The following is a 144,179-nucleotide window of genomic DNA, read 5'->3' on the forward strand; positions in this document are numbered from 1 at the left end:
TAGAAACAACAGGTTTTTCCCAAAGCCAGAACATAGCCCCCCTTTTCTCATGAAAAGTCTAAGCCTCTCAGACTTTGTAGGACCATGTCTGCAAAAGAATCTGCTGTTCTAACTCAGTGATACAAATGTTTAATACCTCTAGGTCCTGATCAACCTTTCTGTTTAGTTCCTTAAAATTTTAATTTCCCATGATAAAGCCTGATGTGTCTATGGCTTTTGAACCAGCTTTGTTTGCTTAGACTAAGAATGGGCTAAGGATTGGTGAAGTTCTTTATTTTTCTTTGTAGTCCACAGACCATATTAAAATATATTCTCCCTCCTTCCACATTATTAGGTATACCTGGGACAGAATTTGTGTACAGGCATATAAAAGGGGTTTCTTATTTTGGAAAGCGTCAGACGAGGCACATTTTGTCAAACTATTAGTACATGACCACCAAGTCATCTCACAAACTTGGTAATACTTCTGTTGTTCAGGTGTATTAACCTGAAAGACAGAATAGCAGGCATCAGAACAAGGAAAAGTGTCTAGGTTAAAGGCTTTGGATATTAGATAAGTTTCATTTCCTTGTAAGTCCTCTAATGTTAGTCTGGGCTGTCCCCAACACAATGAATTTTATAAGTCAATGAACTGACAGTATGATTAGTTCCTATCCTTATGAGTTATGGGGGCCAGGGCTCTAAGTATAATCAGTAATCCTGGCCAGTTTCTGGCTAGGAATCATTAGGTGGTGAACTCTGTCAAAAGTTGAAAATAGAAATGGGGATCCCCCAGCTTCTGGGACAGCAGGACGTAGAACTCTGACCCTGGGTTTGAGCTGTTTATTCCTTTTGTGTCTTCTTTTTCCTCTTTGTTGTACCAGAGTCTTAGGCAGCACCAGGTTGGGTGTATCCCTAGAATATTAGTACATGTATCCCTAGAATGTACATTAGTACATTATATTTAGGGACACTTGTAGGGGAGCCAAGTCAGTGGCTCAGTTATCTCTTGCCTAGGGGAGTCATCATTTCAATGTCCTCAGTAGTGAAGAATAGTAACTTGTAGGAGAAGCCAAGTATTATCTAGGAAGGCCAAGATTTCCTTGTCTAGCAGTGAAGAGCCTTCTTTCTCTGTAGATCATAGAATAGATACTCGAAGTAGCAAAAGCACTGTGACTGTGTACATAATGAAGGACTTTCCTTTTCCCCATTGAGAACTTGGATTAGAATGATCATTTCTGCTTTCTGGGCTGGGTGAGGTACCTGTTTCTAAGGCTTGGGTCCAAATCACTTCAGTTGAAGTAAATACTGTAGCCTCTGAGTACCTGGTTCCATTTTTAACGAAGCTGCTTCCATCTGTGCAAGGTACTACATTGGGATCTTTCAGGAGGGTGTCCATTACACCTGAGTGGATCCCTTAGAACACCACGGTTACCTTAAGATGGTCATGTACAAGCAGGTGCAGGTTGTCATTAGGTTAAGAGGGTAGCAGGATTAGTAGTGATGGGCTTCTCAAACTTGACTTGAAGGTGGTCCTGGAATAGGGCCTGTTATGGGTCACAAGGGCAATAGACAGCCAGCAGTTTGGTCTTCCTTGGAGGTGGGCCTCAGCTGCGTGAGGTGCTGTGAGTATAAGATTCTGACCCAGAGTTAACGTGTTTGCTTCTTTCACTAGAATATCTGTAGTTTCCACAGTTCTGAGACAAGAAGGCCATCCTGAGGCCACAGTGTTCAATCATTTGAATAGGTATGTCACAGGGTATTTCCAATAGCCTCAAATTTTGGGTTAAAATGATTTTTAATCCATTTTGTTTGCAATGCATTTTGTTTTGTAAACAGATAAAAAAAGGTTCTGAGATATCGGAAGTGCTGGAGCTGGAGGCAAAGTCAGGGGTGTTTTTAAAGCATCAAATGCTTTTTGTTCAGCCTCAGTCTAGGTTAGCAGCTGAGTGTCCTCTGTGGGCTGGTGTACAGAGGCTTTGCTATTTCTGCATACTCTGGTTTCAGAGGCAGCAATGCTCAACCATGGCTAAGAGCTCTCAAACCTGTCTCTTAGATTTTTGGGGTTGGGATCTGAAGGACAGCAGCAATCTTACTCTGAGACAAGCTGCTTTTGCCTCCATTTACTTAGTAGCCAAGATAAGTAGCCTCTGAACTACAAAGTTTGGTTTCCTTAACCTACATACTGTAGCCTAAGGTCTCTAACTTTTGCAGCAGTCCCTCCATGACCCCTTTATAAGCTATTTTGGTTTCAGAGGCTAAGAGGAGATCATCTACATACTGTAAGAGTATGGTCTTGGGAAACTTCTGATGGAAGGTAGAAAGCTCAGCACTTAGTGCCCCATCAAACAGGGTTGGGGTTTTTAAATCCATGGGGCAACTTGGTCCAAGAAAGTTGCCCACTATAACCTTTTAATGGATCTATCCTTTTAAAAGCAAGGTTGAGTTGACTGGTATCTCATTTCCCAGGTCCAAGGCAGTACAAATTTTTTCTTTGGAGGGATCAGGTTTGAGAATGTATAGATTTGGGACCATAGAGTAGATGCTCTTGACCCTCTCACTCATTTCTCTCAGATCTTGGCCTGCTATATAATGAGAGGTCACAGGTTAAATCACAGACAGGAGAGATGTATTACAGGGTGACAATTCTCAGGTTAAATCACAGGATGTCTGTCTCTACGAGTTGGGCAACACAGATTGTAATTCTCCCTTTTGTTTCTAGAATGTATGATTTGATATGGATCAGGGTAGTTGAAGTAGTGAACAACTGTGAAAATTTGGTGCTGGGGCAATCCCAGAGTTGGTTTTTGCCCATACTTCCAGGAGTCTGCTGTAAATGTGAGAGCTAGTTCAACTGTTTGATTGTGGGTAAGGCTTTCAGCTAGAAGATACTTTTCTCACAAGAAGACACCAACATTTTGCTGGGTATTTATAAGTCTGGATCTCATCAGAGGTGATGGTGATTTTCTGTTTATGTAAGAGGTCTTATCTCAAAAGGGGGTTGGGGAAATCAGGCATGATCAAGAATGATCAAGTGAAGGTTGTCATTAGGTTAAGAGGGTAGTGGGATTGAGAGTAATGGGTTTATCAAACTAGCCTTGAAGGTTATTGTAGAGAGAATCTATTTCATACTGTATGGATGCAGCACCTGTTAATAAGATGATGATTGACCTATAAGCTTAGGTAGGAACTAGAAAATGGGACATCCATTAGAGAGATTGAATTCTGGAAGAGAGACAACCCCAGGGAAGATTTGTCCTGGGACATGAAGGAGGATAGACACATGAAAGCTGAGTAGCAGTAATGAGTCACATGGCAGAAGTTAGATGACAATAATGGGATATTAAGTTTTGAGGTAGTCAGAGAACTACCCAAAATTTATGGCCAAGGTGTTTGCAAATATAATAAAGCATCAAGTCATTATTTCTGGGAACAGGGGCACAGCATACAGTAAACAACCCACAACAGGTTACTATCCCCTTTCCCAGTGTTATGGGTCTAGGTTTGTTCAGAGATTCGCTGGTCAGATCACGAGTATATTTTAACAAAGAAGAGGCTTTATTTAGATATCGGCACCAGCACTACACTTGTGCTTGAGATTCTCAAGATGAAGGTAGCCCTGAGCCATGAGTTTATAAAGGTAAAAATCATATGGTTACATTCTGGCTATCTGTTAGCACATATCTTACTATGTGCAAGAATCCTGTGTGTGTAAGCAGGAGCTCAATTTATTAAACAGATGTCCTGCAACTTTGGTTATCTTGAGCAATCAAAGCTGGTTTACAGAAATGGACAACATGGTTAGCATTGTGGCCTGTTACAAGAACAATAGTTTCTGTTAAACTGTATAAGAACAAGAAATTGCAGGAATAGTTAACATTCCAGGAAGTTATTTGTTTTTGAGCAAGCTGGCTGACATAGCTTCTTCAGGCTAGAGGTATTTTTATTTTCAAATTCCTTATGCACAGTAATTAGACTTTAAACATAATGTAAGCCATCACATTCCTCCTTGAGTTGTATCCTGAGTCAAACTCTTGACTCTGTAGTGGGTACCTGTTCTTATTGGGATCTAATATAACTGGTTACGGCAGTAATTAATAGAAGTAGAAGGGCTATGGGAACTGCTGTGACTGACAGTATACTTATTCAGGAGAATCCTGAAAATGAGAAGCAGAATCATTCTTTTTTCCTCCCTCTTTGTTTTGGGTCCTTTCTCTTTCTGCAATTTTTTTTTTTGGAGTGTATCCAAATTATCTCTAATGATTCATGAGTAGCTTGCATAGAAATGACAATTTTCTTTTAAAGCCATATAATAACCTTGTTCTGCAGTTGGTTGAGCCCCCTGCCATACTGTTAAACCACTTCAGCTAATGATTCCTCTTGTTCTTCCACTGTTAATAGATTTTCTAATATGGATAGACCCTGGTCTATTTGAAGTCATAGGTTTTTGAGTTAATGTCTGGCCTATGCAATTCTACAATTCTAAGCTTATTAGGAGAGGTATGAGGAGGGGTGCTGCATATTTCTTTTGAGTAGGAAGGCTGAAAGGGTTTGTAAATATAAGTGTTGTCTTCCTCCTGGATCTTCATAAATGTACATCCAAGGAGACAAGAATACTAAGATGCAAAGCTTCATAGTTTTATGCATACGCTGTATAGATAAGTAAGAAAGCAACCAGTTAGCACATGCAAGTCAAACAGTCTCTGTTGGTCATATCTAATGTCAGTACATACATTTATGGTATTTACATTTCTTTCTTCAATTTGAGAGCCTCAGCGAGTACAACTAGTTCATCTCTTTGCACCACAGTCCCTAGGGGAAGGGCTTCTCCCCAGAGGACATGTTCTATAGCCACACGGTCACAGTTCCACAGCTGTCCCAGTATACCTGGTGTCTTCCTCGATAAAACTTCTGCCATCCGAGAACATTATAAAGTCTGGCTGCACCCATGGGTATGTCAGATCCTGCTTCAATCCTTCCCATGTGGTGGTAATCTCAAGGCAGTCATGTTGGATGGTAGTGTCACTGGTCTCCAGTAGCAACGTGGCTGAACTTATGGCAGCTGTCTGAGGAAACTTCCCTCAGCTGATCTGAGAACAAGGCTTGATAATGGGTTGTACTGGAGTTAGTGATCCACATATCTGGGGTGGGGGGACTCAAGAGAGCTTCAACCAAGTATAGGGTCACTCTTTTTTTTTTTTTTTATTAACTTGAATATTTCTTATATACATTTCGAGTGTTATTCCCTTTCCCGGTTTCCGGCAAACATCCCCTCCCCCTCCCCTTCCTTATGGGTGTTCCCCCCACCTCCCCCATTGCCGCCTCCCCCAACAGTCTAGTTCACTGGGGGTTCAGTATTAGCAGGACCCAGGGCTTCCCTTCCACTGGTGCTCTTACTAGGATATTCATTGCTACCTATGAGGTCAGAGTCCAGGGTCAGTCCATGTATAGTCTTTAGGTAGTGGCTTAGTCCCTGGAAGCTCTGGTTGCTTGGCATTGTTGTTCATATGGGGTCTCGAGCCCTTCAAGCTCTTCCAGTTCTTTTCTCTGATTCCTTCAACGGGGTCCTATTCTCAGTTCAGTGGTTTGCTGCTGACATTCGCCTCTGTATTTGCTGTATTCTGGCTGTGTCTCTCAGGAGCGATCTACACTTCTGCACTTCTTTGCTTCATCGATCTTGTCTAATTGGGTGGCTGTATATATATGGGCCACATGTGGGGCAGGCTCTGAATGGGTGTTCCTTCAGTCTCTGTTTTAATCTTTGCCTCTCTATTCCCTGCCAAGGGTATTCTTGTTCCCCTTTTAAAGAAGGAGTGAAGCATTCACATTTTGATCATCTGTCTTGAGTTTCATTTGTTCTAGGCATCTAGGGTAGTTCAGGCATTTGGGCTAATAGCCACTTATCAATGAGTGCATACCATGTATGTCTTTCTGTGATTGGGTTAGCTCACTCAGGATGATATTTTCCAGTTCCAACCATTTGCCTACAAATTTCATAAACTCGTTGTTTTTGATAGCTGAGTAATATTCCATTGTGTAGATGTACCACATTTTCTGTATCCATTCCTCTGTTGAAGGGCATCTGGGTTCTTTCCAGCTTCTGGCTATTATAAATAAGGCTGCTATGAACATAGTGGAGCACGTGTCTTTTTTATATGTTGGGGCATCTTTTGGGTATATGCCCAAGAGAGGTATAGCTGGATGTATAGGGTCACTCTTAACAGATCTTGCCCCAGAATCAATTTATCTGCTTCCTTTGTCAAGAGGGCTGTGGCTGCTATAGCACTTCAGCCTGCTGCCATAGGATCCAATTTCTTGAGAGGTAGACAACAGGTTGCTGCCATGGTCCAAGTCTTTGTGTTAGGACCCCCCCTGGGAAATGACTTTCATCTCATCCATAAACAAATGGAATGGCTTGGTAATGTTAGATAAGGCTAATGCCAGAGCTGAGGCCAGGGCCTGCTTCAACTCATGCAAAGTATGTTTCTCTGTTGGGGACCAAAGTCTTGTTCAGTACCCTGGGTAGCCAGGTATAGGAACTTGGCCAGCTTAGCAAATCTGGTCATCCAAAGTCAATAATATCTGCAGCCCCGCCACATTCCCAGAGCTGTCTTTTTGTCTTAGGGGTTGGGAATCTGGGTAATCTTCCTCATAAGAGACGAAATGTAATCTCTTACCTTCCCACACTTCATAGCTCAGGAATGTTGCCTTACAGGTGAAGAATTGTGCTTCTTTGCAGAGATTCAGTATCCCTGATATTGTAGTATCTCTAATTGTTGGTCTGTGACATGGAGATAATCTTCCTCTGCTTCAGTTGTCAGCAGAAGACCATCCACATATTTATTACACTCTTAGCAGTGAATGCCTGCAAATATCTGTGGAGTGCCTCATCAAAAAAGGTTGGAGTTTTTGAAACCCTGATGCAGCCCAGTACAGGTTAATTGGGCACTGGTCCCTTTGTCTATGTGCACCCATTCAAAACTGAGTATCAACTAACTTAATCTGGCCAGAAGAATGCTGAAGAAAGCATCTTTTAGATCTAGTATAGTATAAACCTGCTTCTCCAGAGCGGCTAAACTCAGGAGTGTATGGATTTGGAACCACTGGGTGAATGTCCTATACAGTTCTGTTCACAACCCAGAGATCCTGTACTGGCCAATAATTGCCTGTTCCCAGCTGTTTTTACAGGCAATAATTTTTTTTTTTAAGATTTATTTATTTTGTGTCGATGAGCACACTGTTGCTGTCTTCAGACACACCAGAAGAGGGCATGAGATCCCATTACAGATGGTTATGAACCACCATGTGGTTGCTGGGAATTGAACTCAAGATCTCTGGAAGAGTAGTCAGAGCTCTTAACCACTGAGCCATCTCTCCAGCCCGGCAGTAATGTTATATTACAAAGGGAGTGGCAAGGGACTAACATGTTGGCTTCAAGTAGCTTATCAATTTAAACTTTAGTTCCCTGTTTTGCCTCCAATGTCATAGGGTATCCCTTTACCTTAATGGGAGTAATGTTGCTTTTTAGTTCAACTATGACTGGGGGTTGGGGGCTGCAAGTTCCAGTGTGTTTGTCTCTGCCCAAACAGAAGGAAATTTCTGTTGTAGGTCTTCTAGACGACTGATTTCTTCTCCAAAGGAGGGGTGTTTAATAATAATATATGGGGCTTTTTAAGTCAAACCTATTTCTGTCCTTAGTTTGTGAAGTAGGTAATGACTTCCCAGCAGATGATACGGGCATTTTAGGCATGAGTAGGAAAACATGGGTCACAGTCCCCTTCTCCAAGTACATAGTTCTAGTGGTCCAGGAGCAGATCTGTGACTCAGTAGGTCCTTGGATCACAGACTGTTTCTTACTCAGTGTGCCATCTGTCTGATTTAGAACTAAGTAAGTGACCCCATATTCACAGGGAAAATGACAGAAACCTCCCACCTTTAGAGTAATACTGGGCTAGGGTGGTGGCTGAACTCAGACCCCATCAGTCTGTATCTACCTGGAGCACTGATGCAATCTCTTGTGTTTTGGTTTGGGTATTCACTTTTCCCATGGCTTGTCCCTTCAGAGTAGGCAAATTGATCTTTTCTTGGGCATTTGTCTCTCTAGTGACCACTCATTACAGCGGGCACATTAAACTCTTCTCAAGGGGGGGTCCTTTACTTGACATCTGTATTTCTTGGTTTCTTTCCTTCTTTTATAAATCCTGTATGTGGAGGTCTTTCTTCCTGGAAGACTACCACCATAATCTTAGCTAATTTCCTGGTCTGCTTATCCTCTTGTTGTTCAGTTGGGAGGCAATTTTAACTTCAAATCCTTCTATTCTCTGAATCTTTGAACATCTGATGTTGACTGAAAAAACAACAAAGAAAACCTATGTTAACAGCCTTCTGATTTTCTGGATCCTCTGGTCGATTGGAGTGTGAATCTGATAAGCTTCCTGACGGCAGTCCAGACAAGCAGATGGGACTGACTCATTTAGGCCCTGGATTTCCTGACTTATCTTATTTAAACAAATTTGTAGGGTGCTCATCGGCAGCCCGGATACTACCCAAGAGTCTGCAGAAAGAGGTTAAGAGACTCCCTATTTTGTTCTGGATTCCAATCTGATTGCCTAAAAGGAAAATAAACTTTCTCAACCAATGCAGGGTCACTGACTGGTCTCATGTGTTCACCCAAGACAAGCTTCTGCGCTTCCTGTAGGACCCTTTCCTTCTTTGGTGGTGAAGAGGGCATGAAGTAGCCACTGACAGTCCACCTAAATTGGCCAGCATGTATAGAACACCATTTCTAGCAGAGGGATTAAACTGTGGGGCTTCTCTGAGACCTCTCTACAGTTTCTAGTCATACAGATCAGTAGTGGAGAACAGAACATAAATGATCACAGATTGAGGGAGTTTTCTGCCTTTCCTATCCTGGAAGGGCCTCCCTCAAGGTGAGAGTGGCAAGAGATGGGGCCTCTGGGGAGGATCATGAAAGGGAGGCAAGGCTATCTTGCAGCTGGCAGCCCAAGGGAGGCCTGCTGTGCTTTTAAAAGAAGAGCAGGTGGGAAGGAGGCCTCCAAAAGGGAGTCAGGAGAGGACTGGGTGTCAGAGTGAGAAACAGGAGAATGAACAGATGTCTGGGGTTGATTTGCCTCAGGTGTGAGCTGGACTCGGGAGTGGCTCTGGTGACATGTATCTTTGCCTGGCTGGTGTTACAGGTGTATAGGATGGCAGCACAACTTCCTTGACAGGGCTGCTAGAACCAGAGGCCTAGGCTTGTCCTGCCCCTTAGTTTCACTTATGTCTTCTGAAACAAAAATGGTGGTATTGGGAAAAGCTCCAGTCAGTTTTTATTTTTTTTTAATCTGGGATTGGGACTCCTCCACCAGGGACCTCCAGGCCAGAATGTGGGATGCTGGTCCAGGTGCCCTAGTTTATTGAAGACTACATGTTGCCCTCTGTGTATAAGAGAAAGGTTGAAGGCGCCTTCAGCTGGCCAGTCCACCTGAAATGAAGACCAATCAAGGGTGCAAAAAGGTAGCTAATTTTCCTGTATAGATCTGTTCTCTGGACTCCTGAGCTTTTCTCTGGAGACCCTTAAAAGGAGATTTTTAGCAGGTTCATGGGGTTTTCTGGGCAGAAGAATTTTGATCCATGGTCTTAATTTTCTCAAGAACAATAAACAGCACAAGCAATCTACACAATACAAAAAAGGAAAGTTCTACAATCTGGTAGACTCCGAGAATCTGGACCTAACAGAGAGGACAGCATCCTAGCAGCCCCATTGACTCACAAGTTGACACTGCATTTAGCTTTTCCACAAGTCCCTAGGATTACTAGCTACAGAGAAACCTTACCCGAGGTGCTCAATGCCTCTTTCTTTTGCACAGTCTTTTTGCAAATTGGGAGCCCACCCAGGAATCCTCAATTCCCAGGCCTTTCTGACTACTTTCTCAGCTCCCAGGTCACTAGGTATAGTCAGTATCCCAAGCCTCACCTTGTGCAGTTTAGTCATCTAGAATCTGCCAGAGGCCTCCCAAGCCTGGGGGAGAAACAACTATTACAGAACAACCTCGAATGTACATTACAGACTTTTAAGTGACAAATAACACAGAAAACTCACATCCTAGTTGGCAGTTGCAGGAAGAAGCAAGCAAGTAGTTAAACAGAAGCCAAGGACACGAAGTTAGCTGGGGTATTTCAACCCCTTGCTTTTAGAACATATTTAGGTGCTTTCCCATGGAAGTGTGTGTGTGTGTGTGTGTGTGTGTGTGTGTGTGTGTGTGTGTGTGAGAGAGAGAGAGAGAGAGAGAGAGAGAGAGAGAGAGAGAGAGAGAGAGAGACAGAGAGACAGAGAGTGTTTTAGCTTAAAACAAAGATGGCTCCAGCTGAACTAAGATGAAGAGACCTTTGCCCTGTCACAAAAGGATAAACTCAAACTTCTCTAGTTAATCCAAAACCCAGCCTCCTCCCATGCTTTACTGTGGCTCTGGCTGCAATTAGAAGCAGGAAGAAAGCGGGTAAACTGGGACTGGAAAAGGAGAGGTTAGCCCAATACGGTTAAGTAGGCCTCGGTTTCTCGGGTTCACACTGGCTTGGAGCTTAGTGGTCGAATCAGCCTTTCCAGCCAAGAGGAAATTGGGCTCAGGGTCGACGCACTAAGAGCGCTAGCAAACTTCCATCATAAGCTGGAGCTCGGCTGAAGGTAACACTGGAGCCTGTTCCTTCAGCCCGGGGTGGGGTCACCTCCAGGAGGGACCCATGAGGTGTCCATTCAGCTTCTCCATCAGGATGCAGCCCTCTAAATTCCTGAGCAGGGTCCGGCGCCCAGAGGTCCAAGCGCTGGGCGGAAGAAGCTGAAGAATCAGCTTCCTGCCGCCTGTCTGTCACGCCTGACCCGCTTCCGATTGGTCAAACCCTTAAGCCTGGCCCTCCTCCTGCCCCGCCCTCCTGCGGATGGACAGGCCGAGGAGGCGGGGCTGCAGCGACTCCGCCCCTCGGCCACGGGCGGGCGGGCCCGCCCAGCTGTCAGTTACGGGGGCGGCCCGGCAGGCGGGCGCTCGCTGGCTACCTCCTCGCTGGCTCGTGCTCTCAGCCTCTCGCCGCCTGTGGGGAAGTCGGGGCCGCCAAAGCCGCGTCCACCGCCGCCTCTTCCCCGCCCTCCTCCCGGCTCGGCTGCCGGCCCTCGCGCCCTCCAGTCGTGAGTAACCCGCATTGGGTGCGGAGAGTCCCCGCGGCGGCGGCGGCGGCGGCGGCTGGACAAACCATGTTTCGGAGGATCTTGCAGAGGGTAAGAGTGAAACCGTCCTTCCGGCAGCACGTGAGCGCGAGCGTCCGAGCCCTGGTCGCGGGCAGCCCGGGCAGGCGGGCGGGGGTGCTCGGGGCTCCACTAGGCCCGGTGGCAGCGTGCGCCGAGGCCTGCTGGTCCTGCCGGAGCTGGGCTGCGGGTGGGGCGGGGCGCAGGCCGGAGCCCGGAGGCCCCAGGCCGGCTCCCGCGCGGGGCTGTCACCACGGGCTGGAGGGTGTGGTGCCCGCGCGTCCCTCCCCGCTCCCCGCCCGTGGGTGCTCGGCTGTGCTGGGCGGTGGGCGGCTGCCGGGCCCTTCCCTGATCCAGCGTGCCTCCACTTACCCCACAACACACACCTGCCTCTCGACGCTCTGCTTCCTTACTCATCTGCACCGTACAAGAGGGTAATGGGAGACCCGGCCTAGTGCTGGGACGTGAAGAAGCTTAACTGCCAAAGTGGAGAAGGAAGATATTACTCACTGTTGGAAACTTTCTTTTAAGAATTACAAGTGCATTTTCCTTTCCAAGACCCAGAACCTCATTTTAGTTATCCAGGAATAAATGGATCAAACGGCAAATGCACTCCAGTTTAGTTTCTACTGGGGCTTTCTCAATGTAAAATCTGGAAAATCTTGAGGGTAAAAAGGTAAGAGCGTTGGAAAGCTGTAGGTGTTTTGTTTAGGTACCAGTTCCTAGAATAACATAATTAAAATCTCTTCTAATAAGAGTTGCCTACTCAAGGTTTTGTTTTGGATGGCTTCCATTCGCTCACTTCTGAGACTGGTTAATGTAAAGAGATGTTACCTAGAGAGTAGGAGAATTAGTTCAAAGGACAGGAACTTAATGAATGTGTAGTATTTAGTTAAGGAATGTGCCAAGGAGGGTTGAGTCAGCTAATACACAGGAAGGGAAGATTCTGTTTAGACAGCTTCTGTGAAACGTTGAAGTCATCTGGTCATGCATCAGAGGGAAAATAGTTAACTCCTGCCTCTGACCCTCTGGAGTGACATTTGAGTTCTTTTTTCCTTTTGCAATCGTTTTGGTAGTTTTTTTGAAATTTTCATAAAGCAGTACTTTGGTAGCAAGCAAGGGCATACCCTTTTCTCTCCTCATCAGTTGCCTTGTCCAAGAGTAAAGGCTTCTGTGCATGATTGATTATTATATGTATATATATAATATATTTGTCATAGTTACACAAAAGAAAAGGAGTTTGTAGTTTTAAAGTTTGTCAACAGTGTTTTCTGATTTGGGAGTTGCTTCTGGTGGCTACAGTCTGACTTTCAAAAAATGTGGGTTGCTTTCCAGTTTTGAAAACCTGGGATTATGTGAAGGTCATTCTTAGTATTGTTTGTTTATCTATTCTAGAAGTCTTTGTCAAGACCAACACATGGTGATTACTGTGGTTACTGCTGAGGTGTATTACTGAATCCTCATATTTAAATAAACCAGATTGACAAATGGGCTTTTCAGCCTTGGAACTAGAGATTCTTGTGAGCAAGTCATTCTGTCCTAGTGGTGGCCTAGGGTGTATTTGTCAGTAGTTAAGGTCATCCATGCTTCTATTGAGTAAATGGTAGCAACATTACTTCCAATATTATATCTGCTTTGAGGCAACCGAAATTATCTCCAGACTTTACCAAATGTTCTCTAGGGGCTAAATTGCCTCTGGTTGAGAGCCACCATTATGTATATGTGTATGTGTATATGATGTATATGGATATATCCATCAATAGAAAATCTTGAAATGTCTCTTATAGTTAATGTTCTCTTCTACAGTGTGTGTGTTGAGCTTCAGTAGGATTCAGGCATAATGTTAGGAGCTATGAAATGGTTTTTAATAAGATGTGGCCCTCCCTTTAGAACTCAGAACCTGGTTGGGGAGGTGAACATCAAAAAGTAATTACAGTGCTGTGAACTGGAAGAATGAGGAATGCTCTGGGAGCTACTTTGGAGGAGGGTGTTAGGCAGTTATGATAAGCTTTAGGAAGGAGGGCATATTTATAGCTTGAGAGCGAAGGACATTGTCAGGCCGAGGGAATAGCCTTTATAAAAGTATGGGACCATTAAAGGAGCAAAACATGCTTGGGGGGAGATGAACAGTTAAGTTTAAGAAGTGAGATGGTATTCAGGGATGGGTGGGACATGAGGCTACTCGAGTGAGGAGTGACTAAATTAAGAGAGGACCCTGTAGCTCTTTGAAGGTGTTCAAGTCTGCCTTTGATGACGATAGGACTTGTGATCTACATTACTAATGTAGATCCTATACTGGGTGTTTTTTATTAACTCTACAGGTGGTTTTTGCTAACAGGTATAACATGAATCTTTAAATTTTGTAAATGTCAATTTTATTCACCTTGCCTGTCAACCTTATTTCTCAGCAATGGCATTAAGATACAAAACTGAAACTACACACACTGATTTAGAGCTTTGCTGAGCAGTCTCTATGCTTTCAACTACATCTCACTGCCCTTCACATCCTGTTTTTAGATGACCTTTTATTTTGACTATTATAATTTTCTTCTGATTGGTATACTTTAGATAACATTTTGAAAGACAAAGGACATTACATATATAATAAATTCTAACTTAGTCTTTGAACATTACTAGTCAGTCCTTAGGATACATCACAGAAATTTTCTTCTTCCTCTTCTTCCATTAGCTTACTAAAGGCGTTATTGAGGCTTAGAAAGGTCTGGAAAGATGGTAATGGTGATTAAGACACTCTGATATGGATGTGAGGAGTAAGTATTTTGATTCAGATACTAGCCTCGTTACATTTCTGTTGCTGTGATAAACACCACGAACAAGGCAGCTTGTAAAAGAAGGTGTTTCGTTTGTGTCTTACGGTTTCAGAAGTTAGAGCCATGACGGTGGAGCAGAGGCATGGCCGCAGGGACAGCTGAGCACTCACATCTTTATGTACACTTCGGAGGCCTAGGGGAGACACTGGAAGTGGCCTGAGACTTTTGGAACCTCAAAACCTGCCCTCCACGCCCCATACCTCCTCCAAAAAGGCCACACCTCCTAATCCTTCCCCAACAGTTCTGTCAATCAGGGACCAAGTATTCAAACCCATAACTGTGGGGCACACTCTTATTCAAGCCCTCATAGATCCTTTGAGAAATACTTGAATTTAAGGCTCTCAGTGGCCAGAAAGAGGATCAGCATTTACACATTAGGCAGTTTGCAAATTTTGTGCAACTTCTTTCTTAAAGAACACAGTGTGATTTAGTAATAGAACATTAGGTTTTCTTTTGCTGACAAATGTAAAATATTTCTAAGAAAGAATGTATTTAATTCAGAATGTAGAAATGGAAGGACTGTTTTGTTGGTCATTTGGTTTATCTCTGGTTTTACAAGTCAGAAAGTAGAAAGTGAATGGGATGCCATGATTTATCTACATCAATGAAGTTGGTAGATTCCAAAGCCTATTAGAGACTAGAGCCATATTAAAAAATACATATTTATTTCTGTTCAACTTGCGTGCATGTATGTGTACCATGTTCATACGTGGTGCCAGTGAACACAGCAGAGCCCCTGGAAGTAGAGGTACAGACAGTTATAAACTGCCATGCAGGTATAGCAGTTGAACCCTGGTCCTCTCAGGGTGAGCAAGAAATCTTAACTACTGAGCAGTCTCTCCAGTTCCTATGGCCAAATTTTACAAATTCCCAATCCGTTCCCTTTTCCAAGAATTTTGCTTCCTTCTTCTCCTTACTGATCATTTTGTGTGGTTAGCATGGTGTAAGACGTGGGAGAAATGTGAGGCCCAATTTTCTTTCAGGGACTGTCTTTGTGAAATGTTATTAAAGACTAATGTAGCATAGCAGAAAGGTCATCTTGGAAATACTGTCATTAGACGGGGTCATGAAGAAAGCTCATGATCAGGGAGAGAAAGTTTTATGGCAGGAGAGGCGTTATGATGCAAGCAATGATTTAGAGAGGGTGGTATTTCTCTCTCCTGCTGTTATTCTTCCTTAGAATAATACCTTTTAACACCAAAACACTAAGTAGCAGTACTTACAGCAGTTGCTATGTGCTGAAAACCCAAGACAGCAGTGAATAGGCACATAGTTGCCTAAAACCAAGTGTCTTAGAGATAGAAGTGTATTTAAAGCAAAAAGGTGCTAAGAGGGAAGCTTGTAAAGTAATGTGGAAGAAACCCAACCCCGAGGTTCGATTGTTTGGGTCAGTTCTGTCCAGTGCAAACATGAGTCATTTTTAAGCCAAGAGTGAAGTAGTCATAGTTTTAAGCAGTAAACAGAAGATGGTGAAAACAGTCTGTTAAGCTAGTAGATTTGAGACATTTCTGTATGTGAACCATCTAAAATTGGTAAGACTTTGATTTTTTGTTCTTAAGTTTTTGGGATGCGCTTAACTCTAATGGCACAGCTTAACTGAGCTAACTGCATTTCAGCCATCCAGCGGTCTCATGTAGTTAGGGGCGCTGTTTTGAAAAGAATGGGTAGTTGAATACTAGCATACTATATTTTTAACTTTTCATCTGGAACCAAGTTTGAACTTAGGAAAAGTCATGAGAGTAAAGTAATGTGAAGAGCACCTTTCTCTGCTCTACTCTGCGGTGGTTTGAATGAGAACGACTTCCATAGGCTAATACTTCTGAATGCTTGGTTCCTAGTTAGCGGACTCTTTAGAAGGTATAGCCTTGGGCGTGTGGCACTGGGGTGGGCTTCCAGGTTTAAAAAGCCAAAGCTGTCCCAGTTCCTCTGCCTGCAGCTTGCTGATCAGATGTAGTCTTAGCTATTGCTCCAGTGACACGCCTACTTGCCTGCCCCTGTGCCCTTACCATGATAGTCATGGACTCACCCTCTAAAACTGTAAATTGTCTTGATTGTGGTGTCTCTTCATAGCAATACAATAGTAACTAAGACGACCCGTATCTGACTATTGCTAATATTTAACTTGATTTGCTTTAACATTTGTTACCTCATTACTCCAACTTCACAAGCCCTCTTAGTCTATAGTGTCAACAACGTTTAGAAGTCCAAAGTTCAGTCTCTTCTGAGATCCATACAATCTCTTAACTGTAATCCCCTATAAAATCAAACTCAAAAAGCAGATCGTATACTTCTGACATCCCAGAATATACATTACCATTCCAAAATGTCATAGTAAGGAAATACTGGATCAAAGCAGGACAGAAAACTATCTGTGCAAATTCCAAACTCTGCATCTCCATATCAGATGTCAAAGCGCTCTTCAGATCTCCAACTCCTTTCATGTTTGATGGCTATAACAAACTTCTTTCTTTTGAGCTGGTCCCACTCCCTGTTAGCAGCCTTCCTCAGCAGGTATCACAAGGCTCTGACATCCCTAACATCTTGGGGTATCCAAGGCAACTGGTGGCAAAATGCCTAAGAAAATCAACATGAAGCAGAAAAGATATATTTTAGCTTACAGTTTCAGAGACATAGGTCTTGTCAGTTGGCTCCATCACCGTACATCATGGTAGAGATAGCTTATTGGAGCACAGCTGCTTGCTTCATAGTGGCCAGCATGCAACGAGAAAGAGAGACAGAGTCAGAGACAAAGGGCCAAGGATAAGACATACCTGTCAAAGTACAGCCTGAGCAACATAGTTCCTTCAGCTAGGCTCCGCCTCTTCATAGACCCTGCAGCTGCAGTTAATCCATTGATAAAGTTAGTGAGTGACTTGATCTAATCACTTCTAAATATCACTAGCGACTGGGGACAAAACTGTCACACATGAGTCTTTTTGTAAGACACTTCATATCCCCATCCATAAGCATGTCTGTAGGAGATGTCTATGAAATAATAAATAAGCTTTTTCCTCCTGGCCACTTAGTTCCCAACAGCAATCACACTGAGACTAATTATTTATTAGTTGCCTAGGCCATAGCTTTGGCTCACTCCCTGACTAACTCATAATTTCTTTTAACCCATTCAAACCATTCTCTATCACTTGGTTAGTTACCTCTCCTTTACTCCGGGCCTGCTTCTTCCTTAGCATCTTCCTCAGCAACTCCCTCTGAGTCTCTCTTGAATCTCTCCTTTATATCTCTCCTATTTCCCAGAATCCTCTCTTCCTGCCAGTGTTTCACCTCCTGTTTCCTGCCTCAGCTCCTTGGCCATCAGCTTGATTTATTGACGGGTGATACTTCTAAGAGATTCTCTCTACAGATGTCTAGACTTTTAATTTTGCACATAGGACCTTAGTGCTCTGGTCCTTCATATCACTGTGGATATTCTCTCTGCTTATCTTTGTACACACAGAGACCTGACCATTTCTTACTAATTATTTTTCTCACAACCTAGGTTGTGATTTCTCAGATATCTCCCCCACCCCTTTCCCCCAGTCAATTAATACCAGGAGTTATTTGCTTTTAGTTTTATTCTCCAAAAGCATCTCATAGTACTTAACTGTTATAGTAGAATAGTAGTAATTTAATTTTTGGGTTGCTGCTCATGAGGGTAAGTTTGGAATAAATGGTCAGACTTTCTGAAAGCTAGCTGATGTATCTGTAACTTGAACATAGTGTCTGCTTTACAGGCTTACATGGTACTAAGTGAAGGAATGTTCATTATGTGCTTGCTCACCATGCTATCCAACGTTTTGACAAATGTTACGTAATTTTGGTTTTATTATGTATCTTTAGCAAATACATTTCTCCTTTGTCTTCCCTTCCCTCATTTTCTTCTCTCCAACTATCTTCATTTTTCGTCTTTCCTTCATGGTTACATAGCCCAGACTGGCTTTGTTCTTGAGGTCTTCCTGCCACATCTACCTAAGTGCGAGATTGCAGGTCACACCAAGTATTACTGCACTATTTTTGCAGTTTATTTATTTCATTTCTCCCCTCCTAAATTTTGGAGTCCCTAGTCTGGAGATTTTGAATAGCTGAGATGATGGGTGAATAGGCAAACGTTAGGAAGCAGGTAGAAGAATATTTGAGAGGAAGATGCTCTGTGGACAGCTGGAATACATGTCATGCATTTGGAGAGAAGTGGAGGGACGTATTAGATGTGTATGAATGTTGAAGGGAAGTCAGTTTCAATGAGGACTGAGAATGCCACTGAGATACCTATGTCACATTCACTCACTTTCAAGAGAATCTTAAAGTAGGATAATAAATGAACAAAGACACAGAAACAAGCAGGACAGACCAGCAATCTTCTAAGAATGGAGGAAAGGAAGTGCAGAGTAATGAAGTATTACATTCGTGGTAGTTACCTGTCATCCTTAAAGCATGTCCTAGCACTGCTTATTTGATATTTATTAAAAAGCTTTAATTTCAAAGAATTTCAAAAGGGTTTTGTGTGTGTGTGTGTGTGTGTGTGTGTGTGTATTTATCTGTGAATATATGGGTTCACATGTGTCTGTTTGTTTGTGGGATCCAGAGGAGGGTGTTGGATCTTTTGGAGCTTTGTTAGCTTGGGTGCTGGGCTATGAACTCTAGTTTTCATGATTGAGCGACTAGTGCTTTTGGCCTTTCTGCTTTTAAAATTTTTTTCTAAATCTGTCTTTATCTGTCTATCTATATCTATGTATTTATGTATGCATGCGTCCATCTATCTATCTATCTATCTATCTATCTATCTATCTATCTATCTATCTATCTATGAATGAATGAGAGGGAGAGCAAGTGCATGCATGAGCATGTATCCATGTGAACAAGCTGTGGTATGCATATGGAGGTCAGAGGACAATTTGGAGTCAGTGATCTTCTACCATGTGTCCCAGGGATAAAACTCAGATCAGCAGGCTTGGTGGCAGGTGCCTACCCACTGAGCCATACTTCTGGCCCAACCTGTGGTTTTAAAAAATTATTAACTATGATGGTTAGTATTGTGAACTGGACACATAGGAAGAAAGCCTTCCAGAGCAGCTTTGAGGACTTGTTTGGGTTAAGGTGAGCCTTTGAGAATGTCTACAGGGGGTTGTCTTAAGTTAATTGCTGTGGAAAGACCCATTTTAATTGTGGGTGGGATTGTTCATGCGGTAGGGGATCCTGGACTGTATAAAATGAAGAGGGCAAGTGGAGCTCTAGCACGCAGGGTTCATTTTACACCATTCATGCCAGTAGGTGCAATTCAGTAAAAAGCCAGATACCTTTCTCATTTCAGTTTTTAATACCAAACCATGGTTAAGTTTTATATTAGTGCAAATGTGTAAGTTTTCCAGGGTCTCCAGTGGTATTTTATTTGAACTTTCATAAGTAAATAATATAAAGTTTTTTAAGGATGTATAACTTTATACCATTGTACAGTCTGGTTTTGTGTACAACTTGACACAGACTAGACTCATCAGGGAGGAAGTAGTCCCAGGTGTGGAAATGGCTCTGTGAGACCCAGCTGTAAGGCATTTTCTCAATTAGTGATCAATGGGGGAGGGCCCAGCCCATGGTGGGTGGGACCATCTCTTGGCTAATGGTCCTGGGTTCTATAAGAAAGCAGTCTGAGCAAGCTATGAAGAACTAGTCAATAAGCAGCGCCCCTCCATGGCTTCTGCAATGCTCCTGCCTCTCAGGATCCTGCCCTGTTTGAGTTCCTGTCCTGACTTCCTTCAAGAGAAGTGTAAGTCAAATAAATCCCTTTTTCCCCAACTTATATTTTGGTCATGGTATATTTGTTGAAGCAATAGAAACCCTAAGTAAGACAACCATTCTGTGCCAAAATACATTTAAGTGCTAGGTCTTATTATTTATTAATTAAAAAAAATAAAAACAAATCCCAGAATCTCACTTTGTAGCCTAGGGTGATTTGGAACTCACTATGTTGTCCGAAGTAACTTCAAATTCCCAGCAACTCCTGGCTGGGATTCCCAGCAACTTTGAGTCCTGGGATTATAGTTGTGAGCCCTCACACTGGGCTAAAATTATTTTAAATAATAAATCTATACGTTTCATTTTGAGAGTAAATGACAGGAATCAAGAAAATTTGAAAAGTTCAAAAAATTTACAAGTAGTATAGGGATGTGATACAGAGCATGTTTAATATTTAAAACACAAACATTGAAGCCAGGTGGAATTTCAGCCCTACTTATTATTATGTTTGCAATTTTCATTGTCTTTGGGGAGTCAATACTTTGTACTCGTCAGCAAGCTGGCAGCAAGCATCTTTAACAACTGAATTATCCCTCTAGCCCTGTATTTGTGATCTTAACAACTAAGCTAGCTTCTCCGACCTTACATTTCCCCCCACTGACTAAGTGAGAGCTACCCTTTGTTCCCAGCATTGTGAGTATTCAGTGATATAAAAGTATTTGGAGTTGTGATAGTTATAACCTTTGTATATTAGCTATTATTATCATTAGCTTATTACAGAATATTCCCTTGGGTCAACTACCCCTGATATTTATTTAATATAAAACTCACTTTTTTATGTAAATAATTTTGAAAATGTAAATGATAATAGAGGAAGTTGGAATTCTGTGCATTGTAATAAAAATCTTGCTCAAAGTTATTTTGATTTCATTAAGCTTTGATTTTAAGCTTAGAGATTTTAAGCTCAGAGAAAGCAGAGAATTCACTTAGTTCTGGTTTTACCTCTGCTACCAATATGATATTAGAAAATTGCTCATCTTCCTTTTCCCCACCTGTCCATGAAGGTACTAACTGGCAGATCTCTTAAGTAGTTTTCAGGCTAAAGGTTTTAGTTAAAAACAAGGAAGAACCATGATTTTTGCTGACCATTTGCAAATCTACAACATAGAATTTTTGGTGTGTTATATATAAAAATCTTGAAATGTTTTGTTCTTTTTTGTCACCTTTGTTAAGAAAAGGCAGTGGTCTTCGGAAAAGCCAGGATTCAGTGAGAAAATCTGCTACCTGCCAGGTAGTAAGTTTGTTTCAGAAGATATGGGCCTTCTTTTCTAACCGAGACTCCTCTTTCCCCAGGACAGCTTTCTATGGCATCCCATAGTAGTGTGACACCTACCTCTCCATTTAGGGTAGAGACAACTTCCCATTGCCCAGAGCTAAGGCTGTGAATGACTCCTAACTTCTCTCTTGTCCTCTCCTCTCCTCTCCTCTCTCCTCTTCTCCCCTCCTCTTCTCTCCCCTCCTCTCCCATCCCCTTATTTCTTGAGTGTGTCATAGCAAACAAAAGCAGCCCTCCGACCCCACAAGATTATACCCTCTTTCTGGAAGCAGCCTACATTTTGTTATTAGCGGATGTGACGGATAGAGAGAAATATCCCTTTGCTTTAGTGAGGGACTGATGTGAAGGACTGTCCCAGTTTTAGAACTTAGAGGACTGTGCTGCAGCTGCCTTTGCAGATCTGCCACTGTTCAGTATTGTTCAGCCTCTCCCTTTACCCAGTACTTCTTCCCTGGTGTACTCCGTGTTGCCCTTGAGATCACGTCCTGAGAAAGTTCTTCATGTAGAGTTCACTCCGAGTGCATCTCCTTGGGAACAGAAATTATGACAGCCACCTACAATTTGAGTAGATATTGATTTTATGAGTTCTGTGTTCTAGCTTTTGAATTAATTTCTTTCTTATTTATTTATTTTCTTTCTCTCTCTCTCTCTCTCTCTCTCTCTCTCTTTCTTTCTTTCTTTCTTTCTTTCTTTCTTTCTTTCTTTCTTTCTTTCTTTCTTTCGAATTGGATATACCAAGGATTAAACCCAGTGCCTCATGTAATTGAAGAAGGCGTCCACTGAGCATCCCACTCTTGTGTTGAAATTGACAGTCTGTGTTTTATACAGGTGTCTATAGCTGGTAGATTAGAATTTGTTAGGTTATAAAGTATTGTGTAATAGTTTTCAGTTCTACAAGCTGAACTTTGAGTAGACACATGAATGCCATATTCTGAAAATTAATAGCGTGTGTGTGTGTATGTGTATATGTGTGTGTGTGTATGTGTGTGTGTGTGTGTGTGTGTACATGTGCATGTGCATGGGTGCCATGCCGTGCATGTACAGGTCAGAGGACAGCTTGTAGGTGTTGCTTCTCATCTTCCATACTATTATGTGGACCTCAGGTATTGAACTAAGTAATGTTGTTAGGTTTGGTGTCAAGTACCTTTCCTCTCTGAGCCATGTTGCTGACTCTAGTCTTTTATTAATATATGAAGGCAGGTCTTGGAGTTGAAAATAGGAATTTCCTTCTGCAGCTGAGTGAGTGCAGAGACTTGGAGGCTGAAGCAGTAATGGGGCCTTTTGCCCCAGCCACTGGAGGAAGCTCCCTAAGCAGGTCAGAAGCTTTGGGCTCGTGGATGCTCCAGCAGCTGCCCAGGCAGGCTTTAAGAGAGTCTTCTTTCCTCTGATGAGCAGGAGTGGTGGAAACTGAACTCCGCTTCTCCCGAGGAGTAGGGGAGCGTCTAGGGTGGAGCTCCGGGCTGTAGCAGAGAGCTTGGCTTTCCTTCCTTTTCTTCTCTGTTGGCCCTTGTAGCAGTTCTGGCTCTGTAGCTCTGGAAGGTCCAAATTTATGATAGGACCAGGGTGCCTGCCAGGCCTTGTTTGGTTGAATGTGGGTATGCAAATGTGAAAAAGTAGGATCAAACAGGAAACAATTGTCAAACATGATGGGGGAGGGAAAGAACTCTGAGTTGTCCCAGAGTTGCTGAAAATTCACAAGCAGGCCCTGTGATTTTTGTCTCTGAAGAGGTAGAGACACTTGTTAGAAAGTTCTGGACTGTTTTTGTTTGCTACAATGACTTTTGTAGGCTGTTTATTCCTTCCCTGCAGGGAGAGGGAGAGGGAGGGAGAGGGAGAAGGAAAGAGGGAGAGAGGGAGGGAGGGAAAGAAGGAGGGAGGGATTACACATGTATACATGTGCCTGTATGCTTTTTGTGATTACTGGGGCTGCACTGGCATTTATCAGCACTCTCTTCTCTCTAGCTCCTTTGCCCTCAGTATTTCAGCCTGTTAGTTATCAGAAAACTCTATATGGGGGCAAACACACAGATACACACACACACACACACACACACACACACATACACACGCACACGAATGCACATTTGAGGTCTTCTTGTGTCTCGGTTGTTTTACTGTTAGCTGAAGCAAATTGCATGGACAGCCTAGAATTAATGTAAGAAAGACTTACTACATAAGAGAGTTACAAGAGCATTAAAACACAGATGAAATCTAAACTCTAACACAGCTCTCAGGGTAAGTATATCTACAGAGAATATAAATAAATACATAGTAGAATTTAAAGAATAGAAGTGTTCTTTAAAAAAAATTATGTGCCTAAGTGTTTTGCCTGTATATATGTTTGTGCAGCACATGCACGTATGGTTTTGTGAAGGCTAAAAGAAATTGTCAGGAGGCCCTATGCAAGTGGAATTAAAAGACGGTTTTGAACTGCTGTATGAGCCCTCTTGAAGAGGAACCAGTGCTCCTAACCACGGGGCCATCTCTCTACCTGTGAAAGTATTTCTTATCTGAAAGGAGAGAGTCAGAGGTTTTTTTGATATCATTTGAGTCAGAAAGACTAATTTCACCATCATTTGCATTTTTAAAATTTTCATTCCTTCTTTATGTATCAACTGAAAACTTTATGTAAAGAAATTTGCAGCACTTGGGAAGCTGAGGCAGGAGTATCATACATTTAAGGTCAGTCTTAACTATGCAGTGGGATCTGCCTTAAAAAGGAACAAACAAAAATCCTTAAACCAAAAACCAAACCAAAACAATGAAACAACTTTTACTGATTTTGACCCTGAGTTTCACTGTATTCCAGGAAGACAGAATAAGTCTTTCTTCATTAATTTATGTATTCACTTTACAACTCAGTCACAGCCCCTCCCCCACCCCACACGTCCTTGCTCCTCCCCTCCCTTCTCCCCATTTCTGGGAAGGGTGGCCCCCACCATTCCACTCAACCTTGGTACATCTAGTCACTGTAGGACTGGACGCATCCTCTGAGGTCAGACAAAGCAGCCCAGTTAGGGAAACAGGATCCACAGGCAGGTAACAGAGTCAGGGACAGCTCTCACTCCAGTTGTTGGGGGACCCTCATGAAGACCAAGCTGTACATCTGCTGCATATATGTACAGGGTAGGCCAAGGTCCAGCCTGTGTCTGCTCTTCATGCTGATCACTTACTTCGTTTTTCTATTCTAAAGAGAACTCATGGAGTTTTAAAACAGTGTGCTTCTCAAGAGTACGTCTGCATTCTAATGAAACTGGGCAAGAGCAAGAGGTCTCCCACGTGTTCATCGTCTTCTCTGTCATCTGCACCCTGTGTAGCTGTACCTTTGCCACAACAGATGGACTTTCATTCATGCATTATTGCAGTCTTAGAGTGTAGTACATTAGGGCTCACTGTTGGTATTGTAGATCGTGTGCCCAAATTCATGATGGTGTGTATCTACCACACTACCACAGTGTGGTGAGTTGAATAAAAAATGGCCCCCATAGGCCCATAGGGAGTGGCACTATTAGGAGGTGTGTCCTTGTTGGGGTAGGTATAGCTTTGTTGGAGGAAGTGCGTCACTAAGGAGTGGGGTTTGAGGTCTCAGATACTCAAGCCAGGTCTAGTGTAACTCTTTTCTTGTTGCCTAGGGATCCCAATGTAGAACTCTCGGCTCCTCTCCAGTATCATGTCTGCCATGACAATAATGTATTAAACCTCTGAACCTGTAAGCCAGCCCCAATTAAATGTTGCTGTGGTCAGGATGTTTCCTCACAGTAGTAGAAACCCTAAGAAACACACTGAGTTTTGCTTCCCTAAAAATTTTGTGTGATCTAATTACTTTTTCTTTTTTGCTTTTTATTGAAAATAGATTTTTTTCTCTCATAATATATCCTGATTAGGGTTTCTGTTTTATTTACCCCTCCCAGTTCCTTTCCACTTCCATCCCGTCTCAATCTGTCCCCCTTCTGTCTCTAAAAACAATCAGGCTTCTAAAATATAGTAAGATAAAACAAAAGCTAACTCATCAGAATAGGACAGAAGAAACAAGTAGAAGGAAAAGAATTCAAGAAAATTCACAAGAAATAGATATGGATGCCAAGATGCACTCATTCGCACACTTAAGAAACCCATAAAGACACTAACCTGGAAGCCATAATATATGTGCAAAGAACTGTAGAGTAAAAAGAGAGAAGAAAATTTAAATAAAATAAAAATAAGATAAAATTAAAAAAAGGGAAACCATTTCATATGACATTATGAAATAAAGAACTTCCAACGATGCCATTGAGTTCTTTGATGGTTGACCATCCACCGCTAGGCGTGTATCCTCAAGAGTGGTTTATTTACCCAGGGAGACTCTCCTGGAGAAAACTAACTGTTCATTTGCAGTTGGTTATCAGTCAGAGTTGCTTCTGGGCTAGGGATGGGGGCATGTGCCTACTTCTCTTCTCAGTTCCTAGGACCCCACCTGGTAGTCTCTGAGCTCACACGTGCATAGATGCTGTTGATTTAGAGAGCTCTGTTTGTCTTGGTGCCCTCCATCCCCTCTGGCTTTATACTCTGTCTCCTCTTCCACATGGTTCCCTGCGTCCTGAGGTGGGATTTGATGGAGATACCCAGTTTGGGCCAAGTGTTCCAAGGCCTCTCACTCTGCAAAATGTCCGGGTGTGGGTCTCTGCTGCAGAACAAAAGCTTCTCTGAGCATGGTTGAGCAAGTTACTGATCTGCTTCCTTGGCCGGAGTGTTTCTTTCCTTTTCTTTATTCTTAGCAAATACTAATCTTTCAATTGGCTCCATAGTTTTACCTTTTCCAAATCATATGATTAGAATCATACAGTACAGAATCTTTTCAAATTGATGACTACCATTCCTTCTCCTCCTCTTTTTTTCTCCTCTCCTCTCCTCTCCTCTCCTCTCCTCTCTCCTCTCTCTCCTCTCCTCTCCTCTCCTGTCCTCTCCTTCTCTCCTCCTCTCCTCCCCTCCCCTTTCCTTTCCTCCCTCCCCCCTTTCTTTCTTTCCTTCCTTCCTTCTTTCCTTTTGAGACTCTTTAGTCTGGGCTATCCTGGAGCTCCCTCTGTAGACCATGTTGGCCTTGAACTCAGAAATCCACTTGCCTCTGAGTGCTGGGATTAATGGCGAGTGTGACCACTGCATGTTCAGTCTGTCAGTCTCCTTTAAGAAGGAGACTTCAAGCTGGAGATAGTGATGGAGCATTTGCCTTTGTCATGTTAGGGTTGTCCCTTGTAATCTTAATCTCTCTGGAACTTTTACTTGAAAGGGTATTGGATTTTGCCAAAGATTCTTTTTGGCATTTAAAGAGATGATCGTATGGGTTTTCTCTTTCAGTTTATTTATATGGTGGATTACATATACTGATTTTTATATGTTAAACTATCACTGCATCTCTGGGATGAAGCCTATATGATCATAGTAGATGATGTTTTTAATGTATTGAATTCAGTTTGCAAGTATTTTATTGGGTGTTTTTGCATCTATGCTCATTAGAGAAATCTGGGTTTGGGATGATTATAGGGCTAGGTGCTGATTTCTGGGTTTGTCTTTAGTGTGTTTTGTTCCTTGATTTGTGTTTCCTTTCTGGATTTTTAGAGAGTGTGTGCTTCCTATTTTAGTGATCCGCTCAATTGGTATGTTCATGGAAAGAAAGTACTTGCTGGTTTTGGAGGCTGGGGGAAGGGCAGAGCTAGTGTCAGGGACGATGACCTATGGGATCTATGGGAAGTTTGGACAGTGGGGAAGGAGGCTGCAGCTGATGTTCTGTTGCCGTGTCTGGGGGAACAGAGTGGAGAGTGTCTTGGGGAGCCTACCTGGTGTTCTGGCAGGTGTGACCTGTGGTTGAGCTGGAGGTGGCCCCTGAGTTGGGTGCTGGGACATAGCTGGAGTTTGGGGTGGTGGGACGGAGGACGGGGAAGGCTGGAGGAGGGGGATGGTCTGTGGGACCTACAGGGGTGGTAGGCAGTGAAGAGTGGCTGCAGGTTGTGTTCTGTTGCAGTACTAGGGGTGACCTTGAAGATTGTGTCTGGGGGACAGAGTGGGGAAGGCCTATGGGCAGCCTGCCTGGTCTTCTGGATATAATTTTTAAATGGCAACCACAATAAAACATATTCTAATGTAAAGTTATAAAGTGGCCATTGCTTTTTGGTTTACATATGCTTTTAATTTTATATTGTTGTCTATTTTTGTCTTAGTTACTTTTTTATTGCTGTGAAGAAACATTATAGCCAAGTCAACTTATAAAAAGGAAGCATTTAATTTGGGGGGTTGCTTAACAGTTCAGAGGGTTTCCATGTTACACACAAACCTCCTAGTCCTTATCAAACAGTTCTACACACTGGGCACTGGATATTCAACATGAGCTGTTTTCACCCAGACCACCACCGTTCTCAATAGTAATTACACTTTTCCTAAAATACACATAAAAAGCTTTTATAGTAATTGCTAATATTGTTGCTAAAATGAGTGAAAAGAATTTTTCTGTATTCTTTTTAGTAGTTCTTTCTATCCTTCCCCAGTATCTCACTAAGAGTATATAGTTAAACTATATGTTCTTAAATACTGTTATTTTCTCTATACGCTCATGCCATTAACTTGATAATCAGTTGTGCTTAGAAAAGGAAAAATAAGTTGGAGCTGGAATTGGGGCTCGGTTGTAGAACACTTAGCTACTATAGGAAACATTAGTTTAAATCTTCACTATTGCAAGACACAGAACAAGACAACCTTTCTCTTGAAAAACCTGTGAATAAAATAAACAGTTCCTGGTATCCAGGGATGGGTATGACTACCTGGACTTCCTGCGAGTGAAGGCTGCTAGGAGAGTGAGTTCAAGACAAGCCTGGGCAACTTCATGAGACCTCATGAGATCTCAAAAACTTAGGCAGCTGTGTGTGGGGATGCCTCAGTTGTTAAAGGGCTGTGGCAAACATGAGGACCTGAGTGCAGTCCCTAGCACCCACCTAAGAGCAGCAAGACTCTGTATCCCCACTCCTGGGGGAAAGAGAGGGGCGAGGTGTAGTTAGGAGGATTCCTGGAGTTCATGGTCATCCAGTCTAGCTAACTTGTTGAGCTCCAGGTTCAGTGAGAGAACCTGTTTCAAAATGTGAAGTGGGGAATGAGTGACATTGACTTCTGGCTTCTCTGCGTACATGTCTGCATATACATTAACAGGCACACGCAAGACTTAGAGCCCTCCATCCTTGCCCGCCCCATCAGGCATACACAGTTATACACACTTATCAAGGGGAAAATTATAAACAGCAAAAGGAAAATGAGTGAAAAATACATTTTAAAAACATAGCATAATATAAAAGATTTAACTTTCTGCCATTTAATATATAAGACACAGTGGCATTAATTAAATTCACATTGCTGTATACTCATTCCAGTTATTCATTGGTAGGACCTTTTCATCTTCATGTGAAACCCAGTGCTGATAAAACGGTAACTTCCCAGTCCTCGTCTCCCCAGCACTGGCAAACACAACTCCACTATTGCGTTTCTTGCCACCAGTGAATGACACTGTTCTCTCTAAGTACAGACATGCAGTATTAATCCTCTGTCTGACTTCTTTCATGCAGCATGATGCTTTTCACTTCATGTTGAAGAATGTTTTAAGACTTTCCTTTGCATGAAACCTGAATAGTGTAGACGGTATTTTGTTTCTCTACCCTTCCATGGTAGCTTCTTCCTTTTACCTGTTGCCAGTGCTGCACTGAATCCTGGTAATTAAAATCTGTTTCAGGATTCTTGTTGTTTTGATCCAAGCTGGTCAGGAACTCTGGGTTCCTCTGCCTAGTGAATGTTAGGATTATAGGCATGCACCACTGTACCTGTCCTGTTTATCTTTGGTTAGATTCCCTGAGATTTTTTTTTTAATTCATAAAGATGTTATTAACTCACCTAACCAAATATTACTTCCCACTCCTGGGATGGCGGTGAATGGAGATGAATGAAAGTTTTGGTTCTGGTTATGATGAATTTCAGGCAATCTGGCAAATTCATTGTGTGATTATTAGGAAGCCCTAGTGATGTAGATGTGGTAGTATATGATGTAATATTAGGTTTCTCTCTTTTTTTAAAAAACATTTATTCATATTATGTATATGAGTACACTGTATCTGTCCTCAGACACACCAGAAGAGGGCATCAGATCCTATTACAGATGGTTGTGAGCCAACATTTGGTTGCTGGGAATTGAACTCAGGACCTCTGGAAGAGCAGTCAGTGCTCTTAACCACTGAGATGTCTCTCCAGCCCTAGGTTTCTCTTTAATATGCCAAGTGAGAAGATGACAGTTTGAACTGAGGTAGTGTAGTGGCCAAGTAGCTAAGGAAAGTCAGATAGACTCCAAATTCATGGAGGAATTTGAATTAGCTTGTTGATTAGATGTGAAAGTTAAGGAAGAAAGAGGAAATCGCTAAGGATGATGGCTTGGGTTTGCCAGGATTAGTGCCATAGGTTTGCAATCTGAGATAAGGAATGCAGATGGGGAAAAGGTTTGCCAGAAAAGACAATTAATTTGGTTTTGATGAGCTGCATTTTTTCTTGATGCATGATTTTAACTGTAGCCCAGGATGGCCTGGGACTCACTGTGTAATCTGTGCTGGCCTTGAATTTATGGCAGTCCTCTTGCTCTCCCTTTCAGATGCTGGGATTACAGGGTTTGAGCCATTATAATACCCAGCTGAGAGCTGACTTAGAAGTGCTTGCAAGGTACTCAGATAGGGACACTTAGAAGAACAGGAAAATATGCAGGATAGCTGTGGTCTGGATTATGGTTTTAATAAGTGAAATCACCCAAAGAGTATATAATGAGCTATGTAGTTAAGTATGGAAACTGCCTGGAAACTCTTGGCAGTGCTTTACATGGAAGGAATGAGCTGTCTCCAGAATCCAAACTGGCCCACTAAATGTTGTGCTGCTGCTGCTGCTGCTGCTGCCGCCTCTGCCTCTGCCTCTGCCTCTTCCTCTTCTTCTTCTGCCTCTGCCTCTGCCTCTGCCTCTGCCTCTTCTGCCTCTGCCTCTGCCTCTGCTTCTTCTGCCACTGCCTCTTCTTCCTCTTCCTCCTCTTCCTTCTCCTCCTCCTCCTCCTCCTCCTCCTCCTCCTCCTCCTCCCCTCCCTCCCTCTTCTTTTGGCGGTTTGAGGGCCAGGTACAATGACTTATCCTTCACCTTAGAAGGAATATGTCTGCATGCCTCACACCTGTGGACTCCTAAAAACTTCACTAAGGTAGAGGCCCTTGAATTTTGGTTGGCTTTATTTTTTGTCCTCTGATGTGCATGTTTGTTACCAACAAGTCCAGAGTGATTATTTCCTCCTGCTCACTTGGCCCAGTCAGCATAATGTTACCAATAGAATGGGTCAGTGTGAAATTTTGTGGAAGAGACAGATGATCAAGATCCTTAAATTATGATACAAGGCAGGAGAGTTAATATACCTTGAGGTAAAACGGTAGAAGTTGGTGTTGCCAACTGGAAGCATATTGTTGATCTCTGATGGTTCTTATGGACAGGTACCTAGAAAAGGACATTTGCTAGATCAATACCTATATAGCATGTATTGGAAGACATGCTAATCAAGTAAGGATACCACAGCTGCAAATTGGGAGTCACTGCTTGACTAAGTTAACGGTCATTCTCCATTATCCATATGTCTCCTACACTCGCCAGATAGAAGAGTTAAAGGAAGATGTGGTGGGAACCACCACCCCTGCATCTTTTAACTCCTTGATGCTAGCACTGATTTCTGCAGTTCTTCCGGGGATTCAATATTGTCTTTGATTTCTTGTTTTCCCTGACAACTCCAGTAGCTTCTCTTTTGGCTTTCCAACCACAGTAGCCCTCACTCTACAGGTCAGGGAACCAGAATTCAGCCAACTTGTAAGTATATCATCCCAATTATATACTCTGGGACCGGGGAAATAACTACAGGAAGAGTTTGAGGACCCACTAGACCTGTGAGTTGATTTCAGCCAAAACTTCATTAATCAACTCATCTTCACAAACCCCTACTTTAACTGGAATCAGCAGTGTCAGTTATGAACTAGTGCCCAATAGAAGCCAGAAAGTCTGAGTTTCTTGGCTCACAATATATACTTACCCTTGTAAAAGTCCTTAGATTCCAAAAAAGACTAGCAGTAAAACTCTTAGGTATTTTTTTTTTTAAATCAAGGTTCTTCCTCAGGGGACCCTGGCAGTCACATCTTTCAATGGATTCTTGGTCTGCAAACTGGCTCAAGTCTGGAAATTGGTTCACGAGGCAAGATTCCCTCTTACCATGATTCAGTATAGCCTGTCAGTGTAGAGATCTGTTTACCTTTGCCTCCAGAGTGTTGGTATAAGAGGCACGTGCCACGGGTGCCTAGCCTAATTAGTTTTTATGGTGGAATGATGAAGAAATATAAGTAGCAAGATTTTTGCTAAAAGCTACATTTTTAAAAGAGATCCTTATGACATTTAATTTATTTTTTAAAGATTTACTTATTTTGTGTGTGGGTGTTTTGTTTGCATATATATGTGTGCACTATGTGTGTGTCTGGTGCTTGAAGGTGTCAGAGGTAGTGTCCAATCTCCTGAACTTAGTTACAGGCAATGGTGAGCTGCCATGTGGCCACTTGGAATTATACTTGGGTCCTGTGAAGGAGCAGAGACCTTGAGCCATAAGTTTCTGTTCTTTATAGAACACCCAACCTCAGATGTTTTGCTACAACCCAGATTACTAATTCAGCCCCTAAAGATCCTAACTTTAACCCCATCCTAACTTTCAACATACACATTTTCAGTATATTATTTAGACCACAGCAATACCTGTGTTTTTCTAAGTTTTTTTTTTTTAAATTGAAAAATGTATTTTGAGCATGCTTACTTTCTTGTGAGGTTAGTCTTTCATGAGCTTGGCTTCTGCGGGTTTCCTTGGCTCTTTAAGATGATGTGGGTTGCTTGCTTCTAAAGTGGGTGAGACCTTACCTAGTAGTTCTGCATCAGGCAGTTCTGTATCTTTTGTAGTAATTTAGACTGTAATGTGACTTAAGGATTTCCCACTCAAGAGCTTGCCTTTGTCTGCTTGATGTATTTCTCTAACGTAGGATCATGTGCAGAGTTAGGGGTATTGTATGGGGACCTAGGAAGTGTGACTCAGAATCACCAGCTACTAGAAAAACTTTTCTTATTTATCTGTCAAATATTTGTATCATATACCCACATACTACTAGATGTTTGTCTCACTTCTCTCAGTTTTTGTTATTAGATGAAGGTTTTCAGTTGTGTTCCGAAGCTGTAGCTATAGGTTTATTCTTTATTCTTTACGATAACTGCCAATCCACACAGCAGTCAGAGAAGAGTCTCCACAGAATCTTGATCTTTTCTCTGGGTGTAAATAATTTATAGAATAATATTGTAATAAATTGTAGAATAATATTGCAGTGGCAATAATTTGCTGTAGTAAACTATAAACATGTTCAAAGAGGTTGAGACAAAGGAAGAATTTTAAAGGCAAAAGCACTAGGAAGATTACATAAGATATTTTGAAATAAGAATTATTGGCTACAAAGATTAGTAACAAATGTAATTTCAGTCCAAGTTGCTGGGCAGATGTTCATGCAGAAGTATTTTTTTGTTTGTATGCATAAAGCTGTGCTGATCTTTGTGTAAAGTAGTGTTCTGAAACCTTTTGTGATAGTTAACATTAGTTGTGTGAGAATTTTTCTTTAATAATCTCACGGCTTTATGTTTTCTTAGGGCTCATATAAATGATTCCATTTTGATTCTGGTGACTTTCTCATAGCAGTGCTAGTATGATTCTGACATGTAAATTATGTATGTCTATATTGCAGTGCTTGGATCTTAAACATGCTTAGGCAAGCACTCTACTCTTAAGATCTAGATAAAATATTAAGGCTTAGATGACTAAAATGTTAAGGCCTAGGTAACTGCTACCTGGCTAGCCTGATCCTGTTACTAATATAAGGAAACTTTTTTACATGTTGTTTCTGCTGATACTAGGAGACTTTCTCATGCCCAAGTTGATCACATATTCTTTTATGTTCTGTACCCTTGGAAATCGGTCAGGAGAAAAGTCAGTAGAACTGTTTTGTTTAGTTACCTACAATAGACTTGGATCCAAACCAACCACCCAACAGCACTTCCTGTGCCTGTATATAAGCTTTTACAGTATTTACCTTTATAAGCTGTCCCTGGGATGGACCCAAACATAAGAGACACCTGCACCAATACAAGAAACTGTTTCGAGTAAGACTTCTATTTTGAGTAGGAGTCGAGTAAAGTTTAAGTTTCCAAGTTCCCTGGGAACTGACATCCTATTTGGTGGAAAGAGATGTGTATGTAGGTAATTGACATCCCGGTTGGCAAGTTAAGACATGAATGTTAAACAAGGCAAGTTCCCTGCCACAGTTGAATACCCCAACCAGTGAGATCAGGATAAGTGTACAACAAAAACATGCTCCTAAGGGAATTCCCTATCCCTAAATCCCGATTAGTGGAATAACTTGGTACAAATGTTTGTGGATTTTAGGCTTAAAAACCCTGTAGGATCTTAACTCAGTGTCATGGGTCAGCTCGCAAGCCTGAGTTGTGGCCCTGATTGATCAGTCCTGGGGCATGTACTCAGTAAACTATCCCTGTCTGACTGAGATCATGTGGGTTGTGAGGTGACTGCTGAACCCCTGTCCTACCATTGATTGATATCTTCAGCCCAGATTATCTAAATTTCAGTAAGTAAACTACTAGGCTGAAATAGATCAACATTTTGTTTCAAAGCAAACCTCTGATTTAATCTTTCAGGGCAGACAGTAGTTCTTTTTAGGTGCTGTTATGTACAATAGATAATGATAACAGCCCTGTTTCTTTTTGGCCAACAAAATGGTGATTTTTGTTTCATTTTGTTTGTTTTTGTTTTTCAAGTTTGTGTTTCACTGAAAACAGTTTTGCAGGGACAAATGCTGCATTATCTTACTTCCTAGTCAAACCAGCCAATCGCATATTCTTAACAATCTAGGATAGTCTACATATTGTAGTTGTTATTTGTTTAAATATCATGAATGTTTTTGTTTCTTAACTGCAGTTATTGATGTGATGTTATTTATAAGAAATGTATGGTTGAGTGCTTCTTAGTTTATGACACAGACTCTTAGAGCCTTTGGGATCTCCAGGAGTAGGAGTGAGAGCAGCTTGATTCTTGATCCCTCCCTCCCTCCCTCCGGTACTGGGAATTGAACCCAAGGCCTTGCACATGCCAGGCAAGTGTTCTACTACTGAGATACCTCTTCAAACCCTGTCCTCCTTTTAAAAATTTTTGTTTTGATACAAGTTTTTGCCTGACAGCTGGAGTTGGCCTTGGATTTGCTTTACTCTGTTGGTAAAGCAGGCCGTGAACTTGGGGCAGTCCTGCCTTATTATCAGGCCCAGCATGGGGTGATAATTGATGCTTCCCTAATCGTTTCAGATTAGGGACTAGTTGTATTACTAGACTGAGTCTGGCTGCTGGATAGGACAGGCTGGGTGGTAAAGTGAAAAGCTGTTGAAAGGAAGGGAACTTGAATGGGAGAGCTGCTCAGTGAGAAGATAGAGCTCTTGTTACTAAAGCCTTGCTGCAGAGTTAGCCGAGAAGCTGACTTAAGGGTGGTGTGCATGGGCAGTTAATTGCTTTTTCCTAGCAGGTAGACCAGATGAGGCATGTCTGATTCATACCACCTAGTCATGAGATAAGTTTCAGTTTTACAGAGTTTTAGAACAAAGATCATTTCCCCAGGCTATTCCTGTTACTTGTTAGTATGCCCACTGTGCAGTTACAGATTATACAAGGGGTAGGCTAGAGTGGGTAGCTGCCCTGAGGCTCTCTTGCTGATTGCCAAATTAACAAAAAACACCATAATTCTCTTGTCAATTGCCAGAAAAAGCTAACAAAGACTTTTGTTTGGAACTTTGAGTTCCATCTTCCAACCTAGAGTTTGAGTTAATCACCAACGACAGTGATTTAATCAGTCATGCTTAAGTAATAGAAGCCTGGAGAATGTCTGAGCTGTTAGACACTTCCATTACTTGTAAGAATATCCCAAATTCCCCTGGGACAAGAATGCCTTTGCTCATAATTCATCCAGATCTTCCCTTAAACCCTATTCACATGGCTGTTCACTTGTATCCTTTAGAGTAAAAATAAGTCAGATGTTTCTCTGGGTTCATGAACTCTTTTAACAAGTTACTGAACCAGAGACTGGGTTGTGGGAACCCTTGACTTATGGTCAATGGGCAGAAGTTTGGATAACTTTGGGATTTGCTCCTTGGAGATGTCATCCATAAGGAAGGAATGGGAAATCTTGAGATCGATCCTTTACCCTGTGCGGTTTGCAGAATGCCCCAGCAGTGCCAGATTTTAGTAAGCTGTAGGACCTGGCATCAGCACCCAGAGAGAACTGAAACTTGATTATAAAACGTCTACCCATTTGGCTCTGGTTAATAGTGTTTAGGAAAATAGTTTTTTTTTCCCTTAGTCTATTAATGATAGATGTGTGTCAACTATAATTATCTGAATCTTGTATCAGGCTCATTTTGGAAGGAATTATCTTTAAAAGGTTTTCAAAAGTATTACAACAGAACTAGTAACATATTGGAAAGAGGTAGGTAAGTGGTCTATAAAAACATATTAATCCACTCTTTGAGTAAAATGAAAGATAGAAGATAACATCCTAACATGAAAATCATCATCTTACATGATTACCTTTTAATTACATTGTGTTTACATTTTTATATCATTGAAGCTATGACATAAACTTGGTACTTCATGCATTTGTAAGTTCAGAATTATATCATCCATTCTTGTTTTTATATAGTCTTTATATTAGTTTTTTAATCATATCTCTGTTTTGAACATAACAAAGAATAAAGAAGGATAAAGAACATAAAAGTTTTCATTTCTATAGCTAATTCACTGTATGGAGTGTTCTTTCTCCGGCTCCTAGAAAAGTTTTAATCAAACTTCAAGTGCAAACATTGAGTGGAGTTAGAGTGTTTTCAAAAGTTTATATGTATGGCAAAGAGCAGTAGCCTTGTCCACTGTCTCAGTTCCCAGTGGGCCGAGCTTCTTTCTGTCTACTGTCTTAGGTGACACCTTTGGTCCCTCATGCAGAATGGGATTGCAGTTATCTGGTTTTGGTCCCAGAACCCTGTATAATTGCTGTTTGTTTTTTTATTTTGGATGATCTGAATTCTTGTTTTGAAAAGTTTTCCTTTTTAATATTTCAAAGTCTTTGCATTACTGAGCTGTGCTTGGAACAGAGTTGTCTGGTTTCTCCTTTTTACTCTTAAGCGCTCCTTGGGTCAGAGTTCTGAACTTGCTGCTTTCCATGGCACCTCTGCTGGCTTTAACCTTCTTTATTCTATTCCTCAGACTCCCCAAATGCTAGTAGGACAGGCATGTGTGCATCACTAAACCTGGTTTTTAGTATATTGTTTTGGGAAAGATTCTTAAATTACTTTTTGGATGAGTTATATTGACAGAATCTTAAAATAGAAAGTTAAAAGCTTGAAAATTATTCTTCAAATGTAAATATTTCATGGTCAGTCAGTGAGTACAGTAAAGCCATTTGAGCCAAGTTTGAAGCAAGCTTCATTAAATACTGTTCAGGATGATAGACACCTGCCAGGTCTATACCCAGGATTCCCAGAGAATGGCTGCAAATTATATTAATCTGGTGCTTATAAAGGTAAAACCCACAAGGCCTTTCCTGCCTTTGTCCAATCAGTGGCAAGCATACATGCTGATGTACTTCCTGTCTACATACCTCCCGCAGCCTCTGTGTGGTCAAACATCCCTGTGTAGTTGTGGCAACCAACTTTGTGTACAGAAGTGAGAATGTGTGGCTTAACTTAAGTGATCAGTATCCCCTAGCATTCCAGGATGTTATCTGTCCTTGGCAAGTAGGGTTTCCAGTTAGAGACATTATTGCTTATAGATTTCTTAAACACAATATTTTAAATGTGAAGCACAACTTTAGCCCTCACACAAGAAGAGCAATCTGAGGATTCTACTTCTGAAAAATATGTCTTTTCCTAAGTCCAGAGTAGAAGAAATCTTACCAGATCAATATACCATTGTTTTCATGATCATTAAGGCATAGGTCATTGGGTCATTGGAAAAGGGGCTAGGGTAGCACTTCACTTTTGACACCGTCCCCCACCAATTTTCTGTTTCTGTAAAGCTGTTTGATATCAGTGTAGTAGATAAAAACAAAAATCCCAAATCCAAAACAAACCCTCAGTGACAAAGACTAATAATCACCAATCTCTTTCGTAATAGATGTCACTGAGACATCTTATTAAGTGCATATTATTAAGTGTTTAAGACACAGAGGGTAAACTTCGTCAACGGGAGAACAATCCCTTGAAAAGTTTGGGATCATCCTTAAGAGACATTTGGAAAAATCACCTGTCATATGGCGGAGGTTTCAGAAGAACCTGATGTATCTTAGTCCAGATAAAAAATACAGATATACTAGAAGAGTCATAAAGACAAAAAGAAGGAGATAAGCAAGAAGTGTCTCTCATGAGTGCAGACCTACGGCCATCCGCTCCAGTGCTGCCTAACTGTCCATGCAGAATGAAGACTGTAGATTCAAAATCTGACCCCAGTCTCTACTCAGGAAGATGTCCCCAACTTTTGCCCAAGGACAGATAACAGAGCATCATGATAAAGTGTCAGTGTGACACACCAGAGATGGAGTCCTGTGGGTTTTCAAGAGTCCTAGGCTCTTTCTCTTCTTTGAAGTGACATCATTGTCATCAGTACCACTCTATTTTGGTCATTCCCTAAACTATATTTAGCTGACTTTCTCAGGCTAATTTCCCAGTAGAAAGGGTAGCCCTTACACTGAGGACAAAGTTTTAAGACCTAGCCTTCTGATCTCTGTGGGCAGAAAGAAACGGAAGATTTCACATGGAGTAGATATAATGTCCTTTGAGTGTTTATAGTTTTTTCAGTATGCTATTGTTTCTGTTAGTTGAGTTATTTTGTCAGAGACAGCTGTTTTTATTCTGAGAAATAAGCCTGAGGAGAAAGTGAAAGCACAGGGACTTGGATGCTGCTAACTCTGCCCTACCCTGAGGTAGAATCAGTTCCCTACCTCCTTTCTATGTATTTACTTGCCATTTGCCTGGCTTATTTGGAGATGGAAGGTACTCACGTAGTCATCATTTTGGATAGCGTGTCTTGGTACTAAATGGATACACCTTATGTCTAGCTCCCCTCATTTTCTTTTATCTTTGGTCAGAGATTAGCTTTTACATATTTCATCTTTAACATTTTTTCAAAATTCTGTTTTTCCTCAGTTGGATAGGCACCAGGGTACAGTAGCAGCTCTTCTTGTATGGTCCACTCTTGTCCTCTCCATTGGAAAGCATGCTGGCTTCATCCTTTGTGCATCCACTAGGATGCTCTTCTGAATTGGGCTTGGTTTCATCCATCTCTCTGTGTTAAGACAGTAGTTATACACAAGATGGCATTTCTTCCTTGTCATTCTTTAGCCAGAATGAACGTAAGGGTCACTCACTTTTCTTATGTGACATTGTTTATATAGTTGTACAGCTTATGAGTATATATATCAACACATTATATTAATATAATAAATTAACTTTTATTTTTCTTTCCTCTCTGTTTCAGACTCCTGGGAGAGTTGGCTCTCAAGGTTCTGATTTAGATTCATCAGCAACTCCTATAAATACGGTGGATGTCAATAATGAAAGTTCTTCAGAGGTATGAAAATTTAATAGAGAAAAAAAATTCACCGTTTAATGGAAATTAGCAAATATAGTAATGTTTGGAAACAGATTATGTTCATGGGGAAAATTCTTATAAATTATATTATTACAATTTTGAGTTATCTTTATAAAAGCATACCAATATTTGGCTGTAAGAGTGAAAAACTGTATATTAAGAATGAAAATAATACTACCAGTTTGTCTTTTGTGTCACCATCTCAGTTTAATGAAGAATATTTTAGTGTTTTGTATATGCGTGTAGTGTTACAAACTGTTAATTAAACATTATGTTATGTGTTACATTTTCCAGTATTTTCTGATTTTACTTATGACCTGTTAAATTTTACTTTATCTTCGTCAACTTACTAAAAACTAGTAGAAATGTAAATAAGCTTAACATTTCAATTACAAAGCCTTTTAAGTTGTATTACATTTATTTTTAAGAAGTGATTTTAAGAAGTATTTGTTCATTATAGAAAAAGAAGTCATAAAGAAAGCCTGTGTTTACGTCACTCAGTGGTGAAGCCCTTAAATGTTAGGATAATCTTCCAAGTCCAGGAACCAAGCAAGGTGCCTGCCGCACAGCTCTGCTAAGACCACCACAGTGCATCTGCCGTCTGCTCCCCACCCCCGCCCTCCTGCTTCCCTCTGAGTGGCTCTTGCCATTGTAGAATGCTTTTTCTACATGCATTGACATGTTGATGTGACTTTTCTCCTGTGATAAATTACATGCACTTAAAATAATATTTTTATACCTTTGTATTCTTGGGGCAAAATCACTTGACAGTGATGTGTTGCTATCACTATTTTAGTATATCGTTAGATTTACTTGTTAATTTTTTGAGGATGTTTGCCTATGTTCATGATACTGATTCACTTTAGTTGGAGACAAATCTGATTCTCTGTCCCTGGCTGGCCTTGCATTTGCTACGTAGCAGTCAAAAAACAAAACTTCTAAAAATGTACCGGGATAGATATGGGTGTTACTGAGAAGAATCAGCAGGAAGGAGGGAGTAGCACATCTTCTGTGCAGCTTTAGTTTTAGGTAGGTGTGGTGATTTGACTAGGCTTGGCCCATGGGAGGTGGCACTTGTAGGCGGTGTGGCCTTGTGGTAGGTGAGTCACTGTGGGGGTGGGCTTTGAGGTCCTATGCTTAAGCTTTGCCCTGGGTGGAAGAGAGTTTCTTCCTGGTTCCTTTGGATCAAGAACTAGAATTCTCAGCTTCCTTTCCAGCCCCATGACTGCCTGGACATTGCCATTTTTCCCAACATGATGATAACGGACTAAATAAACCTCTGGAACTCTTAAGCCATCCCTAATTAAATATTTGCCTTTATAAAGGTTGCCTTGGTCAATGTGTCTCTTCACACAACTAAGACAGTAGTTACCACCGAAGATATTCCCAGTGGAAAGGACGGCTGTGGCATAGTTTAGAACTGAAGCGGCTGAAGAAACGAGCCAAGGCAGTTTCTGGGCAAGCAATGCAGAACACCGGAAATCTTTGAGCTAAGAGTATATCTGCATGGTGTTTACAGACTGGCTTGACGAGGTAATCAGGCCACCTCTTTCAGGCTTCAGAGATGTTGTACACACTTTGGTTAACTCTCTGTGAAGTAGAGAAGCCCATGGAGAATCTTGAGCAGGGACATGATAAGATAACATGCCTGCCATTGAGTACTCTGTGTAGCTGCCGTGTTGAGAATATACTTAGTGGGGTAAAGTGTGCGTGCATAGGGGCCATCTGCTGCAGTATGATGGTAGCTAACATTAGGGGATGACAATGGAGGGGCTGAGACCGAATGAAGGGGTGTTCTGAACGTAGATCCAGTAGAACTTTCTGGTTTTGTGAAGTTTTATATTTTCTTGGTAAGTCTGTAAGCTTCTTGAGAAAGGGGACATTGCCTTTTCCATGTTGTTTTTAGCACCACATCTAATAGCTAGAGCAGAGTAATCATGAAGTAAATCTGTTTTAATGAATGATCGGGTGACTGGGCATGGACATTACCATAATAGTCATGGCCAGAGTAAAACATGCTCTAAACTGTTAGTAGCCAAAATAAAGCAGAACTGACAAAAGCCATCTTTTAAAGAAGTGCTCTCTGTAGTTCTAGTATTTGGAATCTGACTGTCTGAAAGACAACTCTTTGACCAGTTAAAAAAAGGTGAATTTGTGTTCCTTGATTTTGCTCCCTGGATAATTTCCTTGAGGGACATAAACAAAGGAATAATGGAGTTTGGAGAGATAGCTCAGCTGGTAAAGTACTTATGAGGATGATCTGAGTTCCACCAACAGAGTGTTAAGTGAAATGGTTCTGATGTGTGCTTGTAATTCCAACATTAAGGAGGTAGAGAGAGAGACCCCTGGAATATGCTGTACAGACAGCATTGTCTGCATCAGCATGGTGTGTTCTAAGTTAGTGAGAAACCTTGTCTCAAACAGAACAAAATCCTAAAAGATAGGCAGTGTTTGAGGAATGACACCTAAGGTTCTCTTCTGACTTTCACATATATGTATGTGGAACACCCACACAGGTACCACACATGTACCCTCCCACATACATTCATATCTCTCTCTCCCTCCCTCCCCCCTCCGTCCCTTTCTTTTTCTCTCTCTCGCTCTCGCTCTCTCTCTCTTTCACACACACACACACACACACACACACACACACACACACACACAGAGAGAGAGAGACAGACAGACAGACAGACAGACAGACAGACAGTCACACACAGAGAATGAGTGGTGACTAGGAAATGTTTACTGAATGCCTCTTTTGTACTGGATAATATGTGTGTTTTGCATGTTGTGTTGGACAGCTTTTCAGCACTTGAAATTAACAAAAGAGGGATGTTTTAGTCAGTGTTCTATTACCTTTTATTGGGGCTTCCTCATAGTTTTAGCTATTTAGTTCACTAACCTCATGGCAGGGAGCTTGATGGCATACAGGCAGATGTGGTAGCTGAGCCTTCTACATCCAGATCTACAGGCAGCAATAAGAGAGAAACACTGGCCTGGTTTTAGCCCTTGAAACCTCAAAGCCCACCCCTAATGACATACTTCCTTCAACAAGGCCACACCTACTCTGATAGAGCCACACCTCCTAATTTCTCTTAAGTACTGCTATTCCCTGATGACCAAATATGAGCCTATGGGAAACATTCTTGTTCAAACCACTACAAGAAAGATGGATTTATTTTGGCTTACAGTTTTAGCAGTCTCAGTCCATGATTGCTTAGCTCCTTTATTGGGGCTTGTGTTATATATAACATCGTGTCATGGAGGGCATTACTCAGCAAAGCTAATTACTTTGTGGCACTTAGAATAAGAGACAAAGATAGAGACAGAGAAACAGGAAGGTACCAAGGACAAGACATACCTCTCTCAGACTTACCCCCATAATCTACTACTAATGTGATTAGGTCCCAGGGATCAAAGTCTACATTTGTTTTTACAAAAAACTAAGTTCTACTTTGTTCCTACTGTTTTTTTTTTATTTACTTTGTCCATCATATTCTCAGCTCCTTTAAGCTTTTCATTGTTTTTAATCTTTTCACTTTTCTTCTCTGACATAATCTCAAGCCATAAATCAGTTTAATAGCCCACATTTTAAAATGTAGACATTTTTAGACACAGTTTTTTTGTCTTAGTTACTTTTCTCTGGTTGTGAACAAGTACCATGATCAAGGCAACTCTTACAACAGTTTCAGAGGTTCAGTCTATTATCATCATGGTGGCGACCATGGCATCATGCAGACACTGGTGCAGTAGCTGAGAGTGTCAATCTGATATGTAGGCAAAGACAGAGTGACTGAGCCTGACATGGGCTTTGAAATCTCCAAGCACATCACTAATGACACACTTCCTCCAACAAGGCCACACCTCTTAGTCATTCTAATCCTTCTCAAATAGTGCCATTCCCTGATGGCTAAGCATTCAAATTTATGAGCCTATGGTGGCCAGAGGATCAGAAAGAAGCATTATGTATTGGGGATTACGCATATGGGAAGAGTGATCTTTACTGAATGGACCGTAGTAAAGACTAAAAATTACTTTGATTAAGACAATTTGTTGAAAACATAATATCACATTAAGGTTACCTGTCTTACCTGTCAGAAATTTCTTGATCTAAAATAAAATCTAACTTGCTAATCTATACTGGGTTTTAGATAACTATAGACAAAGTACCATAAACAAATTTAATTTCAAATGCATAAAAAGAGTATTTGAGCCAAAGCAGCTGGCTACCATATGAACAAGTAAAGGAAAGAAAGTTTATTATGTGAAAATGGGGACTAATTTTTAAAGTTCTGCTTCAGATATGCCTGTTGGAGATTGGTTCTAATGTTTGATTCAATTGGGAACCTGTGTGTCTGAATGCTAAAGATCCTTGTCCCCGATTGGTTTTTGATTGATCAATAAAGATGGTAATAGCCAATGAATAAGCATAGGGCAGGACCCTTAGAGTTGCGTGGGTAAGGATGCAGAGAGGAATGGGAACGGGAGAGAATTGCCACGACTTGGGGTAGAAGTATGGGTTGCAGGAGCAGAAGGAGATAAAACCAACCAGCCATGTGAGACTTCAGGTGGGTGGCCACTGGCCCCTTTCCCTGATTGGGCCTTGGGTAGCGGGGGAGGTTTAGGGGTGCCTAGCCTTTGAGGTAGCCGAGACATTTTAAAAATAAGGTTGCGTGTGTGTGTGTGTGTGTGTGTGTGTGTGTGTGTGTGTGTGTGTGTGTGTATGTGTTTCATTTGTGGATTCACAGATAGCTCTTGGGCGGGTGTATGAGTGAGATCTGCCAGGAGTCAAAATGGTGTAGCAAAAACTCATGGCAACATATACCTTTCACCATTTGCAGATACACCTTGAAATTTCCCTGACCCATACAAAAAGAGATTGGTTAATTTCTTCCTATAAATGTTTGCATGCTCATGTTTTGTTTTATTAAAACAAGAAACTAAAAACTAAAAGTTGTTATTTCACAGGGTTTCATCTGCCCGTTGTGTATGAAAAGATGTGTAACTGCTATTGACTTGTCGGAACATTACCAGCAAGTGCACACTGAACTCGAGACGAGAGGACAGGAACTTCTTAGTGACTCCAGTGTGACTGTGGGTCCTCTATATTTTGTTTTGGCAGCTTGGTTATGGGTTGCTCAAAATAGCTTTGTTTTCCCCATCTTGGTGTTGGCTCCCTTTTATGCTGTAAGGGAATATGGATTGCTTTAATTATGCATGCTTAGGGGAAGAATCAATAAAGAAAAGGCTCTTGGGTAGTCTGCTTGGTTTCTCCTATTGTTTTCAGCTGTCTTTGTGAATTTGTAAATAAATACAAATGCTTTATATATGTTTATATACATTTTGCCATGAAATTTGAAATATAAAGTGGTATCTCACTATTTGTAGGATTATCTATTATTTATGCTTTATTAATTAATGGATTATTAAAGCATTCAGGTGAAAATGATTCTTGCATAGGAGGGTTTTGTATCTTACCGCATTAGAACCTGACTCCAAGGCTGTTTCCCTCTTTGCTCTCGCTCTCCAGACCCACAGGAGGTGATGAGTGCACATCATCACCCGCTGTGGACTGTGACGCCTGCTGTCTCCAGAGCAGTGCTCTCAGCCTTCCCAGTGTTGCCCCTCTTCAGCAGAGTTCCTCAGGCTGTGGTGACCCCCGCCATAAATTATTTCATTGCTACTTCATAATCGTGATTCTGTTACAGTTATGATCATGATGTAAATATCTGTGTTTTCTGATGGTCTTAGGCAGCCCCTATGGAAGGGTCGATTGACCTCAAGGGAGTGGTGATGTACAAGTGAGGACCGCCACTCTTTAGGGTGTGCTGCGGCTATCTAAGGCTGGGAGCGCAGAGTACTAGGGAAATGAGGTTTACACCGAAAAGAATTTTCCTGAGTATTTTGTAATGTGTTTCTTTTTAAAATTTGCTTTTATAAGAGCAAAAAAATCTTAACTCTTTTAGTTCCTTTAAGAATATCATAAAAGAATGAAACTTGGTGCTATGAGATGCTAAAAGTATGACTATTTTTCTGACACAGGCATATATAAGAAAATAGCCCAGCAAACTCACTTGATGTGTTTATGAACTACTTCACATAGAACAGATGTTTAAGTTGTAAAAGAGAGAGAAGATGAAGCAGGCACACCAGAAGTCTCTGTGATAGATAGATGTTATCTGTGTAGAGGACAAATGGCCGATTCAGGTGGGGCAGTCTAACAATAGTTAGACTGTGCAGTGGTATGATACTGGCTAAGCCAGTTGAAGCAGGCTAGCCAAGATGGAGGCAAAAAGGTCTTAGAGATCTGTTTAATATATTTTTGGTTGTCTAGTAGATGTGTAAGTTTTTCTTCATTGTATTTAAGTGAGAGTGACAGTCATAGGCACTTGCTTTGTGACTAACAGGACCCTCGGTTCCACAGGACTACCTTAAGTCAAGGTAAGTTCTAAGCTGCACTGGATCCAAGAAAGGATTGCAGATAATAACCCTTGAGCAAAGAATTTATTGCTTTCAACTGTAAATAAACAAGTTTTTGAAATTTGTTGACAAATTTGGAAAGATATACTTGTCTATTTTTATCAGATTTTTGCTGGTAAATATTTCCCTGCTGTTTTATCTTCTAGCAACCTTGGTGCCTTGAGTGTAGATTAGAAAAAATTAGTCTCTTGTATTTAGATTTAATATCAAACTCTATGAGCTAACAGGTTCATTTGCTTCATTCCTGGGTGATTAGTAGAAGCTAATTATATTTTAAAGTGGGTATGTAGTTTTAGTAAACTTTTTATAACTCTGTTTCTATCTAATCTATCATACTAATAATTTCTAGAAATGACTTTTGAAATATAAAATAACGTAAAAAAGTAGATTACAAGAATTAAAGAATCTTGCTAGAATTAAGAGAGGAAGATAATTGACTTATGCTTACACTGTTGTCATCATGCAAAGACTTAATGGGAGTTAAGAAAGTGGGCAAATATGTTTACGAAGATTTATTTTGCTTGCAGCTTTGCCAAAATTTAACTTTTATTTAAATATTGAAGATCAAATTACAGGGAAAATTCGTGCATTTGGACTACTAATTCTAAGGTTTTCTCTTAGGAATGAATCAGTTTTTTTCTGAGGTACTCACCTGGGCTGTAGAAGTTGTAGGTGCATGATGACATACTTTAGGGGCATCGTTACTCTTCTGGTACTCATGGTATCTGACATCTCAACTTGTACTTAAAGGCAACAGTCAAACATCTGTGGTTCATACATGTAATCCTAGTGTTCAGGATGCTGACTGTGAGTTTAATGCCAGCTTGAGCTACCATGTGAGGATTTACCTCAACAATAACGCAAAGCAACAAAAACCTCAGGCTGTAAAGGGTGAATGATGTTATTTTTCAAGGAACACTGTAATTTTCTTACTAGCTAGCAGTGGAACTTATGATACAAGTAAGAAATGACAGGCTAAATAGTATTGTTATTCATGTGCTATTTTATACCACAGGCATGTAAGCTAGTGTCATGTAACAGCCATTCGACAGGCCATAAGCATGCTAACTTAAGCATAGATAGAACCAGTGTGAACATGGTGGTAGACCACAGGTAGCTGGAGATAGAGTAATCCCTGCCACATTATCATGGAAGGTTCTTTTAGAGTCACAACTAAAACCATAATGCATTTGGAGTCCAATCACATCATTTTCCTTCTCATTTTGTCTTTCTCTTCTCTCTGTGTGTCTGTGTGTGATGCAAGGGATTGAACCAAGTGTTTTGCACCCATGCCGTTTGGCTATTGATAGTGTTAATTCAGTGTCCAGAAAAAGTACACTCGCACTACTACTTTGAATTTTTGTTCATTTCGTGGTTTCACGGGATCGTAGTCTATATTCACCTGCTGAAACCCGCTTCCCCTGCCCTTCTCTAGAGCACACTAAAAACCCTGCTTCCTCGACAAGTGCACTTCTGTTCATAGCCCTTCCTACATCTTTGTTAGTGCTTCTGCATTTCCTCAGAGGACCTAGTTTTCATTTCTCTCAGGGGACACTCATTTACTTTTCAGAACCTGATCCAAAAATCTCATGTGAGCAATATTATTGTTTTCTTTCTTTCTTTCTTTCTTTCTTTCTTTCTTTCTTTCTTTCTTTCTTTCTTTCTTTCTTTCTTTTTTTAAACAAAATCTCAATTGTTAATTTTACTAATGAAGGCTCAGGAGCTAGATGCTGGGGTGAAAGCCTGCCAGCTCAGAGAGACAAAGAAGGCACCCAGCTGTCCTCCCTCCTCAGCCCGCATCCCAGCAGCAATGCCCCTCTCTCACACAGGCTCAAAAACCCTCCTTCAATCAAAATCTCCACTTCTACTTCCTGTGCCTCTCTCTGTCCATGCTCCTGACTCCCTCTCACTGACCCTGCTTTTCCTTAATAAGCCTAGTCCACTTCCTGTCAATTGGTTGCTTGCTCTGCCTCTTGACCTATGGTTGACTTTATTTAATCCTGTTTGCAATATTCAAGCAGAAAGCTCTTGGATTAAAGGTGTGTACTAAAGCTGAGCCACTTCACAACTAGAAATAGTTTTTTTCCCCAGTAAACAACACAGTCTTGGGGTTTACAATGTGGTCACACATCCTGAAATACAATATTTACATGAATACATGCAATATGCAATATAAATATATATACAATATCTATATTAATACATACTAGATGAAGCTTCAGTAGGATAGAGATGAGATACACACATGATATTTATATATACTGCTTCTATTAACATAGGTCTTTCTCTGTGTCTACTCTATGGAGTTATCTGGCAGTGTTTGTCTTTCTATTAGTGAGCTTTAGTTTTGCCGTGTATTACATCCATCCATCCATCCATTCATCCATATTGCCCATATGGGGCATAGAGGTAAAGAGATCGAATATGTTGTCAGAGTCAGAGAACTTGACAGGTCGATGGTGTTGCTGAGAGCATGAAGCAGTGTATGTGAAGGCACAGAGAGCATGGTGTGCCCAGGGACATAGGCGTTCCACTGTTGCTGAGTGTGTGGGGTAGATTTAGAGGGGTTTGGCTATCAGATTTTATAGGTCATTAGCAGAATGGCCATGAAGAACTTGTGTGTCATGTGGATGATAAAGATTAGTAACGGAGATAAGTAGATAGTAGAAGAGATGTAGATAGTAACGGAACAAGAGACGCTGCAGGGAGGGTGGGAGGAAAACATAGAGGGACGAATGCTTAGGTGTCCTGTCCTAATTTACCAATGAGGTAGAAGAGTCGTTCATAATTCTTAAGTTTATAGTTCATGTTGAAAGGGGAAAGTTAATGAAAAGAAGTTTGGGAAACAGGTCAAGGCTTGGAATTACTGTTTGTGAAATGCCTATGGGATGTATGTAGGGATATATGTTCCTGCATGTATAGATCCAGAACTGCCCAGCATAATACTGGCTCGATGTTTGGATTAGCATGTGAGTGGTAGCTGAAGCCACTTGCATTATTATATACTAGGGAACAAATGTGGCAGAAAGGTCAAGGAGAGACTACTGGGACAGCTGCGTGTCTGCCTCACTGCTCCAGTGCCAGAGCACTGCTGCCGGCCAGCTACTCAGGTGCCAGAACACTGTGTAATAGGAGTCCAGCCTGTGTCTTCTGGTGGAGAAAGAGCAAGCTCTGGGATGGATGCTGTGGTTCTCAGTCTCCTATGTACCCAAGCACTGCTAAGGACCTCAGGGAGTTGAGAATGGTGGTCCTATGTGCCATGTTGGAAGGGGATGGCTGAGCCTTCGATTGGGCAGAATCCAGTTTGGTTCTGAGTGTAGGAGATAGTCATTGCTTGTCCAAACTGCATTACTTTTATGGTGGAAGTGAACTCATGTGTTTAACTCAGGGTGAACCATGGATTAAGTATATTTTGCAGTCCTGGGATTTTTGTTATTCCAGATGAATTTGAGAATTGCTCTTTCTATCTCTGTGAAGAAATGAGTTGGTATTTTGATAGGGATTGCATTGAATCTGTAGATTGCTTTTGGTAGGATGGCCATTTTTACTATATTAATCCTGGAGATCCATGAGCATGGGGGATCTTTCCAACTTCTGAGATCTTCGATTTATTTCTTCAGAGACTTAATGTTCTTGTCATACAGATCTTTCACTTGCTTGGTTAGAGTCACACCAAGGTATTTATATTATTTGGGAATATTGTGAAGCTTGTAATTTCCCTAATTTATTTCTCAGCCCATTTACCCTTTGAGTAGAGGAAGGCTACTGATTTGAGTTAATTTTATATCCAGCCACTTTGCTGAAATAGTTTGTCAGCTGTAGGAGTTCTCTGGTGGAATTTTTGGGTCACTTAAGTATACTATCATATCATCTGCAGATAGTGATATCTTGACTTCCTCCTTCCCAATTTGTATTCCTATGATCTCCTTTTGTTGTCTAATTGCTCTGGCTAGAACTTCAAGTACTATATTGAATAAGTAGGGAGAGAGTGGGAAGCCTTGTCTAGTCCCTGATTTTAGTGGGATTGCTTCAAGTTTCTCTCCATTTAGCTTAATGCTGGCTACTGGTTTGCTGTATATTGCTTTTACTATGTTTAGGTATGGGCCTTGAATTCCTGATGTTTCCAAGACTTTTAACATGAAGGGGTGTTGTATTTTGTCAAAGGCTTTCTAGCATCTAATGAGATAATCATGTCATTTTTTCCCCCTTTGAGTTTGTTTATATAGTGGCTTATATTGATGGATTTTCAAATATTGAACCATCCCTACATCCCTGGGATGAAGCCTATTTGATCATGGTGAATGATCATTTTGATGTTTTCTTGGATTTGGTTTTTGAGAATTTTATTGACTACTTTTGCATTGATATTCATAAGGGAAATTGGTCTGAAGATCTCTTACTGTTTTGAACAATGAAAGAACTTCTAGGGGAATCACCATCCCTGACCTCAAGCTATCCTACAGAAAATAGTAATAAAAGTACATGATATTGGTACAGAGACAGACAGGTAGATCAATGGAACAGAATTGAAGACCCAGAAATAAACTGTCATACCTATAGTCACTTGATCGTTGACAAAGAAGCTAAAACCATACAGTGGAAAAACAACAGCATTTTCAACAAATGGTGCTGGTTGAACTGGAGGTCAGCATGTAGAAGCATGCAAATTGATCTATTCTTATCTTCTTGTACAAAGCTCAAGTCCAAGTGGATCAAGGATCTCCTCATAAAACCAGATACACTGAAACTGATAGAAGACAAAGTGGGGAAGAGCCTCAAATATATTGGAAAATTTCCTGAACCAATGGTTTAGGCTCTAAGGTCAACTATTGACAGATGGGATCTCATAAAATTGCAAAGCTTTTGTAAGGCAAAGGACACTGTCAGTAGGACAGAATGGAAACCCACAGACTGGGAAAAGATCTTTACCAACCTATATCTGATAGAGGGTTAATGCTCAAAAATATACAAAGAACTCAAGAAGTTATACTCCAGAGAATCAAATAACCCTATTAAAAAATGAGGTACAGAGATAAAGAATCTTCAAGTGCGGAATCTTGAATGGCTGAGAAGCACTTAAAGAAATCAGTAGCCTTCCTCTACACAAAAGAGAAACAAGCCAAGAAAGAAATTAGGGAAATGACACCCTTCATAATAGTCCCAAATAATATAAAGTACCTCGGAGTGACTTTAACCAAGCAAGTAAAAGATCTGTACAATAAGAACTTCAAGCCTCTGAAGAAAGAAATTGAAGAAGACCTCAGAAGGTGGAAAGACCTCCCATGCTCATGGATTGGCAGGATTAATATAGTAAAAATGGCCATTTTACCAAAAGCGATCTACAGATTCAATGCAATCCCCATCAAAATACCAATCCAATTCTTCAAAGAGTTAGACAGAACAATTTGCAAATTCATCTGGAATAACAAAAAACCCAGGATAGCTAAAACTATCCTCAACAATAAAAGGACTTCAGGGGGAATCACTATCCCTGAACTCAAGCAGTATTACAGAGCAATAGTGATAAAAACTGCATGGTATTGGTACAGAGACAGACAGATAGACCAATGGAACAGAATTGAAGACCCAGAAATGAACCCACACACCTATGGGCACTTGATTTTTGACAAAGGAGCCAAAACCATCCAATGGAAAAAAGATAGCATTTTCAGCAAATGGTGCTGGTTCAACTGGAGGTCAACATGTAGAAGAATGCAGATCGATCCATGCTTATCACCCTTTAGAAAGCTTAAGTCCAAGTGGATCAAGGACCTCCACATCAAACCAGACACTCTCAAACTAATAGAAGAAAAAATGGGGAAGCAACTCGAACACATGGGCACTGGAGAAAATTTCCTGAACAAAACACCAATGGCTTATGCTCTAAGATCAAGAATCGACAAATGGGATCTCATAAAACTGCAAAGCTTCTGTAAAGCAAAGGACACTGTGGTTAGGACAAAACGGCAACCAACAGATTGGGAAAAGATCTTTACCAATCCTACAACAGATAGAGGGCGTATATCCAAAATATACAAAGAACTCAAGAAGTTAGACCGCAGGGAATCAAATAACCCTATTAAAAAATGGAGTTCAGAGCTAAACAAAGAATTCACAGCTGAGGAATGTCGAATGGCTGAGAAACACCTAAAGAAATGTTCAACATCTTTAGTCATCAGGGAAATGCAAATCAAAACAACCCTGAGATTTCACCTCACACCAGTGAGAATGGCTAAGATCAAAAACTCAGGTGACAGCAAATGCTGGCGAGGATGTGGAGAAAGAGGAACACTCCTCCACTGTTGGTGGGATTGCAGACTGGTACAACAATTCTGGAAGTCAGTCTGGAGGTTCCTTAGAAAATTGGACATTGAACTACCTGAGGACCCAGCTATACCTCTCTTGGGTATATACCCAAAAGATGCCCCAACATATAAAAACGACATGTGCTCCACTATGTTCATAGCAGCCTTATTTATAATAGCCAGAAGCTGGAAAGAACCCAGATGCCCTTCAACAGAGGAATGGATACAGAAAATGTGGTACATCTACACAAGGGAATGTTACTCAGCTATCAAAAACAATGACTTTATGAAATTCATAGGCAAATGGATGGATGTGGAAAATATCATCCTGAGTGAGGTAACCCAATCACAGAAGAACACACATGGTATACACTCATTGATAAGTGGCTATTAGCCCAAATGCTTGAATTGCCCTAGATGCATAGAACACATGAAAGTCAAGACGGATGATCAAAATGCGAATGCTTCACTCCTTCTTTAAAAGGGGAACAAGAATACCCTTGGCAGAGAATAGGGAGGCAAAGATTAAAACAGAGGCAGAAGGAACACCCATTCAGGACCTGTCCCACATGTGGCCCATACATATACAGCCACCCAATTAGACAAGATGGATGAAGCAAAGAAGTGCAGGCCAACATGAACTGGATGTAGATCTCTCCTGAGAGACAGCAAGAATACAGCAAATACATAGGCGAATGCCAGCAGCAAACCACTGAACTGAGAGAAGGACCCCATTGAAGGGAATCAGAGAAAGGACTGAAAAAAGAGCTTGAAGGGTTCGATTCATATGAACAACAATGCCAACCAACCAGAGCTTCCAGGGATTCAAACCACTACCCAAAGACTATACATGGACGACCCCTGGGCTCCAACCTCAGGTAGCAATGAATAGCCTAGTAAGAGCACCAGTGGAAAGGGAAGCCCTTGGTCCTGCCAAGAATGAATTCCCAGTGAATGTGATTGTTGGGGGGGAGGGCGGTAATGGGGGGAGGATGGGGAGGGGAACACCCATATAGAAGGGGAGGGGTAGGGGTCAGGGGGATGTTTGCCCAGAAACTAGGAAAGGGAATAACATTCGAAATGTAAATAAGAAATACTCAAGTTAATAAAAAAAAAAAAGATGGGGAAAAAAAGTGGAAGTCAAAAAAAGAGAAATGTTCAGCATCTTTAGTCATCAGGGAAATGCAAATCAAAACGACCCTGAGATTTCACCTCACACCAATCAGAATGGCTAAGATCAAAAACTCAGATGACAGCAGATGCTGGCAGGGATGTGGAGAAAGAGAAACACTCCTCTTGGTGGGATTGCAAGCTGGTAGAACTCTGGAAATCAGTCTGGAGGTTCCTCAGACTGTAAATAGTTCTACATGAAGACCCAGCTATATACCCAAAAGGATGCTCCAACATATAACAAGGACACATGCTCCTTGAGATATATATATGTATATGTATATGTGTATATATGTTGTTGTAAAAATAAAGAGTAACAGTGTCTTTTACCTCGCTGGCTCTGTACCACGGTTCCCAGATATCTGTTAGATTATCTTGGTGGAAACACAGCCCAGCTGCACACTTTCCTACACCCAAACCCTCACATAAAAGAACACACAACACAATAATCTTACATCCAATTGGTAAGATATAATTGCCCACTTAAACATACAATGCCCGGTACTATCCATCCCTTGAGAACATTAATAACAACCTGTAAATACACAGAGCAGAATCTTAACATCACCTGCCATCTTGTCCTGCCACCTCTTCTCAGCCCCTCCCCTCCGCCCTGTCTCCCCTCCTTCTCCCCTAGTCTCCTCCTTTCCTTCAAAACTTCTCCCACCCATCCTTCCTTCTCCTCCAATGACAGGCCTCCTTCTATCCTGTACCTGCCTCACCTGTGACATCATCCTACATATATATATATATATGTATATATATATGCCTTATTTATAATGTCCAGAAGCTGGAAAGAACCCACATGATGTCCTTCAACAGAGGAATGGATACAGAACATGTAGTACATCTTCACAATGGAGTACTACTCAGCTATCAAAAACAATGACTTTATGAAATTCATAGGCAAATGGATGGAACTAGAAAATATCATCCTGAGTGAGGTAAACAAGACACAAAAGAACTCACATGTTAAATACTCACTGATAAGTGGATAGTAGCCCCAAAATCTCAGAATACCCATGATATAACCCACAAACCATAAGGAACTTAAGAAGGAAGACCAAAATGTGGATGCTTTAATACTACATAAAATGGGAAACAAAATAATCACAGGAGGTAAAGGGAAGGAAGGTCCTGGGAGGGAGAGAGGGAGGGAAAAAAGGGGACCGGATCAGGTATTGGAATGGACAGGAGAGAAGTACAGAGGGTCAGGAAATCAAATAGAAATATGCAGCAGTGGGGGTGGGGAACTGGGGATAGCCACTAGAAAGTCCCAGATGCCAGGGAAGCGAGAGTCTCCCAGGACCCAACAGGGATGACATTAGCTGAAATATCCAACAAAGGGGAGATACGACCTGCAGGGGCCACCTCCAGTAGATAGGCATGGTTCCTAGTTGAGGGAATGGGGCCGCCAACCCATCTCAAAATTTTAAACCCAGAAATGTTTCTGTCCAAAGGAAAGACAGGAACAAAAATATGGAACATAAACTGAAGGAAAGGCCATCAGAGACTGCCTCACCTAGGGATCCATCCCATCTGCAGACACCAAACCCAGACTCTATTGCTGATGCCAAGAAGCCCTTGCTGACAGAGCCTGGTGTGACCGTTCTCTGAGAGCGTCTACCAGTACCTGACCAGTACAGATGCAGATACTTACAGCCCGCCATCGGACTGAGCTGGGGACTGCAATGGAGGAGCCAGGGGAAGGACTGGAGGAGCTGAAGGGGGTTGCAGCCCCATAGGAACAACATCCGCTAACTGCCATTTAATGCAGTTTGATTCCACTCCACAAAAGATACTTTTCCGTGTGCATCATCAGTCTTCTGTCTTTGTGGGCTGGGACTGTATTTTAAAATTTATGTCTTTCACAGAGTTGTTGTTGTTGTTATTATTATTGTTATTATTATTATTTATTATTCTCAGATGACAATAGATACCTGTTAAAATCACTGTTTTAAGGAAGTCACTTTTAAGGGTTAGGTTTGCAAGTTGAGAGATAATATAATACTCTGGAAACATGGGATTTGCCTAGTCATTTGTGACCTCAGGAAAGTCTCTTAGCTTTCCTGAGTTTCCTGTCCTATAAAATATGGTTAGGAACACTAAATAAATAGGCATAAGCTTTACATGAGATTGTATAGGGCAAATATCTGGTGCATAGTACGGATCCAGTAGAAAAAAATTAGTTATTCTAGATACCTCTAACAGTTAATTTGTAAGGGTGCTTCTGAAATGTTTTTGACAACACACTGTAATAATTATTTTTGTCATTGATCAAAAATGTAATAAAATATTGTTTACTATTAGTAAAATAACCTCTAATATATTCTGTGGAATATTAAATTTATAGCCAAATAAGTGATTTTATGATTCAGTCCTGAATTGTAACCCCAAGTACGGAAACATGGAATTATAGCAGCACGCTTAACAGCGTCATCAATGATAGTCTTATGTCATTAGTTCTGGGACCATCAGGTCTTTATGTTTTAGTAGGCTTTTCATTAGCTTAGGGCTTTTATTATGTTAGCCTTAGGCTAGCAATTATTTATATGTCTGTCAGTTTATTTTGAAGCAGGGTCTCATGTTCTCAGTGTTGGTCTTAAACTCACTATGTAGCTGAGAATGACTTTAAACTTCTGATCCTTTTGCCTCAATTCCCAGGTCGCTGAACTTATATGTGTGCACTGTCACTCAGCTGGATAGTTTCTGATTACAACACTTCACTAATAGAGCTTTGTGTGAGACACTTGCAGTCTTGTTTTTTCCCTTTGGTGACAAAATCATTTCATCTTCTTGCTTTTTTTAATATTTCTATGAAATAGAACAAATTTTAATGGGAATACACACAGAGAAAAATTGTGATGGAAAATATTTTCAACTAATCTAGAATAGCTAGGTGTTGTGGCACACACCTTTAATCCCAATACTCAGAAGGCAGAGGCAAGTGGAGCTCTGTGAGTTCAAGACCATCCTGATTTACATAGTGAGTTCTTGGACCTCCAAGGCTACATAGTGGGACCTATGTTTTTCACAAAGGAAAAAACACATGAACTAAAGTCTCCTTCATTTCTTTCACCATTAATTTGATGCAGCCTAAAAAATAGTTGTGCTTTCGTTATGTTTTGTATACTTTAAGCAGAATCAATGGTGAAATACCTTTGCTTGATATCAGAATTGTGGTTTATCATTATAGATTATAGTTTATTTAATGGCATTATAGTATGACTATGAAATTTGGCCATATTTAATAAATGCTAAGTGTTGTTCTTCAAAATTAAGTATTTTTAAAACTTTTTTGTTCCTCTTTTTAAAGGGTTTCATATGTCCCCAGTGTATGAAATCTCTTGGCTCAGCTGATGAACTTTTCAAACACTATCAGGCAGTTCATGATGCTGGTAATGACTCGGGGCATGGTGGAGAGGCCAGTCTTGCTTTGACACGGTACAATATGCTAGTTCTAAATGTGATATTGTCATGGAATGCCCATGTGATGTAATTGCTATGTGAACATTCTGAAAATTGTAAAGTTTTCATACTACTTAATTTAAATCTATTCTCATTTAGCCTGGTCTTCCTCCTAGCCTGTCTGCTTGTCTTCTTATCGGTTTGAGTCTTAGGTGAGAGTACCATGAAGAAGCCATGAAACAAACCAGTATTACACAGTCAAGTGAGTGAAAGAAGAGTGACTAGGCAGGGGCAGACGATGCACACTTGGTAGTACTGCTGGCAGCTTTAGACTTTATGCTACCTGCATCAGGAAGCCATTCATGAGTATTGTTGGTAAATTAATAGAAAGTACTTTGTTTCTGCTGTAGGCACTAGACAGTTATCTGATTATTATCTTGAGAATTGTTTTTGTTTATAAACCATGTGCTCTTAAGACTGAAATTATTCTTCTAAAGACTTTTTTATACAGAAAACATTCAGTTTTTATAATAATTGAGAAAGCTGTAACATTATTGGTTACTGATTATCACTTGCTAAGCTTGTCAATTAAAAGACGTTTCCTCTCCCCTCATGCATCTTTAGAGATGACATAACACTACTCAGACAAGAGGTCCAAGACCTACAGGCCTCACTTAAGGTAAGAGCGGACATGCTAATGCTTGTTTATTTTCAGAGTTTCACATTAAAAACTGGTTTAAAATGTACTAATTAGAGTTTTTCTTATCAGGAAGAAAAATGGTACTCAGAAGAATTAAAGAAAGAATTAGAAAAATATCAAGGGCTACAGCAGCAAGTAATTGCATTTTAAATTCTTAAAGCATGTTTATTAGTTGTTTATTTTTATTGTTGAAAATTAAGCATTATACTCTTTTGTAGGGGGCTTGATATAAATACCTTCCTAATTTATTTCTTATGTAACAGCCTATTAAATAGTCTGTATAATTCTAATGGATTTGGAAGCATATATGGGAAGCAAAGATAAACATGTTTCTTAAACATGTTTTATTAAGAATTTGTTATGTCAGGTGTGATGGTATGTGTTTGTAATTCCAACACTTGGAAGGCAGAGGCCAGAGAATATGAGTGCAAAGACAGCCTAGGCTGCATCGCAAGACCTTGTTTCAAAAAGGGGGGTGAGGGGGCTAGAGAGATGGCTTAGTAATTAAGTGTGTTTGCTGCGATTGCATAGGGCCCAGAGTCAGTCCACTGTATCCACATCAGGCAGCTTACGGATGCCTGTAACTCCAGTTCCAGGGGATCCAATGCCCTCTTCTGGTCTCCTGCACAAATGTGCTCGTGCACACGCACAATTAAAAATCAGGTTATCTATCTATCCATCTATCATTTATCTATTCATCTGTCTGTCTGTCTGTCTATCTGTCTGTCTATCTATCTATCTATCTATCTATCTATCTATCTATCTATCTATCTATCTATCTATCTATCTATCTATCGTCTATATACTTCACTTTAAAAGAGAATCAGTTACCAGTTTTTAAAACATCAAGCTTAATTATTCTATTTTTCTGACAGTATACTTAAATGGCTTAAAATTGAGACTCAACACAAAATATAGGCCTCTACCACATTTCATCTCACTGGAAAATCTTTAAGGGCAGTAACAGTGGAACTGTCATTTCTTGTAATAACAAGGCTTTCTGGAAAATGTCCTTCAAGACCTGGATTATAGGCATTTGCCAGTGTGTCATATTTCATAAATAAATTCTCTAGAGTGTAAGTTATAAATTGTGTTTGCAGTAAATTACCGTTTAGAAACAAGTACATTTTAAATATTATTTTTAGCTGTCATATGTCTAAATCCAGTTTGTTGTGAAATTTTTAAAAATCTGGTTTATTGGAAAATTCTTTATTCTTTGACATGGACTTTACTCTTTAAAATATTAAAAGCCTGTAGGACTTTAATAATAAAGAATGTGGTGGTGGTTGTCTCCTCTTCCCCCTCCATCCTCCTCTTCTTCCTCCTCCTCCTCTTTTTTTTTTTTTTTTTTTTTTTGAGGGGGGTGAGATAAGGTTTCTCTACATAGCCCCAAGTGCCCTGGAACTCACTATATAGACCAAGTTAGCTGCAAACTTTCAGAGGTCTGCATGCTTCTGCCTCTGATGAGAATAAAGGCATGCCTTGTGTTTTATGGGTTAAAGTATGTCTGTGTTTCACATTTATTTATTACACATGTGTGCATGTGTACATTGTGTGTGTGTGTGTGTGTGTGTGTGTGTGTGTGCGCGTATACATGGTACCTTCTTGCATGTAGAGGTCATCCAATAACTTGTGAGAGTAAATGAGTAGATTTCTTGACCCTGGGAGGTGAGTTCAGGTCCTTGTGACAAGTACATTTATCTACTGAGCCATCTTGTCAGCCCTTTATTTCTCTTTTTGAGATGATTGATGATTGTTAATTTAAAAATATCTTTAATTAATTACAAAGTTTGAAGTGCTGTGGATAGAACTCGGGACTATGTACTAGACAAGTGCTTTACTACTACTGTGTTGCAGTGTCTAGCCATTGCTCCCCCTCACGCAGTACCCTTATTGATTGTCACAGTGGGCAGCATGTAGAAGGTTATTACTTTTCAAATAGTTTAGGTGATTTTATGCATATAGTAAGACATGATCAATGTAATGATATCTTAGATCACATATTTATTGCTACTTATTTTCCTTTAAATTCTCAGTGCTTAAAGGAAGAATACAGTAACAAATTTCACAGAGATTAAATTCAATAGATGAGTTACATGAACAGCTCAGTGAATCCCACCATTAATTAAAGTCCATTAGCAATTTCTCAACTGTAGTAGAATCAGTCTCTCATGCTAAGGAAAATCTCATTAAAATTTAGGGTGTACCTTTATAAGTGATTTCTTGAGAGTGATGCTTTCCAAAGAGAACTGTGTAACAAGGATCACTTACTGATAGAGTGCACTGTAGGTGGTGGGCAAGATGTGAAAGGTGAGGCTAAAGGGGTGTGACCCTGACACAGCTCGAGCTATTGCTCTTGGAGAAATAGACAGCTGAGAGCTGCATGCTGGGACTAAATCTGTCCCGTCGTTAGGCTTGTGTACTTGCAGCCTAGCAGTCGCTGCCAGGAGCTTGTACACAGAGAGTGATAAGAGCTGATGTTGCAGTCTGGAGACGGGGAAGTGCTATTATTACTTTAGTACTGAATATATGGAATTGTGGATGTCACCTGTTGCATGACACTAAGAGACTTATACAAACATAGGAAAGTTCTTGGACTGGCACACTGCAGTGAAATTATGCTAGCTGACACCTTCCAGATCTAAATAAGGAGACCCATCAGATTCTGATCTTTACCCAAATCCTGTTACTTAACTTGACAGACATGGCAATTGTATAGTGTTTCCTTCTCCTTTTACCACATTTATTTGTATGTTCTGTTTTAATTAAGGAGGCTAAATCTGATGGATTGGTGACTGATTCATCAGCAGGTAATTAAAAACAGATTTTTGTTTTCACTGTTTTTTTAATCATTCTTTTTAAGATTTAATACCTGATAAAGGAATTTTGTTTATGTCTATTCATGATGTTTGTAAAAAGGTAAAAGTATTGTTTGTGTGTTCTGTTTAGGTAGTTACCTATGTCACAGTTTAGTCAGTTATCTAGTTCATTATATTCTGAAGTTGTGAATAAACTTCTGGAATGTTACCACATGATTGCTTAAAGAAAATCCAAGTCTATATTAGGGAATGATAGGCCTACTGTACCTTTTGAAGTAAATGATGAGACTAGCATCCTTGTAGCTGCTGCTAAATGGGTGGTGCTCAGTGAATAGTCCAGATTAGACTCTGTTTAGAGGTTGTATTTAATGGAGCTCTCAGAAGGAAGCGGTAGTAACAGACATGGACTGCATATTTTAATTAATGTGTTTAAGGCCATTGTTGTTCTTATTTACTTCTAAATTCACTTTGTGTCTGAACAACACAATACATTTTAAAGTGGTTATGGTGGTATATGTCTGTAACACTAGCAGACAGGAGGCAGGAGAACCACAAGTCCTAATCTAGCCTTAGCTGTCAAATAAGACCTCAATTTGTAAAAAGCAAAACTAAACTTCTAAACAAATATTTATAGATATTTGGAGGCTATTCTAATTATTTTTATTTATAAATCATGTTTATAAATAGTGACTTTTACCCTAACTGATTTAAATATACTCAATATATATTCTCCTTATAGAGAATGGACTCAACGTCAGTGTCTTTACTCTTACGTGGTTATGATACAAGTAATAAAAACTTGGTGTATGTAACTGACATTGCATTTAATGCACTGCTCTGCTCTCTTCTAGAGCTACAGTCTTTAGAGCAACAATTAGAAGAAGCCCAAACTGAGAATTTTAATATTAAGCAAATGAAAGATCTGTTTGAACAGAAAGCAGCTCAACTTGCTACTGAAATTGCAGGTATAGTGAATCTAAATTTTTTAGCCAATAAAAAATTCTTACTACCCTTTCATCATTATATGTCCTAGAAAACTAATATTTTAAGAGTAATGAAACCTTTGCCGTAGACTATGGAAGTGATTAATGGTGTCTAATAATATGAATTGCTGTGTCAGTTATTGCTTGTCCTTCAGTGTTTTCTCTTTAGTATTTTCTTCTTGAAATTCAGTTATTTTTCTTTTCTGATATGCTTAATGATTAAAATGTAACATTTTAAATAAATTGATCATATAATATATTAGAGGTTTAATACTTGGTTATGCTATCAATTAATTGTTCATAATGTGTTTTGTTTTAAATTATGTTTTTTGGTGAAATATTTTAAGTGTATACATTAAAATGCTAAGTAGCCTGCTGTTGGGTGGATGTAACATGATCATAATATTCTGGGTATAGTTATGGGTACTTAAGGAATGTGAATTAGACTTAAGTGTGTCTAAGCTTGCAGGTTAGTACATGCAGACCTATAACACCTGCCTTCAGGATTAGTATTATGAAACTAATATTTGTATTACTATTTCAATTAGATATAAAGTCAAAATATGATGAAGAAAAGGGTCTCCGAGCAGCTGCAGAACAAAAAGCGACACATTTGACAGAAGAATTAACTAAATACACGACTGTAATTCAAGATCTGAAAACTGAACTGGTAATTTATTTATCATCATTATGTTAATTTATACTGTCCTAATTAAAATGAAATATATATGATACCAGGCATATGGCTGAGTGGTAGAGAACTTGCCTAGGAAGTATGAGGTTTTGAGCTGAATATCCAGCTGAAGAAATAGTAAAAAAATGGGTCAATGAACTGGAGGCAATAAAAAAAATTCCATATATTCTTCTACCTTCAGATATACTCTATGATTTTTAAGTATTTCCTATGTCCACATCCCTGAAGCTGTCATTTCCTTACATTTTATTTGCTCTTTTGAGACAGGATCTCACTATGTAGCCTCGACCATTGTGGAACTTGCTCTGTAGACTGGCCTCTGACTCATAGAGATCCTCTTGCCTTCCTGAGTGCTGGGCTAAAGGTGTAAGCCAACATGCCCGCCTTCCCTACACTCTAGTTTACAGTGCATCTGGTTTAAGATTGCCTCCAACTGCAATGAAATTTCATTTCAAATCTACAAACATAAATTCAAGCCACACTTCTCTGATGGCAGTATTCATCAGTAGGTACCATGGTTCAATGGTTTCCTCAGGCTTTATAGCCTTAGACCTATCTTTGACATTTTTATTTATGTAGCACTCAATAACTATATGAATAAATGACTGGATTACATGCAACCTGCTGTAAACCCTGAACAAGCTAACATCTTTTCTTCCTTATTTAAATTTCGTTGTTGTATCATTGTAAGGTATGGACCCCTTGGCTCCATGCTAGGCAGGAGCTCAGAGCTCAGCATTTCTTAGTGTCATTGCCCTTCCTCAGCACAGGGAAGAAGGCACTGTCTGTCAGGTCATTGTTGGGACCCATGCAGTCTGTTCAGGAGAGCAACACGGGGGTCATGCTAAGGAGAGTTGTGAGTTTGCTGGAATGTAACTTGAGGATACCGTTAAATAGAATGAATGGGAAGAGGGCGTTGGTTTATTGAAGCAGGGATCAGTGTTCGGGGTTTAGAGTCTAAACCTTGGTAATAATGATTGATTTCATTTTGATCTCTTTTTAGTGACTTATTCTAAAATATGTATTAGTTTTTTTTACTGTAATGTTTAATTAAAATGTGTGTTTCCCAGCTTCAGAGACCTGGTATAGAAGATGTTGCTGTACTAAAGAAAGAACTGGTCCAAGTTCAAACTCTAATGGATAACATGACTTTGGAGCGTGAGAGAGAATCTGAAAAACTCAAGGATGAATGTAAAAAGTTACAGTCAGAACACGCTAACTCGGAGGTAATGACATTAGAGTGGAATGCTTCTATAGATTACTATGTCACCTAATAAATGATGCATATACTTACATAATTAAGGCTAGTTGGTAAGTGATGACTGAATTTATCTTAATTTGGTAGGAGAAAGCAAAGTATGATATAATTTCCTACAGTTACTTTAACAATGTTGTTTTGGGAAAATTCTTACAAATAATTTTTTCTCTCTTTTCTTTCTTTCTGGTTCTTTAAACTTTTTTTGACATACAGCCTCACTATGTTAACCAGGCTCTTTTTATCCTCGTAGGCTCACGTCAGCCTTGGTCTCCTCAGTGTCTGAGATGACAGAAGTATACCACAGAACCTGGCAGAAGGTGTATTTTTAGTAGGCATATTTCTAATTGATAGACATTGAAGGATGCACCTGAGAATAGTCCTTACAGTGTTCTCATTGGGCCTGCTGAGGGTGGGCTCCCCGGTTAAAGCACTCACTGCTCTTGCAGAGGACCAGGATTTGGTTCCCAGCAACCTCAGGACAACTCACCAACATCTGAAACGTCACCTCTAGGAGAGCCGATGCACATGGTGCACAGATGTACACAGAGGCAAAACACTTACATGTGAAAAATAAAAGCAAATAAATCTTCTTAAAAATGTTCCAACCTACTACCAATTTTAGATTTAATTTGCCATATGTGGTAACACACACACTTGGAGACTGAGACAGGAGGATTATGAGTTTGAGGCCAATCTTGGGTACATAGTGAGGGACCCTATTTGAAAACACACACACACCCATACTCATGCCAATACCCGTGTGTGCACACACACACACACACACACACACACACACACACACACACACACACACACACACACACACAGAGAAAAACAGAAAAAGAAAAGCATTTGTTGTGACAGTTTATTTTGTTTTTGGTTTTAAGCTGGTGATCAAAATACCACTCTGTTCATAAACGGAATATGCCTGTAAATAATGGAGTAAAATAAGTATTACAGATATTCTGTGTCTGATTCCTCCTGTTTTTTCCTTTTTCTGTGTCTCATCAGTGGGAATTTATGAAAGTGGATAGTTTTAAGATGCATGAGATTATGAGGCTCTATGATGCTTGATACTAATTTACCATGTAGATTTTCCCCAAATGACACTTCATAACCCTAACCACATAATTTCACAAACTTTCAAATAGTTTGAGGGGGTTAATAAATTTACCAAAGTCAGTTCAGTATTGAGAGGTACTACTAATTAGACTGGAACTCTAATTGGTGGCTGGAGAGATGGCTCAGCAGTAAAGAGATTGGCGGCTCTTCCCAGTACCCTCCTGTCCCTCCTGTTCCAGGGGATCTGACATTGTCTTCTTGACTTCCACGGGCAATGCACATACACGGTGTGCACACATTCATCACATAAAAGATGAGAAGATGCTGAGTCAAAGTCTGATAAGGAAGAATGTATTTTAGATGACTTTTAACTTGAGTAAGCCCAGCCATTTCCTGTACTTAGTAAAGGACTTGTGTTAATTAGATCTGACTGCTGACTGATAAGTTCTCAAATAAAAAAAGTACTCTCTTCACTTAAAAATGCCATCAAATGTTATTTGACATTTCTATGTAAAGGAACATGGTGACTAAATTTTAATGAAAGGTTATTTGACATTTCCATGTAAAGGAACATGGTGACTAAATTTTAATGAAAGTAACTAATGCTAGTTTTAGAGTATATATATTTTAAAGTGTAATCCCCTCTGACTTGTTTTAGTTGAGGATTAAAGAGTCATACTTGTTAATTTAAAATATTAGCAAAAGCCAGGCAGTGGTAGTATACATCTTTAATCTCAGCACTCAAGAGGAGAGGCAAATGGAGAAGCTACCCTGGTCTACAGAGCAAGTTTCAAGACAGCAAGGGCTACACAAAGAAACCTTGTCTCAAAAAACAAAAACAAAATCCCTCTGCCTCCTGATCCCCCAAAAGCAGTAGTATTCGAGTCACACTAATGTCATTAGACATGGATTTTTTTGGACACCACTAGGTTTCTGATACTCTACCAGGTCATTTTGGACACTGTGTTAGCTGTAAAGATTTCTCATTTGATCTTATAAAGTTCTCACACATTAGGAATCTGAGGCTCAATGAGGTGTAACCTGCTTTCAGGTCACATGTGTAAAATACAGAACCTAGGTCCTACATTCCCAGGTCCAGCATTCCTCCCTTAGCACCCTGTCTTCCATTTGTCTCATAATTGCCTCATGAGTGACTTCCTGCTGCTGACCTCTTTGCTTGCTTGTTGTCTTTCTTTGGAGACAGTGTCTCAGTCTGGCAGAGGCGAACCTGCAGCCTCTATGTGTCTCTGGCTGGCCTCAGTCTCCCATATGTGACGCTCTGTGCCTCGGCCTCCGTAGATGGAATCAGGACAGTGAGCCTCATGCCAAGCTTTTTGTACTACTAACCTTGTCCTCATGTTTATTACTACTTCAGGGTTTTGCCAGAATTGTATGTTGTTATGTATTGCATAATAACTGAAAATATTTTTATCTACTACTGTTTCCATAGAAACATTAGTATAATTGATTGTTTTATCTCATATACTTGTTTGTGACTTCATTTTTTTTGTTTCTACCTACTATGATTAAGTAGCATGTGTAATTAAAATTAAGTTCTCGTTCTCAGCTAATTATATTAGTGATTACATCATTTAAAAATTTTCTAGAATCAAATTATTATAGATGTGGTTACTTTTTCTTAATCAGAATCAAAATACATTAAAAGCCATTAGATAAGCAAGAAATCCAAGAATTTATCAAATGTTGGGATTGGTGGTATGTAATTTGGAACATATTGTTAAATACACCTTTGGGTTATTTTCCTCGAGATTTATATACCTTGTGAGCTCGTTATACTTGTCTATGCATTTATAAAAGTATATTTTTATTCTAAAGCATTTGAAGTGCTTAATAAGTAGTTGGAGTTTTTATACATTGAAGATTGAAGGTTTAAAGATTTAAAATTATTTTGAAAATCCTTCATGAAGGTAAATATTAAGGCTGCAATGAGTTTAGATATGTTATGATTCTAATGGAAATGATTTTAAAGAGTCTTAATTATAATCTTACTTGAATCTTAAGAGCAAGAATGTTTATGCAAGTATGGAGTAAGGATGCTTATAATCAGACATAGCTGTTTAAGATTATTTCAGCATTACATGTGTCAGTTTGAGAGATCATGTTTGTAAGTATGGTTGGACATTTTTATTGTGTTCTCAATGTGCACCTTGTCAGTACTGTCTTCCACCTTTCATCCACCATTTTATTATTTTTTTCTGCTTTCTAATGGAGATGCTTAAATTTGAGGTAATGTGCTTTGGGACACGTGCTAGTTTGGTACTGTCTTTATCCACCGCTTTCGGTTGTCCTGTGCAGTTTTGTGTGATAGGGCAATCTTAGAACTTCATAGACATCCTCATTTTTGTTTTGTTAATCAAACAAGTTCTCATCCATTTAAAATTATTATTTCTTAACAGTAGAAATTCAAGCAATAATTATGATTCTGTAGCACTAGCAGAATGTCAAAATATTGTTTCTTAGTTATTTGTAACTTAAAGTTCTACTAAAAACCTAATAATTCAGTTTAATAACATAGTATTACAAGGACAGTAAAATTTGTTAGGGTCTCATATATTGTTCTAATGGGTATAAAAATCTTTTAAATCTTTGAGGGGATGATCACTCATTAGGGAGTATATTTTGAATAAATACTAAGCAGGACAAACAATTCTAGGTTTTAGGAATACACCATTAAGTCAGCACCTGCTCTCATAAGATTCATATTCCTTTGTGGGAATTGAAAAATGTGTTAATTTGTATTAATCAGCTTTTTATTGCTGTGAAAGTCACCTGAGAGAAACAATTTCATAGGGTGAAAGATTTTGTTTTGGCTTCTGGTCTTAGTGCAGGTTTAGCTGGGTCCATTCCTTTAGAATATCATGATTGCCAGGGACTGTGGCAGAACTTGGCTACTTCTGGTAGCCAGGAAGTGCACAGAGCAGGAAACTGGGTCAAGATGTCCCTGATGACCACTTCTTCTCACTGTGCTTCACCTCTGAACATTTCATCACCCCCTACTAACAGGATCGAATCATGAATTAATTAATGGTCAGAGCCCTCATGATCCAGTCCATGATCTCTCTATGATTAGATCTACTGGATCACATGAGCCTTTTGAGATGTTTTTATAATCATACCATACCATGGTAGAAAGGGAAGTGATAATAGGTTCTATGTAGAAGGAAAAAACATAGGGCGTGTGTTGTGGTAGAGCCAGGAGTAATGTGGGGCAGTTTTACTAGCCTGGCTGGGAAGATATAAGTAAGGAGAATATAATGAGTGGGACTCACCATAAAGTCTGTAAAGAGGAATCCTGGAAAATGATTATAGCAAGTGCTGAACTGCAAGCCATAGATGACCTTGTGCTGTCAGGTGGCAAGGAAAGTCACCACAGAAAGAGAGAGACATTAGAGTGTCTATCTGAATAGAAAATATATTTTATGTCCCTAATTTCTCTTTAATCATTATTTTTCCTCAGATCAGAACAATATTTTATCATTTTAAAAGCTAGAAATGGCTGATAGTGTGCAACAGGGAAAGGGAAGTTCTCACAGAACCTCTCTTTCCTGTGTCTCCTTACAACTAACGTCTTCCTTCGGGGCCCACTCTTGCCACATCACTTCTCATCATAACCAAACTTAAACTTTTAAGTGCTCACATTAATCTAAACCAAACTTGTTTTCCTAATTTATGGTTATTAAATAAAATAAGTTCAATTCGGTCATTAATGTGTTTAATTGATTTCTGAAATTCAAAACTATTTTTTTTTCTAAATGGATGAAGACACAGCAGCTCTGAAAGTACCTGAAAGTCTGAGTTCTGTGTAGTCGGGTTCCTGAGAGCAGGAAACGTGTGAGCATGTCCCCGCAAACCAGGTCCTCCAGGTCTCCTCTGTGTGATGCAGGGGCTGTTTTGTAATCATATGGATAAAGGACTGGGTGCTAAGGGCAGAATTCTCAATAGATGGGTATGCATACTGTAAAGTTTATTCATCATAAAGAATGTATGCAATGGAACTGACTTACTTTATGTAAAAAGTAGAGCCAGCAAGAAATATTAGAAATACAAATTCATTTGTTAATATTATTTGCAGTACCTTTCTAATGTTTGAGCTTTTGTGTCTTAGAGGTTTGACTTTTTAAGATACTTGCCCACCTGATTTTCCTTTTTATTATTTTTAAGCAATCAAACTATCTAAACAATAAACACAATATTGTTATTGAAAGTGTTTAAATCCACTAACACACGTTTCTATTCAACTCTTAATGCTTGACCATAAAGTAGCTTTGGTTAATGAAACCATATGGGACCTTAGCTTGGTAAATTGTTTTGTTAAATATACTCCCATTATCATCAGAAAGGTGATTAGCCCAAATCAAACCAGATTGCGTATTTGAATATGCATGTTTTAATATGAAAGGAAATGTTTCTGATGTGGAAGGTTGAAGATTCTCTAGCTATAACTTGTGGCTTTCCTGTTTGGATTCAGGAAGCCTAAAGTATAGATTTAAAACCAAGAAATTAAAAGCTGAACCTTGATGATATCAAACAGATGAACACACCAGCATCTCCGCTGATGTGTAATTAAACAAACGAATCATGCATCTTGGGTGTTTTTTAAAAATTAATTTTAAGCAAAAAAATAATTAGGTGGGAGTATTTCTGGTATCAGAATAAAGATCAGGTTGTGATCAAAGTGTCAAGTGTTGCTTCAATTTTAACTGCACCAGCAGCAGAAACCATCAGTTTTTCAAATCTTTGCAGGCCTTCATTTCATTTGCTTTAATTGTTATTTTATTTTTCAGGCTACCATAAACCAGCTAAGGAGTGAACTTGCCAAAGGCCCCCAAGAAGTTGCAGTATATGTGCAGGAAATACAAAAACTTAAAGGTTCAGTTAATGAATTAACACAAAAAAACCAGGTAAGAATTTTAAAGCTTCATATAGTAGTGGATAGATTTTAATTTAATTATTAAATTTAATCATTAAAAATTAATTTAATTTTATTTATACAGTAGGGCAAGATAACTCACTCTTCTTTCCTCCTCTTTCTCTCCCTCTCCTGTATGTATGTATGCAAGTATGTATGTGTGTGCTTAATGTTAAGTATGTCCACATGGGTTCAAAGCAGTTTCCAAGAATTCTTCATGTGGCAAAACTGTGTCTTATACCCAAAGAACAAAGAAATGTTCCTTCCCTGAACTCCAGCCAATCACCATGTTCTCTTGTATTTCTATGACCTTTACACACCCAAGTCCTTTAGATAAGTGGAGTCATAAAGTGGAGACTAAACGCAGGAGTGAAATCCGCATGAATGCAGCATGAGGAAGTATTCGACTGTGGAGTTGTAGCCTAGCATTATTTTCCACGTTTTTATAACTACTCTCCTGGCTTCAGTTGACATGACATCCATCCTGTTATGTTCCGATGTACAGGACACACATCTCACCAGTCCTGTCTAGGTTTTACCCTTTTGCTTCCATTGCCTGTGCTTGAGGTGACAAGTGAAAGGAATTATTGACAGATTCAATGTCATGAATTTTTCCTTTATTTCCTTTAAGAAGTTTATCATCTTCGGTGTTATGTTTATGTCTTAGATTCACATTGGACTAATTTTTGTATACACATAAGACAGAAGCCCAGCTTCATCCTCCAGCACGTGGGGTCTCACCTGTCCTGATACCACTTGCTGTATGGGCAGGGACCTCTTTTAAAAATCATTTGACAGCGATCTACAGATTCAATGCAATCCCCATCAAAATACCAATCCAATTCTTCAAAGAGTTAGACAGAACAATTTGCAAATTCATCTGAATAACAAAAACCCAGGATAGCTAAAACTATCCTCAACAATAAAAGGACTTCAGGGGGAATCGCCATCCCTGAACTCAAGCAGTATTACAGAGCAATAGTGATAAAAACTGCATGGTATTGGTACAGAGACAGACAGATAGACCAATGGAATAGAATTGAAGACCCAGAAATGAACCCACACACCTATGGTCACTTGATTTTTTGACAAAGGAGCCCCAAACCATCCAAGGGAAAAAAGATAGCATTTTCAGCAAATGGTGCTGGTTCAACTGGAGGTCAACATGTAGAAGAATGCAGATCGATCCATGCTTATCACCCTGTACAAAGCTTAAGTCCAAGTGGATCAAGGACCTCCACATCAAACCAGACACACTCAAACTAATAGAAGAAAAACTAGGGAAGCATCTGGAACACATGTGCACTGGAGAAAATTTCCTGAACAAAACACCAATGGCTTATGCTCTAAGATCAAGAATCGACAAATGGGATCTCATAAAACTACAAAGCTTCTGTAAGGCAAAGGACACTGTGATCAGGACAAAACGGCAACCAACAGATTGGGAAAAGATCTTTACCAATCCTACAACAGATAGAGGCCTTATATCCAAAATATACAAAGAACTCAAAAAGTTAGACCGCAGGGAGACAAATAACCCTATTAAAAAATGGGGTTCAGAGCTAAACAAAGAATTCACAGCTGAGGAATGCCGAATGGCTGAGAAACACCTAAAGAAATGTTCAACATCTTTAGTCATCAGGGAAATGCAAATCAAAACAACCCTGAGATTTCACCTCACACCAGTGAGAATGGCTAAGATCAAAAACTCAGGTGACAGCAAATGCTGGCGAGGATGTGGAGAAAGAGGAACACTCCTCCATTGTTGGTGGGGTTGCAGACTGGTACAACCATTCTGGAAATCAGTCTGGAGGTTTCTCAGAAAATTGGACATTGAACTGCCTGAGGATCCAGCTATACCTCTCTTGGGCATATACCCAAAAGATGCCCCAACATATAAAAAAGACACGTGCTCCACTATGTTCATCGCAGCCTTATTTATAATAGCCAGAAGCTGGAAAGAACCCAGATGCCCTTCAACAGAGGAATGGATACAGAAAATGTGGTACATCTACACAATGGAATATTACTCAGCTATAAAAAACAACGACTTTATGAAATTCGTAGGCAAATGGTTGGAACTGGAAAATATCATCCTGAGTGAGCTAACCCAATCACAGAAAGACATACATGGTATGCACTCACTGATAAGTGGCTATTAGCCCAAATGCTTGAATTACCCTAGTTGCCTAGAACAAATGAAACTCAAGACGGATGATCAAAATGTGAAGGCTTCACTCCTTCTTTAAAAGGGGAACAAGAATACCCTTGGCAGGGAAGAGAGAGGCAAAGATTAAAACAGAGACTGAAGGAACACCCATTCAGAGCCTGCCCCACATGTGGCCCATACATATAGAGCCACCCAATTAGACAAGATGGATGAAGCAAAGAAGTGCAGGCCGACAGGAGCCGGATGTAGCTCGCTCCTGAGAGACACAGCCAGAATACAGCAAATACAGAGGCGAATGCCAGCAGCAAACCACTGAACTGAGAACGGGACCCCCGTTGAAGTAATCAGAGAATGAACTGGAAGCGCTTGAAGGGGCTTGAGACCCCATATGTACACCAATGCCAAGCAACCAGAGCTTCCAGGGACTAAGCCACTACCTAAAGACTATACATGGACTGACCCTGGACTCTGACCTCATAGGTAGCAATGAATATCCTAGTAAGAGCACCAGTGGAAGGGGAAGCCCTGGGTCCTGCTAAGACTGAACCCCCCAGTGAACTAGACTGTCGGGGAGGGGCGGCAATGGGGGAGGGTGGGGAGGAACACCCATAAGGAAGGGGGAGGAAGGGATGTTTGCCTGGAAACCGGAAAGGGAATAACACTCTAAATGTACATAAGAAATACTCAAGTTAATAAAAAAAAAAAAAAAGATATCCTCCTATAACAAAGAGGAAAAAAAAATCATTTGACTATTGCCTTAGTCTGTTTCAGCTTCTGTAACAAAACTGTATAAACCAAATGGCCTATAATTAGCAGAAATTTATTTCTCGCTGTTATTTAAACTATAACATCCAAATTTAGACACAAAATTTCTTATCTTGATAGTGTGCATGCTCTCTGGTCCATGGTTGGTGCCTTCTTGTGTCCTTGCAGGAGAAGGACCACAGGTCTCTCCTTGTCATTTCATGTCCTCCTCAAGGAGCACTAATGCCATCCCTGAGGCTTTGGCCAAAAGCCCAGTAACCTCTCAGTGGGGATTCTCCTTTGCCTTGGGGATTAGGACTTGAAATGTGACTTGAGACCATAGCAACCATGTATGTGAATTTCTAGGCAGTCTGTTCCACTCATCTTTGTTTCTGTTTATGCCTGGACCACAGTGGAATTATTATCTTGTAGTGAGTTTTGACATCGGAAAATGCAAAACTGAGTTTTTTTCTTTTTATTCTTTTAGGAATCTTTTGTTTGTTTTAGGTTTTCAGACAGTGTCTTGTTATGTAACTGATGCTGTCCTAGAACATGCTATGTAGCCCAGGCTGGCCTCAAACTTGTAATCTTCTGTCCATGCCTCTCCAGTGCTATTATAGACATGTGCCGTCACATCATGCATCTTTGTGTGCACACATGTATGTTTAATGTTAATGATCTCTGCCTTATTCCTTGTAAATGAGCAACAGTAATATTCGATTTTAGGTTAAGAAAGCATTAACATTAATTCTGTGGGGCTACATGTGTGTGTATAGGTATGTATGCCTTCGTACACTGAGGCCAGAGGTTGACATGGCTGTCTTCTACAACTATTGTCCACCTTCTAAAAAGATTTCATTTATTCATTTTGTAATTAGGTGTTTATTACAGGTAGTTCTTTCTTTTTTTTTTTTAAATTAACTTGAGTATTCTTATTTACATTTCGAGTGTTATTCCCTTTCCCGGTTTCTGGGCCAACATCCCCCTAGCCCCTTCTTTATGGGTGTTCCCCTCCCCATCCTCCCCCCATTGCCGCCCTCCCCCCAACAATCACGTTCACTGGGGGTTCAGTCTTGGCAGGACCAAGGGCTTCCCCTTCCACTGGTGATCTTACTAGAATATTCATTGCTACCTATGAGGTCAGAGTCCAGGGTCAGTCCATGTGTAGTCTTTAGGTAGTGGCTTAGTCCCTGGATGCTTGGCATTGTTGTTCACAGGTAGTTCTTTTTAAATAAGCATTTTTATTTTTGAAAGTTTTATAGTGGACTGGAGCGATGGCTCAGTGGTTAAGAGCAGAGGTCCTGAGTTCAAATCCCAGCAACCACATAGTGGCTCTCAACCATCTTAATGAGATCTGATGCCCTCTTCTGGTGTGTCTGAAGACAGCTACAGTGTACTTATATATAATAAATAAATTTTTTTAAAAAGAAAGTTTTAATATGTATACACTGTATATTGATGATATCTACCTACTACTACCTACTTTCCCCTAGTGCTTGCCACCCTTTCTCTCCAAAGTTTATGTTCCCTGAATTGTTATTGATTACCTGAGTCTAATTAGTGCTGGTCATATGTACAGGGCTATGTGGCCATCTCCTGGGACATGAGAACCCAAAGAAGAGCAACTCTTCCTCAGCACTTAACTACCAATAACTCCTCCTCTGATAGGGGTGGGTATTGGTGTCCCCTCTAAATCTATGCTGAGATTCTGACTGACTTGATCTTGTACAGGTCTTGTGCTGTGTGTTGATGCTAAGCTACATCTGAAAGTCAGCCTTTCGGAGCACTCCTTCCCATTTGCTATCACTTAAATTCTTCTGCCTTTCTTCTAAGAGTTCTCTGAGCCTGACAAGGTAGAACATTGGTGTAGATAATCACCTATAGTTGAGCACTCCGTTACTTATACTTGGCACCCTTACCAGTTACGAGCCTCGTCACTAACCCGCTGTAAAAAAGAAGCTTCTCTAACTGAAGTGTAAAGAAGCAGAAAACTAAGAGTAGACTGTTGTTTGATAACACGCCCGCTCACTGAAACAGCATGCAGCACTCTAGGGCCTGTGGTCCCCCCAGGCACAGGCTTGGTAATGGGGCTATCACACTAAGCAGGAGACACTTCAGTGGAGCAGGTCTTACATCTAACCAGGACGTCATAAGTCTTAGGGAGGGATCACATGCCTCACATTGCAAGTTTTAATTCTTAACAAATCAGTGAACTGATATTTATCCCCCAGCCTCAGCCTTCTGAGTAGCCAGTTTTACAGGCCTGTGGCATCCATCCTAACTTGTACATTATCTTTTGATGGATGTTATATAAAATAACTTAATGCTGTTTTTATGGGCAATTTACCTCATCTATGTAGATAGGTAAAATATGATGGAAAATCTTATTTTATGCTGTTAAAGTTTTCAGCTTTTATCCAGTGCTTATAAATTACTGGCCTTAAAAATCCTAAAACTAAAGTGATAAATGGAAGAAACTACCTTGTTCTTTTTAAATAAAATTGTATTTAAACAAAATTCTGTACCTCAAGTTAATAATTTTTCATATAAATTCTGGGCAAAATCACATTAGTTTATCTGAGGCTATTTATATGGCAGGTAAGAGACTGAGCTGTTTTGGAGGGTCTTATCCATCATCTTTTATCTGCTTTCCTTTAGCAGTCTCAGGCTAGGATGTACATGGTCAAAGTGGGGGTGGATAAGGTGAACACTTCAGATACTGCTATGCACTACCATTCCGATTGGTAATACTGATGACCATTGTGCCTGCAGATTTCAGAGCCACAGATTCCCGCAGCCCTGGACTGGATATTTTTTTTATGTGTATGAGTATATGTTTTTATGTGTATACCAGTGTACCACATGTGTGTTGGTGCTCTTGAAAGCCTGGGAAGGGTGTCGATTCTCTGAAACTGGAGTTACAGATAGTTTTAGTTGCTTTGTTGGTGCTAAGATACAAACACTGGATCCTCTACAAGAACAAGTGCTCTTAACGGCTGAGCCAAATCTATAACCCCTATATAAAAGTTCTGTATGAAATATTTATATATGATTTAAAGTGCATGGGAGACTGTGCATGGGCTATGTAGACACTGTACATTTTGTATATGGACTTGAGTGTCATTGCCTTCTATCGTATTTAGACCATCTTAGGACTGATAACTAGGGATGGACTGGTAAGAGCAGGATAGTGCGTAGCCAAAGCCATGTCTATACCCCAGCTTTGCCACTACTGACCAGGCTCTTCTGTTAGAGATAGTATTATCAGTCTCTTAGTAAACACGGATAATTAGCAGACTGAAAGGTGCTAAGGGTTTCATGAGGTTTTAGTAAGTACCTCAGCAAATATTGATTTTATTTTTAAATTTTAATTTTTTTTTTTTAGCAAATGTAATAATAGGGTTGGGTCAAGACCATGGTCAAAGTTCTCCTGACTTATAGCCCACTGAATCAGAACAGACCTTTATAGAACTCATAGCTTCTAACTGAGCCTTTAAGGATGCTAAGGAGGGTTTCATAATGTGTAAAGGGATTAACAGAACCTCATTTTGAAAGGTAGATGTAAAGAGGTATGGAACCAAGCAAGAGTTCATAAAATGTAAGATGTCAGATGATTATCTAGAAAGCACTTAAAATGTCATTCTTTTTCATTCATTCCTTTTACACGGGCAAGTAACAATTTGATAACAAATGAAACATAGGGAAATTGTTATTTTAAGAAAATTTGAAGCTGGGTGTGGCAGTGCATACCTTTAATCCCAGCACTCAGGAGGCAGTGATTTTGAGGCCAGCTTGGTCTACAGAATGAGTTCCAGGACAGCCATGGCTACACAGAGAAACCCTGGAGGGGGTGACGGGGAGGAGGAGGAGGAGGAGAAGGGAGGGAGGGAGGGAAGAAAATATGATGGAAAATTAAAAGGGGAGACGTTTTCATTATACAGATGATTATTATCTAGGCTTCATATACACCTCATAATTTAAATTGAGTAGGACAAATTTTAGAGCCTCAGGGAACATTCAGTTCATTAATTGATCTACTATCTAAACTATGAATTTTAAGAAACTTGATTTAGAAAAATAATGACTGCTGCTTAGTTAAATTATATTAGTTTAACTTCCTATTTCTCATTTGTAAATAGGAAAAATATCAAGATCTGTTGTCAGGATAGATACGAGGAATTGAAAGGAACTGTTGTTTTCTTTAAGGGATGTCATTGTATTTTCAAACAGTTAATGTTAAAAGTTGAGTGCTGGGATTATAGGTGCGTGCCGCTTCCTGAGCCTGATAGGTAGCATTTGCTTACTATTTTAGGACAAGTGAACTTTAAATAGTCACTGCTTGCCGTGTACTTTATATCTAAAGAGTGAAGGCTTCTGGAAAGCCATGGAGAAGGGCGAATTACTCAGTGGCTTTATAAGTAAGCCCATGGGAAAGAAGAGTAACGAAATAGCCTCAATTTGATACCACATTTACAACTTATATGCCATGCAGCTGCTCAGTATCTGTGAGCTTACAATGTTTAAAAATGATTTTATAGCTCATTAAGCAGATTTAATTAGCTTATGAATCTAAAATGTGATTTTTCAAAATATTTCTAAATGCGGCACTATGTAGAGATTATTTGAAGTTACTAATTAATAAGACATATGTTCCTGAAAGATTGTCCTTTATGCTGTTTATTCATAAGGGTCATTCTTCCTCTAGTCTTTTGTGTGCCTTTTCGGAATGTTTTTATTGCTTGGTTAAGGTTCATACTGTTGAGTCTTAAGTTTCTGTTCATCGTTTTCTGAGTTTGCTCTTCATCCTTGTCATAGTAACGGTTTCTACTGCTGTGATGAAACAACACGAGCAAAAAGCAAGTTGGGGAGGAAAAGGTTGTTTTGACTTATACTTCGCCATCATAGTCCATCACTGAAGGAAGCCAGGGCAGGAACTCAAACAGGGCAGGAACCTGGAGGCAGGGGCGTAGGCAGAAGCCATGGGGCAGGCTGCTGCTTACAGGCTTGCTTGTTTTGCTTACCCTGCTCTCTTACAGACCCCAGGACCACCAGCCCAAGAGTGTCACCACCCACCATGGGCAGGGCCTTCCCCATCAATCACTAAATAAGAAAATGCCCTACAGGTGTACCCTCAGCTCAATCTTGTGGAGACATTTTCTTAATTGAGGTTCCCTCCTCTAAGATGGCTTAGCTTGTGTCAACTTGACAGAAAACTGCCCAGCAGAATTCTTTCCCTCTTCTTCTTGTATACTTACTTTTCTGGTTGCTGCTTGTTTTGTAATTTTTTTTCAATAATCACTTTAACTTACTTTTTCTTGGGGAAATGGTCAAGAATCTTCACTGTGTGTTGGTGTCTAGACTTTTCTCTGCTTTTTCCCACTGAGGTTTTAAGGTTTGCTGTTACCCCTACCTGTATTTATTTCCTTTCCTTATATCTGTTAACACACATTTCCTTAATTCTTACCAAACAACCTCAAACTGTTATTTTCTTACTTTCAGCTTTATCTGATTTAACTTATTATTTTTTAATTATTATTTGACAATCCCCAATTGATACATATACAACATTTAACCCCTACACCTCAGGCATCATGAAAGAATGGCAGAAGGACTGTAAGAGCCTGTGGACTAGGGCATCTACAAGGTAGTGTCTTCTATATAATTACAGTGACTGCACCCATGACATCTTAACAGTGTGGTCACCGAAAGATCTGCATGATGATGTCACCAGTTGACAGCCATCACAGGTGGGGAATCTCACAGGACCCCATGACAGTAGAAGAGCTACAACCAATAATGGCTTCGGAGAGAGGGAAACCAATCTCCAGAGGCCAGCCCAATCCCAGTGGTCAGCCTTAAACATAACACATGTGCTTCTGAGCAACACCAAATGAACTCAGCAGGTTGTACGTGTCTGTCTGTCTGTCTGTCTGTCTCTCTTCTCTCTCTCTCTCTCTCTCTCTCTCTCTCTCTCTCTCTGTGTGTAAAACAAAGAAGAAGTCATAAATTCGGAAGGTGGCTGGGGAGGACACAGGAGGAGTTTGGGCTAGGTGGGATAGAAACAAATGATGTAAGTACAGGACTCATATGTTAAATTTTCAAGTTGTAAAAACAAAAATTGTTCTTTCCTTCTTCTTCTGTTCTTTTCCCTTCCCCTGGCAACTGACTTGGCTTCTTGCATGCAACAAGGGGTTTGGCCGTGACAGATGACACTCTAGCCATTTTAAATCTGTTTCTGCTGATGAATTAATTCAGCTGTTTTGGAAAGGCTATTTTAAACATATCTGTTCTACTTATACAGTATCTGTTTAAGATATGGAGGGTCTCATAGCCCTTATGTCTAAAACCATCTCTTCTTGTGCAGTGAGTAAATAATGTCCACTGACAGACCAGGTTCTGCCTACAGTTTCTTCTTAGCATGTGTGCTTTGCTTAGGGAAGTTAAAATGTGTCTGTATTTTATGTGATTTTAAAACAGTCAATGTCACTTGAAACAACAGTACTGAGACCAGCATTAGAATTCAGGTTGATTGATCTGTGATTGATTATATTATTTTTATGTCATTTTTGCTAGTTTGAGTAAAGTAAAATTATGAAGTAGCTAAATATTTTTAGATCATTTCTTTATATACCCAGAAAGAAATTTGAGTTCATTTTAGTTTGTAACTCTAAAAAAGTGGTCTTTATACAAAAGGGAAGAAAAAAATGCAGACAGTCAGATCCGACAGTAGAGAGGCAGGTGACATCGCTGTGCTTTGCTGTCAGTGTGGACACTGGAAAGCCTAAGGCAGGGAGGGGCCCTCAGAGTGTTAGTGTCACAATAGTTTTATTGCATGAAAAGTAGCTTTCACTTTTAACTTAAGTAGAAACATAAATATGCTACATACCACCAAATATTTCAGGGTGTGTGTGCGTGCGTGTGTGTTTTCAGGTTAAGGCAATATTTTCTTGGTAATTTCTATTTTGTATTAGTACAGTTTAATCATGATGGCCAATAATAAAATTATAAGTTGGTATGCCATAATTCTTCCTAAAGTATCTCCTAGAGTTTTATACACTGTCATATTGGCTACTCGAAAGATAGTTTGAGACACTGGGATAATTAAAAAGTATTACAATATCAATTTTAAACTTGATGTTTCAGACCTTGACGGAGAAATTGCAGAAGAAAGACCTGGATTACACCCACTTAGAGGAGAGGCATAACGAAGAGGCCGTGAGTAGAAAGAACACCCAGGCAGCCCTCCACCAAAGGGACCTGGATTGCCAGCAGCTTCAGGCAAGGCTGACTGCATCCGAAGGCTCACTACAGAGGGTCCAGGGAGAGCTCAGGGAAAAGGGAGAGGCTGCTCAGAAGCTCAAAGAAGAACTGCGGGAAGTAGAGACCAAGCACCAGCATCTTAAAGTGGAGTTCAAGCAGCTGCAGCAGCAGCGGGAAGAGAAGGAGCAGCATGGGCTGCAGCTGCAAGGGGAAGTCAGTCAGGTGAGAACTGCCATACTGTTCATACAGACCACCGTTGTGACACATTTGTTAATCAGCAGAAAGTGCCTAGTACAGCGTACAGAGTAGGTTGTAGCAGTTACAGCTAATTCAGATTGTTCACCATTCTTTAGTTCAGTATTGTTGTGGGAGGAAGGCTCAGCCTTTAACCCTGGCTGCTCTTCCAGAGGCCCTTGGTTGGATTCCCAGCATCCACTCGGCAGCTCATGACCACTGTAGCACCAGTTCTAGGAGATCCGTTACCCTTTTCATGCCTCCTGGGCACCAGGCACACATGGTGCACAGATAATGCATGCAAGCAAAATACCCATGCGAATGAAATAAAACCTTCAATAATGATTTTTAAAAATATAATTAAAAAATTTAGGTCAAGTGTGGTAGTTCTTAACTATGGAAAACTAACAAAAATCACCATGGGAAGTTCAAAGGAATGTGTCTAAATATGCCTTGAATATCATAATTTTTAAGTTTCATTTTATAGCTTAAATCCCTCACCTTGGTCTCTTATATTTTAAAAGTGTATTATTAATTTGTATATGGGTATTTTGCTGGCACATGCATGCTTGATACCTGCAGGGTTCAGAAGAGGGGGTCAAATGCAGTAAACTGGAGTTGCAGATGTTGTCAGCTGCCGTGTGGGTGCTGGAAGCCAAATCCAGATTCTTTGGCAGAGCAGCCAGTGCTCTTAAACTGCTCAGTCACCTCCTCTCCAACCAGAGTATTCTGTGTTTTTTAAGGGAAAACCAAAACAGGTACAAAATATGTTCATAATTTATTATCAGTTATGTGGTTAAAATTCAGTTGTAGTTTAAGTTGTTCTGTAGTATAAGGTGTGGAGGGACGTACAGTGGAAAGATAGCATACAGTTACCTGGTGAAAAATACAGTCTAGTAAGGTAGGTGGTGCTGTGCGTGTTTACATTACATATATGTGCACACTTACATTTCTGTTTTAAAGTTACATAGCAAACTTCTGGAGACTGAGCGCCAACTAGGGGAAGCTCACGGTAGGCTGAAGGAGCAGAGGCAACTTTCAAGTGAGAAGCTGATGGATAAGGAACAGCAAGTGGCTGACTTACAGCTCAAGCTCTCTCGTCTGGAAGAGCAGGTAGGCTAGCATCTGGAACTGAACGGGATTATAGCAGATGACTGCAGACTTGAAGTATCTTAAACATGATGCATTCATCTTTGCATCAAGAACTCTAATTGTAATTGTTTTTATTTCACATTGCTGCATCTATTTCTCCCCACCTAGAAGATCCTACGTACTCACTCCATTTTTAAGTTGCACATTTTACTGTCATCGTATTCCTCAGAGTTCCCCCTGGACATGCACACACTGCATTGTAGCCCTGGACATGCACACACTGCATTGTAGCCCTGGACATGCACACACTGCATTGTAGCCCTGGACATGCACACACTGCATTGTAGCCCTGAACATGCGCACACTGCATTGTAGCCCTGGACATGCACACACTGCATTGTAGCCCTGGACATGCACACACTGCATTGTAGCCCTGGACATGCACACACTGCATTGTAGCTTTCATGGGAAGGGCTGGGCCTCCGGCTGCTGTGCTCTTCTTACCAAGGAAGAGCCACCTCCTAACGAGATGGGCAGATACCTGGGATGGATCAGCAGCAGCATACAAATGCGACTTGAGGATTTTATTTCGAATAGTTTACCCTATTGGGTGTGTAGTATAGCACAGTAATACAGGTTGCCTAGTGTATATCAGGCCCTAAGTTCAACTCACAGCACCACAAAAGAAAGGCCTACAAATCATTTGTTTGAATATTACCCCAGAAAAATTTGTAGGTGCTAGATGGCACCCTTATGTAGTTAAAGTAAATGTTATGATTGAATTATGACTTTTATTTGAATTAGACAAATAGGTTAAAATCTGCTAATTCAGCAATAGATTTTTCTTTAAGAGTAATGTCTTAAGTGTGGTAACATATTGGATTCTTTTCTAATATACCATAAATATAACCATTAAAAAGTAAGAAAAATGCAGATACTGTGGTTTAGGTTATTGTTACACATAACTTGTGTATTAATCACTTTAGAATAGTGGTATACAAAAATTCAGTGATAAACCAGTCTAAAGAAAGATTTATTTTCTTTTCAGGATAGTTTTAGTGGGTAGAGGATAGCTTCTTAGTCATGATATTAAAATTCTGTAATGAAAATTGAGAGACTGCTTTAAAGCTGATTTTCCACATGACTGGAGTCATTTCTCTTTTCTAGTGTGAGAATTGACATAATGCCAAACATTTATACTTAATACAATCACATTATGTCTTAAGTTCTCACTCAACTAACTCTACATTTTTTAAGTTGAAGGAAAAGGTAACAAATTCCACTGAATTGCAACATCAATTAGAAAAATCAAAGCAACAGCACCAAGAACAGCAAGCTCTTCAGCAAAGCACTACAGCCAAACTCCGAGAAGCTCAGGTAAGGGTGTTCTAATATTCTAGGCCAAAGGACAACAGGGTCTTTAGTCTTTTGTAGTGACAGACCTACATTAGGGTTGTAACTGATAGTTAGAACATATTCTTTCTATTTCTATGAGTAAAAATGAAAGTATTTTAAAATTATTTATTGTAAATACATATTATGAGTGTAGATGTACATGTGTGTACACATGCATGTGGAGCCCAGAAATCATGCTTTATATATAATTCATTAAGTATTCAGATACACTACATTTGTTAGATACAATTATTTATTAAATTGCCTGCCTGGTTAGATGTAAAGATGGGGAAATAGTTCAGCTGGCAAAATGCTGGCTATGAGAGCATGAAGCAACTCATGAAGCTTGTGCTCCTATCCCTGCTACCCTCATAAACAACCATGCAAAGTAGCATGCCATCACCTGCAATCCCAGTGCTGAAGAGGTGGAAGTCTTGATGGCCTAGCCTGTCATTGGTTATCAGAGACCATGTCTCAAAGATAAAGTGGACAAGCCATGGAGGAAGACAACTAGTGTTGATTTCTGGACTCCACATGCATGTGTACACACATGTACCTCTATACTCATAATTTCGTAGTTCTACAGTGTAATGTAGTATGTGTTGATCATACCTTTTACTTCTTAGCATTACCTGAACACTGGAACTATAGGTAAAGAAAATATAGTTGATTGGACTAAATTAGTACAGATTCTATCACATAAAAGAAGTTTAGTTTGTTATATGAGAGAAGATACAGGTTTGAAATGAACTTGCCTTTCATACTCGTTTATTCCTCCTTTCTTTGATTTATTGGATATTGCTGAGCACTGGATGCCAGACACAGCTCAGTACTGACCATGAAGAGGCACAGGGCCTCCCCTCTAGGAAAGCAGTCTAGTGGTGTGTGTGTAGGAATCCTTGTGGTGTCATCTCTGCAGTAAGTTATCTTTTGTTTTTGAGTTTGAAGAACGAATGACACAAGGGTCAGACAAAGAGAGAAAAAGAATCCTGGATTCATTTATCACTTCTTGTGTTTAATCAGTGAACAATATTACTTATGTCTCTTCTCATCCAAGGAACTGATTCTGTATCTATTTATAGTAGTGAGTAAAAGGTACAACAGTGTCTGCTGTCATGGATGCTTGGTGATGGAGCAAACAGTGCCCAGGGTAAATAAGCAGGATGCATAACGATCTAAGTGTTGTCATGTACAGGAGGAGGGCCAGGGAGGAGGCGTGTGCAGTGCTGTGTGAGGGTCACAGTGCTAGGCAGGGTTGCTTGGTGTCTGACTGTGCAACAAAACACCACGACCAGGAGGCAAGAGGGAGAAAAGGGAAAGACGGCTCAGGAGTTCGCCTGGGTTCCAGACAGAATGAAACCTGAGACTCTTGCTGGATTTGCAACATGGAGGTCTTTGACCTTGGTGAGAACAATTTGGACAAAAAAGATGCAATGAACACTGATTGGAGGCAGGGGGGGGAGAGAGAGAGAGAGAGAGAGAGAGAGAGAGAGAGAGAGAGAGAATATATGCAGAACACGATTGTGTAACTAGTTTACTCTGGGATTTTACTGTTAAGGGTAGGAAAGAAATGAATGGAAATTTTGGTAGAGGTCAACAGCTAAGAGGGTTTTCTTACACAGTGTCTCAAAATTCATTCTATAGGTGTAGACACAGCTGGAAATAATGGTCCTCTTGGGAGATGGAGGGGTTCAGGTGAACATGCTTAGTTCCTCATTCCCTGCTCACAGTACATATAAGTTCATCTTTTTCCTAATGTGTGTAAGAAAACGATGGGTGAGGGAACAGGAAAAGTCTCGTGGAAGTGGGAGAAGTCTGAGAAACCAAATACTATAGTGTCATTCCAGTCCTCCACTCACTTATAAACTAATCGTGGGAACATAGGTAGCAGTTACACGACCCAAACAGAGTTTGTTTTGGAAAAGTTATGGGAGATTTCCTACAAATGGCCGCCTGAGTCACTGGATGTGTATTTCTGGGTAGGGACAGAGATGTAGGTTCCAGGTAAGCATTGCGTGGACAAGGATACTAAAGATAGTATGAGCTCAACTGTTGGGCTTTGCTGGAGCTTCAGATCTAAAGAAACAATGTGGACAAGTGGAGATATCTGTTAGATAAGCAGTTAAGATAACCCATAACCTTGCTCAATATAATTTCAATAAAGTGATAGGAAACAATATAAATGAAAGATGTGGGAGCTAGGAAAAGAAATATAAATTATTTTTGTAACTTAAATGTGAATTATATGAAGAGTGGGTAGAAACTAGAGGGAAATTTGGTTTACAAAGTATTGTTGAGATATAAAGAGATTTGAATAGGTTTCTTGTTCATGACAGCGACTGATACAGAGTGTCATTAAAAAATGCTGAGCTCTTCCCCCATCTTGCAAGATGGCGGGTAAAAAGGCAGAGAATCCTGATACAGAGGAGAAGAAACCTGTGGCCAAGAAGGCTGGCGGTGATGGTGCTGCCTCCCGTGCCCAGCTTGCTGGTGCAGCCAGAAAGGGTAGCCCTAAGGTTAAAAAGCCCAAGAAGGGGAAGCCCCATTGCAGCCGAAACCCTGTCCTGGTTAGAGGAATTGGCAGGTACTCCCGATCTGCTATGTATTCCAGAAAGGCCTTGTACAAAAGGAAATACTCAGCTGCCAAGACCAAGGCTGAGAAGAAGAAGAAAAAGGTCTTTGTTACTGTCACAAAAACAGTTGGTGGGGACAAGAATGGTGACACCCGTGTGGTGAGGCTTTGAAAAATGCCTAGGTATTATCCTACTGAAGAGGTGCCTCAGAAGCTGCTGAGCCATGGCCAGAAGCCCTTCAGCCAGCATGTGAGGAGGCTGCGCTCCAGCACCACTCCCGGGTCTGTCCTCATCATCCTCACTGGGCGCCACAGGGGCAAGAGAGTGGTTTTCCAGTGCACCTGGGCAGTGGCTTGCTACTTGGGACTGGACCTCTTGCCCTCAACAGAGTTCCTCTGCGCAGAACACACTAGAAGTTTGTCATCGCCACCTCTACAAAAGTTGATATCAGCGAGGTTAAAATCCCCAAACACCTGACTGACGCTTACTTCAAGAAGCCTCTGCGCAAGCCCAGGCATCAGGAGGGCGAGACCTTCCACACAGAGAAGGAGAAATAGGAGCTTACAGGGCAGCGAAAGGCTGATCAGAAAGCTGCGGACTCACAGATTTTGCCAAAGATGAAAGCTGTTCCTCAGCTGCAGGGCTACCTGCCGTCTCAGTGCTCCCTGACGAACAGCATGTTCCTCACAGACTGGTGTTCTAATTGTTAACAACCTAATCAACAGCTTCATAAGCTTAAAAACATGCTGGAAGAGAAGTTCTAAAGGAATCAGACGATAAGACGCTATGACACCTCACACAGAGGGGAGTATATCTGGGCTTATCCAGAGTGGCTGGATATAGAATTAACTCAAACAAATCATTAGCCTTCCTCGACTCAAAGGATAAACAGTCTGAGAAAGAAATTAGGGGAATGGCACCCTTCACAATAGCCACAAATAACATACAATACCTCGGTGTGACTCTAACCAAGCAAGTGAAAGATGTGTCTGTTGACAAGACCTTCAAGTCTCTGAAGAAAGAAGTGGAAGAAGACCTCAGAAGATGGAAAGACCTCCCATGCTCACAGATTGGCAGGGTTAAAGATGGCAGGTCAAAATGGCCATCTTGCCGAAAGTAATCTACAGATTCAATGCAATCCCCATCAAAATGCCAACTCAATTCTTCATAGAATTAGAAATAGCAATTTGCAGATTCATTTGGAATAACAAAAAACCCAGGATAGGGAAAACTATTCTAAAAAATAAAAGAACTTCTAGGGGAATTACCATGCCTGACCTCAAACTGTATTATAGAACATTCATGATAAAAGCTACATGGTATTGGTAGAGACGGGCAGGTAGATCAGTGGAATTGAATTGAAGACCCAGAAGTGAACCCACACACCTACGGTCACTTGATCTTTGAAAAAAGAGCTAAAACTATCCAATGGAAGAAAGACAGCCTTTTCAACAAATGGTGCTGGTTGAACTGGAGGTCAGCATGTAAAAGATTGCAGATTGACCCATTCTTATCTCCTTGTACAAATCTCAAGTAATTGAATCAAAGACCTCCACATAAAACCAGATACACTGAAACTAATAGAAGAGAAAGTGGTTAAGAGCCTCGAACACATAGGCACAGGGGAAAATTTCCTGAACAGAACACCTTATGCTCTAAGATCAAGAATTCACAAGTGGGACCTCATAAAACTGCAAAGCTTCTATAAGGCAAAGGACACTGTGATTAGGACAAAACAGCAACCAACAGATTGGGAAAAGATCTTTACCAATCCTACATTTGATAGAGAGCTAATATCTAGTATATATAAAGAACTCAAGAAGTTAGACTCCAGAGATTCAAATAATCCTGTTAAAAACCTGGGTACAGAGCTAAACAAAGAATTCTCAGCTGAGGAATATCAAATGGCTGAGAAGCACCTAAAGAAATGTTCAACATCTTTAGTCATGAAGGAAATGCAAATCAAAACAACCCTGAAATTCTACCTCACACCGGTCAGAACGGCTAAGATAAAAAACTCATGTGACTGTAGATGCTGGCGAGGATGTGGAGAAAGAGGAACACTCCTCCATTGTTGGTGGGATTGCAGGCTGGTACAACTACTCTGGAAATCAGTCTGGAGGTTCCTCAGAAAATGGAACATAGTACTACCTGAGGACCCAGCTATATCACTCATGGACATACACCCAAAAGATGCCCCAACATATAACAAGGACACATGCTCCACTATGTTCATAGCAGCCTTATTTACAATAGCCAGAAGCTGGAAAGAACCCAGATGTCCCTCATACAGAGGAATGGATACAGAATATGTGGTACATTTACACAATGGAGTACTACTCAGCTATTAAAAACAATGACTAAATGGAATTCTTAGGCAAATGGAACTAGAAAATATCATCCTGAGTCAGGTAACCCAGTCACAAAAGAATATACATGGTATGAACTCACTGATAAATGGATATTAGCCCAAAAGCTTAGAATACCCAAGAAAGAATTCACAGACCATATGAAGCTCAAGAAGACGGAAGACCAAAATGTGGATGCTTTCTTCTTAGAAGGGAGAACAAAATGCTCATGGGAAGATATACAGGGACAAAGTATAGAGTAGTGACTGAAGAAAAGGTCATCCAGAGACTGCCCCACCTGGAGATTCATCCCATATGCAGCCACTAAACGCAATCACTATTACTGATGCCAAGAAGTGCTTGCTGACAGGAGCCAAATATGGGTGTTCCCTGAGAGGCTCTGTCAGAGGCCTACTGATACAGATGAGGATGCTTGCAGCTAACCATTGGACTGAACAAGGGGACCCCAATGGAGGAGTTAGACAAAAGACTGAAGGAGCAGAAGGGGTTTGCAACCCCATAGGAAAAACAACAATATCAACCAATCAGACCCCACCAGAGCTCCCAGGGAATAAACCACCAACCAATGAGTACACATAGAGGGACCCATGACTGTGGCCACATATATAGCAGAGGATGGCATTGTCTAGCATCAATAGGAGGAAAAGCCCTTGCTCCTGTGAAGGCTTGTTTCCCCAATGTAGGGTAATGCCAGGGCGTTGAGGTGGGAGTGGGTGGGTGGGAGTGGGTGAGTGGGTGGGTGGGAGTGGGAACATCCTCATAGAAGAAGGCAGAGGGGGTATGGGGGGGAAGGGGATGACATTTGAAATGTAAATACATAAAATATCCAAGAAAATAAAATTATTTTAAAAAAGAAGGAAGTGACATGGGCCACATTCAGACAGAGGAGATGAATATGGGCACAGACACAGTGCAATAGGAAAGAGTGGAAAGTCATGGTAGGTAACTTATGAAAAAAACCTCACAGCTCAGGGTGTGATTATCGGTAATAATAGGTCAGGATTAGCCAGGCAGGGAATGCCGAAGCTCCCAGTAGTTACTGAGTGTTAGGATGACTGAGATTCTGAGTATTTAGTGGAGAGTGGAGCTCAGACATTCTGTGGAGATTTGTGCTTTTATTCTAACAATGTTCAGAGTTACGGAGTGAAGAAAGAGACTGCAGTAGGGATCTGGAGTGGGTATTTTGTAGGGTGGTTGTCTGGGATATTTTGAGGTGACAGGAAATGAAGGATGTGTCTGCAAGAATAGTTTGAGGTTTAGAAAGAAAAGCTAGGCAAATATGAATCAGCTAGAAGGAAACTGAAGTGACAGGCATTGAAGATGAGGTCATGAAATCAGAAGATAGGAAGTTGTGGTCACTGATTAAGACAGACATACTTTTTAGTTCTCATGATTCAGACTATTACAAAATCCTGTGTGTGAGTGATTGCAGTATAGAATGAGTTCTGGCCAGGAATTAAGGTGATGCGAACATTGAGGATGTGCTGTTAATTTTGTCTGTGTTTTATATTTTGTAGGAAGTTTGCAGAAATTGAGATAAAGGCAAAGACTATATCAGGTTTCAATTCTTGAATGAATTCAGGGAATTACAGATAGTAGTAAACTGTAGAGGATATGAGTATGAGAACAGTATACTTCTGAACCAGCACAGGCTTGTCTACGAGGAGGATGGCAGTGACAAAATCAGGGAAGGCAGCCCCCTGGGCCTGCTTACAGGACCAGTCTGACAGGATGGTTAGGGAGATGGGTAAATGGGATCTGCACAGGGAAAACCAGATTTCAGTGGAGACTTCTGCAGAAAGCTTTACCCTGGAACTTGGATTCCAGAAGAGTAGTCAAAGGTGGTGAGAGGGGTTCTTGGTGGTAGGAGCAAAAGCTGAGAGCAAGTAGGTGATGCGACTCTACATGACTGAAGCTTAGAGGAATGAGAAAATGATGGACTTTTAAATCATTCAAGACGCTGGTGCCTACTTGCCGCTAACACTGCATGGCCTACTTGTAAAGCTGGGCTGGACTTTGGGTAGAAAGTAGATGTCATGCAGGATACTCTGTAATGTTTAGGAAGAAGAGGGCTTTGCTGATTGCAAAGAGTCCTACTGAGTATATTGCCTAAGTGTACATGTGTGATGTGAGAGTGCAGTGATTTGGAGGGGTAGAGGGCCAGTTTAAAACAGGGTTTCTCTGTGTACCCCTGGCTGTCCTGGTACTGGGTAGACCAGGCTGGCCTGGAACTCAGAGATCCACCTACCTCTGTGTCCTGAGGCTGGGACCAAAGGTGTGTGCCACCACACCTAGCCACACTGGTTGTTTTCATTCAGTGTTTATTTCAGAGCATCTGTGCTATGTGTCTTGGATGTATACCAGTAAATAAGAAAGATAATGTATTCATATTCTGTAGCATATGTTGTAGTGGGAGGTAGAAGGAGTTAAGTAAACATGAGAGAAATAAGTAAGCTGTAGTGTGCGGGGCTGACGCAATGCAGTAGAGAAACCAGTCTATAGACTGTTGCAAAAGGCTATAGTTGGAAATGTAATGGTCAGGGCTGCTCGGTCTAGAAGGTGACATTTGGGCAAACGTTTGCAGAGGAGAGAGGGGATCATTTGGGTGTTAGGAATCATTTAATCATTTAAGGCCATGGTCGTTAGTGCAAAGGCTCTGAGGTAGGAGTGTGCTGGGGTTGTCACTGAGTGAGTCCCATGTGTCTGAAAAGGGCCAGAAATGTAGGGAATAAAGTCAGGTATTAGGAAAAGGGTAGTTTTGCTAAATTCATATTGGTAAATGTCTTGTTTTATTAAATATGTAGTTTTAATTAATTTGCTACAAGAAAATGTAGTTTTTTTAAATTGCTCCTACCAGTAGGAACTCTCACCACCTTTGACTACTCTTCTTTGAACAACTAAATTTACCATTAGTCATTTCATGTTTAAGGAATAACTTTTTAAATTTTCCATTCTTAAAATACTAATTTTAATTCTTTATAGAATGATTTGGAACAAGTGTTACGTCAGATTGGAGATAAGGACCAAAAGATCCAGAACCTTGAAGCCTTACTACAGAAGAGTAAAGAAAATATTTCCTTACTAGAAAAGGAAAGAGAAGACCTTTATGCAAAAATCCAAGCCGGTGAAGGAGAGACTGCTGTCCTTAACCAGTTGCAAGAGAAAAACCACGCACTACAGCAGCAAGTATGTTTGTAAACTGTTATAGTTCTACACTTTACTTAAGTCTACATTATATTAAATGTTCCATCAAAAGTAATTCGTGATTCTGACTTTTCTTACTTGTTTTAAAATGTTATTTTTTTATGTCATACATTTATCATCAAGGTAGGTCATTATGTATTGAAGGCCTGTAAATGCTTTCATAAAAGATGTGTGCAGTTCATGTCCTAGGAAGTAACTTATTACCTATATGACAACAGATAAATCACTGTCCCCAACTCACTGGAAAAGTAGGGTGTGACTGATGATACATAATTGCCTCCTGGCATTTTGTGATGTTAAAAAAAAGAAATGAGTATCTAGCTATTACTGAGTATTGTGTAACATTTACAATTCAACAGTTATTCATATTTTGATAATGTATTGTCTTGGGATAATATATAGCTTCCTAGTAGTTTTAATAAATTATTATTCCAAAATGTATAAACAGTTTAAAAGAAATATACAAAAATCTTAACTGAGGCTGGGTGCAGTGGTACACATTTAGTTCTAGCAATTGGGAGGCAGAGGCAGGAAGGACTTTGTGAGTTCAAGGTCAGGCTGGTCTATGTATCAAGTTTCATGCCAGTTAGGGATATACAGTGATATTTTGTTAAAAATAGGCAAATAAATAACTGAAAATATTTTATAGCTGCTGTTTTGGAAAAATTAGGTAATAGGAGGTTATACTGGTGTTGTAATTGGGAAGATAGAGTGTAACATGAATTTCTGCCTTGTGTCCTGTTTAGTTTTTTGCTTAGTTCCCGTTTTTGTTTTAAGACTGGGGTCTCATCTGCAACCTCAGCTGGCCTCCAGCTCAGTTTTCTCCTGCTTTTCCCTCCTGCATGCCACTTTGTCTGGCTGTATAAGTCATTTTATTTGTTTTTGTTTGCTTGTTGAGAGAGGGACTGATTATTGTGTTTCCAGTTGTCATGGAACTTGCTATGTAGATCAAGCGTATCTTGCACCTGATTTCTCTGCCTCTGCCTCCGTTGGTAAATACTGCCATGATTAGCTCAAGTTGGTCTTGAAGAATTTTTGGGAGGATTTTATTAGCGTAATTTTTATGAAACATTGTTAAGTTGTCTACAATGTGACACTGTTTATTACAGAAATATTATCAGAAAATATATGTACATACCCACAGTATCCATACCCATACACAACAATAATAAACAATAATTTTTAAAAATATGATTAAGAAATCCACACGTTTAAATGAATGAGTTAAAACAAACCAATGTCCCTCTGATCGTGGTCACCTGGTGTAACTGATTCCTGTTTAGACGTCCTTCCATGAACCACAGGAAAGGGGGGCAGTGATAAAGGCACTCTCAGCAACAGTAACCAACAGGCAAAGCACAGGGCTGTGACCTCTGAGGGAAAAGAAACCAGGCCGGAGGGAGACCTTTACTCTTCTGACTTCTGAGTCACACATGTCCTTCCAGGCTGCCATGTAGGACAGGAGAACCCAAGGAAAGCAGTGAACTGACGAGTGTAGGTTGAGGGAACTGCATAGAGGCTAAGGTAGCTTGAGTTTGCAAGGATCCATGTCAGGTAGGAATTAGCATTATACACAAAAGCACCAAAAATCTCCTTAGGGGTCTGCCTGGGTCTTTGGTGGAAGTCTAAGTTTTGTACTCATGAAGTGAGCTGGAGCTCATGAGATGTTCAAGCACACCCAGCAGAGATGAAGGGCCTGGCTGATTGACTGATGCTCTCATGAGAGCACCATGTCATATAAACCTTGCTGAGAAGGAAGTATAATATAAGTGTTCCCACGTGCCTCTAACAGAAAGTAAGATGACTCTTGACACAGGACCCAGAGAGGCCACACATACAGTATCTACCGCTGGAACACAGCGTTCTCAGGGGAGGACAGCATGATTCAGAGAAGTCACAATAGATGACCAAAGAGTGCTGCACAGATGGAGCAGCGGAAAAGTGGAGCCCATAACCAGTGGGAAAATCACTCGGTGGTGGATTTGGGGTTCTCTCCTCAGCACACTTCCTCTCGTGAAGTACTGCTTTCTTCGCTGAGAAGCTGTCTCTGCTCATGAGTGACTTTTATCTTCTGGTGCTTGCTGAGATTTTCACCTGACTTGTATTTTTTTTCCTTAAACTCTAATAAAATTAGCATTGCATTTCAAACAAAAACAAAAACAACAACCACAACACAACCAAACAGACTTGGTGGAGACAGGCTCTGAAACAAAAGACAACGACCTCATCAGATCTGTACTTCACAATACCCCTTAGTGCCTGTGGGCGTGAAGGACAAAGCATAGTAGTGGGAAGAGAAGTGGGCATGGACTATCTATTTTAATGGGCAGAACATCCATGGAGAACTGCTGAAGACAAAATGGGAAGAACAGAAAACTAACAGTGGGAAAGGGAGCAGTGAACATAAAAGCAGAAGAGTTGAAACCATTCCAAATGAAGCAGAAGGAGACAGAACCATGCCTCCACGGGGCAGCGGCTCACAGGCTGGGGGACTGTAATGAGCATCGGAGGATGACTTATTAAAATGTATCTGTAGGTTAAAAAACCTCCCATGTACATGAAAAGAAATATCAGATGAATTAGATTGCATCTAAAATTTAAAAATGTATGCTTCTGAAAATATAACATTCAAATTAAAAATGAAGCTGAAAACAGTATAATTCGTCTGACACCGTAGAGCTGCCTACAGTGTGCAAGGGACCCTTTGCCATCAGCTCAGTGCGAGTGCTGGGAAGCGAGGGTGACCACAAGGCCCATGTGAAAATGGCTGTGTGCAATAGAAGCACTCCCTACCTTAGTGTATCAATAGTTAACCCAGCGTCCACCTTATCACTTCTCACATTTTAGACTAAGGTAGGTGAATTTTGTTGCATATAAATTCTAGTTGAATGGAGATGATTTAAAAATAATAATAATATATATCTGAATTTGATGTTCTCAGGATTTGGGCTATTATACTGACTTATTAGGAAAGGTTTGAATATTTTTATTTGAAAAACTTCAAAATTACGTGTTATAGGGCAGTTCATAATTCTGATGGTAATTTGATTTGAGTGTCTTCATTTTTGTCGTGATTTGCAAACTTCGTAATTAGACTCTTGCATGTGTACTAGCTAACTCAACTGATGGAGAAGCTGAAGAATCAGTCGGAAAGCCATAAACAAGCCGAGGAGAACTTGCATGACCAGGTACAGGAGCAGAAGGCACATCTTCGAGCTGCACAAGACCGTGTTCTTTCTCTAGAAACCAGTGTCAGTGAACTAAGCAGTCAGTTAAATGAAAGCAAGGAGAAGGTTTCCCAGCTTGACATACAGGTAATATGCTGTGCAGAGTTTGTATGCATTACACACCATTTAAAACCATACATGGTACACACTTCAGTGGAAAATGAGAATACAAATTGAATTATGTAGCTTCTTGAGGTTTTCTGTGTCCACAGATATGTTTGTTCTTCCTCCCTGTGGACAGGTGATTTCTGTAATGTAACTTTGATTCCTACTTCCAAGGTGCTTCCTGGTAGGATGGTCAGCACAGTATGACGGTAAGTTAGCACACGCAGTGTCCGTGAGGACCTCACAAGCCTGTCAGTGCTCACTGTAGCAGGGCTTTAATGGCCAAGTTCCAACAGTGTGGACTGCAGCCAGATTTCTGCTCTCCACAAGTGTAAAGGGCCTGGAGATGGGGCTTCCTCACATCTCCCATTGGACCCTCTGAGATGACAGTGGCGCCATTCCTCCATTCCCTTAAATCGTCACGCATTACATGACTTTGGAAAATATGTCACATATATTTTGAAGCAGTTCATGATTTTTTTAGTTCATCAGACAGATGAACTGCTATATGTAAATGAAGCTGATTCACAAAAATGAGTTCTTCACAGTCTGACACATATTTGTCAGTGAACGTTATTTAAAGTGTAACTTTCTTTAGTTCTCAGTTTGAACTCAGTATAGAGATATACCCTATCCAACATTATTTCTAAGTATTGAGTTACTGAGAAATAATTATTTAGAGGGTTTTTTTTCTGCTTAAAATTACCCTTATGGATAGTTTACATCTTTCGTGTTCACTTAGATAAATGGGTATCATTTTAACTCTGCTAAAAACATTTTAATTTCAAATACATTTATATTTTTTCTATTTTGTGCTTTTCTTATTAGAGGTGAGTTGTGCTAAACTTATTTCAATGCTTATTTCTTTTGATAAAGAGAGCATAACTTTTAACTAATTTGATTCTAGTTCAAAGTATATTGTAGGAAGCCTGAGGTTTTAAATGTGTAATTTCTTGACTTTTCATGATCATCAAAAGTAAAACTCTTTACATGAGAAGTTATCTGGAAAGAGTGAGTTTTAACCATACTTCTAGTTGGTGTTATTGTTTGGACTCCATACTGTACCATACTGTACCTTGATCTTTGGAGCCATCACTTTCAATGGCATAGTTCAGTTTGATATGGTGATACTGGTAGACTTTGCATGTGTCTTTCTGAAAACCACAGTGGCCTTCTGCAGAAAAACACATGGACGAGTTATTCGCCTTTTTAAGACAGGGTCTAAGCATGTAACAGGCTACACTAGAACTCAAAATCCTTTCGCCTTTGCCTCTGGCATGCTTGGATCACAGACTGAGTCCCGACTTCTGGACCCATTTCCTTCTCAAAGGGGCCGACCACTGTGGCCTGGTGTCATGGGGACAGCTCTCTGCTACCATCTGGCCATCACTAGGATTCTTCTTCTCCCTTACCCACGTCTACCTAGGAGATTTCACATATGCATTTTTCTAGTGTTTCAATTCTTACTTCCTACTAATGGACCTAATTTTTAATAGTTTTGTGACAAAAATCAATGCCTTAAGAAAGGGAAGGTCAACAATAAAATATAGAATTAAAACATTCGTAAATTTTTTTTTACAGATTAAAGCCAAAACTGAATTATTACTATCAGCAGAAGCAGCAAAAACTGCTCAAAGAGCTGATCTTCAAAATCATTTGGACACAGCTCAAAATGCACTACAAGATAAACAACAGGTAGGGAACCTGGTAATGTTGTGGTTGGTGTGTGCAACACTGACATTTTCCTTCATACACATGAAATCATATGTAAGTGGTCATGGTACTCGTGTGTTACTTACATCTGGAAAAGCGTTTTGCTAAGCATGTGATCAGAGTTGGAAATGAGAATGTGAAAATCTTTACAGGAACAACCATGTAAAGGTACACTCTTTATCTGTCTAAAGATTACTAACAATTCTTGAGCAAACATAAAAAAAAGAAATAAACAATTTCTAGCATTTGTTTGATGAGAATTTGTTAATATCCTTGTTATTTACAACATTGTAAGAAGGAAGTGAGGGGTTGGGGATTTAGCTCAGTGGTAGAGCACTTGCCTAGCAAGCGCAAGGCCCTGGGTTCGGTTCTCAGCTCCAGAAAAAACAAAAAACAAAAAACAAAAAAAAAAGGAAGGAAGTGAGCCTCTAAGAAAATTCAGCTGACCATTAGATCTGACCTCGAAAATACCCCTATTACAAACCTTTTTGAGCAACAAATGATGGATTTGGAGCACATGGAGTCTTAAGATTCTGATTAAGGGTTATTAACCTGTGAACTCTATATTACAAAACCTGAAGTTTCAAATTTTCTAGTTCCAAGCATTTCATATATAAAAAAGACTCCATTTGTATACAAATATAAAACTACCCAAAAGCATTCAAGTTCCTTAAGAATCGATTACAAGGGCTGGAGAGACAGCTCAGCAGTTAAGAGCACTGACTGCTCTTCCAGAGGTCCTGAGTTCAATTCTCAGCAACCACATGGTGGCTCACAGCCATCTGTAATGAGATCTGCTGCCCTCTTCTGGTGTGTCTGAAGATGACAATAGTGTACTCATATACATGAAATAAATAAAAATTAAAAAAAAAAAGAATCAGTTACAAATTGAGACAATATTGAGATACATATGTCACTGTAGAGGGAGCTGTGTGTGTATGTGTGCGCGCGCGCGTGCGTGTGGGGGGCCTCTCTCTATACTCTATATATTTCTGCATGTGTGTATGTTTTAAGAATTGGGTTAGAAACGGGGGGGGCAAGAGTCTTGGAGGATGATCAAAACAAAGTATTTAAGAAAATGCCATAATGAAACTATTTCTTTGCCAATTAAAAATAAAATAATTAAAAACAATTTAGAATCTCCAATATTTTACAATGTTTTATGCTAAGGGAATAATAACTATGAAGATTGTATTTGATCTAAGAATTTAAAATAGATTAGTAATAAGTTGAATGGCTAAAAAAATGAGCCATACCTATCAGATGGGAATTTATGCAGTTGCATACAATCCAGAGGACTACTAGAAAGTGTTATGGTAAATCATTGTGATAAAAATAAAGAAATTGAAAATAAAATATATGCAAGTAGGATCCTATTTTTATATTATTTACTGTAGTGCTGGAGATGGAATCCAGGGCCTCACACATTCTAAGAATGCTGTATCCTACAGAGCTACCACCTCAGCCTGTTAACATCAGAACATAAAACAAGTAGGAGAGAAATTAATCTGCAGAGAAGACTAGAAGGAAAGTTATCGAAACACTGACACTGAAATCCCATGGATGGCAGACTTACTAGTAATTTCTGTTGTATTCTCTCTGTAAAACTGGATGTTGTAGTGACGTAAGCAGTGCTGTGGATGTTAACAACTCAGTATTTCTAGAATATAATTTAAATAGTGCTTTGAAAGGTGAAAACATTCAACTACATTATAGCGGGTACTTCTCTTACTTATCTGATATGTTTTTAGCTTTTAGATAATATTTCTAGAAAATTATTAAAACCTTGTTAACTGGCTGGGCTCAGTGGCATAGTGTTTACCTAGCATGTATGAGGGCCAGGGTTTGAGTCAGCTGTTTAGGGCTGAAGGGTTGGCTTAGTGGCTAAGAGCACTCGTTGCTCTTGTAGAGGACCTGGGTTCAGTTCCCAGTGCCCACATGGCAGCTCACAACTGTCTGTAACTACAGTTTCTGTAGATTTGATACCCTCTTCTGAACTCCACACAACACGCATGCATAAAATAATAAATCTAAACTATTTTAAGTTCTTTAACTGTTACACAAATTAGCTTGGTATCTGACACATTATGTACAACTTAATTTTTTTTGTTAGTATATAATAAAGAAAATGGCTGATCAAGTCATTGAATGTGTCTGAAGGCTTATATAGATATTTTCCTATATAAAACTATAATTTTCAGTTTTACTGAATATTGGGGTGCTACAATGTTTCTTCAATTGTGTTTTTCTGCAGGAGTTAAATAAGGTCAGTGCCCAGCTGGATCAGGTCACTGCAAAGTTTCAGGAGAAGCAGGAGCATTGCACTCAGCTGGAAAGCCATCTCAAGGATTACAAGGAGAAGCACCTCTCTCTAGAACAAAAAGCAGAAGACTTAGAAGGCCAGATTAAGGTTTGTGTAAAACAGTTGAATTTGTCATATTTCCACTCAACAGCTTTGGAGTCTAATGACCTTTCACAGATTCATTCAGACTTTGAAGTAATAGAGAAAGGCGAAGTGGTATAAACCTTAAAAATTAACACAATACTAATTTATTGTAAAGTGTAAATATTTACAGGATATTTACAAAACAGTATGTCTTGTTATAAAATTTCTTCTCCTCTTTGATTTTTCTATCTTCCTACATATTATTCTGATCTAATATCTCTTCTATGGTGGATTTTTTTTCCTTTTAAAACTTTACATACCCTTTGGAATTTGCCTCTAATTTAGGAATGCATTTAAACTGTTATAAGCTCAACATTACTTTAAGATAATTCTAAGTGAGGTGTTGGTTGACTAAAAGATGAAATCATTGGACAGATCAGGGAAAACTTTAAGTTGGTTCTGGAAAGTTAAACAAAACATTTTTAGGTTTCCATGTTACTACACTCCTAATCAGTTGAAGCCTGATGCAGTTGAAGAATGATGAGATGACTATTCTGTATGGACATCTATACCAGTATAATGTGGAAGAATGACCTTTACGATTCTGTTTACGGGTTGTTCTTTTAAAATGCCAACAGTAGTAGTAATGACAGATTAGATGTGGTTGAAAAGAATAGGTGATAATGTGTTACAGAAATGTGAACAGAGAGAGCTCTTACCTGGGACCTTTCTAAAGTAGTCGTAATTGGAACAAAGATCTCTGCACAATACTTGATTATTGATAACGCCTTATTCTGTACATTTCAAAAAGTTGGAAGAAATGATTCTTTGAAAGTTTGTAGCAGAGAGCAAATGTAAATAAGGAGATATGTCTAGCTTGATTTAAGCATAACACTATTAGGTACTCCATTGGCGTGCATACTGTCATGTTTTTGCATTTCATTTAAAAAAACCATTAAATGAGGTCTAGGGAGATTGCTCATTCAGTCAAGCCCCACCATGTAAACAGGAGAACCCAAGCTTGGCTACTTGGTACCCACGTAAAATGCAGGCATGATGGGAAGGCCTTTGATGTTTAACCTGGACAGGCAGAGAAAGGAAGATCCCTAGGACTTAATGCTTGGCCAGCCTAGCTGTATCTGCAAGCTCTGGCTTCAGTGACAGACAGGCCCTGTGTCAGAAAATAAAATGATTGGAGAATGATTGAGAAAGACACTCAATATTTGTTCTCCACCTGCAGACACTCCCCAGAGTCACACACACAAGAACACTCTCTCTCTCTCTCTCTCTCTCTCTCTCTCTCTCTCTCTCTCTCTCTCTCTCTCTCTCTCGGTAATAGAAAAGCGCATTGCTTCTATTTAAGACTTTGTGTAGTAGTTTGATTTTCTAAATTTAAAAAAATCAGACACATAATAATATGTATGAAATGCCTAGTAGAGTATAAACAGCAGTGATATAATCTAACAAAGACACTTCATAAGCAAAGTCAGGAATTTTAAGTGCTGTATATTTAGGATCAGTGGGTATAAGTTTGAGGACTACATGACAACACCATTAAATTTTATGTTAAATATCTTATATTGTGTAGTTGTTAAGTGCATATACATAGGTAATATACTTTAAGTGGATATGGGAATAACCTGTTACTTAGTTTTGTTTTTCAAACAAACATTTGCATTCTTGATATTTAAGATGATTCTTTTATAATTAATTTTAAAAATAACCACTGATTTATGTAAAAAGCCCATTCTATATTCTCTGACAGACTTTAAGCAGAACAACTTCTCATTCAATGGTGGTTTCAGAATGGGTTTCTATAAATATAACTATTTTGTCTCTTTTGTCAATAACAATTTGAATGTAGACCAATGTTATAATATTTAATCATTAGTTATTGCCAAAATTCAAATGAATGCTGTACTTAACCCTCAGAAACTAGAAGCCGATAATCTTGAAGTTAAAGCAAGCAGGGAGCAAGCTGTGCAGAGCCTACAGCAGCAGAGGCAGCTGAGCACAGACCTAGAGCTCAGGAATGCAGAGCTCAGGAAGCAGCTTCAAGAGCAGAAGGAAGTGTAAGCGACCTTCTATTTTATATCCGTAAGCTTTCGGCTGTTCACACCGTTCACAGACAGGCACGAAGTGTGGTTTGTGTCAGTGTGTGTGTGTGTGTGTGTGTGTGTGTGTGTGTGTGTGTGTGTTCCCATGCACATAGTACTGGTTGTATATACTATCAATGTTAATGTCAGTGAAAAATAAAGCCTTCATTACTTGATTGACGTTAACTTCATTTTCCATTGTTCACTTAGTTCTATAAATTCCAGTCACTCTTCAGCAGTAATATGGTACCCTTTTCTCTTGAGCATTCATTCTGAGTTGTTCACCAGTTTGAAATAGTTAATATAAAAGTTTTAAAACTGCAATTTGTATATATATCACCTGTGAACAGTCAAGTTTCTGCTTTGAGGTTCTAGACTAAGTACAGAGTGGATTTTTTCTCATTAGGAATGATTTTTTTCAACTTTGCCATGGGTCTTTGCAGCTTTGATGTTATTGGGTACATGTTTGCTTTCTCTGGCTGTGATGAAATACTAAAAGAAATCTTGGGAAGAAAAGGTTTGCTACATCTTACAGGTTAGAGTCCATCATCAAAGGCAGGCAGGACTAGGGGTGGAGGCAGGAACCTGGAGGCCGGAAGTGAAGCAGAGGCCATGGAAGACTGCTGCTTCCTTCTTGCTTCTCAATGGCTTGCTTAGTCTATTTCTCATACAACTCAGAACTCTGCCCTGGGCTAGCACTGCTTGCAGTAGGCTAGGCTAGGCCTTTGAATGTCAGTCATCAAAGAAGTGAATCCAGGCTTACCACTAGCCAGTCTGATGGGAGCGTCTTCTCAGTTTGCTTGCGCCCATTGACAGAGAACAACCTGCACATTGAGGGACAACACCAGAACCAGCACACACTCTTTTTTTTTTTTTTTTTAAAGATTTATTTGTTCATTACACTGTACACCGTAGCTGTCTTCAGACACACCAGAAGAGGGCATCAGATCTCATTACAGATGGTTGTGAGCTACCATGTGGTTGCTGGGATTTGAACTCATGACCTCTGGAAGAGCAGTCAGTGCTCTTAACCGCTGAGCCATCCCTCCAGCCCCCAGCGTACACTCTTAAAGATGGATTTTTCACTTGCTCATTCTTGTAGCTTATTCATTCTGGCATTAAAAAACCCATGTATTAAAGGATCAATGATAACGGACCATTTTATAATCTGAAGTTAGATAAACCATTTGTCTTTATTTTTGAAGTAAAATGATTCCTTTAAAAATATCTTACATTATGTTAAAATATGTTTACATATGTTAAAATGTTTAAAAATATTTTACATTATGATATTTAAATTTATCAACATAAAATATGTTTTATATTTCTAAGGGAAGAGACAGAGTTCCATTTATGTGTAAGAAATAACACACTGATTCGGTACTTTATGGGGCCTGGAAAACCTTTGCTGGCGCTTGTAGACCCTCTAGGATTTGTTATCTGAATTTCTCTGATGACTTACGGTGGTGGACAAGACTTGATTAAGTTAGGGAAAGGAAGTAACTTGGCCCTTGCTAAGGAAATCATGTGTATCTAATGAGATGTTTTAAGGCAGTTTTCAGTGTTTTTAAAGTTATTTTATTTTTCCTTCTGAGCCATATAAAAAATTCAAGACTCAGTAATCACTTATGAATAATTTTGATTGATAAATTTTATATTACATTAATTTTAGAAATTCCTTTTTAATCCAGAGTATCTCATACAAAATTGGATCTACAGAATAAATCTGAAGCCCTTGAAAATATTAAACAAACCCTCACTAAGCAAGAAGAAGAAAAAGTTGTCTTGAAACAGGAATTTGAAAAGTTAAGTCAAGATTCAGAGGCGCAGCACAAGGAGCTGAGTGACAAGATGCAAGCTGCGATCACAGAGCTGATGGCGATGACAGCACAGAAGGATACTCTCCTGGCTGAGCTCTCCACAACAAAAGGGAAACTGTCAAAAGTTTCTGATTCTTTACAAACCTCCAGGAGCGAATTTGAAAAAGAGAGTCAGAAAGGAAAGGCTGCCGTATTGGACTTGGTTAGTTGTTTCTGTTTCTTTTCATAGGTAGAAGTCATCTTCTTAATTAAAGTGCTCTAATGGGATGTGTGTAGGGGCCAGTTTATTTCCCTTTATTTTTCTTTCTAAACTGATCAATCACTTGTAAGTTATTACAGATGTTTTCAGTGTGATATTTCTTTATTAGGAAAAAGCTTGTAAAGAATTAAAGCATCAGCTTCAACAACAAACAGAAAGTGCACTGAAGGAGCAGAGTGAGCTGAGGAAGTCACTGGAGAAGGAGAGAGAGGTACAGTGCTCTCTCACTGTAAACATGTGGGCTGTAATGGGCTTTTGCTGTTAATTTTTCTTACCCTGATACGGAAATCAAGAGAACGCTTATTTCTGCAAAATAAAATGGCTTATGTGTTTATTTTAAAATTGTTACTTGTGTTCTAGTTATCACTAACAAAGTTTAAATTCATTTAAAATGTAAGGGCCTAGTAAAGAAATGGTTAGTTGATTCAGTTTTCTTTTTCTTAATTGTATAAGAGTTTTAATTAGATAAGGTTAAAGAACATTATAGTTGAAAAAATAATAGCATCTTAAACTTACTTCATTTGTTGCCCCAGTTTTCTTTTTATTTCTATGATAAACACTGACCAGAAACAGGTTGGGAAGGGAAAGATTTGGCTTACCCATCCCAGGCACAGCCCGGCATTGAGGGAGGTCAAGGCAGGGACTCAGGCAGAGTCCTTGGAGACGTGCTCTTTACTAGTTTACTCCCAAAGTTTGCTCACTTAGGTCTTGATACCCAGGACCACCTGGCCAGAGGGCAGCACCCACAGTGGGCTGGGCCCACCCATGTCAGTCATCAATCATGAAAATGCCCCACAGACTTGCCCACAGGGCAGTTCCTCAACTGAAGCTCTTCTTCCAAGATTGCTCCAGCTTAGGTCAAATTGACAAAAACCAACACCACATAGACAATGACAATATTAGTGACAAGAAGATATTTCTGGACTACTACACAGTAACCAAATGGTTCATGTCACTAATCACCTGTGAATAAATCATACTTGGAAGGTGGCTAAAGGTTCAATAATATCTCTGAAAAGTACTGTGTTGCTTGTAGCAGATACTCAGAGAATGTGTTTTCAATGAATAAATGAGTCAAATAAGTTTCAATTTCTTTTAGACTTCTCAACAGTTGATGATAGAACTCAATTCAGTCAAGGGAGAAGTCACACAGGCTCAAAATACATTAAAGCAGAAGGAGAAAGAAGAGCAGCAGCTTCAGGGGAACATTAATCAGCTGAAGCAAGCAACTGAGCAAAAGAAAAAGCAAATGGAAGCTCTTCAAGGAGAGCTTAAAAATGTTACTACACAAAAGGTACTGATGACATCGTTTACTTCTCACATGGGAGTTCACATAGCCTTAAGATGAGAGTTACAATGTAGATAAGTTTTACATATTTAAAATTATGTTAAATATAAAGCTTATATTTGATACATGATTTAAGACTGAATGTTCATTGGAATTTATTATTTAAATTTTTATAATCATTTGTCTAATAATCATGAATCATAAAAGCAGTGCTTGCTATTGGGACAATTGCTTATGTCACATTTCTACTGTTAGAAAAGTTAAAGAAATTACAGTAAATCATCCTTCCTACGGGAAAACAATGACAAAAATCATGGAGTGAAATGTATTTAAAAATTCAGTAATGTCAGATTTCCTACAGTATATTTGATATTTTATATTAAACCAGAATTTTTTTCTTTCCAAGAATAAAGGGACAATTTATTGCTAATATGCTGGTTTTATTATTAAAGATGCTCTTCTCTTATCCAAAGTGAGCTAACAGAATAGCTGTGTTTAGTGTAAACATATAAGAAAACTGAGGTTTTCCCATTGTTAGTTCTTGCACGTGGCCTTCAGTGAAGGAGGAACAGCCCTTACGTCTGTAGAGTGACCTAACCAGTCGTGTCATTAGAGGCAGCTGCCAAACTACCAAAGCAAAGAGAAGCAAAATGAGAAACAATACACGAAGCTTTGTCTTTACCAGTTTTTGTTATGCTACATTACATAAAAATAATTTTGTAAAAGCATAGGCCATGTTAGAAACATTTGTCTTTTGGTGCTTTCATATGTAATCAGAAATTGTAATATAATTGTCATGGTGTATTGTTTGTACATTTTTGCTAAGTCCTTTTCACTCTCCAACACGGCATGTCTGTGTATAGTGTACCTGACCGTACCTAGATCCCAGTTCTCCTCCCCCTCCCCACCCACACCCTGCCTTCTTATAGGCTCTTATACTACTTAGCCTTTCCCTTTGTAATTTTTTTTTTATTTTTGAGATAATTACATCATCTATTCCCCTCATTTCCTCCCCCAAACCCTCCCATATATACCTCCTTGCTCATTATTCATTAGATATCTCTGTATATGTAACAATATTAATGAAAGAAGACATAATGTCCTTTTCTTTAAATGATCACTGAGTTTAATTAGGTTCCTGGCATACATACATACATACATACATACATACATACATACACATTTTTTTATTCATAGGATGGATGTAGGGAATAATTCTATACTTGTGTACATTTTTTCCTTTTTCAGAAGTAGCTTTTTTTCTCACACAATATCCTGACTATGGTTTCCCTGCCCTCTACTCCTCCCAGCTCCTCCCCACCTCCCCTCCATCTGGATCCATGTCTTTCTGTGTCTCATTAGAAAACAAACAGGCTTCTAAGGGATAATAATAAAGTATAATAAGATAAAAACTTGTATACAGTTTTTAGTGATCAAATTAGAGATATTAGCATTTCTGTTTTCTGTAAACATTTTTTCATATCAAGAATTCTAAAGTCCTTCTCATGTTCTAGTACTTTGTAAAAGATAGAGTAAATTACCACAACTCACAGTCCTCGGGGCTTATTCCTCCTAGGAAGTCCTACTCAGTATCTCTCGATTCTCCTAGTGGCCCTGTCTTCTAAGCCTGCCAGAACTGAAGAATATATTTATTGTAAAAGCCAAGCATGTTTTCCCATTACATAGATGTAGTTTAAATATGTCTTATTTTTATATCTCTCCTACATATTCTTGAAGATAAGTTGATTTTAGAGAACTTTGAACTTAGTGAAATTTTCATTTTCTGAACTTAGTGAAATTTTCATTTTCTGTCTTGATATTAATAAAGATGACTTATAAAAGTTCACAGAGTTACTCTTGAGTTTTCACAAGTAGAAATTACATATTCAGATGAGCATGGTAGTGGCCTCTTAATTTCTTTCATGTGTAAATTTCTCTTACTACGGCCTATGACTTACTATGTCATTCAGGGAATGTGGCACTGTGTCTTATTGTGCATCATTGTTCGCTCCTGAGAGCAGAGCATGAGTACTGCCTGGGAGAGTGAATGTCTCTCTTTTCCTTCGATTGTGTTTGCATTTTAAATAGTATGGACTTGTTAGTCAGAAACTTAAAATTGGTTGCTCTTTACTAAAATAGAATTTTGGGCCATAAAGCAGGTTAGTATGTTTCTCAGATGTGTAGTTGTATAATTTTGTCTTACACTTGGCTGGCTTCTTACTGCGTTGTCTTGTAAATGCCTACTGGTGCTTTAGGCCCAGCTGGAGAGTAAACTGCAGCAGCAGGCGGCCCAGGCAGCCCAGGAACTTGCCTTGGAGAAAGGAAAGCTGTCAGCGCTGCAGAGCACCTATGACAAGTGCCAGGCCGACCTGCAACAGCTGCAGTCTGACCTCTATGGCAAAGAGTCTGAGCTTCTAGCCACAAGGCAAGACCTTAAGGTAAGTGCACTGCGGGGTGGCATAAAGCCCCAGAAACAATCCCCTTGCCTAATATCTGTGAAGTGTCATAGTCTTCTATTAAATAACACCTTTAATGTTCCTTTTTAAAAATTAGATCGTTTTATGTTAAAAATCATGATATATATGGTGAAATAATGTGGGCATATGTTATGGTATTAGCTTTTCTGAGGAGTTCGAAGCCTTCATTTGAGAGTACCTTTGGAGACTGGCTGGTTTTAAGCCAGTTGTGGGAAATGCAAGTGCTATTACTGTGGTCAAGCAAAGCTGACTTTGAGTGTTAGGTATTCGTCAGCTTCCTAACTTACAGGAATGCATAATGACTAAAGTCAGGCCAACTAAATATAGCCTTAATGAATAATACTGTACGATCAAATAGGACATCGTGTTTATTAAAGTGAAAGGAATAAATAAAATGGTTAGCAAATTTTATACAACACTGGCATATCCTTTCTTTAAAGGAAAGAGAATATTGTGTTCTTATACAGAGAACAAGCACCCTGCCTCTTTCCCTCATATCTTGTCTCTGTTTCTCTCTCTCTCTCCCTCTCTCTCTCTCTCTCTCTCTCTCTCTCTCTCTCTCTCTCATATCATATATATATGTATATATATATGTATATATATATATGTTATCTCCTTTCTTTAAGTGCACTACTGTAAAATTTTTTGTTGGTGAAATTTTGTATATATTTTGTATTTTATTCATGGGCTCCTGTGGGGAAGGATTTATGAGAAGAACCAGGCCACTTAGATATGTGAGTAGGTCCTAAACTATAGATAGAATTTGGAAATACAGTCTTTACAAGGTTGTCTGCTGATAGAAGGAACTGATTAGAACCAACCAGGAGTGCTAGCTTATATTTGGAATTTATATTAGGAAAGGAGGATCCAAATTATAAAGTATACTAAATGCTTAGCAAAAAACAATTGGATTTTATATTTGGGTTAAACAACAACAACAACAACAACAGGTCCAGCAGAGGGAAAAAATGAAAAATGTGCAGTTTTAAATTTTAACCAAGAAGCTAGTAGGGTGATCAATTAAGAATTTTCTCTCCTCCAGGGGATCTGCTGTCCTGCATGAATGGGATTCCCATTAACTCATGCAGGCACCTGTGCACATACAAATAAATAAAAATAAATTAACTAAAAATATCTTTCTCCACAAATTCTGGTAATTGGATGTGAGTTGGTTGTAACCAGGATAAAGTTAAGAGAATGGAAGGTGTAGAGGGCAGAGTTCATAAGTTTATAGCAGGCCCAGGGGAGGGCAAGGGATCTGTCATAAGGTGACACAGAGACAGGAAACTGAGAGGCACAAAGGAGGGCAAAAGGAGGCAGGTTAACCAGGGGCTTGGGGTGGAGTGTGGAGGCAGGGTACTGGAGAGGTGGCTCAGTAGCTAAGAACTGTTTTTCCAGAGGGCCTGAGTTGATTCCCAGTACCCACATGGCAGTTCACCACAGCTTGTATGTAACTTTAGTTCCACGGGATCTGTGTTCTATTTGACTTCTGTGGGTTCCACACACATTCGATGCCAAGGCATACATATACATAGGTAAAACATACATATACATAAAAAATGAAAATAAATCTTTAAAGAAAGAAAAGTTAGAACTGGTCATTTGATTAGTGTTAAAATGCTTGTTTGTTTGTTTGTTTGTTTGTTTTACAACACATTGAAAGGCAGGGAAGTTGTTTGCTTGTTTGACTATAGCACATTGAAAGGCAGGGAAGTTGCAGACGTTTGCATTTACCATAAAGGCAGAGAGGAGCCCTAGAGGACTTGCATGTGATCTGCACAAAAGAGAGAGTAGAAGGGCAGGCCTCGGGACAGCTTCACAGCAGGGCGGATGGAGCCTTTGCTGTGAAACTGCTATGGCAGGTGAGGCAGGCCCACTATACAGCAGAGCAGAACCATGATTGGAGGAGCTGTCTGGTTTACTTGAGGCCCTCCATCTTTTGCCACTATTTTCTGGATAACTATTTTTATCAACCATTTTTTTTTCCCTTTGCTTCAGTGAGCTGTTCTCGCATGTGGGCGATAAGGGAGAAGAGAAAGCATTCTACAAGGTGACACTTAACGGTGTAAGGCTTTCTGTTGTAGCTGTCAGTGTATATCTTAGGCTGACAGTGTGTACTTGGACACCAGCAGGTTGACCAGACTGGCCTACTCTGTGCTGTTAGCCCCATCTGCTGGATCGTTTATGAAATAGTTTACTTACTGGTATTTCTTTTGGCTGTAATCTGTGCTCTTATTTATCCAGAAAAATAGAAGTGGAATTCACTATTCAATTTAAATTCATAATATAAATTTATTTCTGAAGTGGAAGTGAAAATTGTAGGTTATGCATAATTAAACCTAAATCTTCTCATCCCAGTACTTTTTAAGCCATTTTATCAGACATCAGAAAAAGTAAGAACTAATAAAAAGGTTTCATTTGAAAAAAGTATGGGAAGACTTGTTTAATAAAAACAATTGGAACCACAAGGGACCACAGCAATGTTATAATCATGTCAAGACTGATAGTTGATCTACTCAGTGATTTACCTGTTGGCCTGGGCGTGGCTAAGGTAAAGATAGGAAAAGAAATGAACCAGAGGAGCATCCCCAGGTCAGCGATGCTGGGCAAGTGAGACGTGCACCACGGTTGTTTGTAGGAGCGTGACAGTAGATGTTCAGACACAGGGCAGAGCATTGGCCCTTGGCATCATCATGAAGACTTCATGACAGTCTAGCTTTCATCTCGACTTTAAAGAGCTAATTAATGGACTTTGAACATTTACATTTTTAGAGTCCATGCATTTAAAATCTTATAAACCAATGACACTTGGAGGATTTTGTGGTCCTTACAGAGTTTCTACTGCTTTCTTGGTTTTAGCAAGCCTGTTGCACCAGAACCTCTATTACCCAATTATGGTTTTAGTAGATTTATACCGTAGGCTTTGAAACTAGTTTATTTCAGTGCTAAGATCAAACTGAGAGTCTTATGCATGCCAGGCAAATCCTCTATACTAACCTACACCACCACCACCCCCAGCACAGTAAATTTTATTCTTTTAAAAGTCAGTTTTCCTTGTGACATATAGGCCAGCTGCCATGTGCCTCATTTTACACAGGGTCTCACGTTGGTTTCTTGTGTATTTGGTGGTGAGCATTTGCTCAGCTTCCCTGTAGTTTCCACTGCACATGCCACTCTTCCCTGATAAGGACCATTTTATGTAGGGTACTCAGTTAATACTGGCTGCCCGATTAATAGAAAACAAGTATGTGCTCCGTGCAATCCTTACGGCAGAGGTCCTTCTCTGAGTCGCACTACCTGGCTCCTTTCCAGGGGAAATGCTCCTTCAGTAAGAACCTGGACCTTTCTTGGGCCTGCCGAGGAGTGTGGTATCTAGTTCTCCCTCCCTGCAGATCCTCACACAAAGTAGCTGATGGTGGCAGTTCCCTTTCCTTAGGACCATATCCCCAAACGCAACCTAACAGGCACAAACGTAGCCCTTTCTTTGTCTATGATGGTAACTGACCTCACTTGTATTAGCCATCTCCCTCATTGCTGTGACAAAGCATCTGACAAAAGCTGCTGTAATATGGAAGCGGTTGTTTGTTTGTTTGTTTTTGACTCACAATAAGAATACCATGTTCACCATGACTGGAAGCTGTGGCAATAGGTGCTCAAGGCAGCAACAGGTCCCATGGTATCTGCAGAGACAGACATGAGAGTCCTGCCCAGCCTCTCTTCTTTTCACTAAGTCCTCAGTCCAGGAGCCTAGACCATGGAATGAGGCTGCCCACATTTAGGGTGGGCCTCTCTGTCTGGATTAACCTAGTTTAGGAACTCTTTCACAGCACCCTCAAAGGCTGGCTTCCACGGTAATCCCAAGCACTAACATGACAGTGTCCACTGCCACAGGAGGGACTTAGGGCCATCAGTAGCTATGTATTAACTCCGTCACTTGTACCTCTGAGACAGGCGGCAGAGGACCGGCCTGTAGCTGCTCAGAGTGCAGATACATAGAAGGCTAAATGTAATGACTGAGATCCCCAACTGTGGAATATCCCACAACAAAACTCAGCCTTGTTTGTCAAGGCATTTTCCAGGTCAGGGGACATTGATCCTAGAAAGTGTATCTGTGTGCCTATGTCACCATCAACTGCATTTCTTTTTAAATTGTTTTCTTTCATTTCTCCATTGATCTTTTCCCAACCATATCTGTGTTCTCTAAATACATTTGATAGAGTTGTTACTTACCTGAGATTCCTTCCTATTATAATTCCTCAATAAATGGTTTTAGATTATTTCTAGGGAACCTTCAGTGTTGTCTTTCCTCCCTGCCTCATCCCCTTTCCCTCCCAGTCAACCATATCCTGATAAAAGGTCTCTCTAAGCAGCTTTGGGCTGACTTGCTATGTGCTATGTTGACGAGGCTGACAGCCGACTCACAGAGCCACAGGCCTCTGGCTCAAGAGCGGGGATTAAAGGTGTATGCCACCAGGCCCAGCGGCTTTAGCTTCCAAGATCCTAATCGTGCTGAAGGTCCTAGTGCCTAGTATCTTTTTCTGACTATTTCTACATTTATCTAAGCTCGTGTACATAAACATTCATCCCAGTGTTTAACCTGCCTACAGCATTTACTGCTTTGATCTACTGTTTAAAGTTTGTAACCTGAAGGCATTGCGCTCTACCAGATAGCTCAGCTGTGGAGTAGGTCACCATGTAGGCTTGTATAATTACCCACTTCACTCTTCAGGGACAGATCTTCTAACAAAGATGTCCAGAGCTTGTCTCAGCATTGACATGTGATCATCAGCTATATGCTATTGTGCTTTTATTGACTGTTATGTTTATTGAAATTTACTAATCATAATAATTTGAGGAAATATTTTTTTGTAAGTGTGTAGAAGAGAAGCTTGCTCTGGCACAAGAAGACCTGATTTCAAACAGAAATCAAATTGGAAACCAAAATAAATCAATTCAAGAACTGCAGGCTGCCAAAGCTGCTTTGGAGCAGGACTTAGCAAAGAAGGAGGAGGCGCTCAAGGAGCAGAGTAAAGCACTGCAGGATGCGCAGAGAGAAAAGGTACCTCCTTCCTTACTCACCTCAGACTCTAGGCTGAGACCTAACGACTCAGCAGCTCCCCAAGTACCTGAGAACGCGAGAGGCTGTGCCGTCCGTCCTTGGAGGTCCTGGGTCTCAGCACTGCTTCCTTGGGGTGTCTCTCGTTTTCTTACTGCTTTTTTATAAGCATGCTTGTCACGCCATAGAAGTTTCTGTTATATTCCAAACTGGAATTCCCTTTAATTATAAAAATTGTCTTTAGGAGTGGGGATTGTGAAGCTGGAGGGGAGGAGATTCATGATTTATGACTCAAATTTAGACAGTTTGACATATGATATTTAATTGTGCTTAACTGCAAGACTTTAGCGCAGACACATCTTGTTTTAGTGTCAGCTCTATCTCTAGTAGATGAAATTTTATTTATAATAAAATATAAATTTTAAAATTTTTAATTTTTAAAATTTTATATAATTATTTATAAACTATAAATTGAAAAACTGACTCAAAATAGAGAAACTTATATAAAAGCAGTAATAGTATAGAAGTTATAAAATGAATAGTATTGCTATATTTCATAGTAGCCTCACTCTCCTAGGTACTGTTCACTTTATAGTATTTACTGAAACTACTTAATCTCAATGTTGACATTACCAAGGTAAATAGGAAGGGAGGATGCATAAACAGCCCTAGTTATCCTCAGTAGAAAGGTGCGAGCAGAGTCATAAACACAAACATTTTAACACACTAACTTTCAAGAAAGTGGATGGTTTATATTTATTTATAATTTCTTTACAGTCAGTGAAGGAAAAAGAACTAGTAACTGAAAAGTCTAAATTGTCAGAGATGGAGGAAATTAAATGTAGACAAGAAAAAGAAATCGCTAAACTCAAAGAAGAACTCAAGTCCCACAAACAAGAAAGCATAAAGGTAGGTTAATATAATATCTTTCCCTCTCATCTGTTGTACTTTAGTCCCTTACACTTATGTGTATTAAATAAGAGATTGAGAAAGACCCCACTATGTGCTAGACAAGTTATTTTACTGTTTTTGACAAATACCATGGCCACAGTGCTCTTTATTGCATGCTATCTGTGTCCATATTGTAACCTACTTTTGTTCTCTGATTACTGAATAAAGTAAGCAGCTGCAGGGTAAGTTTAGATTGGCATGGTGAAGTGGGATACTTGATTTAGAACATTCTGTTGAGGAGTAATCATTTACAAGCATGCAAGACTTCAGATTTAATCCTATGCGTTAGCTTTTTATTCCTTAGAAACATAGACAGGGTGTTGGTTACGGAAGCTCTCTGCCATATGCTTTGTGAAGTACTGTGCAGTTTCATGAGAAAGCTCAAGTGCTGTCTCTGGGGCTCCCCTGATGGCCTTTCTATCTGTGGGCATTCTTACCATTTACCTCAGTTTGTCTCAGGTTCTCTGTTCTTCCAGTCCGTGTGTGACTCTTAAGACATATATACTCAAACATAATACTATGTTCGAAGACTGAATGATTACCCTGTAAACACGTGTTAAGTGAGCAAACTGGAAGAAAGGTATAGGGATAGGCTTTGGATGATGTAGTTAAAACATGAGCATGGAGAGTATCACCTAAGAGAAATTATTAGTGAGTAGGAAGTAAATATCTTGCATGTTAAATAAGTGGTTTGAAATATTGAACTTAAAGACTCCTTTATATCTGGTGGTATGAAAACTTATATGAATTTCAACTGTCATTTGACATATTGATTAAAAGTTGTCTTAGTGTGCTTTCTGTCTATCACATGCTGTGATAGAACACCATGAACAAAAGCAAGCTGGAGAGGAAAGGGTTTGTTTCATTTTGTAATTCTCAGGTCATATTCTATCACTGAGGAAAGTCAAGGCAGGAACTTGAGGCAGGAACCTGGCAGCCTGAAGCAGAAGCTGTGGAGAAGTGCTGTGTAGTGGCTTGTTCAGCTTGCTTTCTTACAACACCCAGGACCACAAGACCAGGGGTAGCACCACAGTCAGCTGGGCACACCCATATCAATCAAGAAGATACCTCTCAGCTTTTCCACAGGCCACCTGGTGATAGCATTTTCTCCATTGAGATTCCTTCTTCCCTTGTGTCAAGTTAACAGAAAATTAGCCTGTACATAGGGTTGATTTCTTTCTGGCTTTTTTTCAACAGGAAGTAACAAATCTCAAGGATGCCAAACAACTTTTGATTCAACAGAAATTAGAACTTCAAGGCAAAGTGGACTCACTGAAGGCAGCTCTTGAGCAGGAGAAGGAGAGTCAGCAGCTAATGCAAGAGCAGATGAAGAAGGAAGAAGAGAAGCGGAAGGAAGAATTTTCTGAGAAAGAAGCGAAACTGGTCAGTGAATTAACTTAATAGCAGGAAATGAGCTTTAAAGTAGAGGTTAGAATCACTCCAGTAAGATTTTTCTACCTAGAGACTGTGAGTGAAGTGGGTAAAAACTGGCAACAGAAACTTTGGGTTGGAATTACAGTGACCGAAGCTTGCTTTTCCTTCCCTGCATTGTGTTTCCTTATAGGAAACATCTGGCTTTCCTTTGTTGAACTGACTCCGATCTTACCAGATTGCTTTGTAGAATGTTCTAATTGACCAAGAGGAGGGAGGTGCACTGAGGCAGGAGAACCTCACTTTGTCGACAGGACATCTTCTTTCTTGTACCATGGACATCTGCCCTGGTCCTGGCACAAGTTGTGTCACTTTTATCTCTGTCTGCTGAGAGCCTCACAGACCCTCATTTCTGGATCATGACTTTTGAGCAAGCCTATTTAAATTACATATTTGGTTTACAGAATTAGGATTTTAGTGTTATGCCAAAAAAATGTTCTCCTGTCTCCTTTCCAGGAGAAGCAATATGATTGATATGTTTGGCATTTTAACTTCAATGAGTAAAAATATTATTTTGTACTACTTATACAATAGCTTCCCCTTTCCTATTTTTTCCTCAGCATTCTGAAATAAAAGAAAAGGAAGCAGGAATGAAGAAACATGAAGAAAATGAGGCTAAGCTTACCATGCAGGTCACAACATTAAATGAAAACTTGGGTACTGTGAAGAAGGAGTGGCAGTCTAGTCAACGGAGAGTGAGTGAGCTTGAGAAGCAAACAGATGACTTACGGGGTGAAATCGCTGTCTTAGAAGCAACTGTTCAGAATAATCAAGATGAAAGAAGAGCACTGCTAGAGAGGTGACTGATGTCTGATGAAATTAGTACTTGCAGGGCATGGTGGTGGTGGTGGTGGTGGTGGTGGTGGTGGTGGTGGTGCAGGCACATCTTTAATTTCAGCCCTCAGGAGGCAGAGGTGGGTGGATCTCTTCATTTCAAGGCCGCCCTAGTCAACAGAGTGAGTTCCAGGACAGCTAGGGCTACACAGAGAATCCCTGCCTGGCAAAAAGCCAAAAAATAATTTAAAAAAATTAGTTTGTATCTATTATAAATAAGAAATATTGTCCACCTTTTCCTACTAGACCAAAAGTTGATGAAAGTGTGTAACCCTTGCAGGTATGTAAGCAACCATTTAAAAAATCAGACTTTAAAAGAAAATAAATAGCTGAATTGTATAAAATTACCAAAGTATTCCATTAGTTCTCTTCCGGAAAGGTCTTTAATGATTTCTTAAATATTAACTTTGGCTTTGCAATCTATTCTGTAAGATGTCTTAAAGGAGAAGGTGAAATAGAAAAGCTTCAGACCAAAGTCCTAGAGTTGCAAAGAAAGCTGGACAACACAACTGCAGCTGTGCAGGAGCTGGGCAGAGAAAACCAGTCCCTACAGGTAAGACGCCTGGTGACTCAGATACTTTCTTACCCTCCAGTTTCTCTCTCCCTGTGAGCACCACTCCCTCAGTCTCCTTATCTCCTTTGTTAATATTTCTGACAAGCTGGCTTGTAGTGCAGCTGTTTCTGTTCTTTAGCTCTGTGAAGCTTCCTAGATGATTCATTACATCCTTGTAGTTTGCATAGTTGAGAATTACATATTTTTGAACTCATGTTTTTAGAGTTCTTTCCCACGGCCTTGAGGGCTGCCCTGGAGATCTCAGTGTTTACCATTTTGCTGAGAAATTAGCCACACCTGTGCCTCCTGGACTCAGGAGGTCTCTGATTATCATGCAGCGATTAACCTTGGCAGAGAAGACAATTTTCAGGAGAGGAGCATAAAAATGTGTACATTATCATTATAAAAACAGGCCTTATTCCCACAGCAACCATCAACACTCATGGAGGCCCACACCTGCTGGCTCTGTTGCAGGGGCAGGAACCATATCCTTCTCTCCTGTACATGGCCATGCAGAACTGGGCAACTCCTTGTAGAGATATTTTGTAGATTTTTAGTAGTACTTATCTGAAAGATAAAAAGGTTCCAGAGGCCTCTTGTTTGAGAGTGACATCATTCTAGGACTGTCACAGAAGAAGAAATTTTAAACATTCAGGAACACAAAGGAATAAATAAATAAGTTGGTAGGTATTTAAAGGAATGATCTCAAGCTAGGCATGGTGGTGCAGATCTTTAAATCTAGCGCTACAAAGGAAGAGGCAGGGAGATCACTTCAAGTTGGAAGTCAGCCTGGACTACAAATCAAGACCTTGTCTCATCTCAAGCAGGGAGGGGGCCGGCAGCAAAAGTGAACAGAAAGTGAGGTGATCATGAGGAAAGTGTGCTGCTGTTATACGGCACATGTAAAACTGCCAGAATTCTGTAATTGTTGTAGCCTCGGAAAATAAAAATATTATTTAATTCTGTTTTGTTGTTCAGATTTATGAATGTAGCTATTCTGACAAATGGAATAGTATTTCTGACTGTAAAATTTTGTTTCATATAGCGTAAAGTCAAAATTTTGTAAATACCTGCAGCAGGTGACCAGTTCACCATTCTGTAAAATGTTACATATCTAATGTATCAAACCTTTTTAAAAACAGATCAAACACACACAAGCCCTGAACAGAAAGTGGGCAGAAGACAACGAGGTACAGAACTGCATGTCCTGTGGGAAGTGCTTCTCAGTCACCGTGCGGCGGGTGAGCCACCCCAGAGCTGCGCTGTGGGGTCCTTAATATCAGTGCATGCAGGCCAGGTTCTGGTTATCTCATGTGTTTGAATCTTAGTTTTAAATCCAGTTACTTCTTTTTTACTGGCTGTTCTCTGGAGCAGTTTTCTGAAGTAGTTAGTCAACTTGTGTGTCTTAATTATACATGACTTCTTTTAAAAGAAGCAAAAGCAGAGCCATTTACAGAAATGTACTATATATAAGTGTATTATGTTTACATTCCAAGTGAAGAAGACAGTGTTCCTGGGGCTTTGGTGAACAGGAAGAGTGCTTTAAAAGAAGGGCTTCCTAGACTTCTCGTGGGAATTCTAGGATTGAAGCAAAGCCCATCTAAAATGATACCTCTGTGTTTGACCAGTTTATGGATTAGATTACATGGGGGATAATCTCACACACTCACAGAGTATCATCAGACCTTCACACTGTGCTTTGTAACAGTCGTGTAGCTTAGAAAGTTCGTGCCATAGTGTCTGTCCTTGAAACTGTTTAATTTTTGTCTTACCAGCACCACTGCCGACAGTGTGGAAATATCTTCTGTGCCGAGTGTTCAGCCAAAAACGCCTTAACTCCTTCTTCGAAGAAGCCTGTTCGTGTCTGTGATGCATGTTTCAATGATTTGCAAGGATAACGGGTTATCACAAGTGCAGAGTAGTATTACACTAACATTAGACTCTTAATAAATTGATTTGGACTCTGGTTGCATACTAGGCCAAATTGAAATTCGTATATTTTGGAATGATACCAGTATCAAGTAAAACTCTTCTATTTTTGTGAGACTTGGGTTCATCTTTAATTACTTTTTTCCATTAAGCCCCTAAACCAGCTTTCATGCCAAGGTCAGAATTAGCCAATGAAATGTAAATAATCTTTGGACAGAAAATAGCAATGTATTTTTTTAAATATAATTTAATTATTCACAAATGATGAGTACACTTCCTTAGCTTCTTTCTCTCAGATTATGTGTAGAGTGTCTGGATGGCTTGTGTCACTTGTGGCTTTGTTGCACAGTAACAATTCTCTCGGTGGAGTCATGCACAGGAATGTAACACTTACTGTTTTTCTCATGTATAGGTCTGTAGCTCAATTATGTTGTTATACATATTACTTGAGTGTTGTAAATGCAGTTTATGCTAAATGATGTGTTAACCATGAATTTGAGTGTGTTTTTGTTTGGGCAGTATTGATTAAATTCTCAAGTAGATTTGACGAACTCCTATATAAAATTTATGGTACTTCTGGGATTGTATTTATGAAACTAGAGTTAATTTCCATTTCTCTATCTTATTTCAGACACCCACACAGTCCCCTAAAATATTGTATGAAACTCTCCCCCGCCCCCTAAACTGGAGGGTGAGTAGTAGAGCCCTGGGGTGGCCTGGTCTCGTTTGTTTGCTGGTGGAAAGTTTTCTGAAATGATCTCACAGCACAGCCTCACTCCCTCCTCTCGGCATCTTTAGGAGTTTGCTGTTTAATCTTCCTAAGTGTAGCTCAGCCTCACTGTAATTGTGCTTGCAGTTTAGCCTTTCAGAGTTAGGAACTGCTATTGCTACTGCTACTGTTGTATCTGAAGACAAACAGGAAGGAAATAGTAAAATTCTTCTTTATCGTTCTCTAACCCAATAGGAAAGAATACATGGACACTTAGAACGCTGGCTTCATGTCTCTGGTGAGGGGTCCATAGTGACTGGGGATCTTTTAACTTTGTAAAAGTAGTGCTGTGAGATTACACAACAGCTACAGAACAGGTCCGTATAGCCCTCCCCTCCATATACCTAAGAGCGCCTAAATTATGATAAAAATGAAAACACAGTTGCTAGACCCTTTAAAGGTCATTTGTCTGCCAACCGATAAGCTTATCGTTGGGAAAGCATCTGAAGACTGAGCTTAATACTTACTAGGTTTTAAATTATCTTTCTGAAGAAGAAATATAAAGTTATACATTGAATCATTGCAGTCACTTAATAGTAATAGCAGGGAAAGATAAGAGCTAATGCTTCATTTGCAAGAAAGAATTTATAATACACACTGCTGTCAGGAATATGCTGGAATCTTCATGTTTATGACATACAACATACACAAACTAGAGGCTGACATACAATTTTTAATCATTAAGCAAAGTTAAACCCTGCTTTTGGTAATTACTAAGGATGCTGATTATATCCCAGGACCTGGATAAGTACATATCCTTGGGCTCTATATTAAAAATAATAGTTGGGCAATAGACTGAGCTCCTCATGCAATTTACATAATTGCGAACCCTTTCAGGTGGTCCTAATTCTACATCTTTGGTTTTTGCATATAAATACCTAGAAGTATGTGAGAAAAATGCACATATTCACAGCACTACTTTGTGAAAATTCTGGATTAAAATATTTGTTCATTTCATCAGTTAATTGAAGACACTGAAGACCCCCACTTCACAAAAAATAGGGATGGCAAAAAGAAAACCATATGTGTTTATAGTAGTTTTCTTGTTTCCCCCAATTAACCTTATGTCGTAGGTCCCAAATAGTGTCTCTACTTAATGTCTCTACTACACTCTACTGTACTGATGACACAAAGAAGCCAAAAACCATTTGTTCCTCTTAACTATTACCAGTTCAGTATGGACTAGAAACAAAAACCTTAAGATTTTTTTTCTCGTTTAATTAAGAAGTCTTGTGAGTTCTTTCTGGCTGTACAGTTCGATGTTTGCTAGTAGTGTTGTATCATCAGGGGGTCGGAGCTGCCATGCACAGAGTCTGATTCTTGGCTATCATGCGAAATTGGTATCAGGTATTGGCAAACTGCAAACCCCAGCACAGAAAAGGGAGTTAAAATCAGGTTGTGCTGGGTTTGTGTACAATAAACTGTATGTACAGAATATTTGTAATAGATAGCAGGTAAAGCTGCGATATAGGACTTACTCGCTTTGAAGAAAGAGAGGAAAGAAAGAAACACAAAAACCTCAGTGCAGTATACGAATAAACATTTTGTTCAACTACCTCTTAAAGTGGAATTAGCTAGTTTAATAGTTTCCTTATTGTAATATTAAATAGCAACTGCCAAATTTATGTTCCCATGACTCTTGAAAGGTCTTCATGATTATTTTATATAGTTTCGAGGTCTTTATGGCTACTTTTTTACTCTTGCATTTGCATAAGATGTTTAGCCTTTAAGTAGAAGGCAAATGACAGCCGTATATTTTGATATTTGTGACCTGTTTAACTATAGCAGTTTTTTTAATGCACTTTGGCTATTAAAACCATGGATAACTTGATCTATAAGATTTAAATGTGCCATCAATTTAGTACTCCTAAGACATAAGCTTGATGAATGATCTTCTAGAATTATAATGTGCCACATTTTTTTGTCTTAATTGCCCTTTGCCTGAATTTCAATGATCAAATTGTTATTGTTGCACATGTGAATACTGTGTATAAACTTCCTGAATTCATGTAAAGTTGTATGATATAGAATAAAAGCCCACTGTGTTCTTTCTGTAAGTAGTGATGAACTAACTGTAACATGGTCCAGCCACAGACAAGTCTAACATTTTATGCTTCTCTGAATTGGATCCTGTATCCATAGCCTCTGTACATAGTTTTGCATGAGTATTTTCTCCTTTAGTTTTGGGTTCGTTATTTATATTGTGTTTACTATTTGTGATCATGTAGTTGTGCCTTATTTTGTGAAAGTTTAGCTCAGTAAATACTGTAATTTCTAATCCAAGTGATTAGAAAGTTACCAATTATAAATAAATATAACTGATAAATTATAAGACAGCATTTAAATCTGTATAAAGAGCAATGGAAGGATCCTTATTGAATTGCCACTTCTGTTTTTTTTTTAATATGTTAAAGATGATATTAAAGACCATTTCTTTGTAGTAGATGTTATCCAGTGACTGTGATTGTTTTGCCTGCTTTAAAGAGAACATGCTATTAGTTGTTCTTTAAAAATTCACCAAATGCTAGGACTTTGCCCTGGGATATGGCAGTGGCCATGTTATAATTTATATACCTTAAGATAGTAATTAAGCTCCTGATCCCAAGAGATCATTAATGCCATTTTGGTTGAGATGTTCTCTTTTCATCCTTCACACTAAGTTTGTAGAAAATGAACAAAACTAAAAAGAAATATTAAAAAATATAATCAATCCGTTCTTTCATTGTGTATATACATTTAATACCCATTTGGCCATTTAAAGATACTTTTGTGAAAATCTAATACCCAAATGTTTTTTTGTTACCTTTTTCCTACATCCTACTGTTCCAAAATGAATTGTTCATTTCCATATTTAACTCAAGTGTTCATTAAACTCTGAGGAATTTAATTTGTACATTCTTAAGCATGTGATATGTCATATAGTAGGTGTCATTTTTGTGTGCTGTGCAGAATTCATATTTCTCCATGACCTGTCCTAGAGCTACTTATATTTTTTTCTCCTAATTTTTATGCTAACACTCTCCTTAACGATATTCACAGAGCAGACTAGTTCTTATGCATATGAACATGTGATTTCTGGGCTAAAGGAATCCAAAAGTTACCTCATCTAGTTTATTACTAAAACTCCCTGAAAAGTCAGCATCAAACTTCCTTCTTAAAACCAATTTATATAACCTGAAATTTCTTCATAAGTCTTACCTTGCAAAAATCTCTTTAGCCTTTCTTCTTGGACCTAACTACTTTTAGTTCTATACAGATGCCATTGTTAGGAACTCATTAGATGTATGCTCTTTGTCCTTCCTCCCCTTGTTTATTTCTCCTCCTGTTTACTTTAAGCCAGCATGGAAATGAGTGGGTTGTACTGTGGAGTCTATTCTTCCCCATCATTTCACTCCCATCCTCTTGCTTACTCTAACAAGTAACTGGTTCCTTTGCATGTTCCTCTGTCCTGCACGCCCTGGGGCGGTCTGGCTTTCCTGTGGAGAGTACTGCTCCTCGGGCATTCCCTGGCCTCACCCGGCCCAGGAGAATAACTGCATACAGCTTCCTCAACAATAAGCACTCTATCCTTTACTTCAGCTTAATTAAATAAATCAACTAAGGCTTTGGCTGTCTTAGGCAAACTTGATAAATCTGTTATTTCCACTCCATAAATTACAAAAAGTACCATGCCTGAAATTGAAATTTGTAGACTTTCATTGGTATATTCTGACCCTAAGGCCATTTCCTTGAATGAAATTAATAATATATTTCTTCATGATAAATATACTAGTTCAAGTTGATTTTCTTGATAATTCTAGTGGTTTTAAATATGTCAGATGCAATCAGGTGACTACAGTGCTTACACATGTATGCAGTCAAACCCACAAAATAATTTTTGACAAACATCATCATTCTTCAAACCGTGAAGCCAAGACAACATTTTCTCACTGTTTCAACGCTCATGGCAAAGGGCTAACTGATAAACAGAAAATAAATACTTATTTTCTTCTTAAAATACTTTATTAGCTTTCCCTTCAAGTTCTCTACTTTCAAGTTAGAGCATTGTAAATGTACCTAAGATAATTAAACTAGGAATGTTAAAACTGATATTAAAATATATACGTTTATTTCTTGATATAGTAAAAGAAATGAAGCCCAGTATCAAACAGCACCACTGTGTTTGAGGTAGGGCTATAAAGCAAGCAGTTTACAGGTGATCCAGGAAAACGCATATCCTTAGTATATGTGTGCAGAGTCGACGCTCGTTCTGGTACCTCCGTCATCATTCCCCTTTGCATGTGTGCACCCACTCATGCCTCTCAGTCTACATCAGACAGGCTCGAGAAGGGAGTGTGGATGTCAGCGCACGTGTGAGGGAGACTCCCTGCAGAGCTCAGGCTGTTAGTCATACAGAGTGCATCTAGAGTGCATGCTTTTTTCTTGTCATCACTAGATAGATAAGTGCTTTTTAAAAAAGTTTCAATGAACAAACACCTTAATCCTAACCTGCAAAAAAGTTTTCCATTTTTAGGTCCCTAAACTTGAGGGGATTATGAAGGCGATGCAAAGAAAGATGCCTCCTTGGCTTCCCGACTCTGGGTTCAGCCAGCAGTTCCCTCTGCTCCTTGTTCCATCCTTGTTTTCTGTGGAAAAGGGGAAAATGTGTATAAAATGTGTAAATAAGAATTTGAATTTTAACTGAAAATTCCTTACATATTTATATTAATAGTCCCCTTTGTAATTGTTGATTTTCTTCTTGACCCCCACTATAAACACTTCTGGTCAGACAGGAAATTCCAAATGAAGTAAACTAGTTCGGTGTGCAAGTTGGATGGACAGGCTTGGGCAGTAAGATAGGAGAGTTGCGGTACAGATAAAAGGCAGAGCTGGTTCCCGCACATTCCCACTCCTCACGCCCCCGCTGTTCCTCTGTCAGCTGCTCTCACACACTGTGCCCTGGCTGGTTGTTACCACATCTGACACGCACATCGAAACATCGCGTTCCGCGGGCAGTTCTAGCGCGGCAACCCGCTGTGCTAGCCCCAGGCATTCTGTAGCCTAGCACAGCCTCAGAGAGGTTACCTCTGCCTGCTGGGAACTTTGCTCACATCCCCTGTAGCCCGGTAAAATCAAAGCTCTAGAAACTTGTAGTTTAACAATTAGATTTATATGTTAAATTCTCAGTCTACAATACATCCACAGAATAAATTCACTGCCAATTAATAAAGATAGAAACCGCCCACCTAGACAAGATAAAACTGACCTAGACCACCTGGACCGGAACCCTCCTCTGTCTCCACCTTCCTTGGAGCCTCCATCCATTTTTTAATTTTTACCGCAACATGGGAGCTGCAGTGCTCAGAGCCGAGTTACTAGAAATATTGCTACTGAGAGCCTAAGTCACAGAGAGCTGAATTTCTTAAATACCAATGAAAAAGTAGTTTGTTAATTAATGGCATCGTCTTTTAAAAAAAAAAACAACCTGATGGGGTGAACTAGCAGATTGAGTTCTTAGTAACGCGTGCCAGGAAAGGCGGTAAACATCTCTAATGGTAGAACTTCGGAGTCTGAGGCTGAAGGATCATGAGTTTGATGCCAGCTTGGCTATGTAGCAAGTTTTAGGTCTCTCGGGCCACGTAATGAGACTAGGGCTAAAAAACCCCAATATTAATAGTAATAATAATAATAGTAATAATAATAATATTACACTTGGTGTCTGGTCATGCTGTTGCCTTGATGGAAACTTATACGAAGGACAATGACCTTTAAAACATAACCAGGTCGGGGTCAGTCAAGGGCTCATTTTCCTCCGTAGCTGTAAGAACAATGGTTTAGTTTCAGAGACTGAAGAACAGACTTGGTATGGTTCGTCGTGCCAAGCTCATGAGGTTGTTATTTTTATTTAGCAATTGATTGCGGCATCTGAAAGCTGGATTACTGTGATCCTAAGCATTTATTTCCCTTCTGAAAGAAGCCGAGGAGCTGAGGCAGCTGCTTGTTGTGTGGCAGGAGAAACCAGGAGAGGCTGTGTGCTCTACAAGTGAGGTTTCTGACAGGATATACATTGTCTGTGCTCTCCCCAACATCCTCCTCCCACGTCACTTTTAAGAATCAAAAACTTGCAAAAGGGAGATACATACTCAGATGTTTTCCATGTGGGCTTGTGCTAAGAATGCTGCTGGACGCCGTCAGTATTGTTTCATATTATATATAAAAAAAGTGTTTCTCAGCCCCAAAACTAGAAAATAATATTACAAAGACAGGAATATCATTTTATATGAGCTCCAAACCATTTCTTAGTACAAGAACCTGGGGTTCCGATTTTATTTGGATTGGCTTTGTTTGAGAGCAGAAGGCTGATGATGTAGGATATGATAAGGTTTACCCTTTTACTTGGTGTTGGCTTTAATAAGAATAATAGTTGATAAAGGAATTCAGTGATAGAAAATGGTCTCGCAGAACAAGCTAAGCGTGATCATGGAATTTCCTATTTGCATACATAAATTTATATAACAAGGATACAAGAATTAGTATGATTTCTCTTGTGCCCCCCACCACTCCCTTTAAAATGTAATCCTTCAAAGAGATGTCACAATGAAGCAAGGCTTATAGGATGCCGGAAGAAAGTAAACCGCAGACGCATCTCAGCGAGTCAAGACAGAACCAGAACTACTGGAGTCAAGTGCAATACCTTATCTATAAAAGCGGATGGAAGGTGAAGTGAAGCAGGATGAAAGGAAAGGGATCTTGTGTCCCGAAAGCCGTCCGTTCTGACATTTTCCGACAGGTCTCTAGAAGACGGAAGACACTGAGACAGCAGGACAGAAGCTTCTGTTTAGAGCAGGATCTCCCAGAAGTGGAGGTCTATCCCGTGGATCATTAAATAGACCTAAGAGGTAAAGTTCTGCAGCTTATAGAGTCTTCCTATATTTGTTAGTGTTCAAAGAACCACAGCAGGGCTAACAGCAACAGGAAGTGACAGCTGCTGACTCTCCTCAGGCTCGGCGCTGCCTTAAGTTTGTAGATTTACCTCAGACCTAACTGTTTGTGAAGCAAAGTGAACCCGAGACTTTTCTTACTAGCAGGCACTGTTCCTGTACACAGGGGATGCTGGCAGTATTGCAGGCCTCACAACTGCCTCAGTCTACAGGGAAGTCAGCCGAGGTGAGATCAGAAACACAGGTTCTCTGGGATGAGACGATTTAAACGCTGTTTTTACTCATGAGTCTCCTGTGGCAAGTGGGGCTTCAAGTCACCATGTTGCTCTTGGCTGATGTTTGGGGCTTCATAAATCAGAAGGACCTGGTCTGGTCGACCACTTGTATAAAGTTCAGTCATGAGGCAATACGTGACCAGAAGCTACTTTCTGATATTCTAACGTAAGAACCATTTAAGGCAACAGCAATGGGTCACCTAATTCCTACTTAGAAATGAGCAACTGAGAATGAAATGTTGGCTAGTTTTCCCGTCACAATCTTATATGTGATACAGTTGTAGTTTGGAATCAAGTGTCTGTATTCTTTCCCACTCTAAAGCTTCTCTGCTTTATTCAGTCACCATAACATCAGAGGAACAACAGCACGTTAAAAGGAACAAGACCTGCTAGTTACAGATCTGAGCACTAAAAAAGTGAATGTGGTTCTTTTAGGTATTATCAGGAAATTTTACAAAAGTAATGGAAAAAAATCCACCAAGATAACCCACATTTCTTCTGAAGTCCAGTTCTTAACTCAAATTGATCTCTCAGCTGAGAAGATTCCTACTAGAGGTTACTGCATTGCAGGACTCCAGAATCATTCATGATGATAGCTTCTGTAGTCAGAACTATCTGATGTACTATACATCCTCTAAGAAGGGAGACAGCTTGTCCAAGTGGGCACACACACCAAGCAGCCTTCCCAAAATTGTTTGTAAACGCTCTGACTTATGCAAGCTTTGTCCTATGTGTCCTGTCCTGTATTTAGATGTTAGCTGTCCCCCATTGCTCAAACATCAAAGACTTGATCCCCAGAATGACAATACTGGGGTTGGAGGGGAGGTGGGACTTGGTGGGAGGTCCTTAAATTGATGTTTGCTGGGAAGGGGATTGTGAGACTCTGACACAGCAGGAGAAGAGACATCAGATATTGTAATCAAGTAGAAATTAGGAAGAGAACTATACACTTGGGTGGTTTATCAGGAAAGGCATTCTGGTTAGAAGTGGGAGGTAGTAACTGGAGCAAGCATAGCAAAGCATAGTTAAGTGATGTGTTATTTTAGCTATCATCTTTTACATGCCTTACTCCCACAAGTGAAGTCACTAAAGCTAAACTAATACGTGAAAATCTAGGGTTCAGTTGTATCCCTCTCAAGTTAGAGGAAAGACTACAATCACATAGAAAACACGTTTTATTAGACTTGAATCATTCTAGTATTTTAAAAAAGCCATATTCTATAATTATTGCTTTCCTTTTCATAAATGAGATGACGGCAAAAACTACTGATCCCTCCTCACAAACCATTTTCAGCTTGGTAGGAATGACCTTCATCAGTTTTTGTGGGCACATATCCGTGGAGAACAGACCCCAGTTTCCCTTGCAGCTAAACTCTAACCAATGGAATGTGAACAAAAATCTTTAACGTCTCAGTCATCTTCATTAATACTGGACTAAGTGCTTCTCTCCCTCCTCTCCTTCTCCCTGGGTTGACTGTAGACATAAAATTTCATCATTTTGGGGTCACACAGAAGATGAAACAGCAAAGGGAACCTGGGTCTCTGCTTTATAAAGTAGGTTAAACAAATGGCTCAGAATTTAACTCAAGAGAAAAATAATTCTAACCTTTAAGTCAATGGTTCTCAACCAGTGGGTCATGACCCTTTTGAGGGTCCCATATCAGATATCCTGCATATCAGATATTAACATTACAATTCATAACAACAGCAAGATTACATTTATGAAGTAGCAATGAAATAATTTTATGCATAGGGGTCACCACAATTTGAAGAACTGTGTTAAAGGGTCATAGCATTAGGAAGGTTGAAAACTACTGCTTTAAGTAATTCTGTCCCCGATTACTAAATGTAGATAGCACTAGATCTTTTTTAGCTTGGGTTTACATAATAAAATGTCCTAAACTTGGTTAATCAAACAACAGAAACTCATTCCTCAGAGGTCTGGAGGCTGAGAAGTCCCAGAGCCAAGCACTGGCCCACAGAGTGTCAGTGAAGGCTGTCCCAGAGCATCTCTCCCCTCCTCCAGCTCAGTAACAGCTGGGCTTCCTCGGGTGCAACAGCTCTCATTCAGCTGCTTGTCTGCATGCACTTACTCTTCTGATTAATAATACCAATCATTCTGCTGGGAGCAGTATATGTGACCTGAACATGGCCTGAATTCCAGTAGGGATGGTGTCTTAGTTATGCTCTTATTTCTGTGAACAGACACCATTTCCAATGTAAGTTTTATAAAGGACATTATTGGGGCTGGCTTATAGGTTCAGAGGTTCAGTCCATTATCATCAAGGCAGGAGCATGGCAGCATCCAGGCAGGCATGGTGCAGGAGGAGCTGAGAGTTCTACATCCGAAGGAAGCCACAAACAGATTGAGCATTCTCAGACAGCTAGGAGGAGGGTCTCCAAGCCCACCCCCAACAGTGACACACTTCTTCCAAGGCCACACCTTCTAATAGCGCCACTTCCTGGGCCAAGCATATGCAAACCATCACAGATGGTTATGTTCCAAGTTAGGAAAACTACCTTCTGGGAATGAAAAAAAAAGTGTTTATTTGGTTAGCATATTACTTTCTTTTTTAAGACTGAAAGAAATTTGGAATTACAATCTGAATCTCAGGTTTGAGCCAGGACTCTGCTGTTTGCCTACCATGTGACTTTAAACATGAAATGAAGCCTTTCTGAGCCAGAGTTCTACACCTGCAGATGATTTTAAATAAAACATCTCTATGTTCCTCCCAGGAAGGAGACAGGATATGGAATTCTTTGGTATAAGACACTGAACTTCTCTGTCTTCTGTATTTGACAGCTCTCAAGTACTGACACTAACACCTGTTAGTGCTCTCTTCAGTGTGTGTATTGAAGAAGGCTAATATCTGATAGACAGGTACCACTGTATCCCTGAGGGCTTCACAAACACAGCAGGTATACAATCAAGATTTTGTATGAAAATGAATGAATAGGAACTCTGTATTTCTGACAACCACATCATCATCACCATCATCACCATCACCACCATCATCATCATATCATCATCCTACATACAGACCAGAGACTTTGTGTCCATAATTCTTTGAAGTGTTTGCCCTTATTTGAAATTACTCATTCCTCACAACAAAGAGGGTAGATTGAAGCAGGGTGGGGCCCTGTGATTGGCATAGGTTAGGCCAGCAGAAAGGCTGAGGTGTGAGTGGCTGGGCAGTCAACAATGGACTCTCTATTCTATGCACTCTGCAGAGAGTCTGGTCTTGTTGGCATCTGCCTGGGATCTCCTGCTGCATGCCTCATCTCCCTGTGTTCTTGTTGTCTTTCTGCCAACCCATGCTTTCTAGTTCCCAATGCTCATCTTTCCCCTCACTTTAGCCTGAAGCTAAATTGTCATGTTTCCTTCAAGATCCCCTGAAAGACGAGACATGCCCTTTGTATTTTTAAGTGCATACAGTGTCAGAGCATAAATTCTAACACACATAGACACTCATTATTTAGAAACACAGCTTGCACTAGGGGCAAGCCATAACTTAGGTCCTTAACATTATTCTTTGTTGCTTACATTTCTTAGGAAACTTACTGAATTAAAACCAGCTTCTGGGGGTTGGGGATTTAGCTCAGTGGTAGAGCGCTTGCCTAGCAAGCCAAGGCCCTGTTCGGTCCCCAGCTCTGAAAAAAAAAAAAAAAAAAAAAAAAAAACAAAACACAACAAAACAAAACAATCAAACAAACAAAAACCAGCTTCTGGAGAAAAGCAATACCAATAAAACCTTTATTGATGTCTTTACATATTGTATCACAACAGCCTAGAAGAGGGAGTGTGTGTGTGTGTGTGTGTGTGTGTGTGTGTGTGTGTGTGTGTGTGTGTGTGTGTGTGTATAAAACAATCAATGGACTAAAGAGACAAACATAACATTCTTTCTTAGCCTCAAAGACTCATCCCTTTATGACAAGGGTAGCCAGCTCTGTTTTGGTAAGAATTCAAACTTTCTGTTAATTTTCTAAAACTTTCTAACAGAATGTTGCTTTGGGGTTTGATTCTGGAAAACATAAGCATAAACCATGGATTCATAGAATTCCACAGGAAATAAAAGTCTTCAAAACTAGTTGCCTTTAAGACCATAGACTTAAAGTGGGCCACCCACTGAGAAGATTACCCTTCAACAATGAGAATCTTGCATTGGGAATTCTCCAGGGAACTCACTTTGATCTGCCTCTCAAACCTAACCAAGTGCACAAGAACAATCAACACTCCTGAAAGTTTTAATTGAATTTGTTTTTGTTACAATGATAAAGTCAATTCCAAGTTCTTAGATCATTTTGAAATTTGAACTAGAGATTGGAAAAGAATAATCCCCTCTCCAAGTAAGTGGCTCTTTTACTTTTAAATTTGCAAAGGAGCTAAGTTATCATTACAGTCTTGTGATATTTATACCCTTTCTGATGTGTAATAAGGCTTTGTTGAGTTTGTATTTTCATTTTATTATTTTATTTTTATTGCTTTATGGGTCTAAATCATGAACATCTTGAGTTCAAATTATGCAAAGACATTATATATAAGCTGTTCAAGCCTGGCACGATTTTAGTCCTAAAGCTTGCATTTGGCATTTCTTTTACAATGATTCTTGATTCTAGAGAATTTTTTAAAAGGCAAATGGCAGTTTGTTATCTGAATAGGCTTCTCCTTTCCTTTCTGTGATGGATGGGCACTGATGTTAAAGACAGGGTGCCCTCTTCAGTCACGGAAAAGGAACATTTTCTTCCCTGAACTCACTCGTGAGAGCCTTGGAGATGACCCTGGGTCTTGTATGAACTTGGTGTGACTGTTTTATCCAATTGCCAAGATGTGACCAGAGCCCACTGTTGTGATGTTTGATTTATAATGCACTTGACCTTGAGTCATGACCTCACATCGATGGACTTACCTTCTGAGAGAGAAAGCCCAAAGGTTTCAGAAACCACAGAATACCCTGACATTTTCCTCAAGCTCACATGTCACAGGGACTTAAAGATTGACTTCTCCACCATTTCCTTAATGGAGTAGATTATAATCTTCTCAGTGGAGGGTGTACTCCTTTTTCCAGATACTGCTCACGGAGTATCAGGTTAGCCTGTCAGTACAGCCACTCGTAGCATCTCAAGCACAGAAAGCCACCTGCATTGCTCATTCAGTTCAGGGAACTGGGAAAGGCAGAATCAGTTCATGAGAACATCACCCTCTCTGTTGAGGCACTGAGAAGCCTATTCAAACGCCTACCTATTCTGTAATCCAGGGTCACCTAGAATTTATGTAGACTAAGCTGGCCTTGAATTTAGAACACCTTTCTCACCTCTACTTTCTGAGATTATAGGAGTGCAACACCTTACCAGGTCAGGAAAAGATCCTCAGATTTAATAGGATACACCAAGGAGTTTGCTGGGGAAATTCCTAAGCCATGGATTTGCCTTAGATAGATAGATAATAGATAGATAATAGATAGATAATAGATAGATAATAGATAGATAGATAGATAGATAGATAGATAGATAGATAGATAGATAGATAGATTGAATTCTGGAGAGGAAGGTTTTACTGGATGGCTTATTCTAACTTTGAACTCTGTAGCCCCAAGAACCTTGCTGAGATCTTCCTGTCCTGAGCTCTCAAGTGTTGGTGTTACAGGTCTGAGTCACCATACCTATCTAGGCGCTGATTTTGAAAATTCCATATTAGATGTCAAACCAGAGGTTTTGAATTAGATCCTTAAGTGTGATCGAGAAGCATTGTTGCTTTCAAGGTGAAGAGAACAAAGAATGTTCTTCAGCTGCTTTGCCTTCCGGAATGACAAACACACCCTCACCAGCATTGCCTCTGATGCCACCGCTCAGTCCCCATAAAGGGGGACATCAAATCAAGACTTAGATATAGAATGGGAAACTCAGTGACCTCTCCCCAGAGCATTCTTTACATTGGGTAGTAATACGACTTATTCATATACAGGTTGTTCACATTGAGAATTCCCTTTTACCTCTGCCATCTACTCCTTGGTCCACAGGATGTTTCTGGTTTCACTGGCTTTACTTCCATTCTTTCTGTGATGTACAGGAGAGGTGAGAACTGGGATTTGAGGGCAAGAGAAGGCATTTTGCTTGTTGGATCAAGTGCTAACTGGGGAGGATGAGGCTAGTGATAAAAAAAATAAAAAGGAAAGGAAAACAGAAGTCCAAGAAGTAAATTGACCTACACAGACACTATTATATTACAGAGCAAGAGGGAAAGAGGAGGGAGAACAGTTTTTACTTGAGAGAGTTTGGAACTGGGGTGAGGCTATTCCTTTTGCAAACTCTTGGGGCTCTTCCCCTCAGGGATCCTGCCAAGAATTGCCTTGCCCATAACCTGTACATGGACAGTGGGCCACGAATGCTGCATGACACTTAAGGAGCCAGGCTACAAGGAACACACACATTCCCTTCTGAGTCCCAGGTTCCTTCTCTGTGAACTGGCAAAAGGTTCTAGAGCTGGGGTTCTCAACCTTCCTCATGCTGTGACTCTTTAATACAGTTCCTCATGCTATGGTGATCCCCAACCATAAAGTTATTTTGTTGCTATTTTATAACTGTAGTTTTGCTACTGTTATGAGCAATGTAATATACTATCTGATGTAATATGTAAAATCATAATGTAAATATCTGATATGCAGGTATCTGACATGTGACCCCCAAATGTGTTGCGACCATGGGTTAAGAACTGCTGTACTAGAGGATCTCACATTGTAATGCTTTTCCACATGGCTGTGCTTCTCACTGAATTAGTAAAGGATGAAGAAGAAAGTGAGCGCTGCAGGTTGAGAAGCCTGGTAGGGACAACAGTAGAGAGGGTGAGGTGGGCAAGTAGAGCTATGGCTGTAGAGGCTGATCTAAGGATGACTCCTTTGCTGCATTCTTGTGATACCTCTGTTTCTACTGACAGGCTGAAGAGTCCCCATAGCTTATTCTCAGCAGCATCTAAAGATCCCCTCAAAAGACACAACCCAGAGTCACAGGCTAAAACTGTCATATGCCAACAGACAGCTCCCAACTTCCAGCATTCGTTGGTAGTCAGAATGAATGTGAAAACACCTATCTTAAATAGTTATCAACCGGGGTTTGCAATCCCATAAGAACAGCACTATCAACCAACCAGACCCCCTAGAGCTCCCAGGGACTAAACCACCAACCAAAGAGTACATAGGGGGGACCTATGGCTCCAGCCACATATGTAGCAGAGAATGGCCTTGTTGGGCATCAATGGGAAGAGAGGCCCTTGGTCCTGTGAAGGCTCATTTCCCCAGTGTAGGGGAATTTCAGGGCGTAGAGGTAGGAGAGATTGGGTGGGAGGGGGAGCACCCTCATAAAACTAGGGGGAGGGGGTTAGGATAGGAGGTTTCCAGAGGGGGAATGGGGAAAGGGGATAACATTTGAAATGTAAATAAAATATCCAATAAAAATTAGTTATTAACCAAGCAAAATGGATGAACAGCAAACAATTTGGATGACTATTCAGACAGGGAAACTGGAAGCTATTGGTGTTTCAGAAAAGCCTCAGAACAGAGCAAATAAAATTGGTGACAATTATGAGAGAGAAGCTGTACATTTTTCTTTTATCTCTCTATTGGCTTCATTTCTCAGTTCCACTGGGGAAATCAAAGAACTTCTCTGTCAAGAGAAATTAGACATAAAAGACTTTTTTACTTTGGTGGGATCAGATCAATGGAGACTATCTTTATTTTATAATAAATACTCAATGATAGAGGAACAGTGAAAGAAATTAAAAAAAAACATGAAACAAAAACATTTCTATAATAAGTTTGTCTTGTTGGGACACAACATTAGGTTGGGGAAGCCAGTCTGGGACACTTGAGGAATTTGCTTAACCCTCTTCTACCATTATTACCAAATGTAGACAATTGAAACAGTCCATACCAAGTTTATGTACCCATTGTGAGTAGATATGAGTAAGGACAGCCATGTCAAAGGACCCAATGCCTCAGATCCATAGGAATGGCAAAGCATCCCCATGGTGTGAGTATGAATACATAGGAATGACGGTCTATTAGCTAAAAGTAGCTTTTGTAGAAACTATCAAACACAATTTCCTCCTCTGGGATAGTTGCAACCCAAGACAGCTCTCCTACAGAGACCTCCTACTGAGATTAGCTAACCAGCCTCCTCCATGTGCTGAGTTGCTAATGTGACAGCTTTTCTGTAGGTGTTCCTGTCCTCTCTTCATCCCCCATCACCACAGCTATGTCAGCTCCAGAATCATACATACACTATTGCCTGTGACACCACAAACATATAGTACTAGCAGTCCAGATCCCTGAGCTCTGGGGTTCCCAGCTACTTACTGCCAACTGAACCATACTAAAGGGTGTGCCAGAGGTCCTGGCCTCTTCCTCTACGCTGTTCTGATTGATTGCAAATAGTGGGAATCCTTACTGCCGGTGGGAGGCAGACTGACATCATACAACCCAACTTTACATGTGTGGTAAGAAGGCAGACATAGCCCAGTGCATCCATTCATGGTCCAGTTGAAGGCAGGCAGTACTATGACATGGCTTACCATCATCGAAGAGACTGTCAGCTTCTGATAGAGCTGAATTAGAATCCTTCCTGTGCCTCATGCCCTATTGCTGCCTGAACTCATCTAAGCCTCTGATAAAAGAGGAAACATCAAATTCCACAGAGCTCCCATGTAGACAGAGATAACAGATGCCTGGGATACAGAAAAGTGCCTGGCCCATAGTAAGGTCTAAATACCCAGCCACATTTAGTATGTGTGTGGACACTTTCGTTACCTGCAATGGGGCAGTATAAGGCATTTTTCCTTGTAGTCTCTCCAAAGCTTTTTCTTCATTTTTTTTTCATGAATCTAACAGTTTCCTAGTGATTGGAAATAGTCTTGGGGAGTCAGAAGCAGTGTTATTTAAAACTGCAGTGGAGGCCTTGGTGAGATAGCTCAACAAGTAATGGTGCTTGGGGCCAAGACTGAGGGTCCGAATTTGATCCAAGGACTGGCTTGGTTGAAGGAAAAAACTGACTTCCACAAGTTGTCCTCTAACCTCTACCCACCCACCCTCCACAGCCTGCCCCAGATATATATATATATATATATATATATATATATATATATATATATATATATATATATATATATATATGTGTGTGTGTGTGTGTGTGTGTGTATATGTATATATACACAAATAAATATAAAGTTTTGTAAGATGAAATGCATATATATATATATACATACACACAAATAAATGTAAAGTTTTGTAAGATGAAATGTCTTAAAAAATGTGAACAGAATTTGGTTTTCCAATCCATATATTAGAAACATAAAAACTAAAGTCACCAACAATATGTACATTTTTACTGAAGTTTTCTTCTTAAAATGTACCCATTACTACAAACAAACCATTTGAACAAATAAAAGGTTTTAAAATTCTAGTCAAAAATCTCTTGCCCCTCTAATATCAGGATTTCAGATATGTAACCTTGTAAAATTAGCAGGCAGACAATGGAGGTAACATTTACTAGGAGAGTAGAATTGCATTTAAAATAAACTCCAGATCACTTATTTTTCTACCTGTCCTTAATTTGGGTATAATGATTTTCGATATCTGCCAATCCTCAGGTTTGAAAAAATATAAAAGCCAATAAATGGATACTGTACTTAGGTAAATACTGATGTCTTCTCTTTACTCCAGGATCTCCAGATAAAACACAGCAGCATTGTAGTTCAGGCAGGAGATCTGGTGGCTCTGACAGAGGATCTCCTGGAAAGACTACAGGACAAGAAGGACTGAAGCTAAAAGAGAGCGCTTTCTCTTTTTCTTCCCCTTTGTCATTAATGAGATTGGAAGAACAACACAGGAACTGCCATGATCCTGCAGGGACCTCCATGTTAAGGGTGGTATGGCTGTATGAACCTAACCAAGGAATGCTACAAGAGACATGCTTTTAAAAATAGATAGCACTGGGGGGGATGGCAGATGGTTCAGTGGTTAGGAGAGGCTACTATTATGGAGGACTGGGGTTTGGTTGTCAACACCCATGTGGTAGTTCACAATCGGCTGTAACTATAGTTTAAGGGAATCTAGTGCCCTTGTCTGGCCTCTGTGGGCATTCATGAATGTAGTGCAAGCATCCACATAAATGATGAAGGGGCCTCTTCATCCCATTTTGTCTCCACTCAGAAACTAGACCATAAGCTATCTGCTTTAGTAGCAGACCCCAAAGTCCAGGAACAAGACAATAAAGTCTCCCGCCTTAGTAACAGCCTGAAGTTAGCCACATGAATGGCCTATCAGGATAGGCCATTGGTGCAGTGCAGCCCATCCTGTGGTTAATCATTCATGACACAGGAATGCAGCCTATCTGAGGCATCTCAGCACCCATCAGTGAGGTTTTAGATTACCTAACACTAACAATATAGTAATAAAACATTTACCTATCTTAAGCCTAACTCACTTTGCTTCTGTAGCTGATCTGCCTGTCTGAATTGTTCTGAAGCCTGTAGCTGCAGATCAGGTGTTTAGCACCTCATAGAAAAACAGTGGAGCCTTAAGTAGTCTTTGTTCTATCTCTGAAGGAACTGAAAAGCTGTAACTCCCAGGCTGCTAGTTAAAGTCACAGGAAGAAAAACGAGAAGGAAGCTTGTCTCTGCTCTTTATCTTCAGTACTTACACATTCTTCAGAGTGCATGATCACATGGTAAAAAGTTTACCACAAGTTTGCACATAAATTCAGGTCATAAATTGAATAAGAGGTTTATAACAGAGAATGTTTACAGGTATTTCCACTAAGAGTAATTATGTGGCTAAACATTCATCATCTGTCACAAGCTCTACAGTTTCCTGGCGGAGTTAAAGGCTGTAAGTTAGTTATCCTTGAAGTTTTGTATAGATAAACCCAGTCAATATCATGTCTTCTGTCCTTACACTTATAGTAAATACTTGGTTCCCTTTTTATGACCTTTGGTTAATGGTTTTTACAACCCCTTAGAATGTACTCTAAGTTTTTGATGCCTGTTTGCTGTCTCTGAAGCAATTAACTCATGATACTTGATGGCTGACAGAGTTCACATCTTAGCTTTGACATCAGCAAGGATTTAATAGTAGTCCTATTATAAAGGAGGCCTCGGGTTGGGGATTTAGCTCAGTGATAGAGCGCTTGCCTAGCAAGCGCAAGGCCCTGGGTTCGGTCCCCAGCTCCGAAAAAAAGAAAAAAGAAAAAAAAAAGTTTAAAAAAAAGAAATAAATAAAAGAGGCCTCAGTGTCTTTGTCCGGGTTGCCATTTTGAAGTGGTGGTGATCCCTGCATGTTTCTGAAGAATAAATGCTCTTTTTCTTGCATATTATTTAAGTCTGGAGTCTTTAGTGATTCTTGAACCCTAACAATAAATATGATGTTCCTATAGTGAAAGTAATGCCTCAATAAAGTTTTCCTCTCATAATGAAAAATATACTCTGATTGAATGAGATTAGAACCTGAAACATGAAATAGTACAGCGGAATCATCTCACAGCAAATGGCTCTGACTGCCTACTATAAGCTTATACTAGATTGGACCTATCAACAGTCAATTGTGGATTGAGGAGGGGCTCACAAACCCCTGGCTCGCCCCAAAACTACTAGTTCCCAAGGGATTTCTGGGGAAGGGCAGTCATCATTTTCTCTTGTATACTCTTTGAGGAGCTCCCTAGCCTCAGACTGATAACTTCAAACCCATGCTCACACAGATGAACTCAAAATTAAACAAAGGAAACAACAAGAACAAACCCAAACCAACTACCAGACCCAACGGGTATGCATGTGAGAAAGGGCCTTGGGTGATGGATGTGGCTGATAGGGGTGGGAGGAACGATTAGAAAGGATGGGAGTTATAATAATCAGAATGTACTTTGTAGATAGATAGATACATACATACATTTATACATATGTACATACATAATTTATAGGTATACATATATATATATATGAAATCATCAAAGAACAAATTCAATAAGTCATTTTAAAAATCCATTTCTAATACCCATTAGCTATGTGATCTTATCTAGATTAACCAACTGCCCCAAGTGTGTTTTCTTGTCTGTAAACACCTCAGAAGGCTCACGCATGATGACAGCATGTCCCAGTTTCCCAGCTCAAGAGTTTCTTGTGAAACACTGTGGTAGACTGGTCATTGTTCATCAATGACCCTGTTTGAGGAGGCTCATAGACACCAGCTTCTCTCATGACTTTTCTATTGCAACTATTAACATTACCAGTGCTGGCTGTTCTGTCAGCACAGGCCAAGGAGGCAGGACAGCAAGCAGAAGCTGAGCAGGTCTGAGATAGGCACAAGGCTGATTGGAGACTGCTTGTTACAGCATCAACTAAGTCTACGCTGACTGCTGCAGAACCATTTCAATCTAGGGGACGTTTTTATAAACTTATGTTTGCAGGTCTGTAACAGCACAGAACATCCACACTCAGGGTGTGCACCGGCCCTAAGGAAAGAGTATATTTTTATCCTACTCTATAGAAGGCTATTTGCTTTGATTGAAAACTTATGTCTCTTCAGATTATTTACAGATACTCTCAGAACAATGTGATACCTCAAGAATTGAGAGATCCAGAAATTTGAGCTGATTCCAAAATTTTACAATTTTTCCTCTATTTTTTCCTAAAGCTTTTTTATTTCTGTTTTCAAAGTTGACCGAGGGAGCTCACACATCCTACCTGGATTCCTGCATATGTGGGCCTTGTTAGCTTCTTCTGTTCCTCACATCTTCCATTCCAAATCTTTTACCAAGAAAGCACATGCCAGTAGTCAGTGTGCCTCCTCTCACAGAGAGAAGTTCTGGTTTGGATGTTATGGTATCTACATTCCTGTTTTTCCTGCAGGTCTTATCTCAACTTGATTCCATAACTATTAGCCTCAGTCTCCAATCTCCACAGGAGACTATACTCCTTAAGGGAGGGGTCTTGCCTAATTTTGTATGTCGATTATAGAGTATCCTGCTCAGATGAAACACCTAGTAAGTGCTCAGTAAATCTCAAAATGTTTTGTTTGTTTGTTTGTCTGTAGTTTATTTGTTTAATGCGGTGTTAAATGAGAACAGATAGGGACCAGGTTATAAAGATCACAGTTAAAGCAGTGAGGGAGGAGGTGCCGATAGCAATGTGAGGATAAAGAGCCCTCATAAACCAGAGCTACACGTTTTCCTCTTTTCTCCTCATTCCAAAGGCTGAAGTGTCATCAATGGTGTTGGCGGATTTCGAGTCTTTCTGAGACTTGCACTTTTTCTAAAAGAACCAATGAACCACGTAATTGGTCCACTGGAAACTGCTTGCTACAAAAATGGCTTTAAATCGAAATCCCTTTTAAAAAAAACAAACTTGGAAATGATTTCTCTACACATGCAGGGTTTTGTGTTAATAAAAACCTGAAGACTGTGATGCCTTAGAGCATAAAGGGAGCTGTTGCCAAGCCTGATGATGGGAGTCGAATCTCCAGGCCCCACGTGGTGGGAGGAGAGAAAGATGTCCTCTGTCCTGTACGCACAGGGTTCTGAAATGTAGACCATCCTCCTCCAGTTAAAGAAGTAAAACTTAATCAAGCCCATAGGAGATGCAACAATGGGCAGCAGAATTTGCAGGCTGTGTTTGAGAGCCTTGATTGGCAGAGAAAGAGGTTATTTCTGTATGGAAAGGTGATGGCAGAAACTTTCCCAGGAGTCACTGTAACAAAGGGAATCAAGTTGCCATACCCAGCTCAGGATGCGGAAGAATTCATTAGTTGTGTGAGACAGATCTCCCGGAAGGATTTACCTTTGTGAGCTCTGGAAGGAAACCCATCAGTGGTGAAGTACCAGAAGTACTTACTTAGGGAATCCTTAAATACAGGTTTGCATAATGTCAGAGAAGAAGAAAACAAGGGGGCGTTCACTTGGGGCCAAGAGCCCAAAGGGATGAGCTGAGCTGCAAGCATGCTTGGCAGATGTTCCTTATTTCAAAATTATCTCCAAGTATTTCATACTTCCTCTCTAATGCTCATTTTCTTCTAAGCTTTTCTGTTTCTTTTTCAAAGAATGTCTTTTCTTCTTTTTTTCTGGTGCTTGAGATCAGACCTAGGGCCTCATGCATATTAGGCAAAAAGCTCTACCGGTATGCCCAGCTTGGATGAAGAAAGCTTTTGGGGGTTTTGTTTTGTTTTGTTTAATTTTTCATTTTATTTTGTTTTAAGATGAGTCATTTATCTCAGATAAATAAATCTTACTGCTGGCTCACCTTGACTTGAAAGATATTAATTTGTCATGCATATGAGAAAGGGCCATCCCACTGAGCTACACGTGTCTGAAATTAGTGCCATAGGAGACAGTCTTTCTCTCACTGTCTTTTAAACAGTTTCACTGTAGAACAAGAGCTGCCTTGGAACTCTCTCCTTGGCTGGCTTCAGATACACAGTCTTCCTGTGTCAGCCCTCTGTATTGGGAATATAGACAGAGTCAGCATGCCAGGCAAATGTGTGCTTTGAATGAAGGGGACTCACATATCTATACTCCATTGGAAAGATGACAATGGGCGCTTACACATTTCCTCTTACAACTGACCATTAGGTCATACTGAACTAACCAATAGGTCATGTGAAGAGAGAAGAATATAGAATAGTCACAGGTCTGAGCCAAACATGGACCTTCATGAGAAACCTAGGACTTTTTAACACAGCACTGTGGGCACCTGCTGACTTTGACTCGCCTGAGTTAAAACTCCTTCAGATTTGCCAAGAGCATCCAAACACACACATCCAATAGATAGACATGAGTTCTCAGGTATTTCGGTGTATTCCTGAAGATCTTTAAGGAAAAAAAAAAACACAACAAATACCCATTAGCTTTGGTTTTAAATATTGAAGCATACCCCTTTGCAAGAATATTAAGCCTAAATCGTCTGGGAGTAATTTCACAAAACAACATAGAAATCAGTATTCCTAACATTTAAATATTCTACTTAATATTATTTGTGGCATTTACATTTCATAACACACACTGCAAATGAGCTCCTCAGCATGAGGTCGCAGCTGCTTATGTGAATCCTAACAGTGTGTCTCTCGAACATTCCTCCAAATGGGCCTTCCATGCTTCCCGGTGCCAGAGAAATACCAAAGGCTCTTGTCTGCCAGCTACACAAACTTGAGAACAAAACAGCACTCAAACTATGTTCTCAAGCATTTCTGCCCTCCTCTGCAAAGATGCTCCAACCCCTTCATCCTCCAAAGAGTTCAAAACTAAGCAAATGATTTGTTGTGGATAAAGATATTCACACGATATAAATGCAGAAAGGGGCCTTGGGGGTTGGGCTTGCTGTCATACTTCACACATGCAGGAGAGCTAGAATGTAAATTAAGAAAACTACTCTCTTCTTTGGACTGACTGCTCTTTGTTCTGTGAACTGAAGACAGAGTAATAATCAGCTGTAAAGAGGACAAAGCAACTGACTCTTCCCGGAAGTCAAGGTGTGAAAAGACTTTGGACTTTGAGTCAAGCTTCCTCCTTCTCCGATCCCCACAGTAGCATGTACTGAGAGCAGAGAGCAGGCAGTTTTTGAACAGGCATCAGAATAGCCTAGAGTCTACAAGTTAAACCAGAGTCTATCAGGTTCCACCCTGGAGCTGGTATTTCAGTAGGGTGAAGATGGGGTTTGGGGATGAACATCTTAGTAGTTCCCAGGGATTCATACACAGATGCTCTAAAGACCCCATGCTGAGAACTACTGCCCCAGAGCTTCCCCACATGGACAGGTGACACTCACGAGCAGGAATCTATAATATCCAAGTACATTGAACAGGCGGTTGTAAACCAACAGCAATGGCCACAAACCAACGAACAACAATAAAACTGACCAATGAACCCCTGAATCCCTTGTTATTACACTTCACCTGCAACAATTTAGAAGAAATATCAGCATAACTCTCTTGCTTTATAGAAATGCTTGCCATTTTAAAGATACCAAGTTCTCTGATGTATTTGTTTTGCTATTTGAATTATGAGTTTTCAATTCACAAGCAACTCCAGGAAACTCATACTTTTTTGTGCAACAGGAAGTACAAATACACTGTGGTGATTTGAATAGATGTGGCCCTATAGACTCAAGTGTTTGAATGCTTGGCTCAGAGGGAATGGCAGTGCTAGGAGGTGTGGCCCTGTTGGAGGAAGTGTCACTGTGAAGGCAGGCTTTGAGGTCTCCCATGCTCAAGCTATACGCAGTGTGACACAGTGCTCATGTCTGCTGCCTACAGCTCAAGATGTAAAACTCTCAGCTCCTCCAGCCCCATGTCAGCCTGCACACTGCCATGTTTCCCACCATGATGATAATGGACTAAACCTCTGAAACTATAAGCCAGCCCCAAAGAAATGTTTTCTTTTATAAGAGTTTCCCTGGTCATGGTATCTCTTCACAGCAATAAAACCCTAACTAAGATATGTACTTAAATCCACTAGGGCATATGGAAATAAATTCAATTTTTGTGAGTTTGAGGCTGGACTGGTCTACATAGGGAGTTCTGGGAGGGCCAGTGTTATATAGTAAAACACCATCTCAAAACCAAGAAACAAACACAAAAACAAAAAAAAAAAAAAAAAAAAAAAAAAAACAAGACAGCGAAATAGCTGAGATTTTAAGATTGAGAGCTGGAGAGACAACCCAGCAGTTAAGAGAATTTGCTATTCCTGTGGGTTCAGTTCCCAGCACCCATGACACGGCAATCACCTGTATCTTTAACTCCAGAGCATCTGACAATCTTTTCTGCACTTCACAGGACTTGCACACATGTGGAATACACACATGCATGCACTCGAACACACATGTACACTCATATAGAAATTAAAATAATAATAAATCTAAAACAAAAAGCAAGATTGGGTCTCTTGATTTCCTATATGACCTCTCTATAAAATGTCCCCTGCCATGTTGAAATGTATCAAGATGATCCTGGCCAGATGCAGACCAGGATGCTCAGTCTTCAGAATCGTGAGCTGAATAAATTTATTTTCATTATGCATACCCATTGTGATATTTTATTACAGCAGTAGGAAAGAGACCGAGACCTTAATTAAATGATGTTTGTGAATACCAACTTTAAACATGGAGGCCTACACGTTCTTGAAGTCAGAGTTATATACTGGGCTTGAACTCAGGTTTATCCAACCAACTTTATTGTTTTAAACCTAGAAGCACCCAGTTTAAATCCACTACAAGCAGAGGTAATTTAGGTTGCCATATGGCACAGACTACACTGTTGTCCTGAGAAAGTGCGAACCCCTTCCATCTCTATGTATTTTCTCTCAAAGAAACTCATTTCGGCCTCTCCAGTTCAGGGGCTGCAGCACTGACCAAACTCTGGAGCCTTTTTCCATAGAGAATATCATAACTGTCCCGTATCATCTAAGTATTCCATGCTGTATGTGATGTGTGCATTGTGTCCCTGTAGCTGGTAAGAAACACTGTTTAAGAGGGAGCAAAAGTCTAGAGGAATCAAAGTGGGAGGTGGGTTGGGGTGGGGGGATGATGCTGTGTTTCCATGATTGTGGCTGTGAGCTCCTTGGTCCAGGAGTATGCCACCAAAAGAGAATGAGAAAGAAGCTGGATGTTTTTATCCAATTCTAGGAGGCTGTTTAAAAAAAACTTGGCAGGTTGTTACCACACCTGACACACACATCTTGTTCCATTCTATCATGGCGCCACACCTCGATAGCCCCAGGCATTCCATAGCCTCCCTCTCCAGGCTGTTTCTTTGCCTGCCGGGAATTTTGCTCACAAGCCCTGTAGCCTGGTAAAATCAAAGTTCCAGAAACTTGTAATTTAACAACTGGATTTACATGTTAAATTTTTCAATCCACAATTCATACACACAATAAATTTACTGCCAATCGATAAAGATATAAACCTAGGCAAGATAAAATCGATGTAGTTCACCTAAATCTGACCCACCCTCCTCTGTAGACTCCACCTTGATCCCTGTCTTTCCTCCTCTCTCCTGCCTTACAAAGACTTTGTCCCCACCCCACCCTCTACTCTCCAATCATGTATCACCTTGATATCAACCTACAGGTTTCTGGTGGGCTTCCACAGCTTCACTCCATGTCATGCCTTGCACACAGAGAGGAAAGAGAACAACACATTCCTTCTCGCTCAGTTGTTCTGTCTGCTCTTTGCTTTGGCTGACAGTGTGGTGAGCCCTTCTGCAGGTTCCTTATCCCCACTGGCTGTGGCTCCTAATGTTAACCTAATAGCTTCTCCCTGAGGCTGGGGAATGATAGCTACTCTCTCCTGAAACAAAGCATTTGAGTGTTATCAGGAAAAGAAACTTGGGGTTGCTACTTGGAATTGTGCTTGAAGATTTTGTGAGTATTCTCCAGTTTGTTTCAAGCCTGAAAGAACTTAAAACTAGCAAGAAGTCTGTTCCAGGTCCCATTGGCAAGGGCTTGTTGAAATTTACTGCTCAAAAACTGTGATAGACTTGTAGAACTTGAAGAGAACTTTAAAAGTCTTCTTGCCCCAAATAGTTTACTTCTCAAACTACAGAGGGAAGCCTAGAGACACAAATGTAGTAAGTGCCACAGTCATCATGGGCTAACAATGGGTTAAGTTCTGAGAGGACTTCCAGAAACTGAAATGACTATCATGGCACTAGACTACCTCCTTTTGAGCCACCACAGACATGCTCTGTGATCAATCAAGATTTCATCCCGTGATGTCCTACTGTCCTGATATGTCTGGAGATCGTCAGAGTCTATAAAATGCTGTCCTATCCAATGCCTTAGTTAGACAGGGCACCCTTCTCCAGGCTCCCGTGTCTTGCTAGGCCTGCCTACCCTGTTCCTGGCTATCATAACAAATGAAGCAAGAATCTGACAACAGTGACCACATTTTTTAAAAAAATATTATTTTATTTTATGTTCATTTCTGTTTTGCCTGCATGTGTGTCTGTGTGAGTATGTCAGATCCCCTGGAACTGGAGTTAAAGACATCTGTGAGCTCCCATGTTTGTTCTGCGACTTGAACCCTGGGCCTCTGGAAGAGCTGTTCATGAGCGTTCTTAACTGCTAAGACATCTCTTCAGGACCCACTCCTTTTTTAAATTATGAAGAGTTAGAGAAAGGAAAGAAACTTAAGGCTGTATAGTTCATAGCCAAAGAAGTCTATATTCCTCAGGGAAGACGAGCAGCTTCCCAGGTCAGACCTGTGCTTATATTGTGCCTATCTTTGCTCTGCTTAAAGATCATTACATGATCTCTTGAATATCATGGTTCCTTGGCCTCTAAATCTTTGTTGATCTCTGTCTTTAAACAGAATAAACTGACCCTCTAACAGATCTGGCCCTTGAAGCCATGTATAGTTCCTATACATCTCTGAAGCTATAGTCTGACACCTAGAACTACAGAGTGTGACAGCTGACAGGCAGAAGTGAGAGAGCCAGTGTTGGGGTCAATCTATGGCCAGTGGGAAAATTCCACCACGCTCCTCGGAGCACAAAGACCCCCTTCCTTCCAGGAAGGGTAGAACTAGTTTAGTTCCTGGAATAGCTACAAGCCAAATTGTCAAATATAGCCACCTGTGACTCCCCAACTGACCACCTTGGAAAGTCTACTGACCACGAGTCAGTCTGAAGGTCACTTTGCCCCACCAATAGTACCCCTACCTAGTTACTATTGTTTGAAATCTGCCCTTATCAAAGGTATATAATACCCTGTTAGAGTCTGCTTAGGGTCGTCTCCCTCTCAAAGTGGGGTGGCCCCAGCATGCTGGAACAATTAAAACTCCTCTTGCTTTTCCATCGATCACCACCTCTGTGAGTCTCATTCAAGGGGCCCCAGTAGAGGTTCGATTCGAACCTCACAGAAGAGGATAATGAAAACGTGTGCTGTGAACCTTCCAGTTTTACTAATGAAAGAAAACCACGTCACATATGGTCTTATAGCCAATGTGTGGATATGACCCTTTATCATCCAAAGTCTTATTTTTTCCAGGTTGTGAATCTTCGGACTGTAGCACAGGAAAGTGCTTCTGATGTTGTATCCATTCAGGATTGTGAACTCCAAAAGAGCCAAGGAGCCAATTCCCATGCAATCACACTATGATCTTTTTAGTCAAACTGCTTTTGTTGGATTTACATAGCAGGACGGGAGGAGGAGGCCTGGATCCCAGTTACAAACAAGTATTTATAGGGGCAAGCAAAGAAGCAAGGGTGGTTTCCAGCCTGGCACACATCGAGAGAGCTACTATGAAATCTGTGACTCTTTAAAATGATTGGCTAGTGCTGGGGGACAAACCATAAATTTAACTTCTGCTTTCCTCCTGATTGG

General features: G+C 40.1%; 1 protein-coding gene and 1 pseudogene across 1 annotated transcript; both read left to right on the plus strand.

Annotated features, from left to right (window-relative positions):
• The first annotated feature begins 11,116 nt into the window (after positions 1-11,116).
• Positions 11,117-115,981, plus strand: Eea1 (early endosome antigen 1). The gene is made up of 29 exons (XM_032911691.1): positions 11,117-11,248; positions 38,778-38,870; positions 56,163-56,290; positions 56,879-56,933; positions 57,024-57,089; positions 59,725-59,764; positions 60,625-60,738; positions 61,305-61,426; positions 62,521-62,676; positions 68,576-68,692; positions 78,758-79,096; positions 80,072-80,221; positions 81,458-81,577; positions 89,520-89,723; positions 92,855-93,055; positions 94,655-94,768; positions 97,041-97,196; positions 99,105-99,244; positions 100,960-101,290; positions 101,457-101,558; positions 102,447-102,641; positions 104,891-105,073; positions 109,986-110,171; positions 110,946-111,077; positions 112,317-112,502; positions 113,111-113,349; positions 113,817-113,937; positions 115,080-115,178; positions 115,713-115,981. The coding sequence occupies exons 1-29, from the start codon at positions 11,225-11,227 to the stop codon at positions 115,833-115,835; spliced, it is 4,236 nt and encodes a 1,411-aa protein (XP_032767582.1). The 5' UTR covers positions 11,117-11,224; the 3' UTR covers positions 115,836-115,981.
• On the plus strand, positions 83,281-85,088 carry LOC116908505 (annotated as a pseudogene).
• Positions 115,982-144,179: the final 28,198 nt, after the last annotated feature.

The sequence above is a fragment of the Rattus rattus genome, chromosome 1 (assembly GCF_011064425.1).
Source record: "Rattus rattus isolate New Zealand chromosome 1, Rrattus_CSIRO_v1, whole genome shotgun sequence".
Classification (NCBI taxonomy): domain Eukaryota; kingdom Metazoa; phylum Chordata; class Mammalia; order Rodentia; family Muridae; genus Rattus; species Rattus rattus.

What these genes read in the sequence shown, in the direction of transcription:
- Eea1 (XM_032911691.1), top strand. Translation starts at nt 11,225, where the DNA reads ATGTTTCGGAGGATCTTGCAGAGG. An exon ending in ACCACGCACTACAGCAGCAA is followed by an intron (nt 89,724 to 92,854) that starts GTATGTTTGTAA and finishes CATGTGTACTAG; the next exon opens with CTAACTCAACTGATGGAGAA. An exon ending in AGAAGAGCACTGCTAGAGAG is followed by an intron (nt 113,350 to 113,816) that starts GTGACTGATGTC and finishes CTATTCTGTAAG; the next exon opens with ATGTCTTAAAGGAGAAGGTG.